The sequence below is a fragment of the Urtica dioica genome, chromosome 1, assembly GCF_054948205.1.
Source record: "Urtica dioica subsp. dioica isolate 48M chromosome 1, U.dioica_male_clone48M_v1_H2, whole genome shotgun sequence".
NCBI lineage: Eukaryota > Viridiplantae > Streptophyta > Magnoliopsida > Rosales > Urticaceae > Urtica > Urtica dioica.
This window is the reverse complement of record NC_142756.1, coordinates 14,440,750-14,577,436: the sequence shown is the minus strand read 5'-3', so window position 1 is coordinate 14,577,436 and position 136,687 is coordinate 14,440,750. Positions and strand designations below refer to the sequence as shown.

General features: G+C 35.9%; 10 protein-coding genes, 1 long non-coding RNA gene and 1 pseudogene across 12 annotated transcripts; 5 read left to right on the top strand and 7 right to left on the bottom strand.

Moving 5' to 3' along the window:
* The first annotated feature begins 16,462 nt into the window (after window positions 1-16,462).
* On the top strand, window positions 16,463-20,629 carry LOC149407404 (acetyl-CoA acetyltransferase 2). Its single transcript, XM_089613473.1, has 14 exons — window positions 16,463-16,565; window positions 17,385-17,421; window positions 17,584-17,682; window positions 17,769-17,942; window positions 18,050-18,155; window positions 18,258-18,396; window positions 18,492-18,569; window positions 18,660-18,725; window positions 18,821-18,906; window positions 19,135-19,234; window positions 19,324-19,434; window positions 19,548-19,589; window positions 20,020-20,106; window positions 20,215-20,629. The coding sequence occupies exons 2-14, from the start codon at window positions 17,391-17,393 to the stop codon at window positions 20,302-20,304; spliced, it is 1,209 nt and encodes a 402-aa protein (XP_089469599.1). The 5' UTR covers window positions 16,463-16,565; window positions 17,385-17,390; the 3' UTR covers window positions 20,305-20,629.
* A 1,908-nt stretch (window positions 20,630-22,537) lies between these two features.
* LOC149407403 (RPM1-interacting protein 4 (RIN4) family protein) lies at window positions 22,538-24,419 on the top strand. Of its 2 annotated transcripts, none has more exons than XM_089613503.1 (3): window positions 22,538-22,725; window positions 23,488-23,676; window positions 24,054-24,419. In XM_089613503.1, exons 1-3 carry the CDS (start codon window positions 22,720-22,722, stop codon window positions 24,084-24,086), a joined length of 228 nt encoding a protein of 75 aa, XP_089469629.1. In that variant the 5' UTR covers window positions 22,538-22,719; the 3' UTR covers window positions 24,087-24,419. The 2 variants fall into 2 exon arrangements, with proteins under 2 accessions (XP_089469629.1, XP_089469621.1); XM_089613495.1 differs by having other exon boundaries at window positions 24,051-24,419.
* A 312-nt stretch (window positions 24,420-24,731) lies between these two features.
* P24BETA2 (emp24/gp25L/p24 family/GOLD family protein) lies at window positions 24,732-27,073 on the bottom strand. The gene is made up of 5 exons (XM_089613483.1): window positions 26,895-27,073; window positions 26,576-26,803; window positions 25,447-25,633; window positions 25,231-25,338; window positions 24,732-24,995 (listed from the first exon to the last, which is right to left on the bottom strand). Exons 2-5 carry the CDS (start codon window positions 26,801-26,803, stop codon window positions 24,862-24,864), a joined length of 657 nt encoding a protein of 218 aa, XP_089469609.1. The 5' UTR covers window positions 26,895-27,073; the 3' UTR covers window positions 24,732-24,861.
* Window positions 27,074-29,184: 2,111 nt separating this feature from the next.
* Window positions 29,185-34,818, bottom strand: LOC149407401 (SAWADEE protein). Its single transcript, XM_089613464.1, has 6 exons — window positions 34,351-34,818; window positions 33,864-34,166; window positions 33,539-33,587; window positions 33,145-33,433; window positions 32,377-32,455; window positions 29,185-29,594 (listed from the first exon to the last, which is right to left on the bottom strand). The coding sequence occupies exons 1-6, from the start codon at window positions 34,675-34,677 to the stop codon at window positions 29,391-29,393; spliced, it is 1,251 nt and encodes a 416-aa protein (XP_089469590.1). The 5' UTR covers window positions 34,678-34,818; the 3' UTR covers window positions 29,185-29,390.
* Window positions 34,819-47,367: 12,549 nt separating this feature from the next.
* On the bottom strand, window positions 47,368-50,325 carry LOC149407400 (indole-3-glycerol phosphate synthase, chloroplastic-like). Its single transcript, XM_089613451.1, has 10 exons — window positions 50,102-50,325; window positions 49,688-50,014; window positions 49,430-49,606; window positions 49,191-49,265; window positions 49,069-49,113; window positions 48,816-48,980; window positions 48,308-48,386; window positions 48,016-48,098; window positions 47,834-47,902; window positions 47,368-47,722 (listed from the first exon to the last, which is right to left on the bottom strand). Exons 1-10 carry the CDS (start codon window positions 50,249-50,251, stop codon window positions 47,639-47,641), a joined length of 1,254 nt encoding a protein of 417 aa, XP_089469577.1. The 5' UTR covers window positions 50,252-50,325; the 3' UTR covers window positions 47,368-47,638.
* Window positions 50,326-51,317: 992 nt separating this feature from the next.
* On the bottom strand, window positions 51,318-55,277 carry LOC149407399 (Rubisco methyltransferase family protein). Its single transcript, XM_089613441.1, has 12 exons — window positions 54,784-55,277; window positions 53,724-53,887; window positions 53,521-53,604; window positions 53,343-53,400; window positions 53,224-53,277; window positions 52,793-52,864; window positions 52,602-52,682; window positions 52,325-52,497; window positions 52,131-52,233; window positions 51,899-52,030; window positions 51,689-51,811; window positions 51,318-51,583 (listed from the first exon to the last, which is right to left on the bottom strand). Exons 1-12 carry the CDS (start codon window positions 55,192-55,194, stop codon window positions 51,482-51,484), a joined length of 1,557 nt encoding a protein of 518 aa, XP_089469567.1. The 5' UTR covers window positions 55,195-55,277; the 3' UTR covers window positions 51,318-51,481.
* A 2,690-nt stretch (window positions 55,278-57,967) lies between these two features.
* On the bottom strand, window positions 57,968-58,389 carry LOC149407398 (CYP enzymes assisting alcohol dehydrogenase pseudogene; annotated as a pseudogene).
* Window positions 58,390-61,002: 2,613 nt separating this feature from the next.
* LOC149407397 (bidirectional sugar transporter SWEET5-like) lies at window positions 61,003-67,652 on the top strand. Its single transcript, XM_089620061.1, has 8 exons — window positions 61,003-61,045; window positions 61,196-61,232; window positions 61,334-61,550; window positions 61,790-61,951; window positions 62,234-62,353; window positions 62,469-62,594; window positions 63,130-63,164; window positions 67,241-67,652. The coding sequence occupies exons 1-8, from the start codon at window positions 61,003-61,005 to the stop codon at window positions 67,650-67,652; spliced, it is 1,152 nt and encodes a 383-aa protein (XP_089476187.1).
* Window positions 67,653-74,979: 7,327 nt separating this feature from the next.
* Window positions 74,980-79,555, top strand: LOC149407396 (uncharacterized). The gene is made up of 6 exons (XM_089613433.1): window positions 74,980-75,551; window positions 77,081-77,226; window positions 78,130-78,298; window positions 78,613-78,711; window positions 78,815-78,897; window positions 78,990-79,555. Exons 1-6 carry the CDS (start codon window positions 75,156-75,158, stop codon window positions 79,123-79,125), a joined length of 1,029 nt encoding a protein of 342 aa, XP_089469559.1. The 5' UTR covers window positions 74,980-75,155; the 3' UTR covers window positions 79,126-79,555.
* Window positions 79,556-79,701: 146 nt separating this feature from the next.
* Window positions 79,702-86,457, bottom strand: LACS8 (AMP-dependent synthetase and ligase family protein). The gene is made up of 12 exons (XM_089613423.1): window positions 86,316-86,457; window positions 84,528-85,067; window positions 84,334-84,414; window positions 83,692-83,952; window positions 83,180-83,311; window positions 82,923-83,096; window positions 82,387-82,616; window positions 81,833-81,950; window positions 81,498-81,629; window positions 81,248-81,382; window positions 80,536-80,742; window positions 79,702-80,152 (listed from the first exon to the last, which is right to left on the bottom strand). The coding sequence occupies exons 2-12, from the start codon at window positions 85,035-85,037 to the stop codon at window positions 79,988-79,990; spliced, it is 2,145 nt and encodes a 714-aa protein (XP_089469549.1). The 5' UTR covers window positions 85,038-85,067; window positions 86,316-86,457; the 3' UTR covers window positions 79,702-79,987.
* A 12,206-nt stretch (window positions 86,458-98,663) lies between these two features.
* LOC149407394 (flocculation protein (DUF1296)) lies at window positions 98,664-105,500 on the bottom strand. The gene is made up of 11 exons (XM_089613412.1): window positions 104,996-105,500; window positions 104,132-104,175; window positions 103,495-103,603; window positions 103,168-103,294; window positions 102,741-103,081; window positions 102,465-102,650; window positions 101,950-102,319; window positions 101,103-101,313; window positions 100,631-100,774; window positions 100,036-100,533; window positions 98,664-99,555 (listed from the first exon to the last, which is right to left on the bottom strand). Exons 1-11 carry the CDS (start codon window positions 105,168-105,170, stop codon window positions 99,256-99,258), a joined length of 2,505 nt encoding a protein of 834 aa, XP_089469538.1. The 5' UTR covers window positions 105,171-105,500; the 3' UTR covers window positions 98,664-99,255.
* A 19,249-nt stretch (window positions 105,501-124,749) lies between these two features.
* On the top strand, window positions 124,750-125,790 carry LOC149407393 (uncharacterized). Its single transcript, XR_016296686.1, has 3 exons — window positions 124,750-124,844; window positions 125,531-125,632; window positions 125,709-125,790. It is a non-coding gene; the product is annotated as an uncharacterized LOC149407393 (long non-coding RNA).
* The last annotated feature ends 10,897 nt before the right edge of the window (window positions 125,791-136,687 follow it).

Genomic DNA, 136,687 nt, shown 5'->3' with positions numbered 1-136,687 from the left:
CACTCTTCAGCCAGATGCCTTCACATACTCCACTTGCTAAGGACCTGAGCTCGGCTTCAGCACTACTTCTTGAGACAACAGACTGCTTCTTGCTTCTCCAGGTAACAAGATTTCCCCAGACGTATGTGCACATGCCTGATGTTGATCGTCTGTCTGGAACATATCCGGCCCAGTCTGCATCTGTGAATACTTCGACACCTCGACTTCGTCTTTTCTTGAAGGAGAGACCAGTACCTGGGGCAGATTTGAGGTATTGGAGAATCCTCATGACTGCGTCCATGTGAGTTTCTGAGGGATTACTCATGAATCGACTTACCATACTCACTGCGAATCCAATATCTGGTCTCGTGTGAGTTAGGTAGATGAGTTTTCCTACGAGCTGCTGAAATCTTTCTTTGTCGGTGGCGGCCTCGTTGGTGCGAGCTAGAAGTTTCACATTGGCATCCATCGGAGTGTCAACTGGTTTGCAGCCAAGCATGTCAGTTTCTTTGAGGAGATCCAACGTGTACTTGCACTGGGAAACAGAGATGCCATTTTCTGATCGAGCTACCTCCATGCCGAGGAAGTATCGTAGGCTGCCGAGGTCCTTGACTTCGAACTCAGATGACAAAGTTTGCTTCAGCCTCCTGATCTCTTCCAGGTCGTCTCCGGTGATGACTATATCGTCCACATACACACTAAGAATGATGTGCTTACCTTGTGTGGAGATTTTTGAGAAGAGTGTTGGATCAGCTTGACTCTGCTCGTAGTCACAACGTTTGAGCACGTTGGTGAATTTTCCGAACCATGCTCGAGGGGACTGTTTTAGTCCATATAGTGACTTCTTGAGTTTGCAGACTTTGTTGGCTCCTTGATCTTTGTCAAATCCTGGTGGGAGTTGCATGTAGACTTCCTCTTCCAGTTCGCCGTTTAGAAAAAGCATTCTTCACATCGAGCTGGATGAGAGGCCAATCTAAGTTGGCTGCTAGTGAAAGGAGGATTCTGATGGTATTGAACTTTGCAACTGGAGCGAATATTTCTTGATAGTCAATGTCATACGCCTGCGTGTACCCTTTTGCGACAAGTCGGGCTTTGTATCTCTCCACTGTCCCATCTGGATTGTGTTTTATGGTGAAGAGCCATCTACATCCAACAGTTCGCTTGCCTGGTGGTAGCTCGACGATATCTCACGTATCATTCTTTTCGAGGGCTTGGATCTCAGCATGACTTGCGTCTCGCCACTTGGAACTTTGAAGGGCTTCCTCGATGGAGTTCGGCACTTTTCCTTCATCTAACTTCGCCACATAGGCTTGGTAGCTCGTAGATAAATTCTCATAGTACACGTAATCTGCCATCCTGTATTGAGCACACGACCGAGGAGGTTTTCTCAATGCAATGGGTAAGTCTGGAGATTCGATGTTACTTTGTTCAATAGTGTCGTGGTTCAGGTTCGGAGAGACATCTTGGTCGCGAGCTTGTACCGGACTCTGGGTGATATTCAGTTCGCATGGAGAGGGTTCAGAGGCTTGCGAGCTGGGAATTTCTTGAACAGGTGAGCTAGGAATTTCTGGAACATGTGAGGTCGGATTTTGAGGCGAGCTGGGAATTTTTGAGACAGGTGAGGTCGGATTTTGAGGCGAGCTGAATTCTGGGTTTATGATGAGCCAATTTGGGAAGTCATTTTCGTCATTCTCCCCCTGACGAGCTGAATTGGCGAAGTAAGGACTGAACTCATGAAAAGATACATCCATTGAGACTATGAATTTTTGTGATCGGGGTTCATAGCATTTGTAGCCTTTCTGGGTTGCTGAATAACCAAGGAAGATGCATTTGAGCGATTTTGGTTCAAGTTTACCTTGGCCATAAGAATGGGTGAAGACTGAACAGCCGAACACTTTCACAGGTAGGGTTGAGATGAGTCGACAGTGAAGGTATGTCTCTAGAAGGACTTGAGATGGGATTTTATAGCCAAATACACGATATGGCATTCTGTTTATGAGGTAGGTGGCTGTGAGGACAGCTTCTCCCCAAAAATGAGATGGGACGTTTGAGGAGAACATGATGGCTCGGGCGACCTCGAGAATGTGTCGATTTTTCCGCTCGGCTACCCCATTTTGTTGCGGGGTATGAACGCACGAGCTGGAGTGAATTATGCCATGTGTTTTGAAGAAATCGCCGAGCTCAGAATTAAAGTAATCTCGAGCGTTGTCAGTGTGGATAATTTGAATGGATGTGTCGACATGTGTTTGGATCATTTTGTGAAAGGTTTTGAATAGATTGGATGTTTCAGATTTTTGTTTCATCATGTATATCCAACTGAGTCTAGTGTGGTCGTCAACAAAGAGAAGGAACCATCGAACTCCAGTGATATTGGAAACTTTTGAGGGCCCCCATATATCACTGTGAATTGTGGCAAAAGGGCGAGATGGTTTGTACGAGGTGGGGTGATACGAGCTTCGAGAATGTTTGGCGAACTCACACATGTCACACTGAATGGAATTGATATTTTTATTGATAAACAAAGAAGGAAACATTCGTTTGAGATACATGAAATTTGGATGCCCTAGTCTAAGGTGATTGAGCATGATCTCTTTGTACTGGGGTGAATGTTGGGCGAGCTGACACATGGCGGGCTGATCTGGCTTGATGACATAGAGTCCGGTGCTTAGCTCGGCATTACCAATCTGTCTCCCTGTGACCTGTTCCTGAAACACACATGAACTTCCATAAAAAATAGTTCGGCACTTAGAGTCTTGGTTGATCTTATGCACAGATAAGAGATTGCATTGTAGTTGAGGCACAAAGAACACCGAGTCTAGCCTCATGGACTTCGTCAAGCCAACGGTACCAATACCAGTGACTTGAGTTTTGGCTCCGTTGGCGATGGTGACTGATATGCTTTTATTGCAAGCGGAGTAAGTTGTGAATAGATTTCTATTACCAGTCATGTGATCAGTGGCACCGGAGTCGACAATCCATGCTGTGGGATTCTCTGAGCTTACATTGAGGGCTCTAGGAGAGTTACCTAGAGGGCCAATGCCCGAGTGTTCTCCACTGAGTTGGACTTGTTGAAGAAGCTTCTAGAGAATAGCGAGATGGTCGTTGCTGAAGGGAGAGGAGTCTGAGGTCGAGGTCGAGGCAGCGGACGAGGTGGATACTAAGTTTCCGACTGAGTTAGGATCCTTAGTATCTTGGGTAGACTTCGAGCTCGGTGGTTTCCCATGCAGTTTCCAGCAGGTTTCTCGGAGGTGTCCAGGTCGTCTGCAATGATCGCAGTAGGGGCGAGGTTTGTGAGGTTTCTCTGTTGAGACGCGAGCTGCAAGAACTTCGTCTCCATGTGTGGTGAGGGCGGACGAGTCTGAGGATGAACCCGGAAGTGAGCTCGATTTGATAACTCCCAGCATGAGTTTCCTCATGCTTTCCTCGCGTCTGACCGCGGAGAAGGCTTCACGGAGAGATGGTAATGGTTTTGTACTAAGTATCCGACATCTGACCTCATTAAGGTCTTGGTTGAGGCCGGATAGAAGTTTAAACACACGTTTGGTCTCCACTATCCTGCGGTAGATTTTTTAGTCTTCGGAGCTGGTCCACTGGTGCTGTTCGTAGAGGTCGATCTTCTGCCGCAGATGTGTGAGCGAGCTGAAGAACTGAGTAACAGACATCTCTCCTTGACGTAGGTCGTGGAGAGTGTTCTCAGTTTCAAACAGCTCGGACATATATTCTGAGTTGGAGAAGATTTCTCTAGCTGCTTGCCAGATTTCTGCTGCCGTTCGGTAAAGGATGAATGTTTCTCCGATTTCGGGGAGCATATAGTTTATGAGCCAGGACATCACCATGCTGTTTTCGGCCTTCCAACTCTTGAACGTCGGATCTTCGATCACAGGAGATGTGGCCACGCCTGTGAGGTAGTCATCTTTACCTCGTCCCGATATGAACATGAGCACAGATTGGGACCACTGTAGGAAGTTGTGGCCATTGAGTTTGTGGCTCGTGATATGTTGGGAGAAGGATTCAGATTGCGACTGAGTGGGCGTGGTCTGAGTGGTGTTCATGATGGTTGATTTTCCCTGCTCTGATACCATGTTGAAGTTTAGAGAGAGAAGATAAAGAAAGAGAGAATCGGAGAAGAGAGAGAGTGTTCCGAGACTTTGAATATTTCTTGTGTTTAATATTAATTTGTATCACCTATTTATACATAAGGTGGGTACAAGAGATAGTGTAATAAATACATGTGTAAAAACTACTTCTAGGAAAAAGAGAATAATAAATATACACAGAGAGCAAGACATCGGAAATAACATGAGAAATAAATGCGACGATTTCCCATGAGGAATGAGTTCCAAGGAGAGGACTTCCGAGGCAAGCTCGACGCGGAAGGGCGAGCTGACGAGCTCGACGCGGAAGGGCGAGCTGATGAGTTCGACGCGGAAGGGCGAGCTGACGAGCTCGATTTCAACAGACTATTTTGCAGAGAATCCTCGATTCCCAGAGACAATGTTCCGACGAAAATTTCGAATGAGCCGAGCTTTATTTCTTCAAATTCATGATGTTGTGCAAAGACATGATAATTACTTTGTCCAACGAAGAGATGGACTCGGTAAACTCGGGTGATCTAGTTTGCAAAAACTAACAGACGCTTTACGAATGTTGGCATATGGATCACCAGCAGACTCCACCGATGAGTATATCAAAATAGACGAGTCCACGACTTTGGAATGCTTGAAGAGATTTTGCCGTGCTATTGTCGAGGTGTTTGGAGGCCATTATCTTCGAGCACCTAATGCTAATGACGTTGCAAGACTTCTCCACATTAATGAGCATCGAGGATTTTCAGGTATGTTGGGTAGTTTAGATTGTATGCATTGGAAGTGGAAAAACTGCCCAACAACTTGGGGAGGTCAATATGCTGGATGTAGTGGATCTCCTACGATTATTCTAGAAGCTGTAGCTGATTATGATCTTTGGATATGACATGCATACTTCGGTCTACCAGGATCTAATAATGATATTAATGTGCTAGAGGCATCTCATCTTTTTGCTAATCTTGCTGAGGGTACTGCTCCACGGCCAATTATGTCATTAATGGAAAAGAATATAATATGGGTTATTATCTAGCTGATGGCATATACCCAAAATGGTCGACCCTTGTTCAAACTATTCACGATCCACGTGGTCCAAAAAAAAAGTTATTTGCAATGAAGCAAGAAGCATGTAGAAAGGATGTGGAGTGTGCATTTGGAGTGTTGAAGTCAAGATTTGCAATTGTGGCCGGACCATCCCGCTTTTGGAGTAAGAAAGTGTTACATGATATCATGACATCTTGTATTATTTTACATAATATGATAATAGAAGATGAACGCGATGTTAATCCAACCATTGAAGAACGAGCCGAAGTTCCAAATGCTAAAGTTGAGATGGCAGGCGATGAAGATGCTCGATTTCAACAATTCTTAGGTCGACACCGACAAATCAAGAACAAAGACGCTCATATTGAACTTCGAAATGCATTAATTGAGCACTTGTGGAATGAATATACTAATTCTGATAATTAGTACGATGTAATCTATCTTTCAAATGTATGTTTTTTTTAATTATTTAAATGTAATATTTTTAGTAATGTTATTTTTATTTATCTTTTTTTTTATTTATCTTATTTTTTGTTTAATATTGGTAAATACTAAATTATTTTAATCACTTAATTAAAAAATATCACCATCATAATTATTTATTGAAATATTTATTAATAAAGAGATTGTTTTATTTTAATAATATAATAATGGTGAATAGTATTTTTAGTGTGAAATTTGGTGTTGTGGTTGGAGTTGGAAAAAAAATTTGGTGCTAAATCAACACAAAAGTTGTGTTGAATTAACACCAAATATAGGAAATGGGTTGGAGTTGCCCTTAGAAATGGGATGTATTTATAGGAGAAATAAAAGAATGGGTTAAAATTTTATAAATTGTGTAAATTCGGAGGTCCAACGGTCAAATAATGGACAAATTTTTTCAACCGTCCAAATCCAAACAAATGTTAATCTAATGGTTTGCATTTAATTAAAAATAATAAAAAAATAAAATAAAACCTTCAGTGACATATATTAACATTACAATGTATAATGAACCTTCACTGACATATATATATCACACACGACACACACACAAGTCACACAGGAAATGCACAAAATTAATGGTACAATATATACGTTACTCACACACACATGAAAGGCAAAAAGCAACTGAAATAAAAGCCTGACACTCGCCTGACCCACTTCCGAGCTCTCTGTCCCGCTTCCGACACATGGCGGAAATCCTTCTTCCGTTACCGAGACTCACGGTACACGGCAGTACCGTCAGGCACATGAAACAGACAGACGAGCTTCCTGCCGTGCTTCTGCGATCCAACAAGCCACCTTGAGCTATGCCTTTTATGTTCATCTCAATGAAATAATGACAATAGTTATTCTTATTTTTAGTAAATATATTTTGATAAGGTTTTATGCCCCGTTTATAATTTTTTTTTGTAATAATTATTATAAATAAATAAAAAGAAAATAAGCAAGAATAAGATCAATGACATTGGGTTAACTTGTCAAATTTTTCATGCCTTTTTGGACAGCTTGGCTGACAGTTGCTCATTTTTAAGTTTGTTATCAAATTAATATCTATATTTAATGTAATGTATAATATGAATATGAATAAAACATAGAGAGAGCTGAAAATCAATCTCTACAAAAATACAATTATTATCATTTTTTAACTATTCTCCCAAGACAAAGGGGTGGATTTGGCGAGGGCATGACATGGGCGACTCGAAGCTAGAGCACTGCAAAAGGGGCTCGCCCAGAGTTACGCTAGGGACTTGCGCGCAGATTGGCATTGTGTGGCACGGCGAGACGTGACACAGACTCCGCGTTGGCGCGGGCGAGACATGGTGGATGATTTTTTTTCCGATGACACGAGTGTGACGTGAGAGATAGCGCAAAGCTTCTCGAGTGATGTTTCCAGACCAAGTACTCGGCACGGAACACTGTCTTTGCCAACGACTAGCGTGCGAGCATGGTGTGGCATGCATGAGACTAGGTCATGGCGCGATGATTTTGCCGAGGACTCTGGCATCCTAGCACTGGGAGCACGCCACGGGCTTGTCTCATGTCCTTTTCTAGTTTTGAACTTGATGTTAGGATTTTTATTTGCCTTCCTTGGACTTAGCTCGAAGGTTTTGTCTTAAAGACTTCCTTCGCATGGGGATTAGATTTTAGGATTCCGCTCGAGCTCATGTTTTCATTTTGAAGATTCTATTTTAGATTTTGCTTGAGCTCACGTATTTATTGACAACTTGACATGTGCTCGATTTTTTATTGTTATTTTTTTAGTAATAATGTGTATTAAAATAAAATTACATAGTATTATGTGTGTATATGTAATGTAATGTTGGGTACTAATAAATAAATCAATCAATTTTCCATAATTCACCGAATCAAGTTTAAGAGGCGAGGAAATCGGGAGCGGGATGTGTCATCCGAGACCATAATGGTCATCTTTTGGTAGCGACAATCTCCGTTACCCAGCAACGCCTAAAACCTCCTGAGGCAGAGGCTAAAGCGATCCTGCAAGGTCTTCGATTGCAGCCACCCTGCATCTTAAAAAAGTGATACTTCAGTCTGACTGCCAGCAAATCGTTTCCATGATTTCTCAAGAGCACAAGCCGGCGACTGAGCTGGGTATGCTAATTGACGAAATCAAATGCTTGGGAGAAAGCTTTGAAGACTGCAATTTTTCTTTATTAATCTTAACTGTAATGTTCCTACGCACAAACTTGCTAAGTTTTCTCTTCGCTTTGATTCCGATGTTCCGTGGAAAAACGAAGCTCCTCTATGGATGTACCCTGATATTAAGGCTGATAAGCCTTGATTAATGAAAGCTTACCTCTTTTGGTAAAAAAAAAAAAAAGCGCAAGTGGTGTTCTTATTTGGGACTTTCACCACTTTACTATGGGAAAAATGACACATATATATTGTGTTAGTGAAATGTCGAGTTTAATATTGGTTTTCAAAAATATCGAGTTTATACCTTCTTTTTAACTAAAATGATATAATTATACACTAAAATAGACAACATTGCCACGAATCTTCTTTTTATTGAATTTTTATTGACTTTTCATTGACGTTAACTATAATATTTATATGTAAACACCAATTATCTTCATTCATTCCGCCATATATGTAATTTATTTAAAACTAAAAAAAAACAGTCTCTTAATCGTGAAGAACACATAAAGAGAAAAATGGGTAAAAATCTACACCTGATAGTCATCAAAATCACAGATTACTGTAATATCCTAGTACAAAGTTAGCTATACAAATTACTGTAATATCCTAGTACAAAGTGTTTCTATCTAAGAGTGAAACTTGTTCAAAAATGATTTGTGCATTTTGTTGGAATGTCGTTGGCCGTTGGAGTCCAATAGTAGTTTGTCTTGTTAAGTTATCTTTTTCCCTTTGATTTTTTTACTATGATATATTTATTATTTAATTTTTAAGAATATGTCTATTTTAGTCTTTTTACTATAATATATTTATCTTTTGTCAATTTTGGAGCGGACTTTTGTCAATTTTTTGTCAAACCTTGGAGCGGACTTTTGTCAATTTTTTTTTTTCTTTTTATCTATACTTGCACAGTTGCATTGTTATTTTTTTAATTTTTTTTTTAATTAATGTGGATGGCAGCATGAAATTTTATTAAAATGCCATCAATATAACGGAGTAAAATCCCGATTACAATATTAAAAGATAAATTAAAGATCAAAGAAAAAAAGAATGCACGAGTAATAAATTACACAAATTTTTTTATGATATCTACCGCCCTTGCACTCATTTACAATATGTCAACACAAACCTAAAGGAAGACTAAGATGCGAGTACATTTTGAAGCATCCATGATGAATTGCCAAAGACAACTTAAGATCAGAAGTATACTTGCACTATTATACTATTACTATATAGTACATTTTATATTTAATCACAAACTACGAATAACAATCAATAAATTCAATATGAGATCACCTAACCCACATGAGGTCTTCTCACATAATACATATAAATTATATTGGATTTTTTTAAACAATTATATCGGATATTTAAACAATATATAATAAACCACATTGTCTTGCATTGTCTCACATTGTCTTGCACTCAAACTAAACCAAATTGAATATTAATCTAGGTTTTTTTCTATAAAAAAAATAAAAACTTTTTTTTTTTTTTTTTTTTTTTTTTTTTTTTTTTTTTTTTTTTTAATCTTATACAAAGTATGTCACTCCAATGAGAACTATACTAAAATAATGACCATGTTTAACATTGTTTATTAAATTTTTTTTAAGCTAAACTGTATTTAAGTGTTTGATAAAATAATTTTTTTTAAAGTTGAAAATTTATTTTCAATGTTTTAACTAAAGTTCTAAAAACTATATTTTAAATTTTTTTTATACGTAACTTTTGCTTTTGACTTATACTTTCTTTTACCTAACTCTTTTATTCTCTTACTTTGACTTTTAATTCTAATTATCTTTATATTCTTTTGTCAAATAATTTTTTTGATGTTACCAAAATTTATAATTTATTGTTTATAATCTATAGACACTCAGTTTAATATATTTTTGATACACCTAAGAATATTTTTTTATTATTATTAATTATATTTTATATAAATAATTATTAATTACAAATATTAATACACATTTTACTAACCACGAAATCTGTTTTTGCTAAGAATATTTTTTTATTATTATTATTAATTTATTTTCAATGTTTTAACTAAAGTTCTAAAAACTATATTTTAAATTTTTTTTATACGTAACTTTTGCTTTTGACTTATACTTTCTTTTACCTAACTCTTTTATTCTCTTACTTTAACTTTTAATTCTAATTATCTTTATATTCTTTTGTCAAATAATTTTGTTGATGTTACCAAAATTTATAATTTATTGTTTATAATCTATAGACACTCAGTTTAATATATTTTTGATACACCTAAGAATATTTTTTTATTATTATTAATTATATTTTATATAAATAATTATTAATTACAAATATTAATACACATTTTACTAACCACGAAATCTGTTTTTGCTAAAAGTTACAGTAATCTTATAATAATTTACCGAACACTTATTTGCTTTTGAGAACAGCAGATTTACAACAGAATCTAATTACACGTTTTTAAAAGAACATCAATGTCAAACGGAGCCAATAAAATATGTAGTGTAACTATATAGCCACAATAAAATGTATGTGAGAGTTGCATATTAGTCATAGTTTCATTAATAGTTGGTAATTAATCATCTGCATTTATTAATAAATAGTAATTGACTTATTTACCCCTATTACTCATATATTTAAGTTACCTATTTAAATTCAATTAGTATTAGAGATTTATAAACAACTAGCCTACTTATAGAGGGGACTTTTAAATTATAGCATAACTATCTATTTATTTTGGGAAATAGCTCATATTTCTCATACTTCCAAAGTTGCCATTGGTTTCATAAAATTTTGTTCTTATGTGTTTGTTAATTCCAGATTTTTTCCAGTTATTCATCATCGGATTTGAATCATGGAATCGTTCGCCAAATCGGAGACATGTATTTTGTTTTTTCGAATGGTAAATAATATTTACTATCGAATGGTCCGACAATAAATATTATTTACCATTAAAATTATCCTAGATTTACAACCAGGATATTCGACGACTCATTTGGGATAGATGCTTAGGATCGTCGATTTCGTAGATGTTCTTCTATTGTTCTTATATTATCTGTTCGTCTAGGTTAGTCATTTAATCCTTCTTAGTTTATGTTTGTCTAGTGTAGGTGTTTAGGTTCTTTGGTTTCTTAAAACTTCGTTCTTATTTGTTTGTCAATTCCAAATTTTTTCCAGTTATTCATCATCAGATTTGAATCATGGAATCGTTCGCCAAATCGGAGACAAGTATTTTGCTTTTTCGAATGATAAATAATATTTACTATCGAATGGCCCGACTGAAATATTATTTACTATTAAAGTTCTAGAGTTTCGATTATGGTGTTCTATGGGTTAGTCGAATTGGAAATATTATTTACCATATTTTATAGTTAATCTAACAGAGAATTGATCTGAGATGCGGGGTAGGGTTTCGATTATGGTGTTCTATGAGTTAATCGAATTGGAAATCATATTTACTTACCATTTTTTCCAAGTTTGAGAACGGAGACGCTTTGTCGGCTTCGGAAGTGGCGAAATCAGAAAATTGGTGACGGAAAATAAGGTCGGACACAATATCAAAGGATTGAAGGATTCGAAATCGACGGAGAGTTCGGAGACAATATCGGAGGATTGAAGGATTTGGAGTCGGATGCGAAAATTTTGGTGTGTATTTGATGAGGGGTAAGATAGGAAGATAATATAGTTTGGTAGTGATTGAGCTAGTTATCTAATTTAAGTAACAGTTTGGCTAGAATTTTAAAAGAGGTGGTCAATTTTGGCTAGATACCTCATCGGCCCTTAGTATTAATTAGTTGATTATTTCCACATCAATAGGGATAAGTGATTGTCTTATTATTTTAGTTGATTGTTTTCTTAAACTTTTTGTTTCAAATCTTTATGATTTTCATTCCACCATTTTTTTTTTTATTTCGTAAGTATGTTTTTTGTTCAAACATGCTATTAACACTATAAATAGTTATTAAAATATCTACAATATATATATATATATATATATATATATATATATATATATTGTAGATATTTTAATAACTAATGAAAGAGAGAGACGTTGATGGAATACCAAATTTGAAAATGAAATTGTAAAACCCATTTTTTTATTTAATTATTTTCCTTGGTCAAGCAAGACCTTTTGAATTGGTCAATGGTGAGGTGGAATTAAATATATTTGGCTTATTTTTTCACTTCATCACTCTCCTCTCATCACTCACTCACTTTCTCAAATCCATTTTTCTCTTTCTTTTCCCTTGTCTCTTTCCTCCATTTTCGGTATTTTTTCCAACCAAACCGGAGAGAGTTGAAGTACACCTCCACCCCAAAAGATTATACTTGCATCAAGGAGTATTTTGAGCTCACTCTTGCCATGTGGAGCTGCTTCCATTCGCCAGAAAACCGTGATTGAGGTCGGGAAATAGATGAGTTTGAGTTTTAGAACTTCGTCGGTTAATATTTCTGTCATTTTGACTCGATTTTTTTTGCATCGGGTTTATTTTGAAGAGAGCTTCAATAGCATATCCATTCTTTCAATGTCACTTCATGAATATTTACGTTGGTATCATGTAAAGCTTCCCAATTAGTGCATTCCCAAAGCCCGACCAAATGGTTGGCACTATTGTCCTACGGTACAAAGTCGGTGTATAAAGCCCCGTACGGTACAACTTTCGATGGTCACAAAGGGACCAGCGACGATCAGTCCAAATGGTGGACTAAAATGTGAAACTTGCACATCCCGACCTAAATTAAAGTTTTAATCTGGAGGGCCTTTCACGAAACCCTCGTGACGGAAAAAAATATGAATAGACGTAATCCGAACCTTGAAGTGTCCTCCCCCTCCCCCAATACCAGAATGAATTAGAAACTCAAGTCCATGCGTTGACCAGCTGCCCTGCCTTGAGACGAAAGATGTTTGGGACCTCTACCAACTTTATAAGTTGTCAATAAGTTTGGGACCAGCTACCTTTTTTGTCCTAGTGACCGTAAGTTCTTAATGCCACTTCGCGAGTGTTTGTCTCAAATTTGTTATTGGACATGTCCCCCTTGGATCTAGATTTCTTTTGCACCCTTTGTTGGTTCATCAAGAAACAAAATGTACTTTGATGGTAAACCTCATCGTATCAGATCAGAGGTGGACTCCACAAACTTTATTTCGTGTGACTACCAATTCCCCATTGAAAAGAGGAACGTACCTCATTCAGCGCCATCGTCGATCTCTGCAAGTTTCTCATAGTCTCCACTCCTGAGATATATAGGAAACTGGATGTAGATGATCAGAAGAACAAAATGTGGTCTTTGGGGGAATTTTCAGAGACAACGACAAACTTGTGTTGGGTGTTTTTGTATCTGTGACATGAGGCTGCTCATTTGTAGTAGTCCGTGAAGCAATTGTTGTGGGGCCATTAAAACATGGTATCAACAATCTTGTCATTGATTCAGACACAAAGATGGTGGTGTGCACAATTGGCCGAGCCCCAATGTTTAATGATCTCGACACTATCATCGAAGACGTCCAAACCCTCTCTGATGGCTTATCCCAAGTCTCTTTTTCTTTCATCTATAACAATTGTACATTTGTGGCTCGTGCTCTCAGGGCAAAAAGTTATATGTGGGGATGTTTCTTCATTGTATTTTTGACGCCATTCCAAAATAAGTTGGCGCCTTACTGATATAATCGGCCTCCTTTTTTATGAGACTTTGAAGTTTCATAAAAATTCCAAGTTCTAAAAAAAGTGATATTTTATTTTCTTGGTATACATGGAGGATCATGGAAATTCCCTCAATTCGTATATATGACACTCATATATGTGTCTCTTCTCTCTCTCTGTCTCTATTATTTTTAGCATAATTTGTTTTTCTTCTAAGTTTAACGAAATAAAAAATAAGTTAATTTTTTGTCACATTTTTTTGTTTGTTTATATTTATATTCTCCTTCAGATTTTTATTTTTCGTTGTATATTCGGATGAACTTTTTTTTTTTTTTTTGTCAAAAATCTAATATCTAGTCGATGAATCCAACAAAGACTACCTCAATTATTAGCCACCTAAATACGAAACGAGTACAACAAGATTTAAGGATTTAAATTTCAGTTAATGAGTTAATTTTTAATCAAAAAATTAGGAAAATAGCTAATTTAAACGTTTGATATTGCTAAATAGCCAACGTTTGGTAAATCTTAGGTAAATAATCACTTTGAGATGTAAATCTTAGTTAAATAGTTAACGTTTGGTATATGAAAGTGATTATTTACTTAAGATTTACGTCTGAAAGTGACTATTTACCTAAGATTTATCAATCGTTGGCTATTTAACAATGTCAAACGTTTAAATTGACTATTTTTTAATGGACTCATTTTTAATTGGGTCGAAAACACTAATATAATTATATAATTGATAAAAATGATACAATAATGATAACACGATTAAAATTTAATTTATAACGTTATTAAATAGTCCTGAAGCATTACATGCCCGAACACGATGTAACTATATGATTATAAGTAATAAAAAACGTAATCATAATCCACGATTATTTTTGTATATGTAAAATTAACAAACTATAAAGAATAAAAGCAAAAATGCAGAAATGAGTTCAAACCCCCGTAGGATGTAGAAATGCATGCCCCCTAGGATTTATTCTAAAAAGTATGTAATCTTGGCCAATAGTGCCACCTACTATGTAATCTTGGCCGATAGTGTCACCTGCGTTTTGCACTGCTAATATATCATGTAATCCTGGTCGTGCCCCTACTCAAAAAAAAAAAAAAAAAAAGCAAAAATGCAAGTTAACATTCTGGGTTTTCTTTGTTATCATCGCCGTCGCACGTGTGAGTTTGCTGCTGCGTAGGGTGAGGTAGGTAGAATATAAATGCGACAATCATATAACATTTTAATTATCCATCTATCCATATAAAATATTTGTATCCCTTTACATGTATCCTAGTGGTAGTTTTGATAGCAAATCACGTGAAAACTATGTGTATGACTTTTGAGAGTCGTCAACTTTCCATATAAAAGAAGTTGGACGTCCGCTGCCCTTTGTTGACCGCAAAACGTCCACAAATAAATACACCATGTATGGCATCCATATATAGACCATATTCTATTGTTTATAATAAATGATAAATAAACTCTTATAATGATTCACCACCAAATTTTAGGTAAGAATGTACTTGCTAAGTTCATGCATATATAATTGTCCCACTTTCTCTAATTTTTGTTTTTTAGTATCCTCATTTAATCACTCATTTTTTCTGGAAGTCAATTAATCGCCGGACCTCTGTCCTCTGACGTCTTCTTCTTCGCAAGACAGGTTAGCATTCCTTTCTTTCTCTCTCTCTCTCAAACAAGTGTTCATGATGGTGATTTTGTCGTGGCTCTAGAAGGTGTGAGTAAGCCAGTTGACTATCAAGCGCTCGTCATTTCATTATATGTCTCTATTTTGCCCATCTCATTGCTTTATAACGAAATCCGACACACGGGAACAAATCAAGGAAGACGAAAGTTATGTATGATTTTATCTGAGTTCTTGCGAAATCATATCAAATGTTTGTATTTTTCTAATCTTTTTAAAAGAGTTTTTGTGTGTTGATAAATTGACATTTTTGAACCACCAATCAATATAAAAAGAATAACTTAAGATACAATTTTCACGAATGAAATAAATGTGTATTTTTTAGAGATTTTGACACAAATATATACTCATGTAGCTTTACAAAAATCAACCAAAATTTAAAATTTGACAGTCTTATTACTAAATGAGTTATGCAAAAACTATAATACATTTAAAAATTTCGTGACAAACCGATCACAAAATTTTATATTTCGTGAACGATTTTCAAATTTCGTGATAAACGATCACCAAATAAAGAAGGGTTATTAAGTTATATAGCCACATGGATATAGTGGATTGAGATATAGCCCACCTTTGATTAATTTATTGTAAATAGCCAAGTAAACTTATTAACAGATTAATAAAAGCCTTATTTAACACAACCAAACATATATTTTAGGTAGTTAATAGGCTGCCACGTATGCAAGTTGGCTATTTACAAATTATTTACCAAAGGTTGACTAATTTACAATTCTTATAGCTTAGATGGCTTACGTAGCCAATTTTTTTAATAAAGAAACAATCACGACAAGATATTTTTGCAAGAAAATAATTCTCTTTCTTGATTTTAGTAATAAAACTATCAAATTTTAATACTTTTGGTTGCTTTTGGTAAAATAACATGAGTTATATATATGCATAATAGATGGTACGAAGTTCTAATAAAGTAGTATTGCCCAGGCACGAAGCCACATAGTGTTCAAGGCGTGCTATAGCCCTCCTCAAAAAAAAAATTTTGCACATTTTTAACAGTTTTAATTTTTTTTTTAAAATTTACTCCAAATATTTACAAATTAGTCCTCGCTCAATTTTTTTTCGCATATTAATCCCCTAATTTGAATTCCTGGCTTCGTACTCATGTACCCATGCAAAGCCCTAGTATTTTGTTAATATTTTTTACTCGGTTAACCCGAAAAAATATATATATATATATATTAAATATTTCAATTACATGATTATATTTTGAAAACAGCTTAATTTTGAAAACTGTTTCCTAAATAGTTCCGAAAGTCCAACCCGACCAATAAATTCAAAACCGGAGGGTTTTTCCGTAAAATCATCAGCCACTCACGAAGTCTCGTCTCGTCCTATAAATAAAAACAAACACTCACAGCGACTCATGTTTAAGTTGACCACCTCTCTGAAGCACTTAATCATCTCTCTCTCTCTCTCTCTCTCTCTCTCCACACCAAACAACTCCGAATTTCGCGACATCGTCGCAGGTGAGCCATTCGCGTATTCATTTTCTCGCCGATATTCTCATTCGCTTTATCACCGATTTTTGTTTTCGTTTTCTCGCCCGTGCGAGTCGAGTTCTTCCGTCGGTACTTCGAACCATCGCTGGGAAGATTTGGATCTGCTACTGATTAACGATCTCTGTAATTTTAGTTACTTTTAAGGACATTTAAATTTAATGGATGTTTAGTTTGTTTTCATTTTGGATCTAGCTCGAGCTTCACTACCGCCTATTTTCTGTTTGAAATACAGAATTCAAATATCAGTTCTTTATTATTGTTAGGTAGTCAAATTTTTTGTTTATTTTATTTTATTATGATACGTGATTTTCTTGCATGAATTTCGAAGTTGTTGGAGAATCGGTCCTATACTAATATACAAACTCGTAACGTTCATGCTAAGGTCATAGACGAGTAAAAAAAACTTTGGATTTACTAATTGGACAGACTTTTTATGTTCCTTCTTGTTTCTCCTTCAAAGACTGTTTTATACACAATTCCAAGACTTGTTCCTTTGTCATCTTCAAATTCCCAGACATATAATAAACCTTCTCTTCCTTCCTCTCCTCCTCCATATCGGATATTACCTGTCATTCTCTGGTTTTTTTTTTCTTTTGCATATATCGGAGGCGCTGTGGTTAGACTTAATCTTGCATCTACCATCTATATACATATATGATATATATAGATACATATATAGCTCGAAGTTGGGCCTGGGCTCATATGTAACGAATCTCTGCGCTTCAGTTACAACTTTTATGAAATAGCAATAGATTCGCCTCAATTCGTTCTGTTTTTGTGTTTCAGATACTCATGGCTCCAGCAGACTCAGTAAAGCCAAGAGGTTTCTTGTTTGCTCTTCTATCTGCGTAGATTCCTGATTTGTTGTTCTGGCCAAATTTTTTTTCTTCTTTTTCCTGCAAATGGATAAAAATGAATTAAAAGGGCATTACTTTTGTTATGATGGTGGGTTCATGCAAATTGTACTGACTGAATGGATCTGCAGATGTTTGCATTGTTGGTGTTGCCCGTACACCAATGGGTGCATTTCTTGGTAGCTTGTCGTCGTTGCCAGCGACCAAGCTTGGTTCAATAGCTATTGAAGGTAATTCAATATATAGAAAATGTTACTGGATTTGTAAAATTTGTCTACATGTTCTAAAAGCCCTTTTTTTAATTGCTGTTATGTAGCTGCTCTAAAAAGGTCTGGCGTTGATCCCTCGCTTGTGCAAGAAGTATTTTTTGGAAATGTTCTGAGTGCGAACTTGGGTCAGGCTCCAGCTAGACAAGCTGCGTTAGGTGCTGGAATCCCGAATTCGGTGGTCTGTACCACCGTCAACAAGGTCTGCGCGTCCGGGATGAAAGGTCGATTTCGCAATCATCGTCACTTTCGTTTTTCATGTTTCGCGTGTGTTCGTATCGTAGTTCGATTATATAACGGTCTAAATGTGCATTACAATTGGTTCATTCAGCGACGATGCTCGCTGCACAAAGCATTCAGTTGGGAATTAACGATGTTGTCGTGGCCGGTGGCTGCGAAAGCATGTCTAATGTGCCCAAGTATCTTGCTGAAGCCAGGTGTGTGCTCTGTTTTTTTTTTTTTTTTTTTTTTTTTTTAACTTTGGGGAAAAGTAAATATCAGACTTGCTGGATTTAATAAAAGCTGATACTCGATTGCAGGAAAGGATCTCGACTTGGACATGATTCTCTTGTCGATGGAATGTTGAAAGATGGTTTGTGGGATGTGTATAAGGATGTTGGAATGGGAGTGTGTGCTGAGCTATGCGCTGAGAACCATTCGATAACAAGGGAGGAACAGGTATGATCAACTTCACTCGGGATTTCGGTTAGTAAGTTGATAGTCGGCATCACTGTAATAGATTCTTACTGATGCCTATGGTTTTTTTTTGTTAGGATGACTTTGCCGTTCAGAGTTTTGAGCGCGGTATTGCTGCCCAAGACTGCGGTGCTTTTTCTTCGGAGATTGTTCCGGTAAGTATCATATATCTCAGTCAGCTGATACATGTGATTGTGTGTGTATTAAAAGCCTCGACTTATATTAGTTATTTCGGTACAAATCAGGTTGAGGTTTCTGGAGGCAGAGGAAGACCCTCAACTATTGTGGACAAGGATGAAGGTCTAGGAAAGGTATAAACTTGTATAGTGTCATTAGATTAGTTCCAAGAGGTCTTGTATATGTGCCACAATAGCACAGTAATTTTCTTTTCCTTTCTATATTGCAGTTTGATGCCGGAAAACTGCGAAAGCTTCGTCCAAGTTTCAAGGAGACCGGAGGCACAGTAACGGCTGGAAATGCTTCTAGCATAAGGTCTTCTATCTTTCCCTTTTTCAGTTATCTATTTAGATAATAAAGTAACCATTTTCCAACAACTGCTTTTTTGTGCACTTGAGATTGGTGATGACCCGGCTGATCTCATGCCGATGTGTGTGTGCATGTTTGTATAAGCTATGGAATAAATGTTGAAAGTACTTTTATATCCTTGGACTCTAGACTGTTCATAATCGAAGCTTCTGAGTAAAGTTTTCTGGTTGGCAGCGATGGTGCCGCGGCACTAGTCTTAGTTAGCGGAGAAAAGGCGATACAGCTTGGGCTGGAAGTTATTGCAAAGATCTCCGGATATGCCGATGCTGCTCATGTATGAAAAAAAAAACCATAACTGATATCAGAGGTGCTTATTTTCTGTCATGTTATTGTTTTACGCTGACACAAGTTTCCACTCTTCAGGCACCAGAATTGTTCACCACTGCTCCGGCGCTGGCGATTCCCAAAGCCATTTCAAATGCCGGCTTGGAGGCATCTCAAATTGATTTCTACGAGATTAACGAAGCCTTCGCAGTAAGTTTACTTCAAGTCATCTTAATTTAGCTTCTCAATGTGGATAACTGCATCCCATTTTATTTATTTATTTAGTTTTATAATTTATCTCGTTGCTGTGGTTCTATTTATAGGTTGTAGCTCTTGCGAACCAGAAACTACTCGGACTTAACCCCGTAAGTTCTTGACTTTCCTTCTCTCTAGATATGTCCTGTTATTTTGGTGCCAGAATCTCAAAACTAATTGCCAACGAGATCCTATGGTAGCTCTTTAGGCTCGCTCATCTCGCACCAAAGTTCATTTTTCGTACAGGGTGTTCGTTTGAGCTTCTAAACTACGACACTAGGTTAAAATTAAATATCATGGATTCCATCGCAAAACGTAATTAGTGACGAGAAGAGTGTCCCTTAACATGGTTCCCTCACCATGGTGTTGGTTCTTTAAGCCAACTCATCTTGACGTTCGTTTGAGCTATTGGTTATGATACCATGTTAAACACAGATAGGTCCGAATATGAACAAGCATTGCATAACGCGTTGAAATGGGGATGCTCTACTATGTCTATTTCCTTTCATTTCTCAATATTTGGGCATTCTCTTATTTCAGGAAAAGGTCAACGTGCACGGTGGAGCGGTCTCTTTGGGACATCCTCTAGGCTGCAGCGGAGCTCGTATATTGGTCACATTACTCGGGGTAAAATACTTTTCATGCTCTTCGGTGTTTTAATCATTTTTTATCGAATGATTCTCACTTTTTTTATGTTTTGGCCAATATACAAATCTAAACTCGATTGCTTTGCAGGTTTTGAAGCAGAAGAACGGGAAATATGGTGTCGGCGGTGTTTGCAACGGTGGAGGCGGTGCATCTGCGTTCGTCGTCGAGCTTCTCTAAGCCTTTCACTCTGAAGAACTAACTTATTAGAGAGAAGAATTGAACCACATGAAGTTTTTAGTTATTGTGCAACGTTTGTAAGAGGTCGATTTTTTTTTGTTTTCCTATTTTTTTTAAAATTTAATTTTGGGCCCGAGTCTGCTGTGTGTGATTTCCAATAAAAGTAGAATGTATTTTATTTGTTTTGGAATAAATCTGTTTCCAAGTTCCAACGTTGTTCACCCCTCAGACCTCTCTTGTTTTGGAGTTCATTACTGCCTATTTGATGGCATCAAGGAAAAGAATAATAATAAAATAAAATAAAATGTTATTGGTTCCTGTTTTATTTGTATTTGCTTCCTTCAGATTTCAAATATTTCCAACCTTGTTTAGTATGTAAACGGTGGGGTCACAGCTGAGAGCGTAAAAGGGAATAAAACTAAACGGACGTATTGGCAAAAATAACATTATTGAAATAGAACTTTAAGATGAGGTTAAAATATATTCAATTATACTCGCACATACACAGCCAAATCCTCCAGCCTAGCACAGCTCTTTTTTCCATTTTATGTTTGATGGATTTGTTTTTCTTGTCTGCAAAGAGGTCCCTTTGATCTGTAAACGCACGAGTATGGGATTTTTGCTGATAATCTTTTTATATAATTTGGTACTTGTAGCCTTAAATTAAAACTGTAATCGATTAAAAATTTCTTTCCATGGTGGAGACACTGGTGAGTAGTTGTATTTAGTGGGCATAACAGGCTACAATAAGCTGTTTCACAAATTAGATTTAAATATGCAATTCAGACGAAGTTTCGCATTATACGTCTGTTAAACAATTAGTTCAACTTGAAAGGAATAAAGGTGTATTGAAATGTTACTTTAATGACTATAATTGATCATAAGTTATTTCGCATTTGAAAAGAGCTTGAGTTGATTTTTTTTAATAGAATGAGAAGTGATGATTATACTTCAATCAAGTTCAAACACCATTTAAAAATCTACAATTAAAAACTGCATTTCAGAATTCTCACTTTAGAAACCTAGCAAGTAATAGCAATAGCACGAGGGTGGGGTTGTCGATGTTATCTTCAAATGCTGCATTTAGAGGTGGAGCATTTTAATTGATCGAATTAAAAAAAAAATAGAATCATAAATTCTCTACAACGTCTCTAGGGGATGTTTAAAATTATTTGGGATGTCTTCTGATGTAAGTCTTCGAGGAGACAAAGTGATCAGTGGCGGAACCAGGAATTTTAATGAGGGGAGACAAATTTGAAAAAAAATACATTCAAGAGGGGTAAATTTAAAAATATTATATTAATTTGGGTACAATTATAAATTTTTATAAAAATTATAGGGTAAAAATTACAATTTTCAAAATTTGACGGAGGCATTGGACCCCCTTGGGCCCTACCCAGCTCCGTCCCTATAAGTGATGTCACTCAAATCATTGGATAAGATCCCCAAAGCGGGAGACAAAGATCTACCATTAATATGAGAATTGGTACTCGTCAATGGATGGTAGAATGAAATCAAGAAGAAAAAGATAAAAGAGAAATGAAATGGGAGACAAAAGAGAGAGGAAAGAGAAATCCACCGTTCTCTTGGTTGAGGAACTCGAAAAAGAAGTTAGAAAAACGAGCCTTGACCGCCATGCCTACCTATGTGGGAAATGATTTTTTTTTTAATTTTTTGAAATTCAAGCAAAAAGGAAGAGGGAATTGATTTTAAAAAAAAAAGTGAAATAAACAACAAAAAAAAACAGAAAAATCCGTGAAAGAATAATAATGAATGGTTCGTTTTAATAAGGTTGGTGAAGTTCATCAATGGATCAACAAAAGAGAGATTTTTTTTTTAAAAAAAAAGAAGACAAAAGAGAACGTAAGAATAAAGATATTTTTAATTGAATTAGTTATTTGATCAAGACGCATGATTATAATAAAAAAAGAAAGTTTATAAATTTGAAAGACTAATTAATTAAAGAAAAAGAACATGACTATTGTTGTTCTTGAAGCAACCAAATCATGTTCAAAATGCAAGGAGAGGAAATAGCTGTACATATGCTACAATGAGCCTGATCTTATTGGATCACATCACATCACCTATCAAGTTGAGCATTTTTGGTCAAGGTAAGCCTTCGCGGGCAAAAACAATAATAAAACAGAGCAGAGCACCGTTAATTGGTTCAAAAATTGTGGGCCCACCATCTTTTTTTTTATTATTAAGATGGGCAATAGCACTCTCTGGCCCATCGAGCCCACTCTCACCTCTTCTTCCCATATCTCTAAAACAAAGAAAGAGAGAAAAATATAGAAGGAATAATAATCGATAGCCAACAAGTTCGTTCCCACAGCAAACAGAGCAAGCTTTTAATTTCATATGGATTCAAAAGAAGAAGAAAAAGAAACCTAAAAAGCTTCATCGAAAGAATCCATGGCGGTACGCTTAAAAATCTATTTTTTTTTTCTTCTTCTTATAACAGCCAGTTCTGTATTTATACGTTTCTATCATTCTACCTGTCTGGTCTCGTATGAATTGCGCTTTGTTTGAATCGAGATCAAACTTTTCCGAAGTCCCCTTCGGTTTTTTTTTTTTTTTTTTTCATTTCGTTCTATTTCAATTCAAGTTGTTAAGCAAGGTTTGATGATTTTCATTTCTATGTAAATTTTGTGCGTCTCATGATGATTTTAGTTTTTATTTTATTAACAGTTATATATATTTGGCTTTCTCTTTAGCTTAGATGAACTAGTTATCCGTCTTCTGCGACTCAACGAGGACTACGTTGATTTCAGTTTCATTGTGCACAAACATATTTTTTAGTCGACGATAGAATTCTCATTATTTTTGTGTCAAATGACTAGATAGAAATTTGATTATTAAATAATTTGGTATAGATAGTTCACTGCTGGTCCTTTTACATCCCTATGAGCTATGCCAAGTTTGATGTTTAGAAATTATCAAACCATAGGTTAGAACTTATTTTGGGGGTTTTGGTAAGGTTAGGTTTGGTTGTCATATACTCTAAATCACATGTCCTGTGGGTTGTGATTCTATTAGTTCAGTGCAAGCCTATTGAGTAATTGAGCCAATACCGATGATTTCCAAATTTCACGCTGTTTGTATAAGAGAAATCAATCCCTGAAGAACTTCCTCTTTTTTTTTTGCCTGTATGTGAAGTAATTGTGTTATATTCTTGTGTAGGAAAAAGGAAGACCATTGCCAAAGTTCGGTGAATGGGATGTGAACGACCCGGCATCAGCCGAGGGATTCACAGTAATCTTCAACAAGGCTCGGAACGAGAAGAAGACGGGCGGTGGTGGAAAACCAGAATCGCCCCCGAAGGGCGACCCAGCCTTCAAGCACGAGGCTGTCCTTGGAAAGCCTCAATCTGTAAGTTGCTTTTTCCTTTGCCTTATTATTAATACATGCTTTATTATCTTTTCGCTCTACTCCTCTGATGTTTGAACTTAGATCTTCACCGATTCACATAATAAACCAGAATATATGCAATACAGTGTGAGTGTGACTAATTCCTATAGGTAATTCAAGCCCATTTACCCTGACCCTTTTGAGTGCCGTCTTTTATCAGTCTATTAAATTAACATACCTTCAATATCTAATTCTATATATACTTGGCATGTGTTGAATTGGCCTCAGATTTTCTCAAACAAACTAATCTAGTCTGGTTAGAGTTTCCTTATTATAACCGATACCTCTTAATAGATTTTGTGGATGTTTGAATTCTGATTTCATTTTGTTTGCAGAAGAAATGGTTTTGCTGCTTGCGTTCCGAGACATGAGGAAGAAGAACGAAAGAAAGAACACTGCTTTACGACATATTCCAGAAATAACAGAAATTTTATGTTGTATTTGTTTATGCTCCGAGAAAATATATCTATTTATATATTCCAGAAGACTGGAGCTGAGTCCAAAGCTATGATTGGTCCTCTGCCGAATCAGACTCGCATTGCACCGAAGAAGACAAGTATGGTCGCTGGACAATAGTATATTACTACGTTCTCGTTGTTTTGGTGGATTTAAGTTCTATGGTCATTTTCTTTTCCCGTTCTATGGCCTTTTGAATGGTGAATTTATTTGTTTGTTTTCTGTGAATGTGATATTTTTTTTGAATTTTTGTTATTTCAATAGAAGGGAGTGAAAAATAGAGCAACAGTATATCTTATTACCTTTACATCTTTAAACATGTCAAATTGATGAAAACTGGCTGTTCGGTTCGGGTTTTGTTTAATATATAATATTCAATATGATCTTGTAAAAACAGAACCTGGAACAATAAAAATGTTACACTAGCAATTCAAATGGATATATGATTCATAGCATTGCCAATGAACAAGCAAAATCAATGATAAAAACAAAGCTTTATTGTTCTCGGAAGATTTTGTCAATGAGAAAATGCCACTAAAAAAACTAATAGCGAGTCAAAATAATTGATAATCTAATGCAAGATTTCCATTACGTAACGTCTCGGAGATAAAAGTATGCGTGTCCCATTTTTGTGTGCTACAACATAATAGAGAACCAAAAAGGTGACCAAAAAAAAAAAAAAAAAAGTGTTTAAACTCTGGATGTTCCAAGCTTCCTTTCAAACAAGCGTTGCAAGAGATAGACTTGAAGAACGCTTGCTCCGATGAGCGATGCAGATTCAAACAGTGCTTTGTGGACTGCTCTCTTGCTCATCCTTTCATTCACTGCGTTTCGGATCGAAAACATTAGCCAATACAACAATATCCCAAACACTCGAGTAGAAAGGGAAATAAAAAATAAAAACTCGAATATGATAACTGACCAACTAATTTAAAACAAATGACAAGACTTGACTTAAGACTCAATGGGTAACTATGGTGTTCTAGATGTTTGCTAGAAGGGGAAAAACAAGAAAATAAAAGGAAAGAAGGGCCTAAAAGTAGAAATATAATTAGTTACCAATAGCCTGACGGTCTGTTTGAGCCTCCAACCAGTGTTGCTCAAACTGGATGTTGTAAAGGGCTTCCTCCAATTTCCCTACCTGTTCCAACAACGGAGCGAAATGCTCTGTACACACACACAGACACATATATATATATACATCATCACATCAAATATTACGGCTCTCTTTAATCACAAACGAAGTGCATTTGCACCATAAAAGGCGTTCATTACCATCTTTGGCGTGCTGGTCGTAGTAGGCAAAGTGGCCAACATGCACATCAAAGTCGACGGTCTCGTGATAAGGAGACTTGTTGGTGAAGCAGAAACGGTAGATGCCTTTCTTGTGAGCGACAAACTCGTGCTTTTCACTTGTCTTGTCACGTATGTCGTGAAGTTGCTCGTTCCCAGGTCCTTTTACCTGAAAATGATTCCCCCCAAAAAAAAAAAAAAATCGTTACGGTAAATGGACGTCTTGATTACTGTACATAATCAGCGAGTTTGAAAGCAGCTAAGCCCATATTTACGGAAATTCCCCTCTCATCTCACAGAAGCGTTCAAATTTTACCACGAATAAAAGGCTTTATCACAAGGTGATGTTAAACATCTTGTGACTAAATACTAGGAAGTTTTTCAGGAATTTTTTTTACCGGTTTTCAAAACTCCATTTGGCGTGTGAACCCCATTTACTAAGCCTATACTTCCCACATTCCAATCCCATATATGGAAATGTGAGAGTCGACTAAGACCGTAACATACGACCACGTTTGTCACAAACATGTCGGTTGAGGCTGAACTATCAGAATTGTTACTATCCGGGGACTGCCAATTGTCACATATGATAGACATTCGAAGAACTCAACTGATATACATTTCAAGTCTATTTCTGTGAAACAATTTGTCCTCGGAACTGTTCCTTCTAGCAATGCCTAGAACTCCTCTTGATCAAATGATTCGACGGAACTCTTTTGCTTTTCTTTTTCTTTTTTTCACTTGATGATCATTGCATTATAAATAATTCTTGAAACCTAATAACAAAAAGCTCACAGCTATCTCTCTCTCTCGAAACTTTTTTTTTTTTTTTGTCAATTTCTTTGGCATAGTTTTATGTCATTCTTGAAATTCCAAAACCTGAATCACTCAAACTGTTCGTACACCGTGACAATCTCTACATTAGATCGATAGCCTCACTAAACTACTGAAATCAATTTCATATAAAATGGACAAAACTTTGGATTTCAATGAATCTGCATCTAAAATCCCTGGGAATTCACAAGAATCTAACAGGAAAACCATTTTAAATGGGTGTAAAATGGCGAGAAACAAACGAAGAGGAGAGAGAGTTGTAGAGGAATGCACGTACCACAAGATCAACACCTTCGTTACCGTAACTCCACGTGGCGTCGGATTTGATGACGACGAAAGAGAAATGAAGAGTGTCACCCTCGTACTGAACATTGTGCGACAGACATTCTTCTTTCTCAATCACAAACCTTATCCCCAACGACCCCTGGATTTGGCTCATAATTACCACAAGACCCACCGCCATTAAACCCAGACCCACTTTCCTCTCACCCCGCAAAACTTCCATCTGCAGATGAACACGCAAAAATATAAATAAAATTCCAATCGGAAAGATCAATTGGCTACGAACCGATCGAGAAGAGCGTGAAACGCTTTACCTTGATTTGATCGGCCTTCGATTGGGGTTTCAAATATTTTGTGTGCGTTTAGAATTGAGATCTGATTCGAAAGAAGCTCTGAAGTTAATCGTTTCTCAATCCTGGCTTTGCTGGGAAACAAAGCTCAATAACAATACACGTTCCGCGAGTTGAAAATTGTTCGAGGGAAGATGTACATATTTAGCTTTCGGTCTCCTTACATTGCCACGTGTCATACTCCTACTGGCTTCCATTTTCGAATGGGCCAATCAGATGACTCCACGTCATAAACATGACTACGAACCACGACAATTTATCTATTAATAATATCATCCTTATTCGTGAGAAATATGTTAAGAATAAAGATGTTAAGCGGACTTGATCACGTACATTGCTTTTGTTAGATTATGACTGTGGTGTTGATTGCTCTTCATCCAACTTCACGTTGAATTTGCTCTTCTCCCGATTTTACGCCGGGAGTAAATTTGTTCTTTTTTCGACTCCACGGAGTAATTCGCTTTTCTCTTGACTCCACACCAAGAGTGTTGCGAATAAATCACATATGCAAACGTACGTCTCGCCCAAATAATATAGTGTGCATGAAGTACGAGTATCGATCCCACGATAACTAACAATTTTTAACGATTTACTCTAACTTGTAGCCAATTAATTAAAAAAAAAAAAGGTGATGAGATTTTGAGACGTTTTAAAAAACTAAATAAACCAAAAACAAAGAATTAACACGAGTTTTTAATATAAGGAAAGAATGAGTCACGATTTCACCGGAACTAATTAGATCGGGGGTTTCGGACTCGAATAATAAAAATCCACTTCTATGGATTCTAATCTCGCTTTATCAAAATTATTCACTAGCCTCTCTCGAGTGATCTAGCAAATTTATGCAATTGACAAATTGTTATCCTCTCGGCATCTAATCCTATTAAAACAATTACATGCAATAAATACAAGAGCTCAACTGATTACACAATTCCCTAGAATTTTCAACTAACCTAGATCAACGATGAAGATGTGAACAAAAACATGATTTTTTACTCTCTATCAAGTAGCTAAACAATTCTAGATAACAATTCTAGTAGTGATCAAGCACTAGAAAGCATTAACCATAATTCATATCAAGCAATACATAATAATGAAGCAAACAATAATCATCTAATCCTAACGAACCCCCCAACCATTATCAATTTCGGCTACATCACAACCCTATAAGAAACTTAGCCTCTAATGATGTTCATAGTCAACACTAAACATAACATAATAATTAAAAACAATAAAACAAAGACTGAAGGCAAAAGAGAATTCATATTAAATAAACTTGATGTTCAACAATAACTCAAAACAATAAAATAATAAAAAGAGAAAAAGAAAGAAGAACGGTTGAAGTTGAAGTTCGGAGACTCGTCGGGTTGTCAATTCCGGTAAAGAACACTTTTTGCTCTTCCAAAAGCTCTCAAAAATACCCAAACACTCTAAGAAAAATAAAGGGAAAAAAATGTGTTTTTGAGAGCCTAAATACGTATATAGGGTTTTTTTTTTTGGGAGGTATTTAGACCCTTAGATGAGATCCTAGGGTAAAAAACACTTTAAAATCAGGAAATTAACAAAAACAGTCATTTTGGGCATCGCGGCGCGGTGAAACACGATGTTTTAGCTCTAACTCGTTCGAAAAAGTCATTCCAAAGTTGCTCCATTTCCCTCAAAACACTTTTAGCTCATGAAAAACTTAGAATAACAAATAAAAACACAAAAATATATAATAAAAAAACATATAAAAATTCGCTTCGATTCAAGTCTGAGAACGAACGATTTGTACCTATAAAACGCACTCATCAGGGAGTGAGTTAGTTCTTCTCTCGACTCCACGCCAAGAGTAAGTTCGCCGTCGTGGTCTCCTAAGAAAAGAGAAAACATGAACTAGAGGATCGCGTAGGGTTTCCCCTCGACGCGTGCTACGACGCTCAAAATTAGTCTTGGCGACGTTTGTGTGAGTGGAGATTGTTTTCATTCTCTTGATTTTAATCTCAAATGCGTACGAGTGAGATAATTAGTTGAGTAGAAAATTTGGCATAATTTAACCTAGAAAGAGGACTTTGAGAGTGAATATTTTTTCTTCTATTAGAGAGAATTGGAATAGAAATATATTTTTTATCTTTTGTATTTTTTGGGCGAGTGAGATGAGAGAAAGGAGCTGCGGGCGGGGAGAATTGGTGGAGAAAGGGAGTGAGATGGTTGGTAGATTTATCATATACGATGAATTACGCAGAAAAAAAAAAAAAAAAAAAACAAAGGAGCAAACAATTTACCATTTCTATGTATATCTTCATTCTAAGTTCTGTTCCGAGTACAAAAGTGTCGAGCCACAAAAGATAAGAGGCTCCAGGGTTGCATTTTCAGGTTCTAAAAACACCGTATAAGCTATAGCTATGGCCTTTTTTTTTTGTACAAAAGCAAAAGTGAGCTGATCATTTTAGATGAAGCATTAGAGTCAAAAGTTGGAGCTCAGATTCCCACTCCGCGCTCTGCATTGTGCTTCATCCAGATTTTCCCTTCTTCGACAATTAGCCTCTTGTGAATTCTCGGATGGTGCTTGGAAAATTCCTTGTACACCTCACTAAGGTCCTCCGCCACTTTGTATTGATCGCTTCCCAGACGAACAACCTTCAATCTGCTTGTGCTTTCATTTTCCCGATTCTCTATAATGTTCTGCAGAATTTTAAGATGAAACAATCAAAAAACAATATGATAGGACACTCACTAATAACTTCTTACTCAAACAAATTTGAACTAAAATACCTTTAACATCAAATATTTAATTTTGAAGACTATTTCTACCCTTATACATCTCATTTTCTTTCGTATCTGTGTTTCAGATTTTATTTATACATATGGAAATAAACTATAAAATTCCATCATAAGCCAATGGACCAATTTGAAACTTTGATATACAGGTTTTTTTTATAAGACCCACTATGAAGATTTGTCATGGGATCTTTTTTTTTTTTTGACAAATGTTGAATCCATGCCCTAAAGAGTTTTTGGTGTTTATCACTTTCACGATTTTGGACGATCCACACAGCTTTTGACAAGTGGAACAATTTTAAAGAGTTTTTGGTGTTTATCACTTTGTTGGGGAAAATCGTGAGGTCGTGTCAAAAATCATTCCCGAAAATTTTAATAATATCGTACCTATACCACGGGTTTACTGTTATTTATTTAATAATCTCTTACATTTATTTAATGACTCATCACCTACTCTAGTATTTCCTGATATTTTCTGTAATAAATTTCAAAGGGAAAATAACTTTTTTGTTTTAGTGAAATATTGAGTTTAACCTATAATTTTAAAAAATGTCGAGTTTGTACCATCTGTTTAATAAAATAACGAATTTATACTCTAAAATAGATAACAATGTCACGGATATTCCTTTTATTGAATTTTCATTGATATTGACTCTAATATTTATATGTAAACCTCATTTTACTCTTATTTATAATTTATTTAAAAAAGAAAAAAACAAACAATCATCAGTGGATCATGGAGAGTAAAAACAGAGAAAAATGGTAAAAATAAAGTCTATAATCATCAAAATCACTTATTCGATTGTCAAATCCAAGACTCAAAGTTGCAATTCGAACATGGAAGGAAACCATCTCTTGAAAAATACGAGCTTTATTAGTCTATTTCGATTTATGACTATTTTTATTTCAAAATTAGGAATTTGAGAGTTGAGGTACTGATTTTGGTTTCAATAAAAACTCAATAAAAAGAATATTCGAGGCATTGTTATCTATTTTATTGTACAATTTCATCATTTTAATCAAACCGAAAGTAAAAACTCGACATTTTTTAATACAAAAAATTAAACTCGACATTTCACTTAAACACAGGGTATATATGTATTATTTTCCCAATTTCAAATGTCCAAAGGACCACGCATCATCCACCATTTTTTCTCTCTTTTTGTTTTGTTCAAAATCACCTAAATAAATGGAAAAAAAAAATGTTGTGTGCATAGTATTTTTAAATTTTATTATAAAAAGTTAAACTAAAAAATAAAAAAAAATAAAAAAAAGTTAACAAAAATTAGGATAGGTATATGGGAAATCTGTATAAAATAGTTGAATAGCTACTCCTACTTGAGAGTTAAAAAAAATTACAAGCACAGTATTTCTAAAGTGCAATACTAGTTTTTAAGAAAAAAAATTAGCCAAATGACTACATTTAATTAAACTTAGAGCTTAGATATTTAAATATTATAGATATAGCTCAACACATGCATACGTCTCAATAATACAATGCATGCATCTGGCTTGAATTTGAATTATTTTTTAAATTTTTAGAAACTTCGACTAGAATTCTAATGTAAGCAATTTAAATGGGCTATATGCCACTCTTCCGATTTTTAGTTCGAGATAATTTTTTTTTTTTTCAAGCTATAAACAATTATTTGCAATTGTTTTACTTTAAAATGAAACCGTAAATAGTAAACAAAGATAAATAGAACCCATAGTAGTAAATTAAAAAAAAAACAGTAACATTAAGAAAATGATCGTTACAACTTTTAGAACAATATTTTCATGATAAAAACTTTAGATACACTATATTTGCGATTCGTAAAAAAACTGGGACATGCAATTTCCACATTGTAACAATATAACCCAATTATTCAAACATTAAACATATAATATATCTCGTGCTTACGACTCTCATAGTATGAGACACGCATCTTGTTTTAGTTTGAATTATATTTTTAATTTTTAAATTACTGGACTATAGATGAGAAAAAAAAGTGAAAGATGTTGTGTACATACTATTTTAAAAATTTATTAATAAAAAGTTAACAAAAATTAGAATAGGTATGGAAACATCTAAATGACTACTCCTAATTTGAAAAATTAGGAGAATAGTATTTTTAAAGTACAACATTTCTAAAATAGTGGTGGTTTTATATATAAGATAATAATATTTTTTTTAAGCAATAGGCAATTATTTGCTATTATTTTACTAATAAATTTGTAAATGAAACCGTAAATAATAAACAAAATTAAATAAAACTCAAAGTAATAAATTTTAAAAAAATTGTAAATGAAAAAATGATTATTTTACGACTTAAAATATACTATTTTTGCAATAAAAACTTTAAATATACTACACTTGCGATTGGTTAAAAAAATCACTGCCACATGCAATTTCCATATTATTACCTAGTTATTCAGATACTAAGCATATAGTCCAGCTCGTTCTTACGACTCTCATAACATGAGACAAGAGTTTTTTCTTAGTTTGGACTATTTTTTTTTTAATTTTTAAATAGTTAAGGTAGAATTTTAAATAGGCTAAGTTTTTTAATCATCAAAGGAATAAACAAATAATTAAGTAATAAATTATAATCTCGGGGATAAGTATAAGATTGTTGAAAACCCGGTATAAATGCATAATTCGACTTCTAAAATATATGAGAAAACTACAAAGTATGCTACTAACCTGAGATATAAGTGTATTGGTTTCAATTGTTGCTCGAAGAGTGTTATGTACTGTCATTGTTTCAGTCATCACCCATGGCCTGTAAATTTATCAATAAAATAATTAGATAAATAGCCAATTAAAACGTTTGAAATTGTTATATAACCAACGTTTTATAAATCTTAAATAGTCATAAAGATGACGTGGCCTAATAGATAAAAGTGACAATTTATCTAAAATTTACGTCTGTAAATATATGAAAATGACTATTTATCTAAAATTTACGAAACATGGACTATTTAGCAATGTCAAACAGAAAATGTGGCTATTTACTTAATGGGCCCTTTTTTTTAAGGTGCCAGCGGAGAATAATAAACCCACAACCTTCACTTTGGAGGTTGAGTAGAATTACCACTAGACCAAATCAGGTATTAAAAACAAATGATAATAAAACACCTTAATTAGGGAAAAAAAAAACAAAAATGATATTTTTCAATAACAATACTAATAAACACCTAACAGTTTCATTAGTTATGGCTATGTTTGGAATTCGGATTTTACGATGAATACTGGAAATTCGATCAAACAAAATTCTGTATTGTGTTTGAAATCATCAAAACTTCCTTTCCCCACATTTTCTCAAGGAATAAAATCCCAATTCTATTTAAAAAAAAAAAAAATTCTTTTGCTTGAATCTTCTTCAGTTAAAAAAAAAAAACGATGAAAAATAGAATGGATTCTCATTTCCAGCCCCTCAAATTTTCTTTCCAGGTTCTAAAGATTGCCTACCTTCCCAATGCGGACACGATGAAGTGACGAGAGCCCTCCAGAAAAGCACAGAGCCTCTGGAACTTCTCTTTGGAGTCCACAACGATATATCCACGCGTACAGATCTCGCCCTTCAAGCTCGGAACCACAAACGCTTGAGCCGACACTGACACCTCGGCGCGTAGAAACTCCATCATCGCCAATGGCCTCAGACCGATCTCCAGATTCTCGACCACGATCGAGTAATGATTCCCGACCCCTCCAAGGTCCGAATCTTCCCCGGATTTTTGGCTCGGGTAACCGAAAGTCCCTGCAACGCATTCCAAGATTCAAGCCAGAAAGTTCAGACATAAGAGCAAGAGAAATCAAACGTTTATCAATTGATCGAAAAAGGGATTTACGAAAACCAACGCACATGTCGACCACAGCTCGTCGCTGAAACTCCATCGGATGCGTTTTGTCTCCTACACAGTTAGAAAACCAGATTGAAAACGAAAGAAAACTTCACAAAGACCCAAATAAACAAACAAACAAACCATTAGTAGAATAAGCCACTTGTTAATTAGCTGAGCTTCACTAGTGTCCAGATTCATTAGTCTTATCAATTAGTTAAGACTTAATAAATACTCAGCTTTACTCTTTAATAACTCATATCAATTAATGTATGTACATTGTATTTTCTCTTCATCTTCTTCTACTTCTTCATACTCGGAGTTTCAATGCAAAGAAACAACACATACCTGCTTGGAGTGATGAGAAAAACTGAGCTTATGCCCAATCCTCAACGTAGGAGCTTCGATCCGGTGGTTTTCAAACTGATGCAACTTCCTCTTGGCGGACGGCGATTCAAACCTCTCTCTCGCTCTGCTCACGAACGAGGCAACAACAGGATCGATCTCCGCTCGGAATTGAACCCTACAAATCTGTGGAATGCCTTCTCCGGTGATACTCCCGGCATTAGGACCATGAAGCCACAAAAGATTGAAGTTGCACTGACACTCTTCCTCTCCCTCGGCATTGAGCGAGTGCTCAGCTAGATCAACCTAAGATAATAAAGAGAAAATTAAACCCAGACGAATCAATCAAGTGAGCGAGCGAATCACAGAGAGACATGTATAGATAGATATACAATCACATAGAGTAGATAGAGATATTCCAGAGCGAGCTAGACAGTGGCTATGGAGAGAGAATTACAGACAGTAGATAGAAGGAATCTAGAGATTGTACCGAATCGATTAGGGCGTCATAGAATCGGACGTCTTCTTGGCCAAAGTGGTGGGAAGCGCAGACGAGGAGGCCGGAAGTGGCGCGTCTGCACTGGGAGTCCTGGAGCTGGACGGAGACCGGCCGGAATCGGGCGGCGAAGTCGTCGACGCGCTTCGGATCGAGGCCGAAATCGCCGGGACCGAAAACGTTGTCGTGGGTAGGGAAGCCGGCGAAGCGAACCCGGACAGACTCTCCTTCCGCCCCCACAGTCACGTTGTACCACGCCTCATCCTGGTAAGATCGGAATTCCAGCCCCGCCGTGTCACCGCCGACTTCCGACGACCACATTTTCAGAGAAAGAGGAGAGAGATTGTACGGAGGGATAGTTAGAGTGGAAGTGGGAGTCTCTTTTTCTTCTGAAAATGGCGTTTCGAGTGGAACGAGGTCGTGGAGTGACAGTATTGCAGACACTGCCACGTCGAATTGGACTATTCTGGATTCTTCTTTTTTCTGAGACTTTTACCTCATGACCACGAGTCCACGACGATAATTTCTTATGATTTTTTTTTTTTTTTTTTTTTTAAGGACTAGTGAATTTATGTTGAAATGTCCCTAATTTTTGTCTAACAATCTTTACTTTATTAGACAACTTGATATTTAAAATCCGTTTTCTTTTTAGTGGGAAACTGATGTGATTTGATGCAGTGACGGAGCCAGGATTTCAATCAAGGGGGGGCAAATTTGAGAAATATTTTTTAGGATGGGCATTATTGAAAAAAAAACTTACAAATTTGGGTCAAAAACATAATTATTAGTAAAATTTATGGGTAAAATTATAAAAAAGTATAAAAATTTGGGGTTAAAAAAATAATTTTTAAAAATTGAGGGGGGCATTGGCCCACCCTGGTCCCCACCTAGATCCGTCATTGATTAGATGTAATAGAGTTCAAATAAAATTAAGGTTAAATCAAGGATTAAAATGCCGTTTTCGTTGCCGTTTCAAGTCTCTTGGTTTATCGAAAATCGTCATGTCGATGAAAAACAGAACGAAAAAATGTGAAAAAGGCAAGTGAAATGCCGTTTTCAAATTCCGTTATTGATGGAAAACCGAACGAAAATAATGTGGCGAAACAAAAGAATAGTTATACATATATATATATATATATATATATATTTGTAAATGTAGTTCAAATTTAAAACACTTCAAATCATACATATCTAGCATAAATGTTTCATATTGAATGACATACATTCAAATTGTTCATGAAATAAATATGTTTTACAAACATATAGTTACAATAGAAAATTAAATGTATCAATAGAATCTTACTGGACGTCCCGGTGGGATAAAACTCTGTTGGTTTTCTTGAAGCTCACAATATTGAGACCAAGTGAAATTCCCCTTGTATGATTGTCAGAAGTTTTGAACATGTCTGTCGTAGTCAGCTTGATCGTACCCCACAGCTTCACTTATTAGTGGACATCCTAGTGCACATGCTATAATGTGCCCGGCACCGAACCGATCTACGCGTACACCGAACGTATGACGTCCACTTCCTTGCGGATTCACCTGTGGCTGTGGCACTCTTATCATATTAGGATAACGGTAAGAAGAACAAGTATACGAACCGTCACTAGGTGTGTCTGATGTAGTGAATGACATTGTGTCAAACTGAGACATCAAGTGGTCGACGTCGTATTCACTACCAGAGGACATGTATGCTCCATATCTTTGTTGGAAGTCACCGCCGTAATCACTACCAGAAGATATGTAATGCGCTGGCGTTCTCTGAGTTCCATCACCGTAATACGATCCGGTCTCAAAGTCAAAGTAGTCTCCGGGTCTGTTAAACATATAATATATTACTTTCCATATTCAGCATACGTACATTGTTTGAGAACTCCGACATAAATAAATGTGAATACACTAACCTGTCAGATCTTTGACGTCGTGACCCGTGATCCGAATCTTGCGTGGCTTGATAACATTGCTCCATAGTTCACGGATCGTAAGGTTGGCCACCACCACCAACATCTTGACTAGCATGATAACCGCCAAAATCACCACCGCCTCCATCATCGTCACTGTCATTCGGACCACGTCCATCGTCTGATGATCCATGCGAACTGTGACCGACATCTTCGCTCAATACGGTGTCCACATCAACACCTTTCGCTCGGGCCTGTGAGACGACACGTGGGTCGGAGTTTCGATCTCGTGGATGACGTAGCGGCTAACAGCTCGTCCTAATCGTTGCTTCAATTTCGGATTTGTGATTTCCGGAATAGTTGATTGTCGTCCACTATCTGGCAAAAAATGAGGAGGTGGTGGTGCAATCCCGGAACCCCACCAGGGCCAGATCTCCAAGTATCTGGTTGTGTCTATTGACGGCTTCTTTTAAGAGCATCATATCATGTTCGTATTGTTTGTCGGGGTCAAGCTCTATGTGAGTCGGACCGAAGCGTCCGGCCAAGTGCTCGTCAACGGTTTCATCATGGATGGCCTTGCTTTTCTTCTTTTGGAGAGTCACCGCTTGTAACGCTAACATCTCTTTGCGTACTTCAAGGTGTAGGGTTTGGAGGAAAGGGAGATTCAATGAGAGGGAAGCGAGCGAGCCAGAGTAGCCAGTCTGGTCGAGGGCGAGTTCGGTGAGTCGACTCCCTCCGGACTCGTCGGCGTCGTCGCACCTGAAGCCGCATGTGAAGCGCTCGCTGAAGAGGCTGTCGCAAGGGTCGGCGGAGAAGTCCCACGAGCCCACGCACGAGCCGGGGTTCACTGAGTCGGGATCCAACTCGCTCCTGAGGTCTTTTAGGACTTGTATATCTCCCCAAAACGTCTTTGAGTCTGCTTCCAAAAACAGCCCTGAAACTGAAAGTGTTACTATTATCTCAACGAGGCCTAAAGCAGAGAAACCCATTTTAAAGGAAGCCGAGTTATTCTTTGAAGTGTTTAGATAGATATAGAGATGGGAAGGTACAAAAAAAAAATGAACTCTGTGACTTGACTCCAACACAAGAAGAGAGTCTCTTTTATTGGTGAATGGCTTTCACGGGTAGTTTGGTAAATAAGATTGTAGTTTTTTTTTTTTTTTTTTCTTTTTTCAAAGCTAGTTGTGTGACTTGATAATTGTATTTTCTGTATATGGCTGTAAGTTATATAAAACTTAGGAACTTTGAAAGAAGAGATAAATTTGGTGGTTATTTATTGGTTGGAATAGTACCAAGTGTTTGTCTTCTTGATCACGATTTCATGTATGTAGAAATTAATACGATTTTCTCTGTATTTATTTCATATTTTCTCTGTAGTAATTCTGTTGAAAGTGTTTGTCCTAGAATTTTCTAACAAATCTGTAGTAAATCGGATTTACTGTTATATTTACCATAGAAACGAATGATTTACTCAATGGTTAATACGATTTACTATTAATATGAAATAATTAGTAAATCGTATTTACTGTTATATTTATCATAGAAACGAATGATTTACTCAATGGTTAATACGATTTACTGTTAATATGAAATATTAGTAAATCGTATTTACTGTTAGATTAACTACAAAATGTTACGGTAAATAAAATTTAATTTTGTTCTTGTTACGATAAATAAGATTTATCATAATTCTTATTACGGTAAATAAGATTTATTGTTTTCTTGTTACGGTAAATAAGATTTACTATTGTTCTTGTTACGGTAAATAAGATTTACTGTTATTCTTGTTACAACAAATAAGATTTACTGTAGTTTTTGTTATTGTTAATTAGATTTACTAATTTTTTTTGTTATGGATGATATTATTTACTATGATAGTTAATAATATTAACCTAAGGGTATAATTGGAATATTGGAATGTTGTCATGATAAATTGACTATTTTCCTAAATATGTTAATAATAGGACTATAATTTTAAAATAGAGATCTCATTTTGACTAGTTCTTTAGCCCGTCCTTTAAAAAAATAACAAAATCACAAAAGGAAATAAAAATATATTCTTTATCGACGCAGAGGTGTAGTCTTCATCGTTTCGTATGCATCGTAAATTTGTAATTATTATACATACCAAGTGCCGACACGAAGGAATAATATTAATAACTAACAATTGATGATTTTTTGGTTTAATGCTACCTTTAAATGCGATTTTAACGGTCTACGTTATTTTAAGCTTATGATACAAATCATATGCAAGTTAAGTGTTTTCATGATAAATTCATATCTATAGGTTTTATCTTATAGTTTTTAGGAGGACACTAATAATTTGGCCACACTAATCTTAATTATAGAGCGCTCGATTTTGTCCTTTCATCTATTGTAGACGATTGATGAAACAAATTTCAAATCAAATTTTCTAATTTCGATAGTAATAATTAATTGAGTTGTTAGTATGCCAAGGGTACTTCTCTTTCTATATTTTGACTTTTTTGCTAAATTTCCGTCTACTATAAAGTTGTTTCATACTAATATACGCAATGGTACAATATAATATACACAATGATACAATATATAGTTCTTTAAGCGTTTTTGCTAACACAAAATTTATAAATATCACATAAAATAAGAATTTTAAAAAGGAAAAGATCATCATTAATTTATATACATTATGATATAAATAAAAAAAAATTAATTATCCTACGTACATATTAAACTACATTTTAAATTGTATATATTTTATAAGGTTAAAAATTAGAAGACACACACACATATACATATATATATATATATATATATATATATATATATATTTAACATATTATGCAACATTATTTCTGTTCGATTTTCTATTGGCATGTCGGTTTTCCATCGAAAACGGCATTTCATTTGCTTTTTTTTTTTTCACATTTTGTCTGTTCGATTTTCCGTTGGCGTGTCGATTTTCCGTAAATTAGGAGACTCGAAACGGCATCGAAAACAACATTTCGATCCTTGGTTGTTACCATAATAATAGAAATTATTTATTGTATAAAAAATTATTAAACGCCTAAATTTTTATATTCGTAAATCAGGGATCATTATTTCATTATGGAAAAAAAAAAACCTTAAAGAAGCATATGAAGACGAACACGTATTAACAACAATTAACAATTATTAACTGCCAGAGACCCAAAAAAATCATAAAGAGGAAAATAAATATGATTAAATATTAACAAAAATTAACGATTATTAACTGTGCAAAATTTCAGAAACTTAGGCATAATTAACTATTAATGTTAATTAACAAAATTTACCTATTATTAACATATTTTAACGATTATTAACTTACAATATTCATAAAAAAAACCTCAGAAATCATCGATTCAAGCGTGATGTTGAGAAGTTCAATATCAGACGTGATTTTATTTTTCTCTTCAAACATTCGTAACCATGTCTGAAAAATTATGAGAAACAAAAACGAAAAAAAAAATTCAAAATAAAATAAAACCCAAAAATATTCAAAGATTTGCAAAACGTAAAAAATCTTCCGCCACCGTTTAGGGTTAAAGAACAGAAATTTTAGAGGCGCGGTGTGTTGCCGAATTCATATGGCGGCAAATATGTGAATTCAAAGCTTAAATATTTGTCAAAAATATATATATATATAAGGGAATGTGTTTGTCATGATCCTGTATGTACAGGTGAGTTATGCATTGAGAAAAAAAGATTACATTCAAATATATATAATATACGCTATAGATATACAATATATACGAATATAAATATGAATATGGAAGAAAGAAAGAAAAAAAACGAAAATACTATTGCATGCATAAAAACCGGTGAGAGAGAGAGAACGTAATTAATGTGATTAATTAGTTGCAACAATTATTTTGTTTATAACTAATTGCTATAAAAATAAAAATAAATCGTTTGATTAATTAACAAACAAAATAATTAATTTGAAAATAAATTAAGAAAAGTCACATGGACTAGCCAACTTTAACCGTTGAAATTGGAAACTAGCCAACATTTTAATTTTGTTTTGGTAAAATAGCCATTTTTATATATGGTAGTTTATATGAAATACTATACAAATTTTGTCATTATGAGTTTAAAAAATCGTCAATTTTAATTTTAATTTGTTATTTATGATATTTGATTTTATTTCTTTAATTTTCTACGTGTATATCTCTACTGACAGTTAACATTCTTTAATTATGGTCTCTCTCTCTCTCTCTCTCTCTCTCTCAGGATGGAGCCCAATGAGATCGGCGATGAAATTGTAGAGGACGCTGAAAAAAAAAACATCAGTGACGTTGTCGTCGTGCTCGACGTCGATATATAGAGATTGATTCCTCTGTCCCCAGCTTGCTCACTATCATCCACCGCGTCGCCAGTGAGACTTTTCGACCAAAGTAAATCTCCGCTGCCTCGTAGATCTGGTGGAGCGGGCGAAGGCAGAGGCGGTGAAAGCGGGATCTGCGTCTCCGGTTGGAGAATCGACGCCCCGCCCATCGACGACACCGATTGTCTCCATCTTAGCTTGACCCACGTGGCGGTAGGGGAGCCCGAGAGGGGCTGGATCTTGTGCGACATGGAACACAGCCTTCTCGTGATTATCCCTCCTTGATTGCTCTCATCGGTTTGATCCAACCGTGATGATGACAGCAAGATGGGTTTTTTTTTTTTTTTTTTTTTTTTTTTTTTTTTTTTGTGGAAGTGTGTTTGAACTTTTTAAGCCAATATAGAAAAGAGAGGGGTTGTAACTTTTTTATTTGTATTTATTTCGGTTTATTTGTGTTTATTTGTTAATTCATGTTAATTTGTTGAGTCGGAGTGGCCGCTTCACAGAGTCGGAGGCGGTGAAAGCAAGAGACGTTTTGTGTTTTCGGTCGAAAAATCGGTGGCTTAAGTCGAAAACAACGAGCCTGCGCATTCTATGGAATCACTGCTTCGCGCAAATCGGGCCGGGGTGAAGGCGGTGAAAATAAGGGAGGCTCTGTGTTTCCAGTTGAAGAATCGGCGGTTCGAGCGGATGGCAAGTTGACTTGGCGGTGAAGATCGGCAATGTTTTCTCGTAATATTCTTAGGAAATTTTTTAATCTATTAATGGAAGAGTTATTTATTGTAATTTTTTTCATTTATTTATTTTGTTTTTGTTAATTAATTTATATTTGGTAACCCTTCATTTTAATGAATGGTATTTTTGTCTGATCAGGTTGTTCAATGTGGTTTATTGGCTATTTCACAAAATAAAATAAACTTGGCTTAATTTGTCAAAACTAAATTTTCTATTGGCTACTCTACTCAACCTGCTATTAATGAATAAAAGACAAAGAGTGTGTTTGGTTGGGGTAATGTCAATTAGGGATGGCAACGGGTACGGGTAAGGCCGGGTACACCTATTCCGTTACCCGTACCCGTTATAATTTTTTACCCGTTACCCGGACCCGTTTACCCGGATTTTGAGACGGGCCGGGTAACGGGGATACCCGCCGGGTAAACGGGTTAAAAATGTTGGACCCGTTACCCGTTTACCCGGTTTAAAAAAAGGTAGCGGGTCGGGTAGACCCGCTTACCCGTTTATAAAATAAAAATCTATCAACAATATAAAGTTTAAAAATAATATATCATCTTTAGGTAAACATATGATTTATTATATTTTTTTAAAACAATGTTTAAAATAAATCATCTAATTATGTAAACATATGATTTATTATATTTTTAAATATTTAAAAGTTAACGGGTCGGGTCCCGGGTAACCGGGTACGGGATGGCTATTCCGTTACCCGTACCCGGACCCGTTAAAACCTTAACGGGTATTACCCGTTTACCCGTTTACCCAAAAAGAACGGGTATTACCCGACCCGAATAAATCGGGTAACGGGTCAAATTGCCATCCCTAATGTCAATCACATTTACAGGAATCTTTTGATAACCTTGTTTGGTATGAATTAATGCTAAAAAAGATTACCGGGAATGTGATTACCTAGATAATAAAATTACTTTAAAATTAGGTAATTATAATACGACAAAAAAATGTGTTATTCAGAATACCACTTCATTGGAATCCTTATAAATAAATAGTTCTTTATTCTTTTATTTTATATATGTACATATTTTTTCATTCTTTACAACGTACGTGTTATTTGGTTTTTATGAAAGTGGTGTCTATATATGTACATATCATACCTGTTATATTATAATATGAGATTTGTAACTAATTAGGCCACTTTAAACATGTGATTTTGGATCTAGTCCTATGCCCTTATAATATATGATATACGTAGATATACATGGAATATTATATATTGTATATGATATTTTCGTTAGAAATATCATGTCATTATATTTATATACCTAGATACTAACTATACAGTATATTATATTATAGATGGTTAAATTTTACATCTCAATAAATAAATTTATATTAGGGTTACGGGTATTTAATTAATAAGTTGTTATTTAATTATTTTTACTTTAATCAAAATAATATAAAATAAAAATAATCATGGATGAAGAAATTAATGATTATTTTATTTTTATAATTGTTTATTTATAAGAGGTTTATTATTTATATTTTTTATTAGAATTTATAAACGCTGATTTAAGTGCAAACTCATCAATGTGGCTATTTGTTTAACAATTCTTAAACGTTGGGTATATTGAAATTTTACGTTTGATTTTATGAAAATCGCTTATTTGCGGATGAGCTTATTTTTGAAACGCTAGAACAAACCCTAGCTTCCTCTTTTCGCGGTTGGATATCATTTTTGCCGATTTAGTTAATCGTTGCGTGTTAAGAGGAATAGTTCCTCGATTCTCGAGATTTCTTTTGATGAAATTGTTTCATTTTTGAATAAAAAAAATTAAGAAACAAATTTATATTTAATCAAAATGTTGGCTTATTAATCATAATTAATAAAACGTTCGTTATTTTGCTAACTTAAGATTTTAAAACGACTATATACTTAGAGAAGGACTTTTTCCAGGCAAGTACATTAGTCGCGTCAAGTAATATAATGTTGATCTCATGATGACTAGTTATACTAGTGAATTTATCTAACTTAAAATTGATTCCAAGATGATTGAGAAATAGATGTAACGTAAAACTAAATTAATTAAAAAGTGAGAAAAAACAAAAGAAATTTGTAACTAACTAAGTCATTTTAATCTTAACGTTTGAGATTTAGTCAACGTTTAGAAAGTTATAGGAAAATAGCCAAATGTATGAGATGACAGTAGGAGTAATGAGTTAAAATTCCAAAAAGTGTACTTAAATCAATTTAGCGGTTTTTTTAGAATCGTCACTCTCTCTCTCCCTCTCTCTATCTCTTTTGATTTTGAATTGTCATTCTCTCTCTTACTTTTTTTTCAAACATTTTTTTTTCATCCAAACTTCAAAAATTCATATCTATCTCACATAAGCTCGAAAATGAGTGATTCCAAATCCTACGGATTTGTGGCGCTGAGATCTTCAAAAATAGACCCATTGTGTTGGATGAAAAATAATTTTTTATGCCATAGATGTAGAAAAATCACGTTACTGTTTTAGATATGGAAATAACTGAAAATTTCAGAAATCATTTGAAATAATAGAAATTTATTGAATATTTCTGGAAAAGTCATTACAAACACACGTAAACATGACGCATTAAACACGATTTTTCATCAAACACAATAGATCTACTTTTGAAGATCTCGGCGCCACGAATCCGTAGGATTTGAAATCTCTCAATTTCAAGTTCATATGAGATAGATATGGATTTTTGAAGTTTTTATGAAGAAAAAAATGTAGGAAAGAAAGTAGTAGAGAGAAAGTGACAAATTCCAAACCAGGAGAGAGAAAGTGACGAATTTAAAAAGCTAAGATCACAAAAATAATTTTTATTAACTATCACTTATGCAACATAGGCTGTTTGGCTATTTTATCAAAAGTTTGCAAACGTTGGCTATTTCCAAAACATGAATATTTTTGTTGACTATTAAACTACAGCGCCCAAAATAAAATCACAAGAATTAAACAATGAGTAAACTAGGGTTACGATTTCATCGAAGCTAAGTAGGTTGCGGCCTTCGGGGTCGAAATAAACTAATAAATTTCTATGGATGCTAATCCTACTCCCTCTAGAATATTCACTAGCCTCTCTCAAGTTCTATATCAAACCTATGCAATTGACAAATTATTATCATCTCGGCTTCTAATCATATTAAAACAATCACAGAAGTGAAAACATAATTCCAACGATTACACTATCCCTTAGAATTTTCTACTAACCTAGGTCAACAATGGTGATTCAAATATCTGCCCGATCCTCACTATCTCTCGACAAGCCAACAATCCTATATAAAATGTTCTAAAGGGGATCAGTCACTAAAATGCAATAGGAATAATTCAAACCAAGAGATCTATACAATTGAAATAAACTAGTAATCCTCCAACGTCCCTAATGAATCCCCAAGCCATCATCAATTTCTGCTACATTACAACCCTACAAATACTTAGCCCGTAATCGACGAACATACAAACAATAATGCAAATTAACAAAACTAGCATTGAAATAACAAAAAAAAAAAAAACAAATCATATGTAATAAAAATCAAGGTCAACGATAATCTAAAGCAACAAGTAAATAGAAAGGGAAGATGAAGAAGAATGATTGAAGTCGGAGAAGAAGAACTCGTTGGGCTGTTGATCCTTCGCAATTCCTCTTTTCTTCTTCTAAAGCTCTCTACAAAACTAGTCAAACACTAAAATAAAAGAGTGTTTTTGAGTGCCTAATTTTGTATATATATAGGGTTTTACGTTATTTGTGGAGCGATTTGAATCCTTGGATGAGATCCAAGGGTCAAAAAGCTTCAAAAACACCAAAATTGGGCACCGCGACATGATTATAGCGCGCTTTGGGCGCGGTGAATCTCTGAAATTTGATTGCAGCGCGGTGTGCTTTGTGTCGTTGCATAATGATTGTGAATCGGTCGTAATAACTTCTTGATCCGATGTCCCATTTTTACAAATAAATATGCGATGAAAAGCTAAGATAGAGCTCTATTCAATGCTGTAAATGAACCATCCAAAATCGTCAATTCAAAATCTTAAAATCAGAAAGAAGAAGGCGCCGTGCTTATTGTTTCATTCTAAATTTTGCAAAAAGTCTTTGAATCACTTAAAAATTGATCCATTACCCTCAAAACACTTTTAGCTTATGAACAACCTTGAAAAGTAAAGAAAACTACAAAAATAAATATAAAAAACACTTAAGGACTCGTCGATTCAAGCTTAAGAACATGGGATAAATGTGTATGAAATCCACTCGTCAAGAACCCTAAATAAGTAGTCTAAACTCAACTTTTCCTTATCACTTTCATTTTCATTGGAAATATCATATTTCTAAGTACATGGTTCACCATAATTCAAAGTACTTTCTGTCTCCCTCCTTCTTTTCAATGTCCAAAAACTTAATACATAGTTCACCATAATTAATCCATATTTCGGCTTGAATATGGTCTTTTGGTTTTCATATTATTTGGGCTATTTTCCCACAAAATGAAAGGTCGGCTGTTTTACTAAGGGACTATTCTTAAACTATGACATCCACACTGGTTTATGACCAAAATCCAATATATCTAATTTAATCCAAAACTAAAACTACCTAGCATTTTTTGGTACAAAAATACCCTCAATAAAATATTCTTCTCTTTTTATTTTCATTTTATTTACTCTCTCTCTCTCTCTCTCTCTCTCTCTCTCTCTCTCTCTCTCTCTCTCCTTGTGCTTAGCTAAGAAGGATTTCACATTTTTCAGTGACTTCATGCTCAAGAACGATTCTTAGAATTATAAAAAGTCTGTAAAAAATTTCTGAAAAATCTGGGAAAATCGTTGAAGATTTATTGACATCGTTGTCTTTTTATTGACATCAATGTCAATAAATCTTCAAACGATTATGAAAAAATCCTTTAAAGATTTATTGACATCGGTGTCAATAAAAGAAAAAAATGTCAATAAATTTTCAAATGAATTCACAGATTTTTGAAAATATGGGAAATCGTTGAAGATTTATTGACATCGATGTCAATAAAAGACAAAAATGTCAATAAATCTTTGAATGAATTCACAGATTTTTCTTTTTCCCACTTTTTCCAGATTTAAAAAAAAAAAAAAAAAAAAATCTTTCTGGTGAGCGTTCTCTTCATGGTGTAGAGTTAGGTAATCTTAGGGTTTCTGATAACGTCAGTTTTTTTTAGAGAAATAAGAGAAAAAAACAAAGAAAAATAATAAAGGGTAAAAACATAATTGCACAAAAAATATTATCATAGTTTTGGATTAAATTAGACATATTGAATTTTACTCTTAAACTAGTGTGGAGGTCATAGTAATAATCCCTTTTACTAATCTAATCATTTAGATTGGTTACATCACCATGTCTCATATGTGTATTTTCTTTCTCGCTTATACATCTCTAGTTCTTTTTGTTAGTTTTGTTGTTCAAATTTTCATGGTGGCCGAAACACATAAAACAACGAAAATCACATAAAATGAGCATGAAGCGCCACAATCGTTGGGGCCGATACCAGCCTCGCACACGCTGCAACACCTCACACGGCCTACACACACCGCCGTTAGCATTTAACTCTCTCTATCTCCTCATCTTGCTCTCTACACCAGAGCGAGACTTGGACTTCATGTCCACCCACAATTATCACTCACCTCCACTGACTCGGGCGTCATAAGGGAACCCTAGCGACCCTATGGTACATTTTTCGTCTTATGGAGGTGATAAAAGACCGGAGACACACGCAAAGAAAGATCCCTTAGCCTACGTGATTCTTTGAACCTGTGGCTTTGTGCCGTCACATGCATTATACGGCGTTGGAATAGTGACAAAAAATCGAGCATCAACTCATAACATATCCAAGCAAAAAGTGAGATATAATCTTTATTCCTCACAAAATTTACTTAAAACGGTAAAGATTTTGATTTTCCATATGATTTTTCCTTCACAATTTTCATTTTTATGTAGTAAAATCCTGGTTCCAAACAGTGTTATACTATATTTGCTAACAGAAATAAAATTAGATGAAAATGATAATATGAAGAGATTAAATGGCACTCATATCACCAACAAAAAGAAAGAAAGAAAAATAGTTTTTTTATTCTCTATCAGAACCGCAATGAATATGAAGCAGTGAGAAGTGACCATGTATCTTTTACCAGTACAACCTCGTTACTAAACTATCACGACTTAATATTCTAGATTGCAGAGCTTAAATTAAACAAGACCCAACAATTGGACAACATATAAATATCCATTTTGTATATGGCATGAAGCTAGGCTCAACTAAACGCTACCTCTTGCAGACTACAAAAAAATATGGATGCTGAGAATATGCCGAATCGAACTCACAGAGAAATATCCTTCCCAAAGAGTTGGGCTATTCCCTTCCCAGGGTCTTCTTGTTTCACAATCGACTCTCCGACAAGAACCTATAAACGGGACCAAAGAAAGAAGTCATTTATTAGGCACTCTATCACAACTTGGTAACAGTCTCTGCAACATGAATATTGAATATCAGAATTAGGGTTTTAAGATCTTACCGCTTTGACACCAGCTTCTTGGACATAAGCAATGTCCTCTGGTGTAAACAGCCCAGATTCCCCAACCACCTGAGACATATCCCAGTGAAAAAGAATTAGTTAACACTTGACACTTTTCATCATCATAATGACTTCAAAGACTGAAAGAAGCAAAGATACGAGACTCGTTTCAAGACCCTTACAATTATGCCTCTTTCGCGGATCATTTCTCCACGTTTTCCTTCAAGAAGCCGTTTTGTGATACTTGTATCAACCTCGAAGGTTTCTGTGAACGAAAAATGAGAGAAACATCATGTAGCAAAGCCAGGAGATAGAATCTGATGTTAAATGGAGTTCGAATGGTTGCCAAATGTATAATGTAACATTGCCAGATTCCTAAGTAATTTAGAATTTGACTCTAATGATGTCACCAAATAAAGAGGACACAAACAGCTAATAAGTATCCTAAAAACTCAACTCTTCACACAGACTTACCGAGATTCCGGTTGTTAATACCGATAAGCTCAATGCCATCTATCGCAAGGACACGATCCATTTCTCGCTCATCATGCACCTGTGGATTATATTGTCAGCACAAATTAGAAACTTCTTCAACACATTAGTGAAAGGTTGTATTAAGCCGCGCCAAACTAAGCCTCTAGATCGGAGGTAAAAAATGAATGCTTTTTTTTTATTTATTTATTTTTTATAGAGGAAACAATTTTTTTTTGTTAGAATATGTGTCATTAAAGTGCATGAACACAATATTACCGGGGTAAAAAAAATTAAGCTGGAACAAGATGGAAAATATTTAAAATCAGGATACAGTATAATAACAAGGCTAAACCAAGTCTTCTATATAATATAGCTTAAGCAGAGCCACAAAATCAACAATACAAATAGAGCACAAGGCATCTCTGACATTTCTATTTGATTTTATAATTTTTTTTCTTCAGGAAATTCAAGAATCGTAACGAAAATACACGAGACTTAAAAACGTTACCTCAACTAGAATCGCTAAACCAAGCATCTTGCAGATTTTGGACATGTATTTGATGTCTAGATCAGGCAAAACAGCAGCAATCAGAAGAATCGCATCGGCTCCCTTACTTCTAGCGTAGTATATCTGCCACGCCTCAATGATGAACTCTTTGCACAAAATAGGGCACTGCATATTCAAAAAATGGTTAATATATACGAGGTTCATTATAAAAGTTGTCCTCAGGCTGGGAAAAATATATACGAGGTTCACAAACCTTTACACCAGCGTTTCTGATGGCCTCAATGTTTTCGAAACTTCCCTGTGAAGAAAACAAGTCAACATAGCGACACACGAGGACTACAATAAACTTGGATAAGCTTAAAAGCTGAATTTCACCTGAAAATATTTTTCATCCGCCAAAACACTCAGACAAGCGGCTCCGCCTTTCTCATATGCTCGGGCAATCTCAACCTTTATGCAATAAAATTTCATAATAATGACACATGAGATATCAAAACAAATTGAGGTCATATAATGTTTAGCAGATTCATGGTCTCAAGTTTTAACTTCGATCATAAACTTCACATAATCCACAACCCATCAACACTACACAGAGTAAAAAAGAAGGGACTCACGGGATCGAAGTTCTCTCTTATAACTCCTCTGCTCGGAGAGGCCTTCTTCACTTCGGCGATCAAGCCGGGGAGCCCGGTCCGCGAATGCGCTTCCTTGAGAGCCCCGACAAAGTCCCTCGCCGGAGCAACGCTATCCAGGGCCTTCTTCAACGACCCCAGAGGCTTCCTGTACTTCAACTGCGAAACCAAAACAACACAAAACTCATCCACAATGCACAAACCACACACACACAAATGGTATATCTATAAACTACAGACCTGAGCGACCTCGACGTCCTTATGCCAGATAATCTCCTCAAGGATATTCCTGGGCGTGTTTCCCTCGTTCTGAAGGCGAAACTCGAATGGACCGACGTAGTGCTGAGGCGGACCGGTCGGCGGTCTCCGGCGAATCCTGATCCCTTGGCTCGCCGCCACTTCGTTGTGGTACATCCCAACCTCCCACTCCTTCACTTTCAGAACACTCTTAATCGGTACCGAATCAGATTCCGATCCCGATCCCGATTCCGATTCCGATTCCGATTCGATTTCCGATACCTTCGGCGCCGCCGCAGCTCTCGCCGTGCCGCCCTTCGGCTCCTCCATCTGCGAAATTCAAATTCTCGGAGCGGTTAGTGTTGAAGATGAATCGGAGTTGTAAATTTGAATTTGAGCGAGTAATTTTGGGAGAACCTGAGCTCGGATAGGGAAAGACGAAGAAGAGGAGTGATGAGAAGGAAGGGAGAGAGGTTTCTGGAATCGGAGTGAGAGTTTGGGAATGGGAGAGGAGAGCTGATTCGGGGCAACAGCACCAACGGTCTTTAGTGAAATCAGTCCCTCCATTGCTCACTGGTTTGCTCTAGTCTATGTCTCAGATGATCCTCATTGTCGAGAATATATTATATATAATCATGTGCGTGCGTGTATGTGTGTGCGTGTAAAGATTGGTACTGCTTCAAGAAGACGATTGATTCAGTTCATCCGACTTGGCAATTATTTGGGGCTGCGCTATGCTGTTGATAGTCACACACTAATAAATGTTGTAACTGTCCTTACCACGATTTGGTTGACGATGGTCAAGGTGTGTGTAGATTTTTATTTTTCTAATAATCCAAACCCTGGGGTGAACCCCTATAAAAACTCATGTCTTGTTTTTTTTTTTTTTTATTACTTTTATTTATTATCCTTGTGTATTATGGAATCTTTCGTTTGATACCCTACTAGTTTGAAACGAATGTTTCATTGAATCTTTAACAAAAATAGAAATAAATCCTAGCAGATGTATATGATATTTTCCCCGGTGAGTGTAAGGATTGAGATGCAGTAAATATAGTATTAGACATATTTGGTTGGTTATGATTTATGAATAAGATAAACAATCTTGTGGAATAATCCAAACCAGTTCAAATAGATAGTCTTGCTCAAAAATATCATCTAAAAAAAAAGCTATGAACAAGAGAATATATTTTTCGAGTTATTTGAAATATTCAAACTAATTATTTATATCTTTAGAAATTGAAACTAGGACTACATCGTGTTATACATCTCACGGACCAAACCCAAAACATTATGTATGTCATTTTTTAAAAAACCAAACCAACTCAAACAAAAAAAGATCGCATTAGTCTGAATTGGTTTCTTTGGGATGATTTTAGTCTATTTCTTCGGGTTATCGTAATTGATCCAATATTCAGTCATACAGGGTAAGTGACATGTTTAGGTATAGTAAACTATGATTATTCATATAATACAATAAAATAATAATATAATACTAGTCATTTTCCGTTTTAGTATTTGCTCTCTCTCTCTCTCTCTCTCTCTCTCTCTCTCTCTCTCTCTCTCTCTCTCTCTCAATATTCAAAGTTCATGCAATTGACAATCTTGTTCCTCATCTGAAATTTGCTCAATATACATCTTAACCCCTTTTATACTTCTTGAAAAATGCCAAACAATCCGAAAGTTTAGGGAGTTCGTCGCATTACAATCCCTAATTTACAACAATGGATTCTCTACTTTGAGGAAATTCTCGTAGCCTTACAAATCTTTTCGACATCAAATACAGTGTTTGCTTAACTACGAGGAATCGTCCTGGTTGAAAAACTTCCGTAACCCATCAAAAAGTCTCAGAGCTTTTAATTCGCCGTTTCTGATATCCCTCAGCCTCCTCCTAAGAATCTGAAAATTGTTGAAGAGAGGCAAAAAATAAAAATGTTGAATATCTAGAAATGCAGTGTATCACACACAACAAAAGTAAGGGAAAAAAGACTAAAAGAATATTACATATTGGGCGCGGAACAATATTCTCCGCTCGCTGTTACACAGATCCACAGCAAGCTGCTTCAGAAACACTCTTCGGTTGAGTTGCTTCGGCGATGTAACATCCAAATCCAACGATCCACTTTGCTGTCAAAACACAAAAAATTGAGTTATTCAATTTCTCTTTTCCCCGGTACAAACGTCGTGTTGAACCATTATTATCGTCCTATTTACCTGCAAGAATTTGTTGTATTTCGATATGCTAGTTTCGCAACTGTCCAACACAAACTGTAGAGCTTCTTCCTCGAGTTCAGGGAATTTTAATTCCTTACTGGAGTTGGTTTTGTTCGATGCTGCAGCGGCCATCTGAAAAGAAAAAAAAAATATATAAAAACCTGTCCTCGAGAAAAGTTGAAACATTGTTCGAAAATTGGAATCTATATAAGCTCGATGCAAAATATCGAACCTCTTCAAACTGGCCGATCATACTTGGAGGGCTGACCGCTAAATAAGCATACGCCATAAGCTCCAATGGCCACCCAGTCACTCTTATAGGATAACATTGAGATCTGCCCAGTAAAATAAAAATTAAAAAAAAAAAAAAAATAGAAAAACTCAATATTTGTTGAAAGGTTCTTATGGAGTAATTGTGGCTCTTACGGTGTGAGATTATGCTTCTTCAAAACTTCCACCTTTTGCTTGTAGCATATATCGGATTTCGGAATTGACAGTGGCAACTCGACCGAGTCACTTGGGTTCGTTCCCTCCTTTGGGACAAAGCCATATGATAGCAACAGCTCTCCGTTAGATTTTCTGCCGTACGAAATGAAAACCTGTTCGATTTGTTCAAGCAATCAGACACGGAGTTCTTTGTTGCCAAAGTAAATCAGAGCTCACTTACCAAACTTGAAGAGGTGAAAACGTTTAGTTATTTTACCTGCTCACCTGGCTGATATGCCCGATCTGTTGTGAAGACGACTCCCTGAGATGACTTATCATAATCCAGAAACGTTTCCACCTAGAACCGTCAAATCCACACGAATCCGAATGATCAAGTTTTTTTTTTTCTTTTCTTTTTAAGGTGAATTTATTACTTCAAAGTTTCTTAGAAAAAATTGATCGACATACCTCGCAATTGTGATTCAGCATATCTGCCCAGGGAACCAAGGCAAACTTATCACCCAATGACGGTAAACGAACCTGTACAGAACAATTTGTTTGATCATTATTAGCTTCCAAGTCCTATTCCAAGCCATGTAAATTTTATACATTAGTTCAACATTTTCGGCTGGTTTGGATCGTAAATTTGAAAAATTTATAAATGTTTGGTCATGGTCTAGAGAAAAACGTTTGATCTATCTCCTGTTGCAGTCATGGTATTGCTTAATGCAAATGAATGAAGATTGATTATAGATCACAAAAAATGAATTTGAGCTTTGTCTTATATGAGGAAACTTGCTGTTGCATTTTCTTACAGGTGTTACACCAATGACACTCGTACACACAGTTACACCCACAAACAAGGAACACTTATGATGTTTTGGCTTAAGTATACTTACCAAACGAGAGAAAAGAATCCCAAACGACCATTTGAATGTTTCCAAGTTGAATACCTGCATGTCACTTTTAAGTCATGCTAGGCCAACAGACAGGATAATCAAGAATGCCGATATTGTACCTCTTCCGGAAATAAATGAGGGTACTTGGAAAAGATCCTAAGCCTTAAATCATTGTACCTGCAAAATTAAGGAAATAAACAAAAGAAGATGACATTATAGGACTTTCGGTACGTTAAAAAAAGTAAAAAAACTAAAAAATAAGTAAACTGCAACGATACAAAATACAAAAGGGCTTACGTTCCGACAACATTAGTGATCCTTTCGATAGCTCGCTCTCTGATCTGTGATGCTTCCAAATAGCGATCTAGCTCTTCGCGCGTCCTGAAACGGAACTAAATAGATAGAATTAGATTAGTAAAACCAGAAGAGCCGAATAAGCAACGGAGGAAGATATGATGGTGATTATGATACAAAGTGTTGAGAAGGGAGAAAAAAGTTACCAGTAGAGAAGAGAATAGGGTTGGCGAGGCAAAGCGGCAATGTAGTTGCTCCACCTTGAAGACTCCATGAGACTCGCTTCGCTGATCAAATAGGTCGCTATAAATGGCCAATCCGGTACGTTGTTCTTCTTCATGACTTCTCCAGCCTCAGCGCAACCCCATTCCTGGTAATTCAGTAGAAATCAGAAATCAAACACAACCCTAAAACAGTTGCTTAGACAAATCTGAATAAGATTTTAGGATCAGGACTCAATTGCTTCGGCATCAGTGAGATCGATATCGGAAATGGGACGAGAATTTAGAAAAACTTAAACAGAAGAGATAAGAAAGAGTGTTTGTGGAAGTTCTCCCAGACCTCATCCCAGACAATTTCAATACATATAAGAAAAACAAACACACACCCTAACACAATAGCTAATTTCTCAATAAGATTTAAGGACCTGGACTCGATTGCTTCCCATTAGTGTGATCAATGTCAGAAATGGAACGACGACAATTTAAAACCCTAAACAAAAAAGAATAGAAAGAGTAGTTGCGAATGCTATATCAGGTAATTTCAATACAAATGAGAAACACAAACACAACCCTAAAACAATCCCAGAGAGAAATCTCAACAAGAAGTTAAGGATCGGGACCCAATTGCTTCAAATTAGTAAGATCAACCATTTAGAAACTCTAAATAGAAGAGAAGATAAAAGAGTGTTCATGGATGTTCACACAGACCCCATTCCTGGCAACTTCAATTCAAATGAAAAACACAATCACAACCCTAAAAACTCCTGAGATAAATCTCAGCAAGATTCTACAATCGGAACTCGATCGGTTCGCATCAGTGAGATCAACCACTTAGAAACCCTAAACAAAACAGAAGAGAAAGAGTGTTTGTGGATGTTCTGACGGACCTCATTCCACGCAATTTCAAAATCAATACAACTGACAAACACAAACGCAACCCTAAAACAATCTCTGAGAGAAACCTCGACCTAATTTCAGAATCAGTGAGCTCAACTCTAAAACAGCACAAAAGAAAACGAAAAGAGTGTTCGCAAAATGTCCTCACGGAATCAGCAGAGATGACGAGAGGGGGAGGGACGAAGAGAAGCTTCTCTCCCTTCCTGACATTCTTGAGCGCGACGAGACCTCTCTCTCCGACCGCCACTCTCTCGATGTCCATCTTCTGCTCCGGCAGCCCCGACCTCGACAGCCACCTCTCCAGCTCCGCCGCGTTCTCCAGCGAGTCCACCTCGCACCCCCACACGACTCCCTCACCGCTTCCGGCTCTCTGGTTCGTCGCCGTCGCCGATTTCGTCGTCCGAGACTCTTTCCCGGTCGAGAGAGAGCACCGGAGGGATCTCCGGCCGGTGGTGGGTCCCACTCGGTGGAGTCGGCGATGAGAGGCGTGGCTCTCGCGGGTGTGCGGACGGAAGTGTGGGATGAGAGAGGTCTGAAGGACTCTCGAAGCTTCGGCCATGGCTGTGCTCGAGAAGAGGAGGACTGTGGTGTGAGAGTGAGACCTTATCTTCTTCTTCTTCTCTGAAACCTTACGGATACTTTTTATCTTTAATTTATATGTATTTTATTGAATAATTTAAAAAAAAAAAAAAAAAAAGTTACGGTCGTTATTGCAGTTATAGAGATTCTACGCGCCATTAGGCCATCTCCAACCATACTCTAAAACACCAAATATACCGTTTTTTTTCCTCCAACCACACTGCAAAACCAACACCAAATTTGCAGTGAATTTTTTTTTTTTTTTTTTTTACTTATTTATACATATATATAACCTTACAAATATTTATAAAACACCAAAATTCATAAATTGACTACAAAAATACATTAAAACAAAATAACAATACATAAAAATTTAAACATAGATTACAAAGTTTAAATTAAACACACAAAATAAAATAAAAACTAAAACAATAACATAATTTTATTTATTTTAGTTTTTTTTAAAATATTGGTAAGTAATAAATCATTTTAATCACTTAATTAAAAAATATAAACATTATAATTATTTATTAAACTATTTATTAATAAAGAGATTGTATAATTTTAATAATATAATAATGATGAATAGTATTTTTAGTGTGAAATTTAGTGTTGTGGTTAGAGTTGGAAAAAAATTTGGTGCTAAATCAACACAAAAGTTGTGTTGAATTAACACCAAATATAGAAATTGGGTTGGGGTTGCCCTTAGTATTATTATCTAATGAAAATACATATTTTTAGTCGATAAAAGACCAAATTGTCCCCGTTTTTTTTATTGCTACTATTGTTAATTACAAAAATTTAATAACAAAGTCGATGTGACTATCTAGTCATTTTTAAGTTTGATTTTGACAAAATAGATCAATTTTTTTTTAAAATGAAGCAAAATAACCCAAATTTTAAAAAACTACAAACTACCATTCTCTTGCCACACACATGTTCGAGAGGGTCATTGAAGTCCGCGAGCCTCTAGATATCGCTCTTGGAGTGACGGTTATGGACGCTCTGACATGGGTTCGGAGACTTGAAGGCAATGGCGAGGCTTTCGTTCGGAGAAGTGCTCACGAACTTGATTTGGGCTCGAGTGACCTCTTTCTCGGACATGAAGGCGAGCGAAACGCTGAATAGCTCTTCCGAGAAGGAGCGGCGATGTACGACGCCGCCACCGCTCTCGTTGAAGCGATAATCGAGCTCGGGATCGCCATCGACGAAGGTAAAGACAGCCTTTCCATGGCTGCCCGATCCGGTGGCGAAAGCTCCCAGGAACTCTAATTCTTGAAATCCTATTTTTTCGAAATCGTTGTGATTGGGTTGGAGCTTGGCGGTCTCCAGATCAACGTCGTCGATCTTTGTGCCATATATCGTCATCGATCGCCATCACCACCACCATCACATTCGTCATCTTCTTCTCTTCTTCTTCTTCTTCTTCTTCTTTTGGTTCATCGCAGAGTGAATTAAATTTTTTGAAAGCAGGATTAAAATTTTTGACATCTTCTTTGTCTTTTTTTTTTCTTCTTTTGGTTTATCGAATAGTGGATTAATGCAGAAAGTGCAGTGGTTTAAAATTTTGAAAACTTAGATTAATTATTTTGAAAATAATTAAGGGTTTATTAATACTTTTACATTATAAGTAGCTAAAATTCACTTATGAAATGTTGACTATTTTGCTAAACACTAAGTTTGAAATGGCTAGTTCATACAAAAAATCCATTTAACAATGTGGCCTGTAAAGTTGAAAATAAAACAAATGTTACCTTAAATTTTTATCAAACGCACCTTTTCTGCGATTAAAATTTTAACATGTGTCACGTTGTGAAAGCATTTGGTATCAACATCAACGGGTCTTATTTACATTTGAAAATAAAACCATTAAAAAAACTAATATTAAAAACTCCTAATTTGTTTATATCCTTCTTCGAATTGTTATGTTTTGTGTCTTTGAGTGTAACTAATTCTTTCACCAAACGTTCTTCGGTCTATATGCTCGAGCTCGATCATTCTCGAGGATCGCTCTCTACATCCCCTTTGCATGAGTAAGTGTCGTTTCTTCTTATTGTAATATTGTTGTCAATTTGCTTTATGTTGTATTACTATCGTTGCCGTTTATTACTAGAGTTAGAGTGTATTGTTTATTATTAGGATTAATTATATATTTCTCACTCATCTTTGACGCGTGTAACGACATGCCCTTCCAAATTCAAAAAATAGCATTCGTGTCATTGTAATCCTGCATTGATGATATTGTGTCCTTTCTGTTAACTTTTTTTCCATGGCCATCCAATGATTGGTCACGTTTTGATCATGTGATCCACTTAATTTCTGATATTACCTAAATACCCTTTAAGTTTAAAAGTAATAAAAAAAACTCAATAATCATCTTCTTCTTCATCACGACTTCTTTCTCTCGTCGCAAATCTTTCGCAATTTTCCTACCCGAGCTTTGAAAAATTCTTCGCATATCTTCCATCCAAACTCGTCACTAGAGCTTCAAAAATTTCGTCAAAATCCCCAAACATCAATCAAAGTCTTTCGCTCGAGATTCGAGTCCCTGGCTTGTTTGACAAAATCAACCACAAAAGGGGAAAATGAATAATGAGATGGTGGTGCTCATAGTCATCGGAGATTAGCGATAATTAAAATTGAATAACAACCTTTTTTTGGAAGACGAATAATGACCTTTTTTTTAGAAGACGACGAATTCACATCCCTAATAGGGAAGGAAGAGGCACATATTAGTGAAAAACCTCGTGAGTCTAAAGGTGTTCGAGACCAATTTGTTTGTTTATGCACTTCTCGATGAGGATAAGAAGTTCAGACTTGGTCTTGAGACCCCCGAGGATAGAGCTCCCAGTGAGCAGCGTGAAATGCCTAATACCCTGTGAATGGATCGAATTAATAATATTTGATTATTAATTATCCAGTGAATAGGGAAAGAGAGATGTACGATTTTGGTGGGCTCGAGAGCCTCGTTAAGCATGTGGGGCACGCCGGTGCACTCGAAGCAGTAATCAACTCCGGCACCGACGGTCAAGTCCTTGACGAGGTCGGAGACGGACTTATTGTGGGAGGATGGGTTGATGAAGTGGGTCATCCCAAAGGCGTGAACTTTCTCCTTCTTAAGCTCGTTCTTAACTTTCTCCTTCTTGAGCTCGTTCTTATCGACCCCAATGATCATTGTTACGCCATTATTTTCACATGGTATAAATAACATCCCGAGAGCAAAAAATGACACATCAAGTCCATACAAAAGGTCCAAGCCCACAAGCAAACTCACGATCCAAGCTCCGAGTCAACACTCATAAAATGTGTCTTTAAAAAAAGACTCTCAAAGAATATTTTCAAGCTAGACTTCTTGAGAAATCTTCAAGACAAAGCCACAAAAATGACCACCCGGTCGGCCAAAAAAGAAGAACACCCGGCCATCTTCACTCGGCTAAGACCACCCGGTCGTCTTCACCCGGCTATCTTCACTCGGCCGAGACCACCGGTCGTTTTCACCTGACCATCTTCACTGGGCTAAGACTACCCGGTATTCTTCACTCGGCCAAGACCACCCGGTCATCTTCACCCGGCCGTCTTCACTTGGCCAAGACTACCCGGCCATCTCCACCACCCAATCAAGTACTTTTCACCAAACTCTTGGCTCCTATAAATACCTCACTCATTCACAACACAAGGTAAGTTTTTCTCAACTTGTCAAAACTCTATAAAAATCACACTACAACTCTTTCTCTCTCTCTAGAAAACATAGAGACGAGTACAAATCGTTCACCAAGAACACAATACAACACGACTAATGTTGAGCGTCGCAGCACGCGCCGAGGGAAAACCCTCCGCGTTCATCTAGATTCACATTTTCTTATGGTTAGGTGAAAGTGCAAGGATTCGAAGACCCGGCGAAGAACACGAAGAACGTGGAAGATCCAAAGACCCGACGACTCGAAGATCCGAAGACCTGGACACTTGAAGATCCGAAGAAAACGATGAACACGAAGAACACAAACACGTGAAAAACACGAAGAACGTGGAAGATTCAAAGGGTTGAATACTCAAATAAACAAAGACTCAAGAACTCAACAAAGAACGCGAAGAACACGATGAACGCGGAAGATCCAAAGACCCGGAGACCCAAAGATCCGAAGAACACGAACACGACGAGAAGATAAGAACTTCACCAAACTCAACCTATGTGCGGTCATAGAGTTCGTCCCTAGATCGAACCACGGACAGTTCTTAGTGCTAATCCAAAAACGTGATTAACAATCATGATGGCTCCGCGGTCGGCGGCGAAGACGCGGCGAGAGGGAGTGGATTGCACCGCTCAGACGCATTACAGATTTTCTTTTCTCGCCGCCGTTTTGGCCGTGAACTACTTCAACATGTTTGTTTTGAGCATCGAGTTCCAGAGAGACAAGCCGTGGATGAGCCAACTCGCCTCTGTGGCTTGCTTCTCCCTCGCTGCCGAAGTCGAGGAGACCCAATTGCCGCTTCTCTTGGACCTTCAAGTAAGTTGCACACCAAGTGCTTGTTGAAATGCCCCAACGGCGATGATGGTTTTTTTTTTTTAGCGTATTGATGGGATTTGATAGACTTTTTAACATTTATTTTTTTTTAATTTTATATTTTATCAGATAATAATTCAAAAATAAAACCAAAGAAGAAGAATACCATTTACCCTTACTTGTTTAACACCATCAGGTAAATTTTGACAGAATGAGCACAATATCGTCAATGCAGAATTACAAGGACACATATGCTATTTTTTGAATTTGGGGAGACATGCCGTTACACACGTAGAAAATGAGGGGGGAATATATGTAATTAACCCTTTTTTTAAGAAGTAATTAATCCTTATTATTCTTGTTGTTTTTATACTCGTTTGCCACACTGGCATATATGATTATTACCAAACTATATAAGTAATGAACTATTGCATCAATGAAGCTTTGAGACGATCAATACAACCTCGAAGTTTATCTCTGCAATCTCTCTTTCATCTATAGTTTAGAAGCACTTGTTTGATGATAATGGAAATATCACCCACCTTGGCAGGAGATTATCTAGACGAGCGTCATGTTTGATAAGTATACCCGTCATTCTCACGACTTTTATAGCAATTTAATTTAGACGAGAGAACTCGCGTCAAAAGCTTAGATTTAGATGTAGAGTTTTTGGACGAGAGTCGCGTCACGTCTAATTTAATATTAGCCGGGGCTTATATGGTTTTAAATGCGACGTCTAAAAGTTGTACTTATTGTAGTATCAAATCAAAATATGAGGATATATCTTTTGTCAATATAAGTTTCTTATCTAGATAGGTCTAAAGAAAATCTAGGTAGCCCTAAAATACTAAATAATAAATCAAATAATGGCACAAGATCTAATCACTAATCTCCTATTATACGTTTTAGAGTACATGAAGGAATCTTTTTTATTTTATTTTATTGAAAACATAAATTAAACTAAGATGATATCCTTAGTCGAGTATTAGATATGAAAAAATAAGATAAAAAACAACAGAATAAAATATTGTGATAATTGAAATGCGTAAACTAGGGATTCTGTTTTTTTGTTTAAAAGTAAAAATCGTATTCTAAATTGAACACCAACACATATTTGAATTCTCTAATTATTAAATCCCACATACTACGCACCCCGGCCCAAACAGGTTATAAATAGAGGTCTCGCCAATCACAAATATCATTCCAGCTCTTCCTTTGTTGCTCTTCGTTAAGTCTCTTTTTTTGCGTCTCTTCCGTTTCTCTCGTCTCAAGAATCATCAGCAAAGATGGTTAGCACTGAAGCTCTTCACACCATCGTCGGAATCATCGGTATCTTTTTCTCTCTCTCTCTCATTAGAATATATTTTTCTTCAGTAATAAAATATAGTAGTTAGTTGCATATATCTTCTGCACTTTTCTTCTTCCGATCAAGTAGTAGCATAATAATTAACCTTTTATTTTTCTTTTTTATTGTGGCAGGGAATGTGATTTCCTTTGGACTGTTTCTTTCTCCATCGTAAGTATATACTTATTCATTAAAGTACAGCTCGTATTTTACGTTAATTAATATATATATATGACCTAATGAATTGAATGAACTGATTCATGATAATCCAGGCCGACATTCTATGGGATAATAAAGAAGAAGTCGACGGAGGAGTTTTCTCCGGTGCCGTACATGGCGGCAGTGCTGAACTGTCTTCTGTGGGTGTTCTACGGCATGCCGTTCATCCACCCCGACAGCTTGCTCGTGGTCACCATCAATGGAGTCGGACTCGCCCTCGAGCTCATCTACCTCGCCATCTTCTTCCTCTACGCCGACTCCAAAGGACGCGTACGTCATTACTATTATTTTATGAATCAATTTATTAATGGCCGCGTACTTCAATTTTGATAAATAACCAACGTATACAAATATCCAAAATAAAAAAAATAAATTAACTTTGAGATTCAGTAGCTACAGTTGAAACATGTCTAAAACATTGGCTAAATAGCAATGTCAAGTCTGTTACTTTTTCTTAACTAATAAAATTGATATTGAACTGTTTTATAATTTGTTTGTGGCTTGATCAGAAAAAGGTGGCGTACGGACTCTCTGGCACGGTCGTGTTCGGGGCCGGTGTGGCTGCCGCGGCTCTGTTGGGCTTTCACGGGACGACGAGGAGGTCGCTCTTCGTCGGCGTTCTCTGCGATGTTTTCAACATCATCATGTACGCTGCCCCGCTCACCGTCATGGTTAGTAACAATATAATTACTGAAACCCTAACTAGCTGATTTTTTTTTAATTATCTAATTCTTTTAATTTATTATCATTCTTCTCTGTGGTTAATTATCTATTTTTGTGAATATATATAGGAGAGACTATGGGAGAAGTATTTGTGATTAATTATCTTTTTTTTTTTCTTTTTGTGAATATTGATTATTGTTAATAGTTCAAGGTGGATCAAGACTCTACAGGAGTACTGTGATTAAATTATCTAGTTTTTTTTTTTTTTTTTTTTTTTGGTGTGATTATAGTTCAAGGTGATCAAGACTAGGAGTGTGAAGTACATGCCCTTCACTCTCTCATTGGCGTCCCTCCTCAACGCTTGCATCTGGACTTCCTACTCCCTCATCAAGTTCGACATCTACATCTTGGTACGTATTATTATTTTAAATATATATATATATATATTCACTCCTATATATATGTTTAATTCTTACTTGATTATTCAATCCCTATATATATATATATATATATATATATATCCAGGTGTGCAATGGGTTGGGTTCCATGTTGGCTATCATCCAGTTGGCGCTGTACGGATACTACTATTTCTGGGGAGTCAAGGAAGTTGACGAGGCCCACAAGATTGCCAACCCAAGTGAAGTCGAGATCGTTTGAAGAATATTTTTCTATCTTTTTCCAACCATACCTAGCACTTTTTTTTTTTCTTTTTTTTTTTAGGGTTTTGTTGCTTTTTGTGTTTAGGGTTTTACGCAAATTTTCTTTCAAATTTTGAGGGTATATTTTCAGGCTGGCTATATTTCGATTGAGAGTTAGACAATTGTTAAGCATGTTATATACGAAGTTATCTTTTTAGTATAGCTCGTGTTTTCTTCTGCGTATTTATAAAATCTAGTTTGTTTATAAATTAATCATCTACGTTTGTTCATAATTAATATAGCTTTCTACCGAAATTGTTAAGAAATAAAGGGTACAAATTTCTATTAAGATATAAAACACCCTCATATCAATAAAAATGGATTTCAGACTTTTATTTGGTTAAAAAAATACCTCATTATTTCAACTTTCATTTTTCTTATTTTACGCTAAACTCATTGCCTGTGCATCGAGTAAAAGAACTACTTTGCTGACAATTAGGGTATAGCCTATTTACTTTGTGCAACATATCTAAATATTAGTCCTTAAGTCGAGTAACGACCGTCTGCTATCCTTGTTAATGAGGTTGACCGTGTCGTTTAATGAGAGAGCTACAACATTTTAAATGTCGTGATTTTATGTTGTTCAAATTATGAGATTACTCTTTTGATCTTAATACACATATTAACAACAATATTTCTCTCTCTCTCTCTCTCTCTCTCTCTCTCTCTCTCTCTCTCTCTCTCTCTCTATATATATATATATATATATATCGGCTTGTAACATCGGACATGAAGCATAATTACCCCACAAGTTCACCTATGGGAATGGAAATGACATAGTCTCCATAAATAAATAAAGAGCACATGATCTTAGGAGCAAGCACATGAGCAATGTAACTACAGCAATAAGAAACCAACGTAAAATGGACCTCCGTAAACTTAATGCCTTGCAATATGCTTTTGAATGATTCAGAGTACTTGAACAGATTTCCAAAATTTGTTCTTAATAGACTTGAGAAATTCACTCACACGAGACTTCAAATAAGCATAATTATCACACCTTATTTGAAACCATCCATCTTATGAGAAATGGATTAGGTGCACAAGGAAAACACCTTATAGCGTTGGGTACCCGCTTTAATACAATTTGAAATTCGGTAGTCTATTGCAAGATGTATCACATAGGATATTGCAACAAGATGTGTCATGATAAGATAAACCAGATAACAAAGATTAACCGAGTTTGGTTTAAAGTCTCCTACGTCTAAAGCGTTATAGCTCAGTGAAAGGAAATTTCATAATAAGTAGTCAACTGTGCACAGTTGTCTTGACTAAATGACTCCGACTTCAAAGTCATATTCATATTATAATTCGTGAATATCAATTCAGGTTCCTTGAATCTGGTATACTTACTTCCACTCAAACAAGTGATTGTTACTCGCAATAAAGATCCATGAATAATTCATTTAACTCGATCTCTATCACTCACAAAGTAGATCAAAACAAGACAGAGTGAAACAAGAACACTCGAACAAGTTTTTAACTCACACAATATCTCAAGCTCGAAAACTCACAATGCATGAAATATAGACCACTAAAGGCATAACATTCTCTTTTATAGGGGTCGATGAGGTAGATGTTTTTTGTAAACTTCCTTGATGTAGCGCAAATGAATAGAAACCCAAAGTTTAAAGATAAACTTAGAGTATATTACACAACAAATTATATTCAAGAGTATACTAGAAGTGACATGTCGCTTCTAATAAAAGCGCTGCTTTTAAAAGCATTTTTTGTAGTAGTGGTAGCAAAGAGCAACAACGAAAATCCAAGCATAATTCAAAATAAAAATACAACATGCATAAGCATATGCAATATATTAGTCTTCGTCACCACCATCTTCATCAATACCATATTTTTTACCATATTTTTAACTATCAATAGCTTAAATGTGTTCATCTTCCTTAACAACAACAAATAACTGATATCGACAATTCTTTTCACGCTCTTAATACATATTGACACACTCATAATCACTAGTATTTTTCTCTCTATTGACTTTTAAAACTGGACAGAAACAAGAATCACATGGCCTTAGGAGCAAGCATGATCAGTATAATTACAACGCCACAATAAGCCACGTTAAACGGACCTTCATAAACCTCGTATGCATCATCCTCTCATATATGTCTTGGATGATGGTACTAAGGTCAATTGATATGGATTTGGGAATAGATAAGAACAGTATCCATATATAAAGAACACATGACCTTAGGAGCAAGCGTGATCAGTATAATTATCGCCACAATAAACTACGTTAAACGGACCTTCGTAAACCTCGTATGCTTCATCCTCTCATATATGCCTTGGGTGATGGTACTAAGGCCACTTGGTATGCATTTGATGATCGCTATTACAACTATAACAAGGAATTCAAGATAGATGGTGGCAAAACATCTAATGATCTAAAGAAGATGATAACAAGGTGTTTACAAGTTGTTCATATTTTCTTGATGATCATTTTATTGTATTATTAATTTCTATATAATTTTTGTGTGAAGAATTTTTAAGGTTTTTAGTGAATTCAAGATCATGAATAAGGTGTCCGATCGAAGACTAAATTGACCACATTTACTCTTTCGGAAAACTCACCAAAACAACCAGGAAGCATGGAGTGTGGATATTGCACTCTACGTTACATGCGCAACGTTATAAACATAGGTATGGATGACATTCTTTGGAAAAATAATTATTCACAAAGTGAAATAGATGAAGTTAGACTCGAATGGTTTGATTATGTAGGAACATTTGTTACTTTTGATTAGTTTACGTTGAGAAAGATGTTGATATGGGATATATATATATATATATATATATATATATATATATATATGGACATTACAACATAGGCTAGACATATATGCATTTTTGGAAGTTAAATATATTCGTTGATAGAAATATGGGATATTTGGCTTGACATATATATGCATTTTTTGAAGGTGTATGGTATTTTTTTTTTATATGGAAATATGAACTACGATTGGTTGTTTACAGATGTTGTGATCTTCGTGTTTGATGTTTAAAAAGACGTTAGCTATGTGCAATTGGTGGATCTGCTATACGAGACAATTGATGTCGACAGATTTATGTTTGACTTGAAGATTGAAGCTTCTTATGCAATGGGCACTATTTAGATGGCTCCCGCCTTGGTCAAGAACGATGTTCATGTTGCCTATTATATGAAACATAAATTTCAAAAGAGATTTTCATTTGGTGTAAGCTTGGTGAATAAAGAAATCACAACGTTAAGAGATTCATATCCTAATGAATTTACAGATGTTGTGATCTTCGTGTTTGATGTTTAAAAGACGTTAGCTACATGTAATTGGTGGATCTGCTATACGAGATAATTGATGTCAACAGATTTATATTTGACTTGAAGATTAAAGCTTCTTATGCAATGGGCACTATTTAGATGGCTCCCGCCTTGGTCAAATACGATGCTCATGTTGCCTATTATATGAAACATAAATTTCAAAAGAGATTTTCATTTGGTGTAAGCTTAGTGAAGAAAGAAATCGCAACGTTAGGAGGTTCATATCCTAATGAATTTAGAGATAACGAGGAAGGTACCCGTACGTTGTTGCGGGTTATCGTATCGTCGATGGTAAATTTTATATGATTTAGTGAAAATTTTATTTTTTTTAAATCGAGGGAAGATAGTAATATGGTGCCCCGTTAAGTTTTTTATCGAGTGTTTATAAATCAAGAGAAAACAAATATGTATGAATCAATATGAAAATAAATATCCACATATATACTTACATATGTAATAACTCTAAGATAATTAATTTAACTTAGTGTTGACTCTCAAATCATTATTTAACTTAATTTAAATATATTATTGTTGACTCTCAGCTTCGTATTTAACTTCAACAGTTATAATTAGTTTTAAAATAACTCTAACATAACATACTTAGGGAGGGAAATTATCCATAAAATAATATATTTATTCAAAATCCCGAAATATATATTTGAATGGAAACAACAAAAATTTTAAAGGAAAACAAAATAGAATAAAAGAATTTTTTTGTCTAAGTGCTTGAAACATTAGCTTAGGAGGAATATTTTATTTCCTCCACAAAAGAACATGACTATAGTTATTAAAGCATTCTATATGTTGGTTTCAACACATGAAAATTATATTTGGATGAAAAAAATATAACACCTATGGTTTGGTTTGTTATATTGTTGTTGGAGAAAAATTAGTGGGACTCGCAAGTTGCATTCTCAATTTCTTTTAGTTACACTTTGAAATTGAATCATATTTTGAGGTCATTAACGTTTGGAATAAAGAATAAAATATTTCAATTTGATCTATTTAATTATTTCATAGACATTCACATCAACAATACTATTTAGAAAGTAAACCAATTATTTTTTTTATAATAATTCAAACAACAAAATGCGTGTTTTGTCTTACTGTATAATTTTGTAAAGGAAACGTTGTTAATGGACTATTTTCGTCAGATTTCATGGAGGTCCATTAGTTTTTATTAGGAGTGGCCATTAGTTAAGATTTATAATTTTTGTTTTATTTATAATCTTTAGTGGGACCCGATAACACTGTTACTGCTACAGTGTTCTCTCACTTTCCTTTAGTCGTATTTACAATGTGATGATCATCAAAGCGGTGGGTTCTTACCCAATTGTAGCTAAAGAGAACAATGAAAAGATCGGATCAATGACTTGCTTGGAGCACAATTATGATGAACATGATCATGTGCACACGAGAGGTGGAAATGACATACAAGATGATGAACCAGATGAAATGTACAATGATGATGAAGATGGCAGACGCACTAGTGATGAGCAATACGCTTTTGTTGGAACCGAGGAATATAAAGAATTTGTGGAAACTTTTGTATTACCTTCACCACCAACCGCCATGCTTGCTGCATCGGAGAACACCAACAATAGAGTTCATGCCTTATTTGTGGAAGGCTCTCGAATTCAAAGAGGACGATATCTTGGAAGAATTAAGTCAATATCAATCTTCGCCTACAGATATTAAAAATATAAACATATTGACATTCTTTGTGTTTTATTTGCAATCGTGTTCAATTCACCTTTAAAAATACAAGTAGCTCAAAAGACTTTTATCTTGGAAAGATGTTTGGAGGCAAGAAAGAGATGAAGAATGAACTCCACGTATATGCACTGAATAATAATTTTGAATTTAGCGTGAAATCTTCATTGAAAAAGCTATTGGTATATCCTTTTGTAAAAATGATAAGTGTACTTGGAAGCTCTGGGATGTGAAACTTCAGTGGTCTGAAATGTGGAAAAATTCCGCATACGAGAGTAGGCATTCTTGTTCATGTGTGGTTCGAACCAAGGATTAAAATATTGATACCGAAGTTTTGATTTTACTGATATATCGACTACCGACATGTATCTTATAACAATTTCAATACCGACTACCAATTTTACCATCATAAAATATCCAAATATCAGAACCTCAATGTATGACTTAAACTGGATATATCGATAAAAATCCTACAATAATATATAATTTAAAATATCCAAAAATATATATTTGTCTCCAAATCCAAAAGATAAATAATACTAAAATGCTACATATTCTAGATCAAGACAACAAATTTACTCAAAACACACACTACAAATCATAAAATAGTATTCAAATGCTACCAATTTTTAATATAAACTCACATACCATATTTATATTATTTACATATAATTAATTAATGATCTAATTTATGATATATTTTAAAATTATTTCAAATTAAATTATGATTAGTTATATGTATATATACATATATAAATGTTGTTACGTTTTTGTTGGCTTTATTTTTTAGTGCAAGTTGTGTGGAAAGATGTTGGTCGTTATGCTTCTACTTCTGGTGTGACATCTTTCCTCATGTGTGCAGACTTTATTTCAGGCAAGTTTCCAGTTTTGACAGATTGCTTCGCTGGTGACTTGATTATGAGATATTGCTTTGTTGCTGACTTCATTGTAAGATATTTGTCTCGCTGTCTGTCTTCATTGCAAGATACTTGCCTCGCTGGTAACTTCATTATGTGATATTCGTTTGAGGCTGGGTAAGGAAACCCTAGGTTCACTTTCAAGATTGTAACGCTGCTATAAAAGACATGCGCTTCCCCTTAGCAGCCTCGACGCTTTTTGATAAAACACTCAGAGCTCTTAGACGTGCAAGACCGGCGGACTGGGAGGCTGTGTGTTTTGTTAATTGCGGTGTATTCACTTAAACACTATTCCACAAAGATTGAGTGTCTGTGAGAATTGGGTTTTGTGTTCTCGTGATTGAAGGTTCACGAACAGCTGAAGACTAAAGGTCATCCGAGCCAGGAGGTTGCTCGAATGGTGGAATTGAGACGGAGCTCAAATTCAGGGGGAGTCTCTGACTAGGTGATCACTGGTTGTAATAGTCTCTAGGTTTTATTGATTTGTTGATCGTAATCAGATATAAACCTTGTGTGTTCTATTGACTACAAGATAGTGAAATCCTTTCCACTGGCAGCGTGCCCCCAGACGTAGGTGTATTTCACCGAACTGGGTAACCATATCGTGTGTATTTTATTTACTGCACTGTTTGTTGTTTATCCATAATCTGTGTTCAAACAAGTTGTCGGACACATTGTGTGCGACATCTTGTCTTAGCTACTAATAAGAATTTCAATTAGAATTATATATATTCAATTGAAATAAATGTATACGTATATAAATTGGTGTGTGTGTGTGTGTATTATAGTATACACACAAGGATATATATTGATATAGATACTACGTAAAATAAATAAGTAAATGAATTAAAAAATATAAAAAAAATCGTCCAGCAAAGACATAAAGAAATTTATTAAAAATAAATAAAGAAAATAAAACCACAACAACGTATGTTACATATGAAAAACTCCTATAATAAATCCAGGTAAATCAGAATTTGCTTTTGAATTTTTTTATTAAAGAAAAACTATAGTATGGCAATCACTAGTTTAAATAGAGTCCCACATTTGCTGCACATAACAAAATCTTAAGTTCAAACACCTATAAATCTAGAAAAACAACATTCACTCAAAGCATTAAGCCTTGAATATTCAGCTTTACTGAAGTTTGGGTCTGCTCCACATGGGCCCGTTTTAAGTTTTTTTTTTTGCGGTTTTTCCCCAAGGTCAGACGATATTTAACCTTATATAATGTCTAAATTATCGCGACGTTTTGACCATGTGTTGATATTTCTCAATATTTCAATGATATTTTATAAAATGAAATTATTTATTAATGTTTTTTTTTACCGAGGTGTCTCTGGCAGTCGACGATATATCGTGGTATATCGACGATACTTTGAACACTAGTTTGAACATATGGACATCGTGGGCTGCACCATGGGTCAACGGTCATGTCAAAGATAGATTTATTATTCAGTAGGCGGTTGAATTCTTGGCGCATAACGTTCAGGGAAGAAGTAAAAACGAGATGAGGTGTAAACATTTCTTATCTAAAGGCGGGGAGATCAATAGAGAATGATATTGGATACGTGAAGGGGGCACACTAGAAGAATCTTATCCGAAGTTATCTTCTTGAATATGCATGCTACAGCAAAAGAATCCTGAGACTTTAATGAACTTTGTGAAAGAGAATAAGAATTTCAAGTATTGTTTCTTTTCTCTTAGAGCATCTCGTAAGGGATTCAAATCTTGTCATCCATAGATGGAGCGCATTTGGAAACAAAATATGATGGGCAATTATTACGTGCAATTGCATCGGATGCGAAGACCCAACTATTTCAAACTACGTATGGAGTTATAGAAATTTGAGTATCATGCATCTTGGACATATTTCTTGAGGAAGGTGAAATAAGCTATTGATGATGACGTTCATCATTTGGCATTCATATCTGATAAACACGTTTGTATTATACATATACATATACATATATATATATATATATATATATATATACATATATGGTGTGAACGTTGTGTTTCATGGTGTCTCTCATGGAGATTGGTATCATCACATAAACTTGAATTTCCAACATAAATTTAAGACTGATCATTGTCGTGATGAAATTCACCTTTTAGCATTCGCCTTTGGGAACGTGGAATTTGAGCATAATTTTCATTGCCTCGAGACAAAAGGATGTAGAAATTGCAAATTATCTCGAGGAGATAGGAATTAAAGGTTGGGAAAGATTTGTCCTTCCTGGTAAATGGTATAAATCTACGCTTGTCACTCAAAGTACGTACGTAATTGTGTTCATAACTTAGATTTATGTTAATCAAACTTATCACGCATGCACTAGGTACAACATAATGACAAGCAATAACACGAAAAGTTTAAACAATAAGACAGGAACTACAAAGACGTTTCCTATAGCAACATTGTTTGAGTTCACCCGATTCACACTGCAAACGTGGTAATACGATCGACGACAGATCTCCACCAAGTTAGACACCGTATTCGTGTCATTGATGCAAAATAATCTCACAAATATGATTACCAAAACATAGTATGTTACCGTCCATCCACTTAGTAAAAACTAGAGTCATGTCACAGGTGGAAGATTTGATTGTGACGTGGATTTGTTGACAAAGACATGCAGTTGCAGTTTATTTCAGCAATTTGGAATCCCTTGTAGACACGTCATTGTTTCGGCACAACATCAAAATGTTGATGTCTACGCGCTGTGCAGCCCATTCTATTTCAAGGAGGCTTGAATGGAGATTTAAGGATATCGTATATCCTGTTGGTAATGAAGAAGAGTGGAATATACCGGATTATATAAGAAACATGAAAGTCGGTGAAAATAAGACCAAAAGCAAAGCTAGAAGATGAAGGGTAAATTGACTACCCTCTCAAGGTGAAAATGTAGTTATTCATTGCAAATACAATAAATATAGATGTCAAGGTCATAATGGGAAGATATGCACTTGCAGGGGTTGATTATGTTTGTTTTCATCAGTCATTGTTTGTTTTCATTAGTCCCTTTTTGTTTTCATTCATCGTTGTTGGTTTTTACGAGACTTTATCACTTTTTTTTAAACGATGTTGTTGATTAATGATTTAGCGGGGTGGGCTTAAAAGGATGAACAAATGTAAAATAAAGGGGATAAATCTGTAGATCTACTGATTCGCTCGCGAATGCTAGCTTATAGTTTTTAAGACCTATTGATTCAAGGAATAATATAAATTAAGCATCTAAAATTTGTCGATTCAAACGAATGGAAAATTTATGGAGAAAATATAGAACACTCTCTCAAAAGGTTTTTTTTTCATTCCATCATAATCTGCTAAACAAAAGTGTGCAAGATTTTATAGGAGACCTTGAGACTTTTTATAAATCAAAACCGATAAAATATGAAAGGTCTTACAATCTGAAACGGAAAGCCAATAACCACATACAACCAAGACATACTTAAAATTCAAGAAAAAAGAAACTGAAATTGTATACGAATGGCCGAAAACATAAAATATCAGTTTGAAGTTCAATATGTCCGAATTTGGCTTAAATCATCTGACCCTAGTGTAAACACTGGCTCATTTTTATTATGCCCTTCCTAACGAAAAAAAAATCATATTCTGCGTCTATTTCTGTACGGCAATCCCAAGTTTCCAGAAACCGTAATCCAATTTACCATGCATCATTAACGCGTACTCAAGCCGTCCAAATCTGGCTGCATCACTCCCAATTTCGAAGTTGATTTTGTCAGACTGAACTGGATCTGCCTTCCGTATGAGAAGGGTATGTATGAGTACCGATGAGAAATCGAGATCGGCACCCGTAAAAACTGTTCGAAATGATTCTCAATGAGACTATCACTGAGTTTTATAGTCATGAATTTGTCCTCCATCAACTTGAGAGCGATGCTCCCATTGTACGTGATCTAACCAGTAAAGTTCTCACTATCCGTCACAAGGAACCATAGAGACCGTCAAAGGTTCAAATAAAACTTCAAAAGCAGTAAAATTGAAGTAACAATCACAAATCATCACAAATCGTCTATTTCAATCACAAACTTTATTTTTCCATCGCAAACCGTCACTAGACATTCATTTACCAAAATTAAAAAAAAAATCATTGCAAACTGTCTATTTCCATTACAAACCGTCGCTACACCAAACAAGAACATCGCAATTTGTATCAATACCATCGCAACCTATCACTATTTGTCGCTATCCCTATCTCTAACCATCTCTAAAAATCGCAAATTGTTGCTATCCTAACAAAAACTAGATCTAATCATTTTCAATCCAAACCGATTCAGATATACTTCACAAACATGTTGAACTTAACTGAAACCATAACTAAATGAAATATACACAAAACCATTTTAGGCATTTTGAAGTTTGGAATCTCCAAATTTTGATTCTCGTCAAGATCCGCGAAGACAATCATTGAACCATCGCTCTCCGTCGCAATATGTCATACTCAGCCGTTACCCACCATCGCGAACTATCTCAAGTGGTCGCAACCATCGCAAAGGAGAGAAGGAGATAGTGAGAGAGAAATGTGAAGGAGAGAAGGAGATACTGAGAGAGAAATGTGAGAAAGAAAAAGAGATACGAAAAATATAAGAAAAACATGATTTTAATGCTCTTAAGATTATTTTTGTCCAAAAAGTGGATAAAAATCCACTTTCAAATATTTTGAACATGATAGCTTCAGCCATGATAGTTTGCTAGTTTCTAGGTCTAAAAAATGAAAATTTTCTATTTTATGTAATATAATTTACTTTATACCTTGTTTATAATAGAGATTAATATTTTAATTTATTTATTTCGTGTAATTATGATTGATCATATATTAAAATTAATTTTCATACTACAAATTTGAATTAGAATAATGTAAAATAATTCTAGGGAGATGTAGTAATCAAAGATTGAAATACCGTTATAGTTTTAGGACTAAGATATTGCCAGTATCCTTTCGTAAACTATTGGTGTACCGTGGTATACAGAAAAGAAAATGATAAACTGTATTGTTGAAGTTACCGTTACCGTCGATGAATACCGTCAAATATCGTATTTATCGAGAGAAATCCAGTAAACAAATATATAGAAAAACCCATAGATAACATAAGATAAAAATAGAAATAGTCTACAATATCTTCATTACATTACAAGCCATAATTCAAATGGTTAAACATAATGATAAACCCAATACGAACACTACTATAAAAGATTAACAACACAACATTTATTTAAAATTATATTAAATTCGGATTTGACAAAAAAATAAACAACTAATTATACACGTTAAAATAATGATAATATTCATGTTATACTAACTAATTATATATAAACATTCATATTCCACAACTAATTTAACAAAAAACCAAAAACACATTCAAATCAAAACCCTATTTTCGGATCTGTCAATTTTTTTTTTAAATTAATAAGATTATTACCACTGACCAAGTTAGAAACTAAAGAAATTGAAATTAATTATAAAAAAAACTCACAAGAAATTTCATTGAAAAAACACTATAGTTCATCAAAGTTTGAACTTCGTCAGGATTTGAACACTTACTAGTCTCCATGCTCGCTTTTTGTCGAGACGCAGGGAAGAGTCGCCTTTAGCCGAGCGAAAAAAAAAACTCTAAAACTTCCCGACACTTTTCTGATTTGTGTACCGGTTTTCTCTTAAATACCATTGATTGTTTGGGAAAAAAAAAACCATTGAACCAAGCCGGTTTCGTCCAAGTTGCCGTCCGGGTTACCAATGAATTCAAGAAAAGCTCCGATTTTGTAAGAATCGACTCCGGACTCTCCAAAACTGTGGTTTCCATCGGCTTCCATGGAATTTCAATCTTTGTTAGGCAAATGGCCACTTTAGATCCCTTATATTAAAATTATAGTTTAACTATTCGATAGTTAAGTAAATAGCACAAACTAAAACCATGCCAATGCGACATATTACCTGATATATAGGTACGAGTTGGACTATTTTTTTTAATATTTAAATAATGAAGTTATAATTTTGATCGATTACTTGATATAATTCTATATATTATTTTAAGATAAATTAATACAATTACAGATAAAAATAGATAAATAAAACTAGTTTGGTGGAGTTTAAAAAGAGATAAGCAAAATAAAAATTCCGTACTCTATTATTCACAGAGTTGCATGATTTTTTTTTTTTTTTTTTTTTGTATAAGAGTTGTATGAATTTTTATTTGATCGTCTATTATGGAGTGAAAGAAAATGAAGTTGAATTGAAGTAAAATAAAAAAAAATTAAAAAAAAAATTTCGATAAAAAAAAAAAGACGAGGGGTAATTTACGTAATATTATTTCTTAGACAAATATCTTATCGTATTAGGATACCATTAACGTATATTTTGGAGACGTGACAATATATGGATGGGTTCCAAGAGGAGAAGAGCACAAGTTCCAACTTCCAAAATCCAAAGCAATAAATTAGCACCATTTTCCGAGTGAATTATAACAAATGCATTACTACTCTCTTCAAAACCCCACCAAATAACCAAAATCAAATTTATCCAACAAAAAAGATTCCATCTTTTGGGCGATGGCTACTTCAAATCTCATCTCCTGCCACTTCTCAACACTCCCACCTCCCAAACTCAGCGACCCAAAATCCAGAAACTCGCTCTCGCTCCGACCCCATAGCCTCGTCGCACCAGCGATGCCCAGAGCGTCAATATATGGCCTTTCAACTCTCCTCGGAAGAGCTTCGGCTTTGGCGCTCCGGCAAAAGGGTCGGTCGGAGATGTTCCGGAGGGCCGTAAACAGCGAGAGCAACGACGGCGAAGGCGTGTCGGAGATCGAGGCGGAGAAGAGAGGCGTGAATGCGAGTGTCGGCGATGGAAGCAGTTGGTCGGACTGGACAACTTCGGGGTTTCTGTTCCTCATCTGGGCTGGGCTTATGTACTATTTCTGGGTTCTCTCTCCCAACCAGACTCCGGTAAATTATAGATTACATATAGGGGTTTATTTCAGAAAATTTTTAAAATTAGCCCAATGACTACCTCAATTAATATTATATTTTAAAGGGTCAAGCGGCTATATAGTCAAATAGAACTTAAGATTTTACAAAATAGCCATAGTTTGTCAACTATAAGCAAACTAGTCAAAGTAAGATTAATCTAGGTTGGATTAAATTTAATCCCAACGAACTATAAAGACATAATGTAAGGTTTATGACGGCTGGATTAAAATTAATCGAGGCAGGATTAAATTTAATGACAATTTGGAAATCGAGGATCTGAAGCGGAACCGAAACATCTCCTTCTTCGGCGACGCGATTCTTGCGTCCTCGACGCTTGCGATGTTCCCGATCGCTCCGACGGCGGCGACGAAACCGGATCGCTGCGGGAGAAGACTCGACGGTCTTAGGGCGCCTTCTTCGAAGACGATTCTCCGAGCAACGTCGTCACCGGAGGCGGCGATGACGGAGACGGCGAGGGCGGCGAGATCGCGGAGAGGAGTGCTGGTACAGCCTGGGCTTCACGGAGCGGAGGTAGTTCGCCTGGTTAGGGATTCCGAGTCCTCCGCCGTAGGCCTAGTGAGACTGGAACTCGGCGAGAGTCTGCTTTCCGATGAGAGTGGTGGCGTGGGGGCTCTGGCGAGCAACGCGCGACGCGGCGTGGTCCAGAAAGATGGCTATTTGAGAGATGGCTATTTTACCAAACAAATGAAACTATGGCTATTTTGCAAAAGCAATAGTTTGGGATTGGCTAGTTCATACCATTTTTCCTATTTTAAAAAATATATCTAAGTCAGACATAGCTGCTGCCTGGTAGAATGGTCTCATGTGTTGTTTTAATTTGAATTATTTTCCTAATTACTAAAATTTTAACATGGGCGTCTAATTGGTCATATGCCAGCCTAGCCATCCTTTTATTATATTTTGTTTTAGTTTATAGCTAATTAGCCGCCCTAAATTATAAACGTTAACTTCTTGCAAATGAGTCCTTTTTATATGTAACAACTGGAACAAACTAGCTAAAATTTAGTGTGTAAAAAAAAAGAATGCAAGTTTTACAGTGTAAAAAATGTCATTTTAAAGAGGAACGCGTGAATATTGTTGCAAAAATACATAGGGGAATATAAAATCAAAATCAAGAGAGGATCTTTGTTTTAAGGAAATGATCCGATCAATACGGAATGTTCATAATGGTGCCAAAAAATTTATTAGTTTTTTTTTTTTCCTTTCTTTCTTTTCATAAAGCTGAAAACGGAGTATAAGCTAGTTGGCGACTAGTTGGTTGATATTCAATTTTCTTTTTTCAAAGTAGACAAAACTCGGTTTTGTTATCATGAATGGTTCTTCTTTTTTATTTTTTGTTACTGTCACTCAGTCACTCTATTTACTTCTCTTGTAAAAAGGCTTCAATGTCTAATTAACTATCTTCTTCTGTTGTCGATCGATACATTCATTATGTTATATCAGTTCACTTTTCATGACTTATAGAACAAGTTTTGCTTATTCAGGCAAGTGACGTGTATTTCGTAAAAAAGCTAACATTTTTGGTACGAAACGACGGATTCAGAATGAATCAAGTCCTAGTCGGACTTTGGAACATCATGGGAGTCTGGCCTTTGGTCTACGCCCAGCTTCTGATGCCGTCTGGTAGAAGGTACTTTGACTCACCGTTGACCCTTTTCCTTTATTGCCCTTTTTTTCAAAGTTTGTCTAATTACTATGAACGGCGTAGGGAATATTGTAAAACTAGTTTGAATTGTTTGGGAAACATAGTTGACTTTAAATGGTTTTTCAGTTCGTTGTTTACAATGAGCATAGTGTTTTCGTAATGAGACCTTAACAAGGTTTTATAAGAGATTTGCTAACGAGGTTCAGTCTAATCCCCAGAGCAGAAAAAGTTAGTTCTAGCTGCCTTTTTTATGATGTTCAAGTCGTTACACGGTCTTGCACAATTCTCCGACCCTAATAACAAGCTAACCTGCTGAGATCTTCCCCAAGAAATTGCCTCTCTTGATCTAAAGCTAAAACTCACATTACAAGAATCACTCCAAGAAGTGAAATCCACACTGATTTGACTTGTTACCAAGGAAAACGTATAAAACTACTAAAATAACCAGCTAACTAACTTCCTTCTAATCCTAGCTGCACTTGGACTCCATCGTGAGCCGTTGATTCCCATGCCATCCTCAAAGATCTTGCCACGTCAGTTAATGAATCCTCATAAGCTGTTGAAGAGCTTTGAAGCTGAAGTCTTCACACATGAGTTACTCCTATCATTACCAATCGGTCTTCAGATAAAACCTCGTGATTAACATGGTATGAGAGGCCACAAATGTTAGATATAGACCCTTTGTCTTACAGTAATGAGACCAGACCCAACATGAGAGGGGATGTTTAGGATCTTACATTGTTGAACTGATTTATTTTTAATTTTCGCTTGAAACTTTTGGACGGTAGGACTTAACAAGGGTTATAAGATCATTTTCTTTTTAATTGTGTATAGATTGTAGTGATTTATGTGTGTATGTGCATTGGGTTTGAATTTAAAAATGTGCAGCTCGAGAAGCAGTGTCAAGGTGTGGCCTTTTGTATTACTTTCGTGCGCCGGCGGAGTTTACGCTCTTTTTCCGTACTTTGTGTTTTGGAGACCGCCACCTCCTCCGGTCGAAGAAGCCGAGCTTAAGAGATGGCCTCTCAATTTCCTAGAATCGAAAATAACAGCCGCGGTGAGTAATTATGTGATTTTTCATTCTATGCTTTTGATGATTAAAAGCGACATCACCTCATATTTGATTTATTTATCCTCTTTGAAGAGGAAGTAACGAACACAGTTAAGTTAATCTGAGTCAATATGTAGGGAAATTAACCTGTGAAACTTTGCATAGGTTGTTATAAGCCAGGTTTAAATTTGTTTTCTTTTTTACTGTGGTTTTTCTTGGCCAACGAAATTTCGTCTGCATTTCAAACATTGGCTGCAAAAGCATTATTTGTTGGGTTTCTTTTATAATGAATAAAAATTGAAGTAAAATGTACATATCAGGTATCACTGTCTGCTGGTGTAGGGCTACTAACTTACGCGGGGCTGGCCAGTGGAGCCGACTGGAAGGAGTTCTATCAGTATTTCAGAGAAAGCAGATTCGTAAGAGTTTAAGCATTGATTGTATATATAATCACATGCTTAATCTTATTACTAATTCGATCCGGTCACATTAGTTAAAGAGGCTTTTTTTTTTCTTGTACAGGTCCATGTCACAACTCTCGATTTCATTCTAATATCAGCACTTGCTCCGTTCTGGGTTTATAATGACATGACTGCTCGGAAATCGTGAGAAATATCTCTTCTATCAATGTTTTGCTTATACATAATGGTGGCGTTTTTTTTTTTTTTTTTTAACATTTGACTTGTTCCTAAAATAGGTCTGATAAAGGGTCTTGGCTTCTGCCACTATCATTGATTCCATTTTTCGGCCCAGCTTTGTATATTCTTCTCCGACCACCAGTCACAACTATACCAGAGTCGCTGAGCAGTTCAACGGCATCTGATCCAAAATGATTATCTGAAACCCTTCTCTATCTCGTGGAGGAAAAAGAAAATAATAACTACAGAGGAAGGCAACAGTTTTGACATACCGTTTTTCAGCGATCAGTCACATTTTAATTTTTGTTTGATGACCGGCACGCTTAGATCCAATCAGCGGTTTCGTTTTGAAAAAAATGAATAAGATCGATTGGTGTTTTTTCTTTCTGGTTTTACATCTACATAGTGCGGTATTCGGTTGAAATATGGTCAGATGATTCATTCATTCAATTAATAGCGATCTAGTTTTTGGTGGTTATCTTGCACCAAAATTATAAAGAAAGCTGGGTATTTATTTACTAAATATAATCGCACTGATAAAAAAAAATTACTTCTGGCAGGAAAGGTTCAAAGCCAGTGAGAGATATTTCTTAGGCTACAAGGAAGATTCAAAAGCAATGGCATAGCGTGGGATTTTGTACTGATAACATGGAGGCTCAGAAAAAAAGTTAATTCTAGATCTCAAAAAGACCTAGAACAACTTTCTAAATTTTCAAGTATATTTCCGTTGTTTACAACAATAAAGAGACCAGTTTCCCTTGTCGCACCCTCTAAAGAATTTATTGCATTTGCTTGGGCTGTAAGTAAGGACAAAAACCGTCCACATTGTTTCTCGTAGTTGAGTTTTACTTGATAGATCTTATATAAGCTTTGGTTTGAATAAAAAGATGCCCATGGACATTATAAGCAAATTTGTATTACAAAATACTACTCGCACGCACTCGCACTCGGGAACTCGGAAGAGTAAAGCGTAGGTCGACAACAATATAAACCTAAAAATAACCATCTTGTTTTGAAACAAATTCCGGGGCCTCTCTCTCTCTCTCTCTCTCCTCGTTCATTCGTATAATTTGGTGAGTTCACTTTTGAACTTGCTCTTTAGCTGTTCCCTCTTTATCTTCAGAGCCGCTGTAACCAATCCCGACTCCGGCGTCCACGGCTCCGGAACCAACTTGATCTTTGCCGGGAGTTCAAACTTGTCCAGTTTTGCAGCCTTACCAACCTGCAGAGCATTGTGTGACATTCCGTTAGGATACTAAGATAAGGTAAAGATATCACCTGACATACCGCATTTTCAAACTTTATTCTCCAAATACTGTACATTAATTTGGCTTCTTTTTTTTTTTAAACACTGTTTAAAGTTTTATTTGAAATTTAGGTTGTTTTACATGTACAATATAATGAAACCGGTATTTGGAGAAGTTTTTTGATAGTTGAGATCCTTCGATTGAACATTAAAAAAAAATGGTATACGGGGAAATTCCCGTTTTAAGATCAAAGGAACTGCAATAGTTATCTAATAGTTGAAGGGTAAAATTCAGAGTAGCAATAAAATGATGATGACATGACTGAGAGAAATTGTGTTTGTGGTGGTGAACAACAAACCTTGGAGAGCGATTGCATAACCTCTTTCACTGCCTCGGCTTTCTCGCACAGCTCGGAAAAGGAACTGTAGTCGAGGCCGGCTTCTTTGGCCCATTTTTCAAGGGCTTGGTGGACGGGAACGACTAAAGCCACGCAGTAGCTGTGGAACGGGTCAGCGTGTAACATTATGCTGTCCACGTAGTTGCTTGTCATCAACGCAGATTCAACCTATAAACCAACCCATAAGAATTTACCTTTTAAAGAAATACAATATACATAACCCTTTTCTCACAATAAAAATGAAAGTATAATTTCAGAGAAAATAAAAATGAAAATGAACAGTTGGGTGAAACAAGCAACCATGGAAGATTAAAAAATTTAAAAAGCAAAAAACAAGATTTCACAATTTCTGTAGTTGAGAATTCACTTGACAGCTTGGAATTCACTAGGAATTGAGAATTAAGTTTTGCAAAATGGACAAGATTTCACAATTGCTGTAGAACTTATCAGACAAAAGCTAAATTTTCTGGCGCGGCTATTTTACTATATTCTTACTTGTTTGTTTTTTCAGACCAATGAAATCCAAGATTTAGTTGGAATACTTTGTCCTTTAAAAAAATTTCACTCTAAAACCTACAAGACAAAGAAAATGCTAGAGATCTTCATATATTTTTCTCCATGCATTTTTCCAGGTTCTAACATATTTGTAGTATTAATTCGTGATGAAACGCACCTTCCCGAGAGAGACGTACTCGCCGTGTTGAAGCTTAACGATATCCTTCCTCCGATCGATGATTTCAAGGCATCCATCAGGATGGAACTGTCCGATATCCCCGGTGTAAAACCAGCGCATGCCTTTCTCATCAACCTAAGACCCGATATATGCGAGAGACGAAAGGATTAAAGTGCATTGCAAATTGCAGTGCATCAAAACAGTCCGGCTCTATAGTCTGGGATTAAAAAAAAAGGAAATAGACAATCACCTTGTACACCTCATCGGTCTTTTCTTGGTTCTTGAAGTAACCGGCGGTCACGCTGTTTCCCCCGACAACAATCTCGCCTCTCGGCATCGGTTTGTCAGACGTCAAATAGCCACCTTCTTCCCAGGAAACAAGCTGTGCATTTGCAGAAGAACAATATTTTAATCCCCCCAGTTAAAAGACATACATACATACCTTTGAGCATTCTGGCAAATTCATGACTTTTTTGGTAAGATTTATGGTTTCATCCCCAAAAGAGAACGAAAAAAGGGGTCACTACAGTGGAGAAAAAAAAAACTTGAAGACTGATTTTCATGGGATAAACCGAGTGGACGTACCTTAATGTAGCAACATGGAAGCGGTGGTCCAACACGGCCCACGGCTGTGTCATCTGCCTCCGAGAAAGCAGCTCCACCAAATGTCTCAGTAAGACCATATCCTTGACCAACGGGAGCCCTGTGAATGCAAACATGACCCACAAAGTTAATGAACAATGAGCAAGATTTAAAGAAAAATTAAAAAAAATAAAAAATAAAAAATAAAAATCCAACAATAACTTGACAGCTGATCATGAAGCTAAAGTTTGGTAGATCATAAATTCCTAGTCTCTTTTGAGAATATGAGCTCATTTTGCTTGTGTGGGGATGAGTTTACGTAGAGATTAATAACCTGTGTCTCATAAACAATTCTTCATTGCTTTGCTAAAAGTAATGTCCTCTGACACCCACTCTACCCATTTCTAACAAAGTATCATCTCAACATACATAGACAGTCAATCACAGAAGAAAGTACCAAAACTGCCTGTGCTCAAAGAAACAATAAAAATCAAAAGCTCTTGCAAGGTAACACCACCATCATCATAGAAGTAAAAACCTCGAGATAAGAAAATCACCCCATGCATATATTGATGAAGCGCTGTGAATTCCCAGATAAAGGAGCTCCGCCACATAGCATGAATCTAAGATGTCCTCCAAGAGCAGCGCGTATTTTCTTAAAGACAATAAGATCCCACAACATCCCTTCCAATCCCCAAGCCCCAAACCAGCTTCCTTCCACAGCTGCCAATCGGCGTTTGTATCCGATGTTGAATAGAGTCTTCACCACACCCCCGGTATCCTCAACCTAACACGAACCCAAATGGCCAAAGAAGATAAGAAGCGCAAACATGAAGCCACACACACACCCAAATCATTGTGAGATTGTGATACGATCGGTATAATTAAACCTTATTTTATTGATGAATTCACTCTTTGTTTGTTTGAAAGGTTAACCAATCCCTCCGATTACACTACTCAACCACCATGAGCAAACTAAAAAGTGACAAATGTTCTCATAAACCTAATAACCCACCATGATAAACTTACTTATACTAAAATATACCCTTTCGGGTCTAAAAGACTAATAATAGCTCAAAGACTCGAGATATACCTTTTTCAGTACTCCATCTCGAACTCGATCTAGTATAGCGGGGACTGCAGCCATGAGAGTGGGTCTCAACATGGAAGCGTCTCCCTTAGTTCCCTTCTTCACTTTATTGGAAGTGTCTGTCAAAGTCAATGGCGAACCATAACCAATTCGACATCCTATCGCCAACATGATAGACTGGACAACCAAACCGTGTCACCGTTAAGAAAAGTATATGCTTTGTAATATTAAAATAAATAAATAAAGCAGACATGACTTACCTCAGCGGCCAGTTCAAAAACGTGAGCAAGGGGCAAATAGGCCAAGTATACATCTTTCGTGCTCAGCGCTGGTATAACTGTCATAACTGCTGCACAAGTGGCTACGATGTTTCCGTGTGTTACCATGACTCCCTATAATTACCATGAACAGTCTTCTCTCAGTTTCTCAAGAACGCAGCAGAAATAGATATACAACTCGGCATGAAGAAATCTGTAGCAAACCTCACTCATTTTTATTAATAGAAAATATGATAAGCAGGGTAAAAATATAGTTTCCGGACTTTTGAAAGGTCCTCTCTCTCCCAAAAATGAATTTCATCCCCTCTTACTATTCTCTTACATCTAGCATGCTTTTATTCTACCATAATAATTTTTATTCATAGACTACCAACTTTTATCTAACCTATATTCCGATAGTACAGGCCTGGATTATCAGGTGGTCAAAGTCTACGATGCACACGTATCTTCTGTGATGACAATGATAATAGAAAAACAAACAGCACGAGACAAACCTTTGGTAAACCTGTACTGCCACTTGTGTACATTATAACAGCAATTCCATTCTTCGAGGGTAGGTTTGCAGGAACGGGACTAGCTTTACCAAGCCTCTCGACTTCAGAAAAGGATACAACCTTCAGTTTGCCCATATTATCTGGCACTCCAGCATCATCGTCGTCAAAATAGATGACATTCTCTAGTGTCTCGAGGCTTGAGGTTATAGCAGTCAACTTCTTCAGCTGCTTGGAATCGCATATCAAGGTTGACGCTGCGGTCTGTCCAAATGTTAAACATCTAAATAAGTAATCACTTACACGTTGATGATTACTTTTGTTTTCCTTCCATCTTTTTTTTCTGCTTGTTATGAATACTAACATAGTGCAACATGATCCAATACAGTATATGCGATATTTCCTAGCTGATACAATTTTTTAGAAAAAACTAACATTAAAAAATAAAAATATACAAACTAAATGGCGCAAGACAAATCTCTATTGGGATCTGTCAGAGAAAAGGAATTATTATCCAAAACTAATGCGGGCAGTCAAATGGCGATAGAACACTTTATCGAGTCCGAAAGATCCTCAAAGATCCACTTGGTCATAGCCAATACAAATAAAGCCCCAACTAATGCATACTAGGACCATGTTCCTTACCTCATTAAGGGAATGAATCAGCGCATCTTCTCCTAGAGAAGCATAAACAGTAACAACGGTGATATCCTGTCGGAAGCATCCCTGAAATCCAAGATATATGTTACCCTCTCCATTAATTTTTCTCCAGAGAAGTAAAAATAAATAAGAAAAACACAGACATTGATAACATAAAGTTTTCTCCATAGATAGGCTACCTGAAATGCAATCTGCCACTCTGCCCGAGTTTCGGCAAAGAGTGCAACACGAGTATCCACATTGTGGCCTAAATTCAGAAGCCCTGATGCAAAGTTGGAAGCCCGATCGAATACTTGACCATAAGTTTGCCACTCATAATCTCCCAGATGAAGCTTCTCAAACTTTCTGCCATCACCCGCTTCAATAAGTTCCCTGCTAATTGTTTTTCTTGTTCCGAGAAATCGGTTCTGTGGATGCTTTTTACAAGATTGCTCGAACATAGCCGCCATAGTTGTGGCTCCTTTCCATGGAACTTCTATCAACTCAGTCTCTCGAGCGTTGCGCATACCGTAACCTTCCTCACCACCCACACTCGTAGGAACTCCTCTCTTTTTTCCATTTCTCTTTCCCATGAACAAAGTAGAGACAACTATGGGTATCAAAATGGCCATAAAAGCTGCACCAATAATGCCAGCCAATCCATAACTTTCCACTGCCGAGTTGAGGAAACTTCCTTCAGAGTCCCCCATTAAAAAATAAACTCAAGGATGCACTCTTTTCTGAGATCAAAGCGACAAATTATAAGTTAAAATTTTGCAATAGTTTATAAGGTCAGTAAGTGCAATGGTAAAATATTGGATGGATGGAAAATATTATACTCTATAAACATCGCACGCGAAGTATCGAATACGACAGAATAATATACAAAAAAATTAGCCAAATAAGCCACTAAAAGTCTAAGAATTGCTAAATAGTCAACCTTTTGTAAATTTTTTGTAAATAGTCACTTTTTGGGTTTTTTTGTCTTTTTTAGTGTCGTATATAAGTTGAGGTGGCTATTTACAGAAAATTTACAAAAGGTTGACTATTATACAAAACACTACAAGTCAAATGGCTATATAGCTAAAAAAACCCAATAATATATTCCTAGAAATCAAATTGAATTTCAAGAACCAAGTATAACCTTCCTGAATCGACTTAGGAAACCAAAATTACTTGCATCTAGTTGGAATAGAATTGACTTTTCATACACAAAATGAAACTACCCATATTTAGTCTCACAGTGATTGATTATTATACTTTCCCATCTAGATTGAGGCAAGGAATGTAGCAAAGTTCGTTTACACGATTAGAATAATATGATAACATATTCAAATAACTAACAAATGTAAAAAAATATATTCAAATTACTAAACTAAAATGTCCACAGGCCAGGCTCATTGGAAAAAATTGGGAAAACAAATTTTAAAATACTAATATTAGACAATGTCCCACAGCTCCTCAAAACAAAACAAATACAATGTCCCACGGCAACACACGATTAGAATTGACGGAATGTGTATTATTATTATTTTTTAAGGGACGAAATGTGTACTATACATTTGTCCTTTTGCATATATCTTTTGTCACACTCATACTCATACCGTTTGTTTCTTTCATAAGAAATAAAAGTTGTAAGCAGTTCTAAAAAAGTGATAGTATATATGAGCAGATGAAAAAGGAATATAGAATTTGGCTTTTATTACATGAGCAAACGTCCACTTCGAAAGTATCAAATTGACAGAACGTCAAACAAATAACACAAATAAACCAGCACAAAAGATCTAGATCGACTTAATTTGACCTAATTTAGAAATGCTAACAACGCTTTCTGAACAACAAACGAGTCGACAAAGTTCGAACAAAAAACATTCTTGAGAGAGAGTCATTTCTTAAAACAATCGATTAAGAAACTAAAAAAAAAAAAAAAAAAAATCGCCATGGAAATAGAAGAATCTAAAACACACAGCTCAAAAGCAGAAAGTTACCTCTGTAGCAATAAAATGCAATGCCTAGAATTCCTGTGACGTTGAAGAGAAAAAGTCTCTCTCGTAGTGGAAGAAAGAAAAAAGCGGGTTCGGTCTCAAGAATGATGATCGTGTTATATACTACACAAAATAAAATTATAAAAATGACCTTTCGGATTAAATGCGCTGCGGAACGTTTGCCGAGATATTTCGAGGGTAGTTTTAGACATTTTAGTAGGTGAATCATAAATAAATGTACCTACAAATTTGTTTGATATTACTTTTGTCACGTGGCGAAGAAGTGACACGGTGGCACTTTGGAATTGGACACGTGACGGAATCGCTGACGTTGGCTGAGTTTCGCGCACTGAGTTTGACTCGCCACGTGTCTCTCTCTAATGTGATTCTAGAAGGCACGCAAGTTTAGGTGTATTATATCTTATGTACTACATTTTATTATTCTACATCGAAGTAAGGATTGGCTAATGTAAAATATACACAATCATTGAATAATCTATGAAAACAAAACAAAAAACAAAAAACAAAAAAAAAAAACAAATTAGTTATAGTAGATTATAGTGTCAAATTTAAATATTTTACTCATTTGTAAGTGATAATTGAAAAAAAAAAATTGACAACTCTGATAATTGTATAGTATTTTTTTGTATATAATATCTCGAAGAATGATATTATTATTACTATTATTATTATTATATAGAGGAGATGAGAGCCTCTCTCTCACGAAACAGTGTTTCGGTTTTTTTTTTTAATTGAAAAAAATTTTCTTAAAAAAAAATAAGAGATTGGACTCTAAACAAAAGTAGTGTTCATTCATACCGATTTTTTTTATCAGAAAGATAAAAATATCTTTAAAAAAAATTATTAACCTAAATTTTTCTGGACATATCTCTATGTATTTTTTCATTCAGATATTAATTATTTCGCAGCAACGCGCGGAGCTTGTAACATAATAAATGCGAGTGCAATCTTGATAAGGTAGATAAGTATATCAAGAGACGTTGATTATTAAATTTTGTTTTGACGATTTTGATCCTTTCAACTTTTATGTCGTTGTGATTAAACCAAAATAATTAATACACTATTGAATTTATTTGAAAAAAAAAAAATATATATATATATATATATATATGCATTAAAAGGAAAAATAAAATTTAGCAATAAGAAGAACCTTCGTTGAAAATATTTTTTATCAAAGTTCTATTATTTAGGAACATCTGCCGATAGTCTGGCATTTGATGGATGGTTATTGTTTTGTGTGTGCGCATTTGGAAAATCAAATATTTAGTAAACAATATTACTTTTTGTAAAACGAATATTAAACAATATATTGGCTATAGACAATTATCATTGGCCGAAGGACCAAGTTTGAGATCTAGGCTTTACTTTGGCTGAACCCAATAACCCAAGCTACGCGGGACATTCCTTCAGGACAAGTTGTTCCATCTCAACCACTGGAAAAAATTGTTAGATCCGACTATCACAGGTGATAACCATTACCTAATTTCATGACCGAATCATGTTGAATAATTAAAAAAAGTATAAATCAATAACGGAAGTGTACCTGATGAATCCATGAATGTTGGTCTACACAATAAAGACTAACAACGTATCAAATACATTAAAGCTCAATATCCGTAAACCATAATAGATCACTTTTAACGGGCAATCTTTATTGACAGTCCACAACACCTAATTATTTAACATATAAGTCCAACGTTGGATTAAAGATCGAACAATCTCATATTTTAGCTATATATTTAACCTTATAATTATGCATCGGTGGTGGTGGAAGGGTCGTAGTGGTTAGAGGCTGATGGTGGCCGAGGAGGTGGTGAATCTTGTCGGAGGTGGTGGTGGCGGAGTTTTGGTGGCCGAGAGAGAGAGAGAGAGAGAGATATATATATAGAGAGAGAGAGAGATTGAAAAATGGAATCTAAGGATTTAATTCGAGATCTCTTAGACGCGAATTTTATATCAGTCTGACCTAATTTAGAATGGACATTAGAATTGACTAGTCGCTTCTATGGCTGTGCACGGTTCGGTCCGGTCCGGTCCAGAACTGGTCAAAAAATCAGACTGGACCGCTCAAAACGGTCCAAATAAATTCAAACCGGACAAAAAAACTGTGAAAACCGTTTTGAACCGTTGGACCATTTTGAACCGTTTAAACCGGACTGTTCTAGACCATTTTGAACCGTTTGGACCGTTTTGAACCGTTCTAGACCGTTTTGAACCGTTTGGACCATTTCGAACCGTTTTACACAATTAAAAAGAAAAAAACCATTAATTTCCCACAAAAACAAAAAACATATAATCATGTACGGGAGGGAAACACACGCACAAATGCCTAATTTGACTAGTTGGACATTATTTTTTTTTTAAATAAACCGGTCCGGTTTAACCGTATTTATAAAAAAAAATAAAAAATAAAAAAACCGGACCGGTCTGTTTGTAATGAGTAGACCGGACCGGACCGCATGAAAAAAAACCGTTTTAAATCGGACCGGCGGTTTAAAAATCACTAGTCCTGTCCGGTTTACGGTTTTTACGATTTTTTTGCACCGGCCTAGTCGCTTCTAAATTTAAAATGACAAAAAACGACGTCGTTTTGTGTTAACACCTGAAAATTTTGTGGCATTGGCGGCCTTTATAACGGTCTGACCTAATTTAGAAGCAATATTAGAAACAACTAGTCGCTAATAAATTTAAAAGGACACAAAACGACATCATTCTGTGTTTAACACCTAATTTAGGAGAGTGGAAGCGACATATCGCTTCTAATGTCGCTTCTAAGTGGCGAAAAAATATAGAAGCGACAAATGTCGCTTCTAATCTCAAAAGTATGACTTTTTCAAGACATAATGTTTGTATTTTTCGTGGAATAGGTTGAAAGCGACTAGTCGCTTCTAATTGACAAATGTCGCTTCCAAAATATTTCGTCGCTTCTAAAAGTTGTTTTTGTAGTAATGAAGACAAATTGTCTTACTGTATCTCCCCCGACAAACTTGACATCCTCAAAGAACTAAGCATTTCCTGTCTTGAAAATTGACTTAGTCGTGAGATCATGAAACTTGTACACTCGAAGATCTCTTAGAGTATCCAACAAAATAACAACCCGACATAGTGTATTGTGAGACGATACCGCATTCCTCTAGGAATATAGTAAACGGTCCCGGATGTTGTTCACTTGAACCGTCATATCTACCGTAGTACTCACCACCATGATCAGATCTGACTCTTTTAATTCTTTTGCTGAGTTGATTTTCAACTTCAGCTTTGAACTTCTTAAACACGTCTAGTGACTGTGACTTTTCATGAATGAGATATATGTAGCCATATCTTGAAAATTGTCTATAAACGTTATCAAATATTGTTGACCATTCCAAGCATATGTTGGAAAAGGTGTACAAATATCTGTATGAATAAGTTCTAAGACGTCTAAAGTCCTGTTAGTTTCAAATCTCCTCTTATTAGTTTGTTTTTCCTTTATGCAATTCACACATATGTCAAAGTCCGTAAAATCTTAGGGATCTAGAATTCCGTATGACACAAGTCTCTCTAATCTCCTTTGGGAGATGTGACCTAATCGTTTATGTCATAACATGGCCGAATTCCCACCGGTTAATTTTCTCTTTACACCTCGAGTACTTAAATGCAAGGATTAATCAAACGAAGCATTTATATCAACGTAATATAGATTATCATATCCTGATAAGGAACCGGAACCAACCATATTTGAACTGTGAAACAAACTAAAGTTTTCATTCTCAAATGAACAAGAATAACCAAGTTTGTCAAAGAAGAAATATAAATCAAATTCCGTCTAAAAGACGGTACCACAAAAGTTTCATGAAGATCCAAATAAAATTCAGTCTTTAATAATAATATAAATGTCCTGATTGCTTCAACTTCAACCTTCTTGTCATCGCCTACATAGATGTATCGTTCAGCATCATTTGGCTTTAGGCAATGGAGGCAACCCTTTCTTAGCACGTCAAACGTGATAATTAGCATAATGATTCTTTTGCGACCTTCAACTCAAAAAAAAAAACAAAAAAAAAACCCAGTCTCCTCAGGGTTATCTGGTTGCTTTTGATATTTCTTCTGAGATGATGTATTTGCAGCTTCCTTATCCTTCTTTCTTTTCTTTCCCTTGTCCCCGCTCTTAGGGAATAAGGCCAGGTAAGCACTTTCTATCTTGTCTTGCTGCAACATTTCCTCTTCCAGAACACAGTATGAGATGTGCTCATTCAGAGACCAAGTCTCTTTCTGACAATTGTAGCTCACCTTAAACTGGCTAAAATGTGTAGGAAGAGATATCAAAACTAAATTCACTAGCAAGTCCTCAGAGAGTGCAAGCTTAAGTGCTTTCAGCTTTGAAGGAAGATGAGACATCTCTAGTATGTACTCCATGATATTGCCTTTACCCTTATACTTCATTGAAATCAGACTTGTCAAGAGCGTATCAATTTCTGACTTTTCGTTCCTAACAAAATTTTTCTCAATATCAGCAAGGAATTCCATAGTCGTAGTAATATAATCAGACATAGTGCCCCAATGCTTTTGGAATGACTTTATGCACGATCATCATGCACATGCGATTCGATCTCTCCCACTTTTCCATCTCTCCCTTATCATCAGAGGTACTCTTGTCTGTAAGTGTCGGAGGAGCTTCAATTCGTATCGCCAGGTCAAGATCCATGACTCGGAGAACAATCAACAAGTTCTCTATGACTTAAAGTTTGAGCCATTCAGCAAAGGAATTGAATTGATGTTGGCATAAATATTTTCAGGAGTCGTAACTGATACAAAGAACAATAAACAACAAAGCATGCTCAGAGAAATCCTAAAACAAAATTCAAATTCAAATATGGTAATTGAATCTCATCTCAAGATGCTATGCACTCCATCAATATTATATCTTTGGACAATAATAACGACTTGTAAGTGATATCTTGGTGCACTAATCTACTGACCATAATGAACATATCAAATAATGAATCTTCATTTGGACCGATCTATTATTCACATGTAAAACCAAAGAATCGTCATGTATTTATTAGCGCAGACATACGTGCAATTAAATTAAACATTTACCTTTCTTTTGGCCGATAAATATTCACAAAAGTTACCCGTGCAAAATCTTTGGTGACATGTTGTTTCAACTAACTTTTTTTTAAAATATATACATACTAAAAATACCAATATTTGAATTTTTTTTGTTTTTTAACTTAAATTTCACTGCCCAAACAAAAGATAAATAATGGGTCAAAGCCCAAACTTTGTGAAAACGTAAGTTTCCATCGAAGCTGATAAATCCAAAAGATGGATATGAACAAAAATAATAGGCATACAAAACAATTCTGACCCATATTCATATTCGAATATGTGTAAAAACCGCAAATTGATGAATTGAAAAAAAAAAAAAAAAATTCCCAATTCAAAAGTAAATACACATAAATGAATCCTAAACAAATGTATATATATATTCTCTACAAAGAATGAAAATGAAAACTAAATATGCATATATAGGCAAACTGATGAAACATAATTGTCCAGGAGTATGAAAAAGGAATTTCCAACATATGTACGATTGCAAAAAAAAAAATGAATACCATAAACATAATGAAGAAAAGAATGACATACTGATCTAGATATCCATAAACAAATACAAAAGTATTTGCATCAACAATTGCAAATTGCATAAACAAAAAAAATTCCAAAAAAAACAAAAACAAAAAAAACAACAACAACAACGTGGGTTTTCCAAAATCAGCAACCAAAATTCTTAAGAATTAAAATATGATTGGTTCGGATACCAACTGTTAGATCCGAATATCACGGATGAAATCATCGTCTAATTCCATGATCGAATCATATTGAATAATTAAAAAAATATAAATCAATAGCGGAACCGTACCTGATAAATTTATGACGGTTAGTCTACACATTAAAAGCCCACAACCTATTAGATACATTAAAACACAATATCCATAAACTATATTAGATCACTTTTAACGGGCAATTTTTATTGACAGTCCACAACACGTAATTATTTAACATACAAGTCTAACGTTGAATTAAAGATGAAAAATGGCCTCAAATATTAGCAACTTTGATATTTTTGACCAAAATAAGTTCAATTATGTTTTTGGTCACTTCTACTAATGACTGTAGACTTATAAATCTATAATTGTTTTTATTTGTAAATTTATAAGTCTACAATTTATGATAATTATATGCTTTCATATTTACATTATTAGTAAAAGTATCCAAAAACATAATTTAGTTTATTTTGATCCAAGTATCAAAGTTACTATTATTTTGTGGTCATTTCACATTAAGGATCCAACAAAATCACATCGAGCAAACGAAAAAAAACATGTCCTTTATAGTTCATAACTCATTATCTTATACATCGAAAATAAATCCCCAAAATAATGTAGTTTCTACAGTAATTCTTAATATATCTTTTAAATTTAAATATTATCCTATATATCTAAAATGAATTCCCCAAATACTATAATTACTACAATTTTATTAATATACCCTTTAACTTTAAATATATATATATATATATATATATATATATATATATATATATATATATAGAAATTTGGATGTACTCTATTGTCGCTTTATTTATTTTGCTTCCCTCTCTTTTGCATATAATTGTGTTTGTTGTCAAGCTTCACTACTTGCAATAGATTTATTTATGACTACAGGTTTATTTCATTTTCTTTATTTATGAAAGTTGAGAATTTTTTTTACATTTTTCACAATTTAGTACCACACTACTTGGGTATAAATATAATTAGCCAAATCAACACTTTAATCTAATCCACCTAAAAACTATAAATTAATGTTAATGTTTACTTATTAGAACTTTCATATTTTAAAGTTATAATGAGTGTCAAATTAAAAATGGTTTATTTGGACTAAACTTATAAAATATATATATATATATATATATATATATATATATATAAAACAATAACTAAAATATTAAAAAAAATCTTTTGCTAATTGTTAAACACGACACTTAAAAATTTAACCATTAATCATTTATTTATATAATATATATTTATTCATAAATGTGACCAATTAACACAATTTTATTGCTAATTCATTCAATTAACTTATTATTAAGTGCTTGAGAAACTAATTCCCTAACTATTTGTTGTACATACAACTATAAAGCGTGATAAAAAAAATTAAAAAATAAAAAAAAAAAGAAAAAAAAGAAAAAGAAAAGAAAAGAGAGAGAATTAATTTATATACATATGGTCAAGTTCACTACTGCAAAAAGGCTCCGACTCTAGGATCTTGTCACTCATTTTTTTTATCAGACAAGTTTTTCCATTGACGAGGAGTAGGGTTTCATACAATTGGGTTTTATATAAAAGCCCGCTAAAGTTATATCTAAAGCGTTGCACAACGTTTTTTTTTCGGGAATTTGGCGTGAAAAACTACTCTGCCATGGTGGATTCAAGGATTGACTTTTCGGGAAAATCGACCGGAAACAGGCCGGAAACTGCCTTACTGGTGAATACAGGTACCGGTTCGACATTTACCGTTTTCGTTCCAATTTACCGGTGCTTTCCGATACTTTCGGTGGTTTCCGATACTTTTCGGTGTTTTACGGGGGTTTTCGTTCGTCGCAAGCTTTTTTGTCAACTTTCATTGGTTTTCGATAGGTAAATTTCGGAGGTTTCTCAAATTTTGAGATTTTATCATTTTTTTTACTTTAATCTATGATTTCAATGGTTTGAGCAATGAATATGAGTTTATTGGTTGTTTTGTATGGGTTTCTATGTATTTTTAGGTTTAATCTAAATTAAAATATTGATTTTTAATCCGAATGTGAGTTTTTTTATGTTGTAGATGATGACTTGATGATGAATATGATGATTATAATGTTCTTGAGTGGGTGTACTTGAGATGAATATGATGCTTATGATGTTTAATGATGATTAATGATGTTCTTGAGTTTAATATGATGAATATGATAATTTGTAATGATAAATTGATATCATGTATTCGCTGTATGAACTATGAAGTTTGAACTATGAAAAAGTATGTTTATTTTTGCAAAATATTTGTCTGAATACCCCTCGATTTCATATTTTTTTTTGTCAATTTCCTCTACGGTAAGCGGTTTCCTGCCAGTATCGATTTTCTTTTTTTTGTCCGAATACCCCTCGGTTTCCCCTCCGGTAAGTGGTTTACCCCAAAAATTGAAGTCCTGGTACAATAACGGTAATGGTAGGGCGAACCTTGGGTGGATTACATATTCAATGACGCTTTTTAAGAAATGTTATTATTTATTTTACACAGCGTTTAATAAAAAATTTGACATGACGTTTTCTTAGTGGTCCATTAAAATAAAATCAAGGTTTCTAACTAATAACATTACTTTTTTTGTTAAACGTCATTAAAAGAAGTGCCGTTAAATACCATTTTTTCTAGTAGTGGTTTTTTATCCGCTATACATAAATATTCTTAAAGAGAAAGACATGCCATCATAATGTTTATTGGGCATGTTTATTTTGGCTCTTTTCTTAATGTTATGCATTGAAAAAAAAAACTCGAAATAACATATTTGCCGTTCTTTCAATTCTTAGTTTGTTTTGATTTATTTTTTATAAACAAAATTAAAATATATTATTTATTTTTAATTATTCATTTTATTTTAGGTCATGAAAACTTAAATATTTATCGGAGATCTCAATGATAATAATGACAACCTTCCTAGAAAACATAATAATAACCATTAAACTAACTACTAGCATCTATCGAGAGGTTTGTTATATTTAAAATGCCATTCAAATTTAAACATCATTATTATGAATTTTTTTAGAACTTTATTAGCCGCTGAAATTTTTAAAAGAATTGTATTTTTTTTTATCATACAAATAATAATTAATTACTCCATTACTAAGATAATTGTACTTTTTTTTATTCGTACATCTAAAATCTTAGGCTATTTATCAATGGCAATTTATCAACTTTCTTTAGCTACATCATCTATAAAATTTATTGTTTATCGTATTTTACACAATAAATTTTAATATATTTTTATTGACTAAGAAAATAATAAATAAATATAAACCGCAACAACATGTGGGATTTATAGCTCGTTCGATCTAATAGAAATAGTTTTTAGTAGACGTTTTCATGTATAAAAAAAAAATTCAATATTAGCTGCTGAACTTTTTAATTTTCATAAATAATCGTTTTAATTCTTGAAGTGTCCATTTTGTCATTAATAACTGTTAACCAGGTTTCAAACTGTTGACTAGATTCCAGTATTTATTGACCAAATTTCAATAACTATTAATCAGATTTAGAACACAAAAGTATTTTTGTCCGGATAAAAGGGAAGCACTTACTGCCGAAATATTTTGGAACACATGAATGAGCTATGAAAAGTTATGCACGTTTTAGTCTAATTTTGTAATTTCCCTTCAATCTACCCAAAAGAAATCAATCAGGCCCATAAGTTCAATACCTTGATGAATTTATTCAATACCTCAACTAAGTTATTCAACTCATCCAACGTGCATTCGTCATGAAAGACCAGGAATTTGTCATTAGATCGTCACCCGCATCTCGGATTTAAGAGGATACGTGTCAAGACAAACTTGAGACTGAAAGAATGATTGAGCTACGCACTCTTGAAAATGTCAAAACAGGGAAGCAATCGAAATGCCTATAAATACATTTTCATTTCAGATGATTTGAGAATAGTTTTTTTTTCATAGAAGACACTTTGTTTTTGTTATTCGTTCATTTCGACATATTTGTAATCAAATTGTCGAGCTCGGCCATTTTGTATCTTTTTCCATAATATTATTTATTATTTTTGTCGATTATCATTATTCATATTTTATAATTTATTTTCATATATTATATATTAATAAAAAGAGCTTATTTTAATTCTTATGAAGTCTTGAGATCCACATAAAAATATAAGACGACAACCTCAAAATTAAATTTGATCGTGATTATTGAGACCGATATCGGTAACTTATATTACGGAATAAAGTTAGTTTATGAGTTTTTTTTTTACAGAAACGTCTTGGCATGGTGTTAAAAACGTATTCATATTTGTTTCAAGAATTTGTTGTAACTAGCCATTTTTCTATCTCGTTTTAAGATTCTAGTCAAACTTTCATTTTAGAAAAAAAATAGTCAATCAGACCCGCATTAAATTAATTAACTAAAGAGTAAATTTATTTACTCTTTAGTTAATTAATTTACCGCGGGGTTGGTCGACAATTTTTTTTTAATAAAATAAAACTTGAACTACTTTTTAAAAGGAAAGTAAACTATTGAGCTACTGACTTAATTGCTCCATTTTCTTTTTCTGGAATAATATTTTACATATTTTAACATTATGGTATTGTTTTAAGAGAAAGGTAACCAGACAAATATTATGTATACACACACGTAAGTGTTCATATTTCTATACACAAATAATATAAACTCAGATATTATATAAAGTAAATGACACTTCCTAGACTCAAATCATTGAACATTATGGTATTGTTTTAAGAGAAACGTAACCAGACAAATGTTATGTATACACACACGTAAGTGTTCATATTTCTATACACAAATAATATAAACTCAGATATTATTATTATTATTATATAAAGTAAATGACACTTCCTAGACTCAAATTATTGTTCAATGAACAGTGGTTTTTTTCTTTTTAAAATAAGTGATTAGACCCTAGAAACAAGCCGTGTTTATTCGTACCAATTTTTTTTTTTAATCAGAAAGATAAAAATGTTTTTTAAAACTTTAAATTCATTTTTTTTTCAAACCTAAATATTTTCTAGACATGTCTCTATATATGTCTTCCTACAAACTAATATATATTGATGATTTTATAGTAATGCGCGGGGCGCTTGTCAAGAATATAAAATCAGTCAAAGTTCATTAATAAATATATTAAAAATTCAGAACAATTTTAAGTACACGATTTCATGTCAATTTTATATTATTGTAGCACTTTTGCCGACTTGACTAATTTGCTAGGGGCTGGCACTTTTGCCGAATTGACTAATTTGCTAGGGGCTGGAAAGTTAAAATTGACTTCTAAAATATACATATTTTCTAGACAGATGCGCTTTGTTGGACAACATTTTTAGTAAAATAGCAATAGGTTTTAGTACAATGATATAAAGGAATAATTCATTATAATTATAAAAATAAAAATAAAAAATAAACCTTTTTACGTACACGGTGACTCAAAATGCGCTAGCCCATCTTGTCGTCTTCACGAAATAAAAACTCAACTAGTTCATTGTATATCCAAAATTGCATCATGTAAAAAAAATATTTAGCTTTAAATTTGAAGGCTATCTTACAATTATAAAGCTTGTTTGTTATAGCACTCTTGAATTAACCGCTATCGACGAATAGCTTTAAAATTTATTTTTCAGTGGGGTGCGGTTTTTTTTTTTTTGCTCAAAAACTTTTATTCAGTGTGATCAGCTACCAGGTCAAGTCGTACTTGTACACTTTTTGGGTAGATGCTCGTTTTTATAAAAAGAACAGTGCACAAAACCAAAAACAAACTGATTCAATTTATAGTTGATTTATTATCATTTTTACAAACTGCAGATGCTTTATATACATGAAGCCTGACAAATATTCCCAAGCGGTATAGTATTCCATGTGCTAATATATCTCCACTTCAAATCTGCTTTAATATTTTCCGTCCAAAGTTTCCTTTTACTATCTCGAAATCTATACTATAACTAAGCAGAACGAATATAAATGAGGGCGTAGTCCGAACTCTTTTTTATTTTATTTTTCGCAAATCACAGAGCCTCCTGCAAAATTTTCACTCCAAGGCACACCATAAATAAATCTGGACATCTTTTTTGCTTCAGTTGACAGTTCCTATGAACTGGTCAATATAAAATGAGTTTTGTTCAGTTAAGAAAAAAATTAGTAGTCACGCAGTCTCTAGGTGTGTGTGTAATATCTATTTCTCCTCGAAATGCCTAATCTATCACTGAAAACTCACACAGAATATGAAAACTTCAAAGCACTGGATTCCGGATTAGAGTCTTTAGATTGATTTGAAGCTTCTCGAATCTTCTAAATTTTATATATGCAGAATCACATTAGCATTCAGGGCAAAATGTATCACAAACGATGATTAAAAAAGCTCGCATCACAAAATAAAACAAAAAGACTGGAACTTCTAAATCTTAAATCCTAGAGAAACTTGAGCCATAATAATAACAAATTCAAGTAAAGTTTATCTGCAGAAAATGTTGATTTATCATTCACCATTGTACTACTAACACAACTAACTACCAAGAGTCATTAGCCAACCTATAAAAATGGACAATTTGACATTTACCTGCTAATACATTAGTTCAGCTCAGTTCATTCGCTTTCATGCTCAACAAAAATTCAACTTTACAGATAAGACGGGGCCAAAAAGAACACCAATGAATAATACATTTAACCTTATATTAAGGGAAAAAGAATCGAGCTTCAAGCTATCTCACCACTCAACAGTTTTAGCTTCAGGTTCAAAAATTAATAATTCTATATTAAAAAAAAGGGGGACTGACAGAGAATCATAAAACAAGGCCAGACAGAAAGAGCAGGTGCGGAAATGCTTGAAACTACAAACCGAAAAAAAAAATGGTAACACTCGTACAGCAATATGGCCAGAAACTAAAACTAAAACTGGTCATCAATATCAGTTACGGACAGTGCGCACCTTTTTTATGTCTTTCTTCACCCACCAATCAGGAGATACAATCGAGCAAATTTTCCATCTCCCGATCGACTACCCTCCATCCAATGGTCAGAGACATCTCCCCAAAAAAATCTCGAGATTTTGTACCTGCAAATCATATATTGTTTTGTTCCCAAGAAATCCCTATTATACCCTCAGTCCTTCTCATCAGTAGTTATTGGGCCAGTTTATCGGGCCGTGCTGGGACTTCGGATAAGCACCGCCCCCAGGCCCGGCCATGTCCACCGGCCCGGCCATGGCCTGAGACTGTTGCAAGAGCGGGTGAACGGTGGTGGGTGTTGTGACCCCGTGAGCAGGGTGGTACAGCCCTGCAAAGGTGCTGTGGCCCGCCTGAGCTGGGGCGAAACTCATGTGCTGAGCCTGAGGAGGAAGATTGTAAAACGAGCTCGGAGAGAGTGTCGAGATATCTCGACCCGGTGCCGCGACCCACATGGCCAAACCTTCGGTCTGGAGAAAAGTAAAGCAGAATGTGAGTATCAAAACAAAATTATTGAAATGTAACACTTGAGAACATAGTTGCAGTGTGTCATCAAAAGCATTCCAATGACTGATTAATTGGTGGGTTGTCGGTAGATGGGATATTGCCATGTTAGAAAGAGTCAAAGCACTTCGAGAATGAAAAAAGCCTCAATCTTTCCCCAGTTATTTAAGTTATAAAACTTTGATGAGCATTCTATCGTTTACTTGGTCATGAATTGAGGATTATACTAAGATACGACCAGACCACACAGAGGAACTAGTTTCGCCTTTTGCTAAACCCACCCCTTTTTGGGATTTATTTATGTTCCATCACACTAGCCATAAATAACATGTGAACCCAGCTCAAATGAAATAACCATGCCCAATACACTTTCCCCTTTGAATAAATCATTATAATACCAAATATGAGACATTAATGATAGCACAAAGAAAATGTTAAAAGCGAACCTGTTGTTGCCCAGCAAGATATACATTGTTTTCCTTGAACTGAGATTGCCCAAGATTCTCGTTAGTGGTTGGATTTCCAGGTGTTGCACCAGAATTGAGATTATAACCACCCACAGAAGAGCCATATGGACCATAATAACCAGTTGCCATTCCCATATGAGCAGAATTTCCTGTATTAGTCCCTTGTTTGTATTGTGGCAGTGAATACTTGACTCCCACCGTGCCAATCGTAGGTGGAGCAGGAAACATTCCACCAGCTTGAGGTTGTTGGGGAAACGAGCCGTTACCCAAATATTGGTGGATGGCTAGCGGTGGAACATAGAAAGGAGGAAGATAGTGACCGTATGGAAAGTAGTTTGGAGGGTAATGGGATATGTTAATCCCAGCTGGGGGTCTAAACATGGGAAGAGGTTGCTGTGTCACAGCTATCGAGCTCGGCATCATACCCGTAGCCTGCGAGATCAGTGGAGCGGGACCATCTGCAGAAAAAACTCCGCCCTGCAAACATGAAGCACTTGAGTAAGGTTGATAAACTTCCATAACCCGTGAACTTTTCCTATCACACAAAAGAGAAATGAGTTTTACTATCACTAACCTCTTGAAGACATTGCGAACTCGGAGGCAGTTGCGCAACATTTCCATTGTATCTGGCAGCGATACCAGGGGAAAGGCGACTGTCATTATCAGGGCCAGCGTGGTAAAACTGAGCATAATAATTTGCCTGGTCGATGGGTTGTACCTATAAAGACAATAAATTATCAGTATAACACATCGGAGGGTACCAAGCCAAAATAGTGCAACAGATTAAACATGGAAATTGAGATACTTCCATATTAGAATAAAAAGTGCAACAAAAATATCAATGAGTTGCGACCCGCAGTGAGAACTAATTTTTAAGACATGCAAAGCTCGATCTACTAGTGTATAGACTAAGGGGAGAACTAATAACAAATCTTGCAATGCGATAAACAACACGAGCTTGGGGCTCGTGAGTTTTCTAGCGGTGCAAGTTGACTTCCTATGATTCTTGGTACAAGCCCTAAATTGTAGGATGAAGAATTATTCACCATTGGGTGTTGATGACCTCCAGATGGTAAACCTGTGTCCTGCTTAGATTCATAATTCCTGGGGTTAAGAGTGGGTGAAATGCCACTTCCATTGCCATCAACGTCGCCATCTTCATCGCCATCTGGACATGATTGAGTTTCAGGTACATGTGTAGGTGACTGTGGTTCCTCAGAATAATCGCCTTCATCAGTATCCAAGACATTCTGATTGCTGGTATCAAAAAATATAAATAAAATGTCATTTCAAGGAAGCAGTGGAAAGATCAGAGAAAAGCCAAGTTATAATGTATTCAACCAAAGAATACATGAGCTATAGGAGGTACACAAACATGGATCAAAAACAATCAAAACTTATAAAATTACTAGCTACAATCAGATGGATGCTGAAAATGACATGACAGGAGGACCAGACCTAGAAAATGGGCAATTAAAATGTATCAGATTCATTTATCTGAAAAAAAAATGTAGTGATACAGAGAAGAGTAGAAAGCTGGGTCAAGAATATTATTCCAGGAAATAATTTTAATATGCTACTTCAAGTCTTCAAGAGTCAATAATTAGTTCATTAATAACAGCAACAGCAACAATAACCATGATATGAATGTTGCTACAAACTCTAGTCTTTTTTACTTTTTTTTTTTAAACAAGGATGGTTATATTAACAGGCTGAAAGCCACTTTACAAAAAGGGAGTGCAAAACGCACTCCAGACCAAATCTTAACCTCCCACTACAAACCGGGAGGTCGGTCAGTAAAGAATTACCCAGGAAATACTTCTAGTCATCCAGTAATCAACACAAGAATTACCCAGGAAATGAAGGTCAAAATATAAAAAGTCAAGTACTAACCTTGAGGACTCTTCCTCCACATTTTCTTCAATGTCCTGAGAAGTTTCAGTCATAGGTGTAGAGCTCTTTTCAATTTCAGGGACAACAGGGCCGCTTGTATTTACCCCGAAAAGGGTACCAAAACTTCCGAAACTCAACTTGGATCTTTCAGATTCAGGAACATGAATGTGATTCGGTAAAATTACATGTTGACGCTGTTGAAGGTGTAACTCCTGTAGCTTTTTATGAAGTTTTGATGTTGCGTCATCAGAGTCAAGATTTGAAACTGAGAGAGAGCTTGTAGTAGCTTCAATAGTAGTCGGAGCATCAGATGCGCCAGCTGTTCCAGAACCTTGTACAGCCTTAGGTTTCCATTCCTTAGTAGAACCACCTGGCATGATCAGGTCATCAAATTAGGACTGCAATATAGATTACGATATACACCTAAATGAAATAACATTTAAGATAATAATTATATAATGGCAAACTCAATAATACAGTAAGGAAAGGTAGAACTAGAAGTAACAAAGGCATACCCCTCTGACCACCGCCTACTGAATGTGATGATCGGTTACTATAATTAGAAGATGGCCGACTAATTGAAGATACAAGCTGACTCGAAGTCGCTGACGGTTGGGAAAAGTCAGCGAGCTGACCTTTTCCAACACCTTGGGATTGGCTTGGCGTCTTTCCTTGTGGGTAAGAACTACCAGTCTTGGGACCTGCCATGACCAATTGACAAAAAATATTGACATTTTATCAACAATTTAGATTAAAAATAAAAAAAATAATAAAAAAGAGAAAATTCTGACCAACACTCGATTTGTTCTCAACATGGACAGATGCATTCAGCTCCAAAGAGGGACGCTGTGAACCAACTTCACGCTTGATTGTGCCTACAGCACTTGGAACTCGTGAATCATTAGATGGCACCACTACAGGATCTGAAGGTGAGAAGCAGACTGTTGATGTAGGTGTTGGTACCGGTGACACAGTTAAGCTTTTGTCTGGCTGCTCATGTATATCCTCATTGACAGAAGAATTTGAAACATGTGTGTCTAACTCGGGACCAACTCCAGCTGGGATATTAGAGACATGTGTGGCACTTGAACTTCCAGGAGCTATTTGGATAGAAGAATTAGAAGGTGCACGGCTGCAAAAATATCCAAGATAAGCTCACCAAACACTATAAACCAAACAAATATTGTAGCAGAGCTCATAATCTAAGCATATAACCACCTTGTTGCCACACTTCTGTCTCTCTCTTTGGTTCCATGAGAGATTGGCAAAGGAGTAAAACCCTTTTCCTCTCCTTGCTGGAGTCCATTCTCCTTTACAGAACCTGCGATCCTTCCACGACCAGCATCTGAAAGAGACACAGTAAAGAAAATTTAACCTAGCTACTTTTAAGTTCTACTTATCAAATAACAAAATATAATTTATGTTGTTGAATTACCGAACAAAATCTTAGTACGATATTTTTTCAAACCCTACAATTTGAGGTGCTGCAATAGAAAACACATGTGCGACTTGGACACAGAGAAAAAGGAAATAACTCATTGTTACCGTGTGACACATGATGAGGTGAAAAATTCCCGCGGCCACCCCTGCCCCCACGGCCCTGACCTCCAGGTCTCCATCTTGACTCTCCATGTTCTCTGTTGTTGCTCACATTCTATAGATGTAAAAAGAAAAAACCACGGGAAAAAAAAAAACTCAACTTCAAGATGATGAAATAGAGAGAAGATAACCGACAACGTCTATCGGACAGGTTAGCCTTTTTACATTGAAGTAATCTTTAATGGAGGTAAGCCACACGACATGACACAAGCCAAGAAATCTACTTCCGTTTCTCAGGAAACTTAATGAATTACATAAAAATGAAAGCTTCAATTAGGAAGGAGCAAAATAAAATGCTACATGGCACTATGCCAATTGTGTGAAAGATCCAACAATCCCGTGGAATCTATTTCCTTTTCTAAACTAAGCAAATTGTTCCTTATTTATCTATTTTCTTGGATAGCTCAATGCAGCAAGTATACAACATGCTATGAATAGCATTGCCACGGCATAAAGAGAAAAGAAAAAACACAAAAAGTTGTACAAAACCAAGGGAAAAAGAAACGAGGTCTTATATTTACAAAGCAAATATTTATTTAGAGTAAACTTTGAGATCGCCTAAAAATTCATAATGTTATATTACCTCTTTTTTCCTGTCACGCTTTCTTTTGACCTCGTGGAATGTATCTGTAAAACCATAAATGCAATTCATCTTGGTTAAGAAAACCAATATACCAGCATACATAGCATGAATGATGAAAAAGAACGGAAACGATAAAACCTGTTCGGACAGAAACAAAAAAACCCAAATCCATCTACACCACCAACATATAAAAACAGTTACATCTTGCCAAGACCAATAGCTATATCGTATCAGCAATAAGTTCAACAAAAACTAAAATTTGTACCATGAGCTTTAAAATCTGTATTTCTACACTCTAATCGAGGGGTCCTCAATCATTAACTGTACATTAACCATCAATTTGGGAAATCTCGAACAAATTTTCAAAACGTTCAAGAAAATAGTAATATGTATTGGTGGTTAGTGATTTTCCGGACAGAAATTCTATAATATTTTCTCTAAACAGAGAATTGACAACCATGTCTCCCAAGTCAATTTATGTTTTTCATTTCCGAAACTTCATTTCATTTTAATTGCAATAAGTACGACCGGAATTAAACACAAAACCAATATGAAGTTCGACCTAAGCAGTCCCAATTTTAGCTAAAGTACAAGAATCACTATTCCTCGGTTACCTCGTAACCTAACGAGATCACACACTTAGCCAAACCCGAAACTGACTTTTCAATCAAATCCAGCTTATCTCAATTTTTCATTCCATAACTAAGGAACACTAATACTAGTCGCATCATTAAAGTGAGAAAAAAAAAAACCTAAATCAAAACAATAAAAAAAAAGCCAAGACATCCATCGATCACAGTAAGAGATTAAAAAACACAGCGATCGAGATCAACCGAGAGAGATAGAGAGAGCAAAACCCCGTACCCTGGTGAAGAAGCTTCTGAGCAGTCTCGTTGGGATCCATGCCACACTCCTTGAGCATTGCGTAGATTTCCTCGTCGCCATGGTTTCCCGTAATCTCTTTAATGTTCTGGATCGTCTTCCTCACGCTGCTCGGGATTGAAACCCTAAACCCGCCGCCACTACCACCACCGCTCATCTTCGCCGGGAAACCCTAGAACCAGAGGATGCGAAGCGAGAAGAGGAGAGAAGAGAACGCGACGGCGAAGAAGAAAACCCGTAAAACGATTTCGTGTTATGATTGCATAAAAGGACGGCTAATTAATTAATATGGACAATTTTTTTTATAAAAGAAAAAAAAACTTAAAACAAAAATGGTTGCTGAGAGGAAAAATAGGCAGTGATCTGATACACAACAGAACAAGAAGCAGAGAGAGAGAGAGAGAGTCGAAAGAGGGAAAGAAGGTGAAGGAGAGGGAAATAGACAACAAGTGAAGGAGTGTTTTTTTTTTTGTTGGTTTTGTTGTGTGTCGTTGAAATCTTGAGATGACAATTTTATTGTGTGCCCATTTACTAGCGGGTAACATGCGTGCGGGTACCTAATGACTAATGAGAGAGAGCTACCATAAATAATCGTAATCGTAAGCATAATTAAGAAAATTTTGCCTTTCCTAAATTCAAAAAATAAAAAAAACACTAGTTTTTCACTTTTGCTTCTTAGGTTCAAGTTGGGGGGACAACGTTCTAGAAAAAAAAAACTTGATTTTTTTTTTTTTTTTTTTTTTTATGTTGATAGGCTAATATAATTCAACATTTTTTTATGAAATATATAATTTAACATAAAAAGTAAAATAAGACGACGTAAAGTTTTGCACTGTGTGATATAAACTATATGTCGTCTTTTCATCTCATACTTTAAGAAGTTGTGGCATAAACTTTTCAAACGTTGCGGATTAAATATTAGTGTCCTAGATCTCAATGCACTTGTTACTAAAAATATATGCTGTATATTTTTTATTTTGAAGAATCAAAGTTAATTTAACAAGTAACTTCGGCTAAAATTATGCCTCGCGCAAGAGGCGAAACATCATTTGTGTTATAAAAGATGTAAACACCGGTCTTACCACCATTGTCCCAAGAGGTGAATCATTGAACTTTCCAATCTAGAGATCCGACTCATCCCGCATTTGGACGGAAATGGAAATTTCATTGGACAAAATTGGAAATTTCAATTGGACGGAAATGAAAATTCTATTTTCAGTAAGGTGTTTTTCATTGCCTTCCGTTAGATAATTTCTCGTCTTCCATTGTTTAACGAAAGTGGAATTTCCGTTAGGCTTAATGGAAATTAGCATTTCCGTTAATTTCTATTAAGTAATAAAAAAATTAAAAAATAAAATTTAAATGGTAAATAAAATGGACTCAAATATTAAAATTTTAAAAGAAGGTAAAATGAATTGCATCTTTATTAATAACTTAAGAAAAATAAAATAAAAAACAAAAAACAAAAAACAAGAAAAACAAAAAAAATTACGAGAAGATAATGAGTAAAACATTACAATAAGACTACACTTCATTAATAATTATGTTTTGAAAGTTTATATCAAAATTATCAACAAGATCAATGTTCACAAATGTTTCTTGCGAACGTTGTTCGTGTTGACACCAATCTTTGTAAACAGTGAGTGCTTTGACCATTTTTGGTTTCAAACTCTGCCATGCGATCCTAGCTACTAAATGCCGTACTCAGACGACACCGTTGAAACCGGGATCGAATTTACATCTCGGGCCATCTTGGATAATATCGAAAACATATTTTTCGTGTTGCCGCCACCATGTCAGCAAGTTGAGGTCGTCTTGGTTTATGGAGGCGAATTGTTGAGAGCTGTATAGCGCGATCTCGTCGTGTTCAGATGTCTCTTTAGTGGTTGGGGGATGTGGTGACGATCTTAGAGATGAAGTTCCACCTCGGGCAAAATGAGTTATATCTCGGAGCATTCCTTTACTTATTGATGAGTGTCGGGTTGGACTCAGCTCGGGACAAGTTGGAATTTGTCGTTGGTAAAACCTGAAAAAAGAGTAAAACTCTTCCACGACCCTAGTATGTGTTGGTGATTCACTCGATTAAACGACACCAAAAAAATAACCATGATGCAGTGGAAGCAATGAAATTACGCTAACAAGTGCTAATTAAAACATGGTTATTTATACAAGATCTAGATCTACGTTTTTAATGAGAGCAAGCAATATATCAAGCAACCGATGAGAAAGACGAGTTTAAGAAAACTTACAGTTTTTTGCTCACGAACCGAAAGCTTTCATAATCAGTCTTCGTCTTGAACGTACAAGCATCCACACGATCAGATCTGGAACTCTTCCTTCAAGGACTCGATGTGATGACACCACAGTCTTCCAAAACATAATCTCCGAGGAAGATAAGACAAATGAGTGGGCAACGTTGTATCTCACTAGATATGGAACAGGGTATTTCCGATCTTTCTCTCTTATTTCTAAGAATGGAATCGAAGCAATTCCGATCGGAGGGAAATGAAGCAAAAGCCGGCACACCCTAGGCATGAAGGCCACAAATTTTGTGATCAAATTAGGTTAAAATTTGCTTCTCATCAGCCCTCTATTTATAGCAGTTCAAAAAGTATCTTATAGAATATTCCAGAATATTCTAGAAAATATTATATCATTTTATTGTGTTCACACTAGAGGATTAAATCTCAGCCATTGGACCTAAACAAGTGAATCATACTTTTCCTCTCATCCGTCAGATCAGTATCTAGGATTTTATTTTATACAACAGTATAAAATATTTGCTGTTGAGAAAATTTAGGAAAATATATTCTCCTAATATTTAGCCTAGATATTAGGAGAGAATATAGGACAATCATATTTCCTATATTATCTCCTTTATTTTAGGAACAGAAAAGTAGAAAAAGTAATGGTTTGTGACAACTAGCTAAAAACGTCTATCAGCAGGTAGGGAGGCCCAAAATTTTTCTTTTTCAAGGCCCAATAGCTTTAAACTCATTTGACACATATTTATTTGTCCAACAATAAATATAAAGTTTATTTACTTGATCTAGCAACAAATAAACAGCATTGTCATAAATATTTATTTAATTCCCAAAATACCCTTTTTGGAATTAATGTTGTCAATCACTATTACAGCAAGTGATATTATAATAATAAAACATATTATTATATTAACCTTCTTATCCGCATTTATCGAAGCTGAATCGGGGACGATGGACCTAGTAGTAGAAGCTTAACAATCTCGATGAAAGACAAAATATTCCTTTATCTTTTCAAATCGAATTGTCTAGTCTCTTTCAATACTCCACCGTGTAATCCAAGACTGAACCCTTCTTTAATACTAGAATTTTATTTACTCATCGTAACGAATGTCCACTGATTTAGTCAGTACGTGATCATGACCCTCCAGGTTCTTCCCGTATCAAGGTAGGTCAATTTGTTTCGTTATACATTTCTCGTTACATATAAGTCCTAAGCATCGTTGTTTCCCCCAACGAAAGATTCAACCGAACGTAAGCCAACTTTGGAAGTGTGCATAATCAATCAATTCTGGAATCAACCCTTAGATGAGAGAACATTTACGTTCTTTCAGAAAGGCTGGATTCTGTATCCGTAAATCACTTTCTTCTACAATCATGTCCCGACTTCCCAAGACACTTATTTGATCAGCGTCTTACTAGCCTTTAATGTGGTGAGTCAAAGAAGCCAGTAACATGATCTAGAAGTTCATGATTACTTCAGGATATTAGATCAATCGTCACTGTGACCATCATAAGCGATCTCGGCTAGTGCATCGTAACGGTCCTTAAACGATGAATCTATCCAAACCAAAGTCTGTCCAGGTCGTACATCTTCTGCAAGTATATAATGCTATCACTGAGTGATCTCATGTTCCAAATATATGACTTTAGATAAGGCTTTCCAAGCGCATATCAGTCATCGACCAAGTTTTAGTTCACCTCCCGATCTCGGATGCCCAGCATGTGATTCAGTTTGATACGGAGACTATGGATGATAATTGTTATTGATTCTAAATGTTATCAGACCTCAACCCACTAATCATATGATGCCAATAATGTAACTTCTTATCTTATTTAGTAATCATCATCTTTTAGTTGGCAATATTCCTAACAGTATGATCATGTGTCATGTAATCTTGTCCAATATGACGTTTTAAATACTGTAAAAATGTAAGATTACCCCCAAATTTCATTCGGCTTCTAGAATGCATGAAAAACCATATAAGTAAGGAATATTTGAAATTCCCAAATATTTAAAAAAATTTGCTCTCATAGCTGCGACATGTGGTTGAAAATTTTCAAAATGGTTGCAATCGTGAAGATGTTTGGCAATTTTTGTAACACTATGTATCGCTAAATAAGATATGGCGTGTAAACGGCGGACAATGCACATGTTTCATCATAAAAAAACGTGAAGAAAATGAGTAAATAACTTAGCCATTGTGTTTTTTGCTTCGATTATGTCATGGCCTCCGTTTATGTTCACATATTCACGTGTAACATCTACATATCTGTCGACCAAGAAGGAAATAAACATTAAAAATGTTGAGTTTCGCCTAATCCTGTTATCAGTGTGGAATGTCCTCTCGTCAAGACCGTTAAATAATAAACATCTCTTGAGTTCGTCTACTCTATGGGTTGAACTGTTTATCCAAGCTATGGCTTCTCTAATCTTATTAATACATTCGTCAAAATGCCTAAACCCAACTTTCACTATAAGATTTATGACATGGGTAGCACATCTTTGATTTAAAAGAGAGTCTTGATTTGGCATCTCAAGGTGTAAAGCTCTCGCCATGGAGTCGTTGTTGGTGGCATTATCAAGAGTTATGGAAATTATTCTCTCACGAAAGTTCCACTCTTCTATAACATATAGAAGGATTCCTAGTATGTAATATGTTGTATGACTACCCTCTATTCTTTTAAAGGCTATGATCATCTTGTTTAGATTTCAAGCATCGCCTATGTTATGAACTACAATAGACATGTAATCCATTTTGGCATTTCCCGACCATATATCATAAGTGAGCGCTACATTAAACCGAGCAGACATGAAGCAGGCTCTAAGTGTATCTTTTTCTTCTAAATTTTTTCATAATTTCTTTATGGAGAGTTTTTCTTTTAATAATATTAATAACTAGATAATGCACAAATCTACCAAAACCTTCACTTTCTACGTGAGAAAATGATTGGTCACTAAAAACTATGTTTTTAATAAGTTCTTTTCTAAATTCAACGGGATCTTGGTTACTTACCTAAGATGAAGATTTTAAGAATTCTTGCCCACGAGAAGATGCTTTTGTAAATTCTCGCTAAAATATTAATAAAATAAAGTTTTGATATTTATAAGTTATTCGAATCGAAAGCGTTATTTCTTATATATTAAGATTTATCAAACATTCATCGACTCATAGTCTCCGTATCGAACTGAGTCCACGGCATCTGAGCTCGGGCGGTGAATTAAAACCGGTCGATGATTGGTTCATGCCTAGGTAGCTGAATCTGAAATCATATACGTGGAACACAAGTGAAGGTTGATCACTTAGTGGGAGAATTCTACACTTGTGGTAAGTGTACGACCCAGACAGATCTTGATTGTAGATATGTCGTTTAAGGACCGTTACGACACACTAACTGAGATCACAAATGATGGTCACAGTGAGACTTGATTTAAATCCTGAAGTAATCATGGATACTGGATTATGTTACCACACTCTTTGACTCATTCGCTAAAAGGTCAATACCATGCTAATCAGAATTTATGTCTTGGGAGCATTGCGGAACATGGTTCGAGTAGGAAGTGATTTACAGATATGGAATCTAGCCTTACTGAAAGAAGGTAAATGTTCTCTCACCTAAGGGTTGATTCCAAAACCAATAAATTGCACACACTTCCAAAGTTTGTACGTTCGGAAGAATCTTTCGCTGGGGAAACAACAATGCTTAGGGCTTATAGGTGTCAAGAAAAGTATAACAGAATAATTGACTTTTCTCGACACGGGTTGAACCTGGAGGATTTTGATCACAAACTGATTATATCAGTGGACACTCGTCACGATGAGTAAATATAATTCTAGTACCAAGGAGGATTCAGTCTTGGCTTGCAAGGTGGAGTCTGAGCAAGATTAGACAAATCGATGTAGAAAATAAAAAGGACTTTTTCATCTTTTCATCGGATTTGTTAAGCTTCTAATACTAGGTCCATAGTCCCCGATTCGGCTCTGATAAAGGTGGATAAAAACTTTCGAATAATAATATTTTCATTATCATAATCTAGTGCTGTAATTGTGATTGACAGCATCAATTCTGAAATATGGGTATTTGCATAATTAAATCATTATTTATGGTAGTATTAATTATTTGTTGTTTGATCAAGTAAATAATTAATCAATTACTTATTTGTTTATTGTTGGACCAAATAAATAAATAATTAATTGAGTTTTAAGGAATTGGGCCTTGCACATATTGAGGTGCACAAAATTTTGAGGATCCCGGCACAAGATTTGCGCAAAATCCTCCTTGGCCATGTGCCAAAATTCGTCCATGCTATTATTGGTACTTACCAATATTTTCTCTTTAGTTGTTTAAATAAAGGAGAGAGAAACATATTTAAAAGGAAATAAGATATTGTCATTTATTATCTCTCATGAATATTAGGAGAGAATAATATTTAAAAGGAAATAAGATATTGTCATTTATTCTCTCTCATGAATATTAGGAGAGAATAATATTTAAAAGGAAATAAGATATTGTCATTTATTCTCTCTCATGAATATTATGAGAGAATAATCACTACTACAAATGTTGGATTCTACAACCCATATTCTACAACGCTTACGGCTAAGTGTTGTAGAAACTGGAGATTCTACAACACTTAAAATAAGCGTTGTAGAAACTGGGTGCTTCTACAACGCTTATGGCTAAGCGTTGTGGAAGCTTGGTGTTTCTACAACGCTTATGGCTATGCGTTGTAGAAGCTTGCTGTTTCTACAACGCTTATGGCTAAGCGTTGTAGAAGTTTGGTGTTTCCAAAACACTTACTATAAGCGTTGTAGAATTTCACCATATTTCAGATCTCCCACAACGCTTAGACTATCCGTTGTAGAAGCCTCGCCACGGCGATGTGTTTTTCTCGTCGCGGCAAGAACTTTCTACAACGGATAATCTATCCGTTGTAGAAGGTTCTCGCCGCGGCGAAGAAGGATTCTCGCCGCGGCGAGAAGAGTTCCAGAAAGCCTTTTTTGGAGAAGATTTTCATGCCGCGGCGAAGGCTATCTCTCGCCGCGGCGAGAAAATTCTGGGCTTACTTTTCAGTAGCCTCGCCGCGGCGAGAAATAGTCTTCGCTGCGGCGAGAGTTCTACAATGCTTACTCTAAGCGTTGTAGAAGCGTTTTAAAACCTAAAAATTTAAATTTTTTCAAAAGGCCCGCCCGAATTTCAGACTTAGTCAATTTTTCTTTTTAATTCTTCATTATTCTTCTTCTTCTTCTTCATTCTTCATTCTTCTTCTCCACCCTCTCTCTCTCTCTCTCTCTCTCTCTCTCTCTCTCTCTCTCTCTCTCTCTCCGCCGTCACTCTTCTTCTCTGCCTTCACCCTCTCTCCGCCTTCACTTCTCTTTCTCTCTCCGCCCTCACTTTTCTCTCTCTCCGCCCTCGCTCTCTTCTTTTCTCCCTTACTCTCTCTCCGCCCTCACTATTCTTCTCCGTCCCCACAAAACCCAAACCTCAAACCAACAAAAGCCACAACCATAAACCCATAAACTCCTCCACCACGTCAAACTCACACAAGCCTAGGCATCTCCGGCGACAACTCCGACTCTCTCTTTCTTCCACGCCTCCATGCTCAACATCTACACTCCGGGTTAATTTTTTGTTGAGAATTATGTATAATTTAGGTTGAAAATAAGTGTTTGTTTGGAATTGAGAGTATGGATTGATATAATTTAGGTTGAAACATCATATTTGTTTGATACTTTTGTTGGAATTGAGTTTGCATTTGATATTTAGTTGAAATTGTAGTTCTTAGATTTCACGTCATCCATTACTACTAGTTGTAGCGGTAACGGTAAAAGAAAAACTAGAAGACGACCTCAAAATACACATCGCCGCGAGGAGAATTGGGGTAGAACTAAGATATTTCTCGCCGCGGCGAGATACTTCTACAACGGATATCTTATCCATTGTAGAATATCTCGCCGCGGCGAGAAATATACATCGCCGCGGCGAGAATTCTGGAACTTTTTAAAATTGGACAATGGAACTCTATCGTAGTAGAAGCTTCTACAACGGATGTGTAAGCGTTGTAGAAGCCAAGCTTCTACAACGGATATCTAAGCGTTGTAGAAGCTTCTACAACGTAGGATTCTACAACGCTTAATAAGCGTTGTAGAATCATTCTACAACTGTTTTTAAGCGTTGTAGAATCCCAGTTTTGTAGTAGTGAATATTTAAAATGAAATAAAATATTGTCATTTATTCTCTCTAATGAATATTAGGAAATAATAATATTTAAAGAAAATAAGATATTTCATTTATTCTCTCATTAATAAATATTCTAAATTGAAACAGAAAGTAAAATCTCATAGATATTGATCTGATGGCTAAGAGAGAAAGTAGGATTCATGAGATGAGATCCAATGGCCAAGATTTGATTCACTAGTGTGAACACAATAAAAGGAAATAATATATTTTGGAAACTACCAAGAATATATCATTTCCACTACTATAAATAGAGGTTCATGAGAAGGCAACAAACACACTTCTGTGCTTCAGAAATTTTGACCAATAGCTCTCCCTTTCTCTCTTGATCGACGCCCATCTCCCCCTCTTGGAACTCCGTGATTTAAATCCCATAAACACGGTCCGATCTAAACACCTCGTTGTAGACCGTAGTGAGATAAAGATTGTGCCCACTCATCTTTCTTATTCATCTCGGAGATTATATTTCGGAAGATTACGGTGTAATCACTGACGAGTTCAGAGTATCGAAGAGCTAAAGCTTGAAGGAGTTAAAAGCTTGAAGACAGTCTTTTAAGACTGAAGACGGAGGAGTCAAAGTTTGAAGATTCAGTAGCTGATCCAAAACATGTAAGTATTACTGAATCTCTGAACCTAGCTCTTATTGGTTGCTTGACATTGCTTTCATGAATAATTAATAAGTAAATCTAGATCTTTTTTAGATATCTATAATATTAATTAGCTCTTGTTAGTGTAATTAATTTTTTTCGCACTTAATATGATTATCAAGGTGCATTAATCACCAACAGAAGAAGATTCAACTTTGATGCACATCTTGTAGTGGTGGCGCAACGAGGACTGTGAGTAGAAGAGTCGACTTTGATGAGCTTCCCACGTTTGCTACATAGACCTTTCTTTACTTCGTCATCGTGGATCTCTTGGAAGTATTTCCACATTTTCGGATCGTGATTTTCTTTTCTTCTTTGGTTGTTGAGCTAATGGGTTTTCTTAGTCTTCGGGATTCGGTGGATCTTCGTATGGAGGAGGTGACTCGTGTTGAAGTGGTGGAGAAGGTGACTACTCGTGGTGAGGTGGTGGAGAAGGTGACTTGTGCTGAGGTGGAGGAGGAGATGATTGGTATTGAAATCTACAAAGTTGTTCTTGATATACGAGGTAAGAGTCTTCGTGTGGATATTGGTTAGAGCTAGAAGGTTGAAGATGAAGATGTTGTGTATAATATTGTTCTTGAATTGGAGAGGAGGAGGTGGAGGTTGTTGTGAAAGAAATTGTGATAGAAATTATGGTTGATAACAGAAGATCGGGGCGAATCGGGCTAACTCTAGAGGGACATTGGGATTATGCCATTGTAGCGGTTGGTATTCGATATGTGAAATCCCAATTCTTTTTTTTAGCTTAATTAAAAGGCTAAAATTTATGTGTTCGAGTGACGTTAGTATTTTTTGTTAGTAAAATAGTAGTGAATGATTTATTTATGTGGTATGTATGCTTTAGGGTTTTTTTTTTATAAAATTTAATATACTCTTTAGATTTCAAAATATAGATATAATATATATAAGTTATATATTATAAATAAGTTCTTGTGTGTATATATATGTATATACTTAACATATATTATTATATAAATATATAATCATAAATTAAAGTTAATGTATGTACGTGCGAAATGTGATATAAAAGTATAATATATATATATAATGTTATGTACGTTAATGTATGTAAGTTATATAACCACTACTACAAACTTAAGCTACAGATTCGAATATTTTCAGATGCGACTAGTCGCGTCTAAATAGACACGACTTTAAGTGTTTCAGTCGCGACTTGTCGCGTCTGATACAAAATTTCACGAAAATTTTACCCGCGACATGTATTCCGCTACTTATTTAGTTTGTTTGGGAATAGACGTGACATTTCGCGTCAAAACATTATGTCGCGTCTATGTAGATTTTGGGTAAATAAAATGGAAATATTTGCATCCCTTTTTTTTGGCGGTAGAGATCTAGACGCGAAAAGTCGCGTCTGTAGAGTGAAATCGTGTCTATAGGAAATAGACACAACTGATTACAGATTTTTCGGGTTAAATTATTTTATCTTCTCTCTTTTATAAAGGGTATTCAGTTTAACCTCCCACGAAGCACGAACGCGCGCATTACCACTCTCCCAACTCTCCCAAGTTTCCCGGTCTGGGCGATGCTCTATCCCAGAAATTGACGGTCATCCTCCGCGCCGCCGTGAATTTTGGTGAGTGTTTCTCTCGTTCTTCCTCTCTTCCTCTGATATACTCTCACTCTGTCGTTCCAATCCCAAGTTTCACTCCCAAACCCAGGTCCGACGATTCCCAAAAGTCCAAATTGTTTGGTGCTACGCGATTTCGGCCGCCGCTCCGCCGCTCGTCGAGGTGAGTTGATCTCTCTCCTACACTGTGTCGCTCATTGACTGTAACAGCATTGGAATTGAATTGTGGAATTTTGGACGAACCTGAATTGTGGAATTTCCTTTACATGATTTGTCGAATTTCGTTTGCAAATCTGCAAATGCAAAACTCTTTTCCTCTGCAAACCCAACATGGAATCCCGACACCTCTGCATAGATTTTGAAAAAAAAAAAGTAAACTAAGTCACCTTGGAAACAACCCCGTGCAATGCTGTGGAAAACTGAAGGATTATATCTCACTATGTTGTGCAAAAGCTTAGTCCCTCTAAATTAAGATAATGGTCCTCCAATATTGTTTTGCTGGAATTTTGGTACCCAGTGATTGAATTTCACATACAAAAAATAATATATTATGTAAGATGCTTTGAGCTAATTTATATTTTCCTACTTCAGTAGTCTTAACTGAAATTTTAATTATTAATTTTCCGTAGTATTTTTGGAACTTTTTTTCCTAACCATGCATGTTGTGGGAAAATTGTGAATTATTCTATATTTCTTCCCATATATATTGCAAGCTTCAATCAAGTGCTTACAGTGTAGTGAATCTCAAATATATGAAATATCTCAAACATGTTCTTTTGCACTACGATTGTCTCCTCTTTCAAATATAGTTTTAAATTTAATCGCCATAAAAAAAATCACCCAAAAAAAAAAGTTATAGTGAATCGAAGTTAAAACCTCTTGGAATAAAAGGAGAAGCTGCCATGGATGGCAGGAGACTTGGCCCAGGTGATATCACAATACCTGCCAATATAATATTTGACTATATCTCATTCTTGATAAATCAAATACCATGGAAGACAAGCTAGGGTAGGTATTAAAAAAAAGCGCACTCTGAACTAAACCCTTTAAAAAAATTCAATATCAATACCTGGAGCAGGAATAGGAGAACCAGATGCTGCAAAAAACACAAGGGAACCAGATACTAAACCCTTTATTAGTATAGTACTATTTATAAAAATAAGTGTATAGTACTACTTATGAACACTCAACAGAAGGAGTTTGCGGAGCTGAAGCAAGGGACGATGACTTGACTGAAGCTGTTAGTAAGTTCAATCAATTGGTTAGACTATGCCCTCATTTGGTTCCAACAGAGACAGAAAGAGTTCGACGGATGATGGGAATGTTCCGACTGGAATTAGCCCTAGCCATTGGTAGTGGAAGTCAGCCACCTACCACAGTCGCAGACTGCCTCGAACGTGTCATGTGAGCCGAGTATCACTCGATCCAAGTAAAGGAGGAACGAGCCCAGTTTTACAAGGCTCGAAAAGAGGAGAAAGGCCAGAACCGAGGACCTGACGACAGGAAACCAAACCAATCAGGAAATCCTCAGCCTAATTACAATAGTCAAGGCTCCAAGGCACGACCCCAATGGAATGGGAATGGAAAGAAGAGAAGTCATCCTGGAAATGGTGGTAACGCCAACACCAAGGTCAAGACAGAGGTAGCTATATTTCCTATATGCAACACTTGTGGAAAGAGGCATCCTGGAGAGTGCCGGAGGGGAAACATGACCTGCTTCAAGTGTGGTCAGCCTGGTCACTTTATTAAAGACTGTCTGAAACTGATTTTCGCTCCGAATGCACAGCAACACAATCAAAATGGACGACTCAACGCTGCCATTGAAGGGCCACAAACCTTCCAGGGTCGACTTGAGGCACCACCCACAAATCAGATGCCACCGCCGCCCCAAGGTCGTATTTACGCCTACACCAACTCCGATGCTCTAGCCAGCTCTTCGAATGTTGTAGCAGGCCAGCTTCCTATAGCTCACTTTGATGCTCTAGTTTTATTTGACTCTGGTGCTACGCATTACTTTATTTCATTGGAACTAGCTAGAAAATTAGGCGATAGTGTACTGAAAACTAGGAATACTGTTTAGAAAGGGTACCGATAATAATTGGTGGTCATGAGTTGAGGATCGATTTCATTGTCTTAGAAATGAAAGACTTTGACGCCATCTTGGGTATGGACTTCTTGGATGAGAATAATGCAATGATCGATTGTCGCCGAAAAAGAGTGACCTTCAAACCGACTTTGGGAAGAGGGTTCACTTTCGTGGGAAGACCGCTCAAGAAGTCAAAGATGATGGTGTCTGCCCTGCAAGCAAAGAAATTGCTAAATAGAGGTTGTTATGGATTTCTCGCATTAGTTGTGGACAAGACTAAGGAAATAAAAGGAACTCCAAACGATGTGCCAGTGGTGAGAGATTTTGTTGATGTTTTCCCCGAGGATTTACCAGGCCTAGCTCCAGAGCGTGAGATTTCTTTTGGGATTGAATTACTACCTGGTACGGGACCGATCTCTAAGTCACTCTATCGAATGGCGTCAGCTGAACTCAAGGAGCTGCAATCACTACTTCAAGAGTTACTAGATAAAGGGTTCGTTCGGCCAAGTCATTCAAGATAGACTTGCGATCTGGGTATCATCAATTGCGAGTCAAGGAGACGAAATTCCAAAGACGGCATTCCGTACCCGCTACGGTCATTACGAGTTCACGGTACTGCCGTTTGGACTTACTAATGCACCTGCGGCATTCATGGACATGATGAATAGGATCTTTAGCAACGTCTTGGATAAATTTGTAATTGTCTTCATTGATGACATTCTGATTTACTCTAAGAGTGCCGAAGATCACGAAGAGCACCTGCGAGTTGCACTACAGACGTTGAGACAACATCAGCTATATGCCAAGTTCTCGAAGTGTGAATTATGGCTAGATAAGGTGCATTTTCTTGGTCATGTGGTTTCTAAGGATGGGATCTCTGTTGATCCTTCCAAGATAGAATCTGTGAATGATTGGAAACCGCCTCGAAGTGTGACAGAAATCAGGAGTTTTCTCGGTTTAGCTGGCTACTATAGAAGATTTGTTGAAGGGTTTTCTACTTTAGCTGCTCCACTCACCGCCCTCACAAAGAAAGATAAGAAGTATGAGTGGACTGAGAAATGTGAAGATAGTTTTCGTGAGTTGAAGAGAAGACTCACCACCGCGTCAATCCTTATAGTCCCTGAAAGTGGAGAACCTTTGTCTATTGCGTCAAAGACAGGTCTTGGTGTCGTGTTAATGCAAAACGGCAAAGTAGTGGCTTATGCGTCACGACAACTCAAAAATCACGAGAGGAATTATCCTACTCATGATTTAGAGTTAGCCGCAGTGGTTTTTGCCCTCGAGATTTGGAGACACTACCTGTATGGTGTTCGGTGTGAGATATTTACCGACCATAAGAGCTTAAAGTATATTTTCACTCAAAAGGAGTTGAACATGAGGCAAAGAAGGTGGCTAGAATTGGTTAAGGATTACGACTGAGGTATCCATTACCACCCCGGAAAGGCAAACATGGTAGCAGATGCCTTAAGTAGGAATGATGAGGCTAGGCTATCGATGATGCGAGCATTATCTCCTCAACTCACTGATGAAATCAACAATTTGGGAGTTGAAATTGTCACACAAGGGTTAGCCAATATGACGTTACAGTCAGATCTTTTTTAGAGGATCAAGGAAGCGCAAATACGTGATCCGGAGATGTCAAAGTTGAAAGACGATGCGTTGGAAAGCCAAGAGTCAAAATTTTCCATTTCGGAGAATGATGTACTCTTTTTCGATGGAAGGATTTGTGGAAGATGAGTTACGAAGGCAAATTCTTACCGAAGCACATGAGACGCTGTATTCAGTCCACCCAGATTCCACGAAGATGTATCAAGACCTCCGAAAACACTTTTGGTGGAACGGAATGAAGGGCGACGTTGCAAAGTTTGTCAGTAAATGTCTTACCTGCCAGAAAGTGAAAGCCGAACATCGACGACCAGCTGAAGAATTACAGCCAATCGAAGTTCCTGAGTGGAAGTGGGAAGAAATCAAAATGGATTTTGTGGTTGGATTACCTAAGACGGTTGAGGGTTATGATGCTATCTGGGTAGTGGTGGACCGTTTGACCAAGTCTGCTAGGTTTATCCCGATGAAAGTCACGTACTCCGTGGAGAAGTTAGTTGAGTTATACGTTAATAACATGGTGAGACTACATGACGTTCCTCTGTCCATCATCTCAGATCGTGACGGTCGTTTCACTTCTAACTTCTGGAGGTGTGTGCAAAAGTCGCTGGGATCGCAATTAAAGTTTAGCACCGTTTTTCACCCCCAAAGGATGGCCAATCCGAGAGGACGATTCAAACCCTAGAGGATATACTAAGGGCATGTGTCATGGATTTTGGTAGGAGTTGGAGTAAGAGGCTGTCACTTATTGAATTCTCATACAACAATAGCTACCAAGCCTCAATCGGCGTTGCACCGTATGAACCTCTCTATGGGAGAAAGTGCCGATCTCCAATCACTACTACAAACATAATTTTCCTGTGCGGTACACGTCATTGGGTGTGACTTTGTCGCACCGAAAAGTCCGTCACAGGTCATTGGGTGCGACAAAGTCGCAGCACCCAATGAAACTTTTGGGTGCGAGAAAGCCGCACCGAAATTCAAGGTCAGGATATAAATGAAATTTTCTATGCGATTTTCATTCATAATCACTCCGTCTCTCTCAATCCGACCCTCTCTCATAATCCCTCTCTCCTCTCCAGGTTCTCTCCTACAACCACAGTCCACCGTCGCTCTCTCCGACCACCACCGACGGCTCTCCGCCCGGCCTCTGCTCCCGCGGCGAGCGACCACCACCGCGTGACGGCTGTCTGTGCTCGGGCCCGCTTCTTCATTTCCTTGCGCGCCATCAAGCTTCGAGACCCAGCCATCGCCGCGCGCTCCAACCAAGAAAAACGACCGCCGCGAGCTCACCGAGGACGCCGGACCGAGAATCAGCGCCAGAGAAAGAGAAAGTGAGCACCGGAGACAACACCAATCTCACGAAAACAAGGTGAGAATCTCTTACCCGAAATGAAAATTGAAAAATTAGGGTTTGAGATTGGAAAATTTAGGATTTTTTATTTCCTTGATAATTGCGTGAAATTGATTTGCTTTCGATATTGATTGAGCTCGGTTGATGTTGATTATTACCTGGATTTGTGAATTTGAAGTTGTTTATTTGGAAATTTCTTGATTTTGGCCGAAATTGGAAAAATTAGGGTTTGGGATGTTTAATTTGAGGCTTTTTGATTCCGAGAATTATTGGATGATTTTGAAATGTTTTTTTTCTGTTGGTTTTTGTTAGTCTGCAGGGTTACTCAGTGTGTATGTGTGTTTTTTTCTTTTTGTTTCAGTTGGTTTGGCGAAACCCAGGCAGCGACGCCCACGAACTCCCCATCGCAGCACCGTCGTGCCTCTCGCAGCCTCGCCATGCTCAAGTCCCGCCTACAGGTTAGCCTCTCGAAGCCTTTTTAATTGTGTTTTTAATTAATTTAGATTAATTGTAATTAGTATAATTAGTCTAATTGTTAATTAGTTAGGTAATTAAATAGTTTTTTATATGTATATATGTATTAATAATGTAGTTAGTTTGATAAAATTGTTAATTATGTAATTGAAATTAATTTGATATAATTATAAAAATTGTTAATTATGTAATTGAAATTAATTTGATATAATTAGTAAAATTGGTAAAATTGTTAATGTAATTGAAATTAATTTGATATAATCCCTTATCAAAATTGTTAATCATGTAATTGAAATTAATTTGATATAATTAGTAAAATTGGTAAAATGTTTTATGTAGTTGAACTTAATTTAGTTAGTAATTTTTTAAGTTAATATAATATAATTTAAGTTATTTGTTCAATTGTTAATCATGAAATTGAATTTAGTTGAGTTATTGTATAATTTAGTTTTAGTTTACATATTTTTGATAAATGAGTTGATATTATTGAATTTTTGTTGTAATCGAGCCACGGAGGTTCGATTTAGGGTTTAGTTGATTATGAAGATAGTTTTGGATGATTTATATATGCTTTTGAAATGAGTTTGCAGGTTTTTGGTTTGTTAGAATTATAGGGGAAATTCTGCCGAAATTTCGGTAGAGTTTCCAACCAATTATTCTCAAAACCCTAATTTTTTCAATTCGACTTCAAATAACATAAAATTCATAATTTCATCTTTATAGTTCTTCGTCCCTTAGCAATAACTCTTAATAATTGTTAATTTTCTCTTTCTTCGTTTAGCGAAATCAATGTCCAATCCAAGTAGAGATTGGATCACCGAGAACAATCGGTTGTCCTTGCAGTATAAAATCGGAGTTAATGAATTTATCCGCGCTGCAAGAAGATTTCCGAACGATAATTACGAATATCGATGTCCATGCAAGCCTTGCAACAACGTGAGATGGCACGACATTGGGGTTGTAAGGCATCATCTGCTAAACAAAGGGTTTACCCCGAGCTACACAGAATGGTATCATCATGGCGAGGTCGTGCATTCCGTCGGTCATCTTGAAGAAGTCCCCATCGGAGAAACAACCCAGAGAGGAGTAGGAGGAATACATGCTGCTGTGGAGGATATAAGAGATCACGAGGATTTCGATGGTGTTACGGAGCCGGCTCCGAGCGATGTGCGTGCGGAGGAGCAAGTGGAAGACTTGTTCACTGAGTTGGAAGCGGAATTGTACCCTGGATGCAAGGAGTTTTCGTCGTTGTCATTCTTGGTTCAGTTGATGCACCTTAAAGTCACGAACCATTGGACGAACAAGTCGTTCACAGAACTGCTGCAGCTTTTGAGGAAGTCTCATCCAGCCGGTAATCGAATACCGGAGAAGCACTACGAGGCAAAAGCAAAGCTGAAGCGTTTTGGCATGGGATACGAGATGATCGACACGTGCATTAATGACTGTGTCCTATTCCGAAAACATTTCGCGAACGTCGACGTGTGCCCAATATGTAACGAGAGTAGATGGAAGCCAACTGGTAAGAAGATACCGTAAAAGATATTGCGATATTTTCCCTTGAAAGATCGATTGAAGCGACTGTACGCATCTCGACACACGGCGCTTCATATGCAGTGGCACGAAAGAGATCGCGTCAGGGAAGGTGGCGTTCTACGACATCATGCGGATGGTACAGCGTGGAAGAATTTGGACGAGAGATACCTAGGTTTTGCTGCAGAGCCTCGGAACGTGCGGCTTGGGCTAGCTGCGGATGGATTCAACCCGTTTGGGGATATGAACCTATCATACAGCATGTGGCATGTAGTATTTACGGCGTACAACTTGCCGCCTTGGTTGTGCATGAAGAAAGAGTACCTGATGCTCACGCTTCTGATCCCGGGGCCTCATTCACCAGGAAAAGATATGGACGTTTTTTTGCAGCCTGTGGTTGAAGAGCTGAAAGAACTGTGGGAGAATGGAGTCCGCGTTCGTGATGGAGCCAAAGATGAAGTGTTTCGGTTGCGTGCCGCGTTACTTTGGACGATAAACGATTTTCCGGCTAGATCGTATTTATCGGGATGGAGCGGCCAGGGGTATCTCGCTTGCCCTACGTGCAACTTTGACACGCCGTCCCTAAAAGTCAGAAACAGGATCGTCTACTACGACCATCGTCGGTTCTTAAAAAGGCATCACCGATTGAGGAAAAGCAACGATCATTACAAAGATAAGCACGAGAAACGAAATAAACCCGAGAAGTTGACTTCGCAAGACATACTCGCTCAGTTGGCTGGTGTTTCTTGCACGACTACTGGCAAACACGCTGCCGCTGTAGGCAAAAAACGAAAGCGAGCTGAGTGCGAACTGAATTGGACCAAGAAAAGCATCTTTTACGAGTTGCCGTACTGGTTTGAGTCGCAGTTGAAACACAACATGGACGTGATGCACGTAGAGAAGAACCTGAAGTCGACCCCACCACCTCAGCCTCGATTCCGTTGACAATAGAATTGTCAAATATCGATCGTCTGAATCATCGACATGAAATCGAAGATGCTGAGCTAGTAAATATCGTTGACAATGGTGAGGAAGACGATGATGATCATGAGGAATGCATCGTTTTTTAGGGAGAAGATGTTGATGTTGATGTTGATGTTGATGTTGATGACGATGAATGAGAACTATCTATGTAACCTTGGTTTTCCTCCGCCATATGTGAGGTTTTATAATAAAATATATCCGTGGTGTCACCCACGTTTTTGTATGATGTTGTTCCCTTTTGTTTTGTGATGTATGTTCACAAATGTTGTTTTATTTTATATGATGTCAATTTACAAATGTTGTTTTCATTTTATAGGATGTCGACCGCTTCAGGTTCAGGTGGAGATTCGCCACAGAGACAGGATTCTCAAGGTCCGCCACAGGAACCTGATTCCCAAGGTCCTAAGAAATCAAGGGGACCAACAACCGGCTCGACGTCGGCGCGAGCAACACAGGTGCGAATGTGGTCAAGTGGGACCCAATAAACCAAACATTCTATCAAGAGATAAGGAAAGAAAATAAAAAGGTTGGACTATTTAACAACCGCCTCGGTGCTTTGGTGAAAGCACATATCCCGCCTACGACTCGTGATTGGAGTGAAGTGACGCCCCAGACGTTGGCTGCTATTTTGAGTGCACTTCATTCCGAGTTCAGATTTGTGTACACGGATCCTGACACCGACGAGGATCTGCCTGCGGATTGCTATCAGAATACGATTGATCAGGCTATCATTCGAAATGCCAAGATCAGGCGACGCAACCAGAAGTCCAAGCTATCAGAGAAGTTTAGGTTGGAGTTTTGAGGGAGCAAAGAAAACGCTAAGGCGGAAACACCACCGGGATATAAGAAAGAGGATTGGGAGGCGGTGGTAGACGAGTTCGCAACTGACGATTGCAAGGTACGTAATGCATGATTGTAATAATTCACAATATCTTTATCAGATTGAATAATGACAAAATTAAATATTTGCAGAAAAAGTCTAATCGCAACAAGGAGAATTCGAAGAAGAAGAAGACGAGGTCGACTCAATGATCTCTTTCTTTCTTGGCTCATCGTCATTTGAACGTAAGTAGGGATGGCAATTTGACCCGTTACCCGCGTTCCGGCCCGTTACCCGATATATACGGGTCGGGTAATACCCGTTCTTTTTTGGTAAACAGGTAATACCCGTTAGAGTTTTAACGGGTCCGGGTACGGGTAACGGAATAGTCATCCCGTACCCGGTTACCCGGGACCCGACCCGTTAACTTTTAAATATTTAAAAAGATAACAAATTTTAATATGTTGCAATGAAGATGACCAAATTTACAATGAAAATGATCAATTTGCAATGAAGACTTCTTTTGTATTTTTATTTATTTATTTTAAATTTTAATGTTCTTTATATTGTAGTAGCATTTTGATATTTTTCACCTAAATTTTATTATTTTTAAATTTTATATTGTTGATGGATTTTTATTATATAAACGGGTCTACCCGACCCGCTACCCTTTTTTTAAACCGGGTAAATGGGTAACGGGTCCAATATTTTTAACCCGCTTACCCGGCGGGTATCCCCGTTACCCGGTCCGTTTCAAAATCCGGGTAAACGAGTCCGGGTAACGGGTAAAAAATTATAACGGGTACGGGTAACGGAATAGGTGTACCCGACTTTACCCGTACCCGTTGCCATCCCTAAACGTAAGTTATTCTAATTTTGAAATACTTAATTTGAAATAAATTGAATACTTATATTTTCATAACAATTGCAGAGTAAGGATGATGGGACTTTGGGCTCCGCGTTAACGACGTGGGAGCAAAAACACCATAATAGAAAAGGTGAATGGACGACAGATTGGGCGAGACGAGCACATGTAAGTCATATGTGATAATTACGATTACGTTACTTACATAATAATTAATTTTTAATAATTTTTCTTATGTGTAAAGGCGCGGATAGTTACTCTACTGGCGGATCTTCAGCGACAAGCAGAAGAGCAAGGCGTAGTCTTTAACCAGGACGACGCAGAGGAGCACGCGATGCTAGAAATTCGCGGGAACCGTCAAGATTGGTACGTTGGAATAGGTCCAGCGGTCCCGAGATCATCTTGGGCTATTGCTCAAGCTCAGGACGAAAGCTCGTCGTCAGGCTCAGGCTCGTCGCGGCGCCGCGTTCCAGATTCAGTGGTTGGCGAGCTCCATGCTCAGGTGGCGGCACAACAACTCGCTATGGATGAGATGAGGCGAGCCCAACAACAGCAGATGGAGGAGATGCAGCGACAACTGTTCGCGTTCACGCAGCAGTTTTCGCCCTTGCCTCAGATGTCGTCCGGCACGATGCCACAGATGCCTCAGATGTCGCCCGGCATGTTGCCACGGATGCCTCAGACGACGCCGTCGCCTCAAATGCACCCGTCTCCTCAGACAACGCCGCCATCAGTTTCAATGGCAGATGCTCAGACGACGCCGCCAGCTTCATCAGAATTCCAGCGAGAGCGTACGAGCGGCAGTGCACGAGGAGGTAGCAGCAGTTCCGGAGGAAGATTTGGCGGAAGAGGGAGTAAAACATTCAAGGAGTGGTTTACAAACCGAGGAAAATGAAAGGGAAAAGAATGAACATTTTTTTTAATTATTTGTCGTACATTATAATAATTATTGTAATCGAACAACAAATGTTTAGTTTTTATTATTATTATGAATATTAATTAATGAATTTTCTAATTAATAAACTATTTAGTAAGTATTATTTTATTATAATCATAGAATTTATAAGCATAATAAACCAAAAAAAAAACTATCGGGTGCGACTATCCGCACCCGAAAATTGAGCGGGTAGACCTTTGGGTGCGGCTTGTCGCACCCAAAGGTCAACATTCCCCGCCACATAATGGCGGGAAGGCTATTGGGTGCGACTTCGCGGGAAAGCCATTGGGTGCGACTTGTGGCACCCAAAAATTTGGCGGGTTGGCCAATGGGTGCGACTAGTCACACCCAAAGGTTTGGCGGGTAGGCCTTTGGGTGCGAAAAGTCGCACCCAATGGCCTTCCCGTGGACTTTTTCGCACATCTTTTCTGACTTATGGGTGCGAATTTGGGTGCGGAAAACCGCACCTAAAAGTCATGACCATCGGGTGCGACTTTTCGCACCCATCACCTTTAGGTGCGAACTTTCGGGTGCGACAAAGTCGCACCTAAAGGTATCATTGGGTGCGACTTTTGAATTTTAGGTGCGAAAAAAGTCGCACCCAATGATGTTTTTTGTACTAGTGAATTCACTGGTTTGAAGCGGGAGAAAATAATCTCGAGAAAACAGATTTTATCTGAGACACAACAGAGGCTATCAAGAAAATTTGTGATCGAATGGGAACTGCCCAAAGTCGACAGAAAAGTTACGCCGATAAGAGAATGCGGCCACTGGAATTTCAAGTCGGAGATCTGGTGTTCTTGAAGGTAGCACCTCTCAAGGGTATGATGAGGTTCGACAAGAAGGGAAAGTTGAGCCCGAGGTACATTGGTCCTTTCGGGATCATAGAAACAATCGGAAAGGTAGCCTACCGGCTAGCCCTGAATCCCGAGTTAGCATTGGTGCACAATGTGTTTCATGTCTCGATGCTCAAGAAGTACCTACCTGACCCAACGCACGACTTAATCCAAGAGCCCATCGAAGTTCACGAAGACTTGACGTATGAAGAGAAACCTGTCCAGATTCTCGATCGCGGAGAGAAAGTTTTGAGGAACAAGGTGATTCATTTGGTAAAAGTGCTATGATAGAATCACAAGATAGAAGAAGCTACTTGGGAACGGGAAGAAGACATGAAAACACGATATCCCGATCTTTTCAAAGAATTTTAGTATGTCCAAGTAAGAATTCTTATGTTTTTCTCGACTTTTGTTAATTTTCGGGACGAAAATTCTAAAAGTATGGGAGATTGTGAAATCTCAATTTTTTTAGCTTAATTAAAAGGCTAAAATTTTTGTGTTCGAATGACGTTAGTATTTTTTTTTTCTTAGTAAAATAGTAGTGAATGATTTGTTTATGTGGTATGTATGCTTTAGGGTATTTTTTTTTAAATTAATATACTCTTTAGATTTCGAAATATAGATATAATTTATATAGGTTATATATTATAAATAAGTTCTTGTGTATATATATATATATATACTTAACATATATTATTATATAAATATATATATATATATTATGATTATAAATTAAAGTTAATGTATGTACGTGTGAAATGTGATATAAAAGTATAATATATATATATGTTATGTACGTTAATGTATGTAAGTTATATAACATAATATAATGTTATACATATGTTATTTATACAAATATAATTAGTAATCTATATCATGTTATTACATGCATGTGCATATACTATGTTTTTATAAAAATATAATAATAATAATTAATATATTAATATTAGAAGTAAGATTAGGATTTGGGCTTTTAAGGTTTGGGGTTTCAGGGTTTAATTAAACCATATATAAGCATCCCATTCTTTTCTTTTCACGTTTCTTCTCTGCTCTCCCTCCTCCATCCCTCTTTTTGTTTGGAAATTCGTAGCTCTAATTAGGTATGCTTTCTTTTCTATCTGGTTCGGATTCATTGAAAACGGTTTCTTAAAACGATTTCCCTGGTTTCAAAAAGTATGGTTTTGCGTTGATTCTTTTTGGAAAAGTTAGGTTTATGTGTCTTCTATCTAAATCTTTAATCGAAAAATATTTTTATGAAATACAAAATATTTTTCGATTATTTTCAAATCAGTGCACAGACCTGAGACCCATTCCCGATTTTCATACTTTAAACGTTTACTGTGGATTCAACAAATTTGGTTTTGCGTTGATTCTTTTTGGAAAATTAGGTTTAAATGTCTTCTATCTAAACCTTTAATCGAAAAATATTTTTATGAAATACAGAATATTTTCTGATTATTTTAAAAACGATGCACAGACAGGTTTTGGCAAAATTTCAAAGTTAGATTTTAGCACTTCTTTTATACGTACTGAAATTTTTACAGAAGTTTTGTCAGAGTTTTAGTTTTTCACCGAAACCCTAATAACCAAGGGTATTTTGGTAATTTCACTTTGAAAGTCGTTTTTGAAAATTTCCAGAACATGTGTTGTGTTTAGAACTTCTTCAACAGTAGCTTAATAATATTTTCCCTTCGATTAGGTTCCGAGCCGCGTAGCTTTTCCGACCCGTTTAGTTTTCCCGAGCCGTCCTCGACCAACGGTCGTGATTTTTGAAGCGAATGTGAGAATAATCTCACTACAACACGGATTTGTTCAAAAATAAAATTAACGGCCATGTAATCTATTTTAGTTGTATTATGTTACTTTATATGTTTGATTGTTTTGATATGTGTGATATGATGATATGTTATAATTTATGTGTTTATGATATGTTATGATTCACTTAGGCATGATGTCTACAATATGCTCTTATTCTAAGCATGTTATCAAGTATGTCAATAAATTATGTTATTCTTGCATTTGACGTAATCAAGTAATAAGATTATCAAGTAAATAAGAGGGTCGTACCGCCTCGATCTAATGAGGTAACTAGAGGATCTTCTCGAGCCGAATCAAGGGCTCACATAGAGAATTTCTTCACAAGGTTGCAGCCCCATAGTTCGTTACCAAAATGTACACTGAAATTGGTATGACTACTCTAGGGGACCCCGAATTAAAATATGTCAAGACTTTACTATTTCATATCATGTGTCACCTTTTAGCAAGTGAAATACTAATAACTGGTTATGCATGTTTATTGCTCTTGTTTTGTGAGTATAGTTGTTCTCGCTGAGCGTTAGCTCACCTATGTATATCTGTCCGTGTTGTAGGTAAACAACCTATGAACAAGTGAGGAGGGTGGATCAGCGGCGGCGATGACGAGAGGGTTGGGTTATGGTTGCTGCTTTCGAAAATAAAAGACTTCCGCTTTGCTTTCAGTTTTTCAATAATCCAAACCCAAGGTTTTATTTATATCGTTTTGAATTACGTATTTTAAGATCCTTTTAATTCCGTTAAAGGTTACGACTTTATTTATGGTATTTATTTACAATGGTATTTTTGGTTTTATATTTTGATCACGCAAGTTTGATTTTGGGTTGTTTTCGTTCATCAAGTTTTTAAATGACAAATTTATTTTTTTAGCTCATGAGTTTTCAAACTTTATATTCTAAGTTATGTTTAAAAAAAAATTTACCTCAAATTTTCTTAAGTTTTTAAAAAGTAAGATAAGTAAGACGGTCCGAAAATTCGGGTCGTCACACGATATTTTCGTAATTGAGAATTTGAGAAAGGTTTAACCAGTTTTTTGTAAATTGGTGTGGTGGAGAGAGTTGTTGAGCGTTTTCGCGTTGCTCATCTTGATGTTGTGATTGTGAAGGCGTGAGAGTGCAACTAGAACTTCAATGCGATTCATGTGAACCTTGAGGAGAACCTCAATGAGATGATGACTCGCCTATCATTTTAAAAAATAAAAATTAAAACTATATATAATATAAATTTTATTAAAGATTTAAGTATATAATATCAATCGAACTATATATTATAATTGTTTTTATAGATAATAACTCTAAAACTAAAAATTTAAAAACTTAACTGTATAGAATATACTATTTTTTTAGATAATAACTATATACTTATTTTAGAAATATAAATGTTCTAAATGTAATTATATTTATAATATTGTAGAGAAATATTTGTAGACAATATTGTAGAGTGATGTTGTAGAATTGAAATGTGAGTTGTGAAATATGAATTAAAAACGAGGTCTATTTATAGGGAATCTGTGAAAACGGACTGAAAATGTAAATGTTTGATAAATATTGTGGCTCAACGGTAATAAACAGTAAAAAAATCCCAGCCTTTCATTAATAAAACGGTAATACAATGAATGGCTTAGATTCAATTTAAAAATCCATTGTTGTGCGATGAATTATCAGCCAACGTCCATATTTTTCTAACGGCCGAATGAAATTGAATAGCCTTCCACTGCCCACCTGCCGTCACTGCCACTTCTGACTCATTTCAGGATTGAATTGTTACCCCATGTTCATATTGGCCTAGTGAAACCCGATGAAGGTAGAGTACATAGGTATTTCACATTAGTATGGGAATCATTATCCACATTATCAAATTTGGTTGCGAGTCTGCAAATTTCTTCGCATCTCGAGAAAATCCTCTTAATAACTTTATCCGTGAAGGTCTCTTTATTATTGAAGACCAACTTTTTTGTGTCCCTCTAGAGTTCTTCTATAAACGGTGTCTCCATGGTGAAAAACTCTGCTCGACTCTAGACTCATTACACTCGTCGTTAACTTAGATCAACCTGGTCAAAATCTTAAAACCATTCTCATCCTTGCCTATTTTCCATCTTATCTAAAGTGTGTATATGGATGATGTGTGGACTATCATAGAGAATACTCTCATTTAGTAAACTTACACCCCGTGTTCCACAAATTTGATTCCGAATCCAGTTATCCATGCATATTGCATAAATTAATCACCGATAGTTTAAATTTTCACTTAAACAAGACCAATTTGTTTAAGAAAATAACATAATCAATTATGAAACAATGCAAAGAAAAAAAAATAAGACGATGTTGCTTAAAATTTAGACTTTGTGACTTTAACTAGTTGCTATCTCATAATTTAAGAAATTCCGGTGTAAAATTTTAAAACATTGTAGATCAAATATTTAGACACACAATGCATGTTAAGAAATAAAAAGTTCATTAATAACAAGTGTCCATCTAAAGAATACCCACGTGCAAATGTTCATCTAAATAATTTTGGTTTATTCCTTAATCATTACATAGTTTTGTAAGAAAATTGATGTTGCTGAAACCGTAATGGGGGTTGGGTGTTCTCCACTAAATTATTTGTTTACTTTGGCTTAATTGGTTTATACTTGTTTATAAATGTTCATGAACAAACAATTTTCAGTATCAGTGCAAAACTTTTCAACATATGCTAATTACTTTTTTGCGACAAATCTATTGTGTGTATGTTGTCCATCTGCAGTCATATTTATACTTTTTTAATGAATGATAATGGACATAAGCACTTTCAAACTCCTAATCACATTTAAATAGAAAGGATAAAATTAAAGGACATGAACATAATCTAAAAATTAGTTAAGATCCAGAACTACTAATACCAAAATAGCATGTTATAATAACAAGCGTTTGAAATCATTAAATGACAAAAGTGTTTAAATAAAACTATCAATTACGAGAGTAATTATTTGAAATCCGAGGATAATGTCAATTGATTTGAAGATGACGAAACGATGAATATTTTTGCAATTCAATAATTTGATGCTTCTTCTTTCATATGATTTATAAACAAATAATAATAAAGTTAAAAAATTATCAAATATTAATAACAAAAATACTTTTTAATGTTTTCGAACCCATTAACATTCATACATAAGTTGTACAAAGCATATATATATATATATATATATATAATTCATATTATAAAAAAAAAGTTAAGCTCTTCAACAAAATACGAGTTTTAATATTTTTTTATATTTCTGTATATTTTTTTTTTACGATATACCATACAACTTATTATTCAAGAATATTTAAGATTCATCAAAAATCATTCAAAAAAACGAGAAGAAAAAATGATTTTAATGTTTTCCTAAAAAAACATATTTGATGAACGCTCGGGGTATCTCGTACCGTGTGGTAAACCGCATTCTGTGGGGTATATCGCCCAAAATAAGATATTCCGGGAGGTATTTGAACAACTTTTTAATTAAGATTTTGTCTAAATTTAGGATGCACAAAAAAATGAATTTTAAAATAAAGTTTTCAACATCTCACATATAGAATTCTAAATAGAGTACAAACCAATACACATGTAATAGAGAGTTTTCAAACAAAGTCAAACTAATATCTAGATAAATAAAAACAAATAAAGACACACGTAATAGAGAGTTCTCACACAAAACAACAATATAATAAGTGCACTACAATGGGTGTAGAATATTTTCGTGCCGGATCTGAACTCATTCTTTAAGTAACAAAATATGTCAACATTAACAATAATGAACAACGTAACAATAACAAATAATCAAGAATTAGATCAAACAAGCAATCAATAATAAAAAAAATTAATTATATTTAGATCAAATTAATTAAAAATTACATCTAAATCAACAAAATAAAGATTTAAATTCGGAATAAATAAAAAACCCATTTCAAAACAACAACATCAACATTAACAACAACACGTAATTATTCAAATAACTACCTAAATTCGGATTAAAAAAAAAACTCATATCAAATCAAGTGAACAAATACTCAAAAAGCAAAATCTATGTCATCTTCTTTGTAAATCATAATTTCATTAACAACATTCAAAAATCAAACTCTAAAGTCTAAACCGGGCGGAAAATCCATTAAAAAATCAACTAAAAAAATTTAAAAATCAGGCATGAACATTTACCACAGAAAAATGGCGGAAAACGACAAGATTTGAGCAAAAATCAACAGCAGACGGACGGAAAACGAGCTTCTCGCGCGAGATTCGGGGATATCTGAGCAGATCTGGGCGTCGCATGGGCAAGAAATGCAGAGCTTTTTTTCGTCTGGTTCTGTAGAAATCTTGCGTAAATGAGCGAGATTTACGGAGTTCATATAACGAGCGATAAATTGGAAAACTTTGGCGCAAGAAATTCCGCGAGAACTCGCGAGAAACACAACATTTCGCGAATGATTAACATACCCTTCTCGCGTTACTCCAAAATGCGAGATCTCGCACGAGATACGCCCATCTCGCGCGAGATTTTAATCCTACAAACGACGGAAACAAATTATGTTTGTATTATTTGAGATTAAAGTATTTTAGTTCAAGTTTTTTTATTTTTATTTAATAAAAATAGTGTCCATTTTTCAATAAAAATAGTGTCGAGTCTAATTTATGAATTTCTCAATACAAATAAAAATGTCATTGTGTCTAATTTATGAATTTCTCAATACAAATCCTTGAAAATTGATGTTGGATTATATTTCTATTGAGTTATTGAGAAACTACATAAAATATCCCAATTTGAAGCTCTCGCCTTAAAGTTTCATATATTGAAAAAAGAGAAAATGGCGGCATAAATACATGATGTTTACGAGTTGTTATACTTATATACCTATTGTCTAAAAGTCGAGGGATAAATACTCAATGTCAATTTTTTGCATCTCCATCACTACCAAGCTGTTAACTTTGGATGTCAATCTGATAATTTAAATGATTAAAAAAATAAATAATTAATTTATATTATTATTTTAATATATTAAAAAAATTAAAAAAACCATTTCTCTCTCTACGCACACACAAACAGATTAATTTTTTACTCAACCGAAAGGCATTACTAAATATCTCTCTCTATACTCATGTTTTGCTCTGCGTGCGTTCCAAATTGAAAATATATATAGATCTATAACTTTTTCTAAACAGATCGAGAAATTCACAAAATTTAAGGCATAATTTTTAGAGGTTCTTTTTTGTTTAATTTTAGTCCAAATGACATAAACTCAGACCCATTAAGCCAAATAGAAATCCCAAACAAAAGCTGATGAGCACAAAGATTTCAAAAGCTGCCGTGGAGCGAGTTCTTGAGTCTAACGTGGAGGCAGGTGGGGTTTTTCTGCTCATGAACTGCTCAGAGGTGGAGATCGAGAACGACGAGGAAAAAGATGATCAAAGGATCTTAGATGACAGCCTGGACAAACAAAGAGGCGGCGCTGATTTTCCTGTTGACCTTCTCTTTTTTGAGGATCTAGAATATATCTGGAGAGCTTGGATCTTTCACTGAGTTAACAACAATTCTCACACGTTTTGATTCATCAAATCACTGATGAAAACTAGTCTATTCCCTATTAAGATCTCCAATTTAATTATGATCTTAAGAAATTCCAGCTAAAATTCCTTAATTGAAAACACTTTAATTTTTTACTTCCAATTTTTTCTTTTACCATTACTGTCTTCTTTCGATTAGTAAGATGTTTACAGCTACAAAATTGAAAAGAAAGGACGAGAGAGAAAGTTTAATTTTTTTAATAAATAAAATTAATTAATTATTTTTTAATTATCAAAATTATCAAATGTTGACACGTGACATTGACATCCAAAGTTAATAGTTTAGTAGTGACGGAGATACAAAAAGTCGATATTAAGTATTTATCCTACGACTTTTAGAAAATAGGTATATAAGTGCAACAAGCCGCAAACATCAGATATTTATACCGCCATCTTCTCTTGAAAAAAATAGCTTAATTAGCCTTCGTCTAGCTCGAGTATGCGACATAGATTGAAGTTATTCATATTGGTGACAATGAGCCAGAAGAAGTATTACTATTTTGTTTCACGGTGGTGATAAATTGTAATGACGTGAAGGCGTGAAGGGGTGCACGAGACATGCGTGAGTAATTGCAATTGTTGTTGGAAAGACGGAATCGTCAATGATAAGCTTTAGATTTTTGGTGGTTACAGTAATATCGGGGAACGATGAAATCATAAAAGTCTGACAAAACGACGACATAAAAAAGTCCAATCAAGTTGAATCACTTTTGTAGTCGGTGGGTGTTTTAGAAGATATGATCGCCGATATGATGAATCAAAAACGCTATAGGACTTTTAAGGTGGGACGTCTCGAAATCGAAGAGGTCCGGGAGAGAGAAATCGTAAAAATAAGATACATCAATGGTTTTGGAAGGATGAGCACGTTGGAAAGGTCAATACATTCTCTTTTTAAATTATTAGTCAAAGACTAAAATTTAAAGATACATAAACTCTCTTTTAAATTATAGGCTAAAATTTAACCTAAATATTTATTTATTCATTTAGTTATATTATTTTTGACGCAAGCTAAATTGTTTTTGATTGTCACATTCCAATGAAATTTCAAATTAAAGAAATATTTGTGTGGTCGAGGAAACCGAGTTTTTTTTTTTTTGAATAGTACGGATTTTCCATTAAAATTGGGTAAAAAACCCATCAATACAGGAGAATAACACCTTAGTACATGGATTACCAAGACCTAAGTCGAGGTGAATCTAACACTAAATTCCGGTAAAAGTACGAAATGTGCAAACTTCCGACAACGGGAAGAATTACAAGCACCAATAGAGCACACAAGAGGCTCGTTAAAAAACCCAAAGAATGGCGATGGAAAAATCCAACCAAACTCGGTCCGAAAACCACGAATAGGGTGGCTCTTCAACCTGCATAGATAAAAACCTAACCGGAAATCCACTACGGGAGTTGAGACTACGGCTAATCCGAGTCCAAAACAAACCAAAACAAAACAAACATAATAAAAATTAAAAATGATCCATACTCCAACCAAAAACCCTAAAGTTAAATTGAAAATCAAAAACCAAAAACCAAAAACCAGCCGCTAAAACAGAAAACCAACCACAAAACTCAGATCTACTACCACCTTAGATCCAACCAACCCAGATCTGCGAACTTTTGTCAATCGCACAACGATCGGAGAGCGGTAGAAGAGCGGTAGCTCGGACGCGGACGCGCACAACGACGACACGCTGAGAGCCACCGGAGTCCGGTGGTGAACAGCGTCGACGAACTCACAGGGACGACGGATCTGGAGCGGCGGTAGCGTGCGGGCTCGGCGGCGGTGGCGTGCGGACTCGGCGGCGGTGGCGTACGGGATCGGCGGCGTTGGCGTACGGGCTCGGCGGCGGTGGCGTGCGGGATCGGCGGCGTTGGCGTACGGGCTCGACGGCGGTGGCGTGCGGGCTCGGCGGCGAAGAAGCAGAGAAACGGCAACCACAGAGAAGGAGTCTCGTGGAGAATCGCCCTCCCCTCCGGGCCGGAGCCGCGACAGTGACGGCGTCCGAGAACCCAGAGGGGCGGCGGCGGCGATTAGGGTTTTTTCCTCCTGTTCCGAAG

Excerpts from the sequence above, each read along its gene's own strand:
- LOC149407404 (XM_089613473.1), top strand. The coding sequence starts at position 17,391 with ATGGCTCCAGCAGACTCAGTAAAGCCAAGAG. Across the intron at positions 18,907-19,134 it reads GGAAATGCTTCTAGCATAAG|CGATGGTGCCGCGGCACTAG; the intron begins GTCTTCTATCTT and ends TCTGGTTGGCAG. Across the intron at positions 19,590-20,019 it reads AACTACTCGGACTTAACCCC|GAAAAGGTCAACGTGCACGG; the intron begins GTAAGTTCTTGA and ends CTCTTATTTCAG.
- LOC149407403 (XM_089613495.1), top strand. Across the intron at positions 23,677-24,050 it reads TCCTTGGAAAGCCTCAATCT|AAGAAATGGTTTTGCTGCTT; the intron begins GTAAGTTGCTTT and ends TTTTGTTTGCAG.
- P24BETA2 (XM_089613483.1), bottom strand. The coding sequence starts at position 26,803 with ATGGAAGTTTTGCGGGGTGAGAGGAAAGTGGGTCTGGGTTTAATGGCG. Across the intron at positions 25,634-26,575 it reads ACGAAGGTGTTGATCTTGTG|GTAAAAGGACCTGGGAACGA; the intron begins GTACGTGCATTC and ends AATCATTTTCAG. Across the intron at positions 25,339-25,446 it reads CGACCAGCACGCCAAAGATG|AGCATTTCGCTCCGTTGTTG; the intron begins GTAATGAACGCC and ends GTGTGTGTACAG.
- LOC149407401 (XM_089613464.1), bottom strand. The coding sequence starts at position 34,677 with ATGTGGTCGTCGGAAGTCGGCGGTGACACGGCGGGGCTGGAATTCCGA. Across the intron at positions 33,588-33,863 it reads TTTCTCATCACTCCAAGCAG|GAGACAAAACGCATCCGATG; the intron begins GTATGTGTTGTT and ends CTAACTGTGTAG. Across the intron at positions 33,434-33,538 it reads CGACGAGCTGTGGTCGACAT|GGACTTTCGGTTACCCGAGC; the intron begins GTGCGTTGGTTT and ends AATGCGTTGCAG.
- LOC149407400 (XM_089613451.1), bottom strand. The coding sequence starts at position 50,251 with ATGGAGGGACTGATTTCACTAAAGACCGTTGGTGCTGTTGCCCCGAAT. Across the intron at positions 49,266-49,429 it reads TAAGAGAGAACTTCGATCCC|GTTGAGATTGCCCGAGCATA; the intron begins GTGAGTCCCTTC and ends TATTGCATAAAG. Across the intron at positions 47,723-47,833 it reads AAGAAGCTGGTGTCAAAGCG|GTTCTTGTCGGAGAGTCGAT; the intron begins GTAAGATCTTAA and ends TCCCGTTTATAG.
- LOC149407399 (XM_089613441.1), bottom strand. The coding sequence starts at position 55,194 with ATGGCCGAAGCTTCGAGAGTCCTTCAGACCTCTCTCATCCCACACTTC. Across the intron at positions 52,865-53,223 it reads GGATTCTTTTCTCTCGTTTG|GTTCGTTTACCGTCATTGGG; the intron begins GTAAGTATACTT and ends TGTTCTGTACAG. Across the intron at positions 52,683-52,792 it reads TGCTGAATCACAATTGCGAG|GTGGAAACGTTTCTGGATTA; the intron begins GTATGTCGATCA and ends TGACGGTTCTAG.
- LOC149407397 (XM_089620061.1), top strand. The coding sequence starts at position 61,003 with ATGGTTAGCACTGAAGCTCTTCACACCATCGTCGGAATCATCG. Across the intron at positions 62,354-62,468 it reads AGTTCGACATCTACATCTTG|GTGTGCAATGGGTTGGGTTC; the intron begins GTACGTATTATT and ends ATATATATCCAG. Across the intron at positions 62,595-63,129 it reads ACCCAAGTGAAGTCGAGATC|TCGAGTAACGACCGTCTGCT; the intron begins GTTTGAAGAATA and ends TTAGTCCTTAAG.
- LOC149407396 (XM_089613433.1), top strand. The coding sequence starts at position 75,156 with ATGGCTACTTCAAATCTCATCTCCTGCCACTTCTCAACACTCCCACCT. Across the intron at positions 75,552-77,080 it reads TCTCTCCCAACCAGACTCCG|GCAAGTGACGTGTATTTCGT; the intron begins GTAAATTATAGA and ends TTGCTTATTCAG. Across the intron at positions 78,712-78,814 it reads ATTTCAGAGAAAGCAGATTC|GTCCATGTCACAACTCTCGA; the intron begins GTAAGAGTTTAA and ends TTTCTTGTACAG.
- LACS8 (XM_089613423.1), bottom strand. The coding sequence starts at position 85,037 with ATGGGGGACTCTGAAGGAAGTTTCCTCAACTCGGCAGTGGAAAGTTAT. Across the intron at positions 83,097-83,179 it reads TTTTTGAACTGGCCGCTGAG|TCTATCATGTTGGCGATAGG; the intron begins GTAAGTCATGTC and ends TTGGTTGTCCAG. Across the intron at positions 80,153-80,535 it reads TTATGCAATCGCTCTCCAAG|GTTGGTAAGGCTGCAAAACT; the intron begins GTTTGTTGTTCA and ends AATGCTCTGCAG.
- LOC149407394 (XM_089613412.1), bottom strand. The coding sequence starts at position 105,170 with ATGAGCGGTGGTGGTAGTGGCGGCGGGTTTAGGGTTTCAATCCCGAGC. Across the intron at positions 104,176-104,995 it reads TCAGAAGCTTCTTCACCAGG|ATACATTCCACGAGGTCAAA; the intron begins GTACGGGGTTTT and ends ATGGTTTTACAG. Across the intron at positions 103,295-103,494 it reads ACCTCATCATGTGTCACACG|ATGCTGGTCGTGGAAGGATC; the intron begins GTAACAATGAGT and ends TGTCTCTTTCAG.